Source organism: Amborella trichopoda, chromosome 2 (genome assembly GCF_054954075.1).
Source record: "Amborella trichopoda isolate Santa Cruz 75 chromosome 2, AtrichopodaSantaCruz75HAP2 v2.0, whole genome shotgun sequence".
Taxonomy (NCBI): Eukaryota; Viridiplantae; Streptophyta; class Magnoliopsida; order Amborellales; family Amborellaceae; genus Amborella; species Amborella trichopoda.
In genome coordinates, this window is record NC_142337.1 from 41,272,978 (window position 1) to 41,417,156 (window position 144,179).

Here is a 144,179-nt window from a genome sequence, read left to right on the forward strand (position 1 = left end):
TACTAGTACGTACTACTAGCACTAGTACTAGTGCGTACTATTAGCACTAGTAATAGTACTAGTACTAGTAGTACTATTAGTCGTAGTAGTAGTAGTACTAGTATGTACTTGTAGTATGTACTACTAGTCTGTACTACTAATACTACCAGTATGTACTAGTAATAAATACTAGTACTAGTACTACGAGTAGTACATTCTAGTCGTACATACTAATAATACTAGTACTAGTAGTATTAGTACTAGTACTAGTACTATTAGTATTACTAATACTAGTACTAGTAGTACATACTACTAGTAAATACTAATACTATTACTAGTAGTACTTGTACTACTTGTATGTTCTAGTACATATGTACTAGTAGTACTAGCAGTACTAGTACTAGTGCATTTGTACTACTAGTGCTACTAGTATTACTCGTAGTACATACCAGTAGTATTATTAGTACATACTAGTAGTATTTATTACAAGTACTACTAGTATGTACTAGTATATACTACTAATACTACTAGTAGTACTAGTAGTACATAGTACTAGTAATACTAGTAGTACTTGTAGTAAATCGAGCAATCTATGTTTGTGATTTCGTATATTTCACTTCTCCGAACTCTTACCGATAATCCCCCTCTTCGTTTTGCAAAAAACCTCTCCACGGTGGTAATGTCTCATCTTGTGTGTTGGCCGAAGTGACAATAGTCACATTGAACCATCAATTATGCTCGAAGATCTCGAAATGATCTTCCATGGAGAATTGAATGGGGTTTTCCCTTATTTTGACTGGAGAATCTAACAGAGACATTATAGTCGAGATTCTAACCGAAAACTAGGACATTCCATCCCCTCAGAGAGTGCTTTGTCGAGCTTGGTCACGGACATATCCAGTATCTTTTTTGGACCCTAATAATTGATTGGATCGAAACGACTTTCCTGTCGAACCCCTTGGTCTCTATACGAATCTCTGACTGTGCGGAATCTCCATATCCAATCTTCCATTTTTTATTCTAAAATCCGAGGTGTGCCTTTGGAAATACTACAACTAATATTAGCACTTACTATTACTACTACTAATACAAGTAGTAATATTAGTAAAACTAGAAGTTCTACTATTAATGCTACTACTGTAGTACTAGTAAATAGTACTAGCACTAGTAGTAGTAGCAGTACTAGTAGTATTAGTAGTATTAGTATACTAGTACATGTGTACATGTGTCTATAACTACTATTAGTACTACTAGTACCAGTAGTACTACTAAGTAGTAATATTAATAGCATTAGTACTAAAAATAGTACTACTCCAACTAGTAGTATGACTACTAGTATTACTACTACTAGTAGTAGTAATACTAGTAATACTACTTGTAGTACTACAAGTAGTATTACTAGTACTACTACTACTAGTAATAGTCGTACTACTATTAGTACTACTCTAAGTAGTATACTACTTAGTAATAATACTATTACTAGTAGTACTAATACTAATAATACTATTATTAGTACTTAATAGTAATAATAAGTACCAGTAGTACTTAATGTTGGTACTAAGTAGTACTTGTAGTACATGTGTACATATATATTAATATGTACATATGAACATGTGTACGTATGTACATAGTACATATGTACTAGTACATATGTAGTACATATGTACACATGTGAATGTACTACATAGTACATGTATGTACTACTAATACATATGTACATGTACATAGAACAAATGTACTATGTACTACGAATAGTACATATACATATGTGTGTATATGTACTAGTACATATGTACTACATAGTACATACTAGTACTAGTAGTACTTCTTGTAGCTGTACATATGTTGTAGTATGTACTAGAAATAAATAGTAGTAGTAGTATGCATGTGCTACTATGTATGGACTAGTAATACACATGTATGCACTACTAGTACATATGCATGCACTTCTAGTACGTATGTACTAGAAGTACTAGTACTAGTACATATGTACTACTAGTACTAGTACATATGTACTAGTATTACTACTAGTACTAATACATATGTATTACTAATACTAGTAGTATTACTACTAGTACTACTAGTAGTATGCACTACTAGTATTAGTAGTATTACAACTAATACTGCTACTATGTATTTCTAATCCTATGTACTACTAGTACTATTAGTAGTATGTACAAGTAGTATGTATTAGTAGTATGTACTACTAGTACATACTACTAGTAGGTATTAGTACAACTAGTATGTACTTCTAGTAGTTCTACTAGTATGTACTAGTATGTATAACTAGTAATACTACTAGTAGTACTAGTATTGCTAGTATGTACTAGTATGTACTACTAATCTGTACTACTGCTACTAGTAGTACTAGTACAAGTAAAAGTACTACTAGTAGTACATACTTGTTGTACATACAAGTTGTACAAGTACTACTAGTATGTACTACTAGTACTAGTAGTATGTACTAGTAGTACAACTAGAAGTACTAGTTCTAGTATATACCATAGTATAGTATAGTATATACTATAGTATAGTAATATTATAGTGCAATAGATATATGTACTATAAATACTATAGTATAGTAATAGTATAGTGTAATACATAATATATATACTATAGTATATACTATACTATATATATCTACTATAGTACTAGTAGTACATAGTAGTAGTAATATGTACTACTATGAGTAGTATTAATAGTAGTACAAGTACATAGTAGTACTATGTGCTAGAAGTACTACTAGTATGTACTAGTAGTACTACTGGTACTACTAATAATACTAGAAGAACATATGTACTAGTACTAGTACTGCTAAAACTACTAGTACATATGTACTAGTACTAGTACTGCTAAAACTACTAGTACATATGTACTAGTTGTACATACATATGTACTAGTTGTACATACATATGTACTAGTTGTACATACATATGTACTACTAGTACATACATAGTAGTATATATATACTACTACTAGTATGTACTTTTAGTACATACAACTACATATGTACATCTACAAGTAGTACATACCGCTACTAGTAGTTACTTTGTACATAGTACTATGTAGTACTAGTAAGTAGTACTATGTAGTAGTGCATTTGTAGTACTACAACATACGTACATGTACTACATATGTAGTAGTACTACTACATAGTACTACTAGTAGTACTATGTAGTACATATGTACTACAAGTACTACTAGGTAGTACGTATGTACTACAAGTAGTATTACTTGTACTAGTATGTACTACTTGTACTAGTACGTACTACTTGTACTAGTATGTACTATGTAGTATATATGTACTAGTAGTACATATTAAAAAGAACTACTAGTACTAGTACAAAAATTTACTAGTACATAAGTGTACTAGTAGTACTAGTACATACTACAACATATGTACATCCACTAGCAGAACATACTACTAGTAGTAGTCAATGTACATAGTACTATGTAGTACTAGTTAGTAGTACTATGTAGTAGTACATTTGTGGTACTACTACATATATACAAGTATTAAATAGTATTGCTAACACTAGTACTAGTACTGTTAGTAAGTACTACTAGTACTAGTTCTAATACTAGTAGTATCAACTAGTATTAGTAGTATATACTAGTACGTACAAATAGTATGTACTATTAGTATTAGTACTACTAGTACTAGTACTACTACAATGTACTACTAGTATGTACTAGTAGTATGTAATACTAGTACGTACTATTAGTACTAGTATTACATACTACTAATACATATTAGTGCTAGCTCAAGTACTAGTAGTATATACTAGTATTAGTTGTACATACTAGTATGTACTAGTAGTATGTACTATGAGTACTAGTACTACTAATATGTACTACTACAATGTACTACTAGGAATAATACTAGTAGTATGTACTACAAGTACATACTATTAGTACTAGTAGTACGTACTAGGAGTACTAGTACTAGTAGTACATACTACTAGTACAGACTAGTAGTACTAGTACTAGTACTAGTGATATTTGTACTAGTAGTAGTAGTACTACTAGAAATAGTACAAATACTAGTTATAGTTGTACTACTCTTAGTACTAGTACTAATACTAGTAGTACATACTAATACTAGTAGTACATACTAGTAGTACGTACTACTACTAGTGGTACATACTAGTAGTATTAGTACTAGTAAACCTAGTACGAGTATTAGTAGTACTAGTACTAGTAGTAATATAAGTACTAGTAGTAGTACGTACTTGTAGTACGAGTAGTACCTACTACTAGTACATACTAGTTGTACATACTACTAGTACATACTAAAAGTAGTACTACTTGTACTAGTAGTAGTACTACTACTAGTACTAGTACTAGTAGTACATACTAGTACTAAGAGTATTAGTACTACTAGTAGTACATACTAGTAGTACGAGTGCTAATATTACTAGTATGACTACTAATATGTAGTACTAGTACTAGTAGTTCTAGTACTTGTAGTACATACTAGTAGTACATACTATTCATACGTACTAGTTCAACTACTTCGAGAACAGTAGTACTAGTACTAGTAGTGCATACTAGTACATGTAGTACATACAAGGAGTACATACTAGTAGTACAAACTAGTAGTACTGTATGTACTACTAGTATGTACTTCTAGTGTTCTGGTACTATTATGTACTACTAGTAGTACTAGTAAAACATACTAGAATTCCATACTAGTAGTACATACTAGTAGTATAGACTTGTACTACTAATACTAATACTAGTAGAACATATTAATATGTACTAATTGTCTGTACTACTAGTATATACTACTACCACTAGTACTAGTAGTACATACTAGTATATACTACTAGTATGTACTATTAGTACTACTAGTATGTCCTACTAATAATAGTACTAATATTTACTACTAGAACTACTAGTATGTGCCACTAATAATAGTATTACTATGTACTATTAGTATGTACTACTAGTATGTACTACAAGTTCTACTAGTATGAACTACTAGTATGTACTACTAGTATGTACTACGAGTATGTACTACCAGTATGTACTACCAGTTTGTTCTACTAGTACTGCTAGTATGTACTACCAGTATGTACTACCAGTATGTTCTACTAGTACTACTAGTATGTACTACTTGTACTAGTACAAGTAGTATGTATAAGTACTAGTAGTAGTAGTACTAGTACTGGTAGTACATACTAGTTTGTATCAATAGTTGGTACTATTAGTAGTAGTACTAGTATGTACTAGTATTATGTACTTCTAGTATGTTCTACTAGTATGTACTACTAGTATGTACTACTATTATGTACAACTACTACGACTAGTACTAATATTGTAGTCCGTACTTGTATTAGTAGTTTGTACTACTAGTACTAGTACTAGTATATACTTGTAGTATGTGCTGCTAATATAAAATATTATTATGTACTTCTAGTACTTTTAGTACGAGTAGTACATACTAGTATGTACTAGTAGTACTAGTACTAGTAGTAGTATGTACTAGTTTTACATACTACAAGTACATAATAGTAGTATTAGTACTAGTAGTAGTACATACTAGTATGTACTAGTAGTTCTAGTACTATTAGTATGTATTAGTAATACGTACTAGTAGTACTAGTACTAATAGTAGTATGTACTAGTTTTACGTACTACTAGTACATAATAATAGTACTAGTAGTCGTAGTAGTGCAAGTAGTACTTGTAGCAGCATTAGTACTAGTTCTAGAAGTACGTACTAATAAAAGTAGTACTTACTACTACTAGTAGTACATACTAATAGTACATACTGGTAGTACATACTAGTAGTACTACTGCTAAAACTACTAGCATGTATTACTGGTATTAGTAGTACTAGTACTACTAGTATGTACTACTAGTACAAGTAGTACTAGTAGTACATATTACTAATACATACTAGTACTACTACTACCACTACGAGTAGTAGTACTAGTATAGTAGTACGTACTAGTACTAGTCTGTACTACTAGTACAAGTTTCAGTATTAGTGCTAATAGTGTATACTAGTATGTACTAATAGTACATATTAGTAGTATTAGTAGTGCATACTAGTAGTACTAGTAGTATTAGTATTAATACTAGTACTACTCCTAGTAGTACATACTAGTAGTATGTGCTATTAGAACTACTAGTATGCACTATAAGTAGTTGTATTAATATTAGTACTAGTACTACTAGTATGTACTACTAATGCTACTAGTATGTACTACTAGTATGTACTACTATTACTACTAGTCTGTACTACTAGTACAACTAGTATGTACTACTAATACTATTAGTATGTACTACTAGTACTACTATTATGTACTACTAGTACTTGTACTAGTACTAATATTAGTAGTACATACTAGTGTGTACTACTAGTATTAGTACTAGTGTGTACTACTAGTACTTGAACTAGTACTAGTACTAGTAGTACATACTGGTGTGTACTACTAGTACTTGTACTTATACTAGTACAAGTAGTACGTACTTGTACTACTAGTACTGGTAGTACTAGTATTAATAGTACTAGTAGTAATACTACTAGTACATACTAGTACTACTACTACTAGTATTACTAGTATGTACTACTAGTAGTACTAGTACTAGTATGTATTACAAGTACATACTCGTACATACCAGTACTAGTATGTACTACTAGTATATGCTAGAAGCACATACCACTAGTACTAGTACTAGTGGTACTAGTTGTACTAGTACTAGTAGTATGTACTACTACTATTAGTGCATACTAGTTGTACTAGTACATGTAGTTCATATATGTATTATAGTATATATATATGCTATAATATATATATGTCCTATAATATATATATGTACTATAGTTTATATATATGTACTATATATACTATAATATTTACTATATATACTATAGTAATTACTATTACTACTAGTATGTACATGCTTATACAAGTAGTACAACAACTAGTACATACTAGGAGTACTACTACAAGTACATGCTTCCTATTAGGAGTACTACTATTAGTAGTAGTACTACTACTACTAGTACATACTAGTAGTACTAGTAGTATATACGAATAGTACGAGTACTACTACTCGTAGTAGTAGTAGTACTTATGGTACATACTACTGCTTGTACTAGTACTAGTAGTAGTTGTACTAGTGTGTATTAGTAGTATGTAGGCCTAGTATGAACTACTAGTAGTACTAATACTAGTAGTACAGACTAGAGTACTAGTATTAAGTAATACTAGTACTACTAGTATTATTAGTATTAGCACTAGTACTACTAGTATTTACTACTAGTCGTAGCACGTAATACTAGTACTACTACTAGTAGTACTATTATAGTAGTACTAATAGTGGTATTAGTACTATTTGTACTAGTACTATTTATAATACTATTACAACTACTATTAGTAGTACTATTATAGTAGTACTAATAGTGGTATTAGCTCTATTTGTATTAGTACTATTACAACTACTGTTAGTAGTGCTATAACTACTAGTAGTAATAAGTACTAGTATACTAATAATATTACTAATACAACTAGTACACCTAATACTAGTAGAACTAGTACTACAGTAGTAGTATTAATTGTAGCACTATCAGTAGTAGCAATAAAAAATAAAATGAGGTAAAAACAAATAATTTGCGGCATTTTTTTATAATAAATAAATTGAGATACTTTTTGGTAACAAAAAATAAACTGAGGTCTTTTTCGTTTGAATAATAGATTGAGGTACTTTTTTCCAATAAAACATAAAACGAGGGAAAGAAAAATAATTGGTGCTGTTAATTGGTTAAAATATAAGTTGAGGTTATTTATAGAAATAAAGAATTAAAATGAGGTAAAGAAAAATAATTTGAGGTGCATTTTGCTAAAATAAATAAATCGAGGTACGTTTGGCAATTCATAATAAACTGGAGTTTTTTTCGTTTACAAATAAATTGATGAATTATTTGGTAATAAAGAATAAAACGAGTTAAACAAAAACACTTTGAGGTATTTTTTGGTAAAAAATAAAGAAAATCGAGGAGACTTTGGGAAATAAAAAATAACATAAGGTAAAGAAAAATAAAATGGGGCATTTTTTCTTGTAAAAAAATAAATTCAGAAGCTTTTTGGTAATTAAAATAAACTGAGGTTTTTTGTTTTGTAAACAAATCGGTTGAGGTATTTTCGGTAGTAAGAAATAAAATACAGTAAAAGGAAATTTGTTTTGATGTATTTTTTCGTTCAAAAACAAAGTGAGGAACCTTTTGGCAATAAAAAAATAAAATGGGGCAAGGAAAAATAATTTGGGGTATTTTCTTGGTCAAACGATAAATTGAGGTAAATTTCGAAAATTAAAATAAACTGAGTTACTTTCCTTTTCAAAAATAAAATGAGCTGCATTTGGGTAAAAAAAACAATTAAATATGCTAAAGAAAAGTAATTTGAGGTATTTCTTTAGTTAAGAAATGAATTTGAGGTACTCTTTGGAAATTAAAATAAACTGAGGTGTTTTTTAATAAGAAAAAATAAATTTAGGTACTCTTCGGTAACAAAAATAAACTGAGGTACTTTTTGGTGACCGAAAAAAAAAACGAGGTAATGAAAAATAGTTTGAGATATTTTTTTGTGACCGAAAAAATAAAATGAGGCAAAGAAAAATAATTTGACGCATTTTTTGTAAAAGAAAAGAAATCGGGGTGCATTTTGGTAATAAAAAATAAAATTACGTAAGGAAAAATAATGTGAGGTATTTTTTGGAAAAAAAATAAATTGAGCTGCTTTTTGGTAATTAACAATAAACTGAGGTATTGTTCGTTTGAAAAATAAATTGCGGTACTTTTTTTTAATAAAAGTAAAAAGAGGTATAGAAAAATAATTTGTGGTATTTCTCCGTAAAAAAAATAAGTCGAGGTTATTTTTAAAAATAAAAAATAAAATGAGGTATAGAAAAATAATTTGTGGTATTTCTCAGTAAAAAAAATAAGTTGAGGCATTTTTTTAAAATAAAAAAAAATTTTAGGTAAAGAAAAAAAATTCGAGGTATTGTTCGCTAAAGAAATAATTTGTGGTACTCTTTGTAAATTAGAATACACTGAGGTATTTTTTGCTAAAGGAATAATTTGAAGTACTCTTTGCAAATTAAAATAAACTGAGGTATTTTTCGTTTGAAAAATAAATTGAGGAATTATTTGGAAAAAAATAATAAAATGAGGCAAAAGAAATAATTTGTGGTACTTTTGGGCAAAAAAAATAAAAACATGTAAAGAAAAATACAATGAGTTATTTTTTATGAAAAAACAAATCGAGGAACTTTTGCCAGTAAAAAATAAAACTACTCAATTGACTTTAAGTAAAAATATTTGTTAAAAGACTAAATAAAGGTACTTTTTGGTAATAAAGAACAAAATAACGTAAATAAAAATAATTTGAGGAGTTTTTGTAAAAATAAATAAATTGGGGTACCCTTTGGTAATTAAAAAAGATCAAAAAAAAACTCAAATATATTTTATATAAAAATAAAAAGGGCTACTTTTAGGTAATAACAAAATAAGATGATGCAAAGGAAAAGAATTTGAGGCATGTTTTGGTTAGAACGAAAATCGGGGCATTTTTTTGCAAACAAAAATAAAATGAGGTAAATTAAAATAAAAATAATTTGATGTATTTATTGTGGAAAAAAAAAATTGGTGTGCTCTTTTTTGCAATAAAAAATAAAATGAGGTAAAAACAAATAATTTGCAGCATTTTTTATAATAAATAAATTGAGATACTTTTTGGCAACAAAAAATAAACTGAGATATTTTTCATTCGAATAATAGATTGAGGTACTTTTTTCCAATAAAACATAAAACGAGGGAAAGATAAATAATTGGTGCTGTTAATTGGTTAAAATATAAGTTGAGTTTATTTATAGAAATAAAGAATGAAAATGAGGTAAAGAAAAATAATTTGATGTGCATTTTGCTAAAATAAATAAATCGAGGTACGTTTGGCAATTCAGAATAAACTGAGGTTTTTTTCGTTTACAAATAAATTGATGAATTATTTGGTAATAAAGAATAAAACGAGTTAAACAAAAACAAATTGAGGTATTTTTTAGTAAAAAAAAATCGAGGAGACTTTGGGAAATAAAAAGTAACATAAGGTAAAGAAAAATAAAATGGGGCATTTTTTCTTGTAAAAAAATAAATTCAGTAACTTTTTGGTAGATAAAATAGACTGAGGTATTTTGTTTTGTAAACAAATCGGTTGAGGTATTTTCGGTAGTAAGAAATAAAATACGGTAAAAGGAAGTTTGTTTTGGTGTATTTTTTCGTTAAAAAACAAAGTGAGGAACCTTTTGGTAATAAAAAAATAAAATCGGGCAAGGAAAAAGAATTTGGAGTATTTTCTTGGTCAAACGATAAATTGAGGTAAATTTCGGAAATTAAAATAAACTGAGTTACTTTCCCGTTCAAAAATAAAATGAGCTGCTTTTGGGTAAAAAAAACAATTAAATATGCTTAAGAAAATTAATTTGAGGTATTTCTGTGGTTAAGAAATGAATTTGGAGTACTCTTTGGTAATTAAAATAAACTGAGGTATTTTTTAGTAAGAAAAAATAAATTTAGGTACTCTTTGGTAACAAAAATAAACTAAGGTACTTTTTGGTGACCGAAAAAAAAAAACGAGGTAATGAAAAATAGTTTGAGATATTTTTTTGTGGCCGAAAAAATAAAATGAGGCAAAAAAAAATAATTTGACGCATTTTTTGTAAAAGAAAAGAAATCGGGGTGCATTTTGGTAATAAACAATAAAATTACGTAAGGAAAAATAATGTGAGGTATTTTTTGGAAAAAAAATAAATTGAGCTGCTTTTTGGTAATTAACAATAAACTTACGTATTGTTCGTTTGAAAAATAAATTGAGGTACGTTTTTTTGATAAAAAATAAAAAGAGGTAAAGAAAAATAATTTGCGGTATTTCTCCATAAAAAAAATAAGTCGAGGTTATTTTTTAAAATAAAAAAATAAAAATGAGGTATAGAAAAATAATTTGTGGTATTTCTCAGTAAAAAAAATAAGTTGAGGTAATTTTTTAAAATAAAAAAAAAATTTAGGCAAAGAAAAAAAATTCGAGGTACTGTTCGCTAAAGAAATAATTTGTGGTACTCTTTGCAAATTAGAATAAACTGAGGTATTTTTCGCTAAAGGAATAATTTGAAGTACTCTTTGCAAATTAAAATAAACTGAGGTATTTTTCGTTTGAAAACTAAATTTAGGAATTATTTGGAAAAAAATAATAAAATGAGGCAAAAGAAATAATTTGTGGTACTTTTGGGCAAAAAAAAATAACAACATGTAAAGAAAAATACAATGAGTTATTTTTTATGAAAAAATAAATCGAGGAACTTTTGCCAGTAAAAAATAAAACTACTCAATTGACTTTAAGTAAAAAAATTTGTTAAAAGACTAAATAAAAGTACTTTTTGGTAATAAAGAACAAAATAACGTAAATAAAAATAATTTGAGGATTTTTTGTAAAAATAAATAAATCGGGGTACCCTTTGGTAATTAAAAAAGATAAAAAAAAAACTCAGGTATATTTTATATAAAAATAAAAAGGGCTACTTTTAGGTAATAACAAAATAAGATGATGCAAAGGAAAAGAATTTGAGGCATTTTTTGGTTAGAACGAAAATCGGGGCATTTTTTTACAAACAAAAATAAAATGAGATAAATTAAAATAAAAATAATTTGACGTATTTATTGTGGAAAAAAAAATTGGTGTGCTCTTTTTTGCAATAAAAAATAAAATGAGGTAAAAACAAATAATTTGCAGCTTTTTTTTATAATAAATAAATTGAGATACTTTTTGGCAACAAAAAATAAACTGAGGTATTTTTAGTTTGAATAATAGGTTGAGGTACTTTTTTCCAATAAAACATAAAACGAGGGAAAGAAAAATAATTGGTGCTGTTAATTGGTTAAAATATAAGTTGAAGTTATTTATAGAAATAAAGAATTAAAATGAGGTAAAGAAAAATAATTTGAGTTGCATTTTGCTAAAATAAATAAATCGAGGTACGTTTGGCAAATCAGAATAAACTGAGGTTTTTTTCGTTTACAAATAAATTGATGAATTGTTTGGTAATAAAGAATAAAACGAGTTAAGCAAAAACAAATTGAGGTATTTTTTGTTAAAAAAAAATCGAAGAGACTTTGGGAAATAAAAAAAAACATAAGGTAAAGAAAAATAAAATGGGGCCTTTTTTCTTGTAAAAAAAAAAATTCAGTAGCTTTTTGGTAATTAAAATAAACTGAGGTTTTTTTTTTATTAAGCAAATCGGTTGAGGTATTTTCGGTAGTAAGAAATAAAATACGATAAAATGAAGTTTGTTTTGATGTATTTTTTCGTTAAAAAACAAAGTGAGGAACCTTTTGGTATTAAAAAAATAAAATGGGGCAAAAAAAAAGAATTCGGGGTATTTTCTTGGTCAAACGATAAATTGAGGTAAATTTCGGAAATTAAAATAAACTGAGTTACTTTCCCTTTCAAAAATAAAATGAGCTGCTTTTGGGTAAAAAATTAAATAAATATGCTAAAGAAAATTAATTTGAGGTTTTTCCGTGGTTAAGAAATGAATTTGGGGTACTCTTTGGTAATTAAAATAAACTGAGGTATTTTTTAGTAAGAAAAAACAAATTTAGTTACTCTTCGGTAACAAAAATAAACTGAGGTACTTTTTGGTGACCGAAAAAAAAAAACGAGGTAGTGAAAAATAGTTTGAGATATTTTTTTGTGACCGAAAAAATAAAATGCGGGAAAGAAAAATAATTTGACGCATTTTTTGTAAATGAAAAGAAATCGGGGTGCATTTTGGTAATAAAAAATAAAATTACGTAAGGAAAAATAATGTGAGGTACTTTTTGGAAAAAAAACAAATTGACTTGCTTTTTGGTAATTAACAATAAACTTACGTATTGTTCGTTTGAAAAATAAATTGAGGTACTTTTTTTTGATAAAAAATAAAAAGAGGTAAAGAAAAATAATTTGCGGTATTTCTCCATAAAAAAAAAAAGTCGAGGTTATTTTTTAAAATAAAAAAATAAAAATGAGGTATAGAAAAATAATTTGTGGTATTTCTCAGTAAAAAAAATAAGTTGAGGTAATTTTTTAAAATAAAAAAAAAATTTAGGTAAAGAAAAAAAATTCGAGGTACTATTCGCTAAAGAAATAATTTGTGGTACTCTTTGCAAATTAGAATAAACTGAGGTATTTTTCGCTAAAGGAATAATTTGAAGTACTCTTTGCAAATTAAAATAAACTGAGGTATTTTTCGTTTGAAAAATAAATTTAGGAATTATTTGGAAAAAAATAATTTAATGAGGCAAAAGAAATAATTTGTGGTACTTTGGGGCAAAAAAAAATAACAAAATGTAAAGAAAAATACAATGAGTTATTTTTTATGAAAAAATAAATCGAGGAACTTTTGCCAGTAAAAAATAAAACTACTCAATTGACTTTAAGTAAAAAAATTTGTTAAAAGACTAAATAAAAGTACTTTTTGGTAATAAAGAACAAAATAACGTAAATAAAAATAATTTGAGGATTTTTTGTAAAAATAAATAAATCAGGGTACCCTTTGGTAATTAAAAAAGATCAAAAAAAAACTCAGGTATATTTTATATAAAAATAAAAAGGGCTACTTTTAGGTAATAACAAAATAAGATGATGCAAAGGAAAAGAATTTGAAACATTTTTTGGTTAGAATGAAAATCGGGGCATTTTTTTGCAAACAAAAATAAAATGAGGTAAATTAAAATAAAAATAATTTGATGTATTTATTGTGGAAAAAAAAGTTGGTGTGCTCTTTTTTGCAATAAAAAATAAAATGAGGTAAAAACAAATAATTTGCAGCTTTTTTTTATAATAAATAAATTGAGATACTTTTTGGCAACAAAAAATAAACTGAGGTATTTTTCGTTGGAATAATAGATTGAGGTACTTTTTCCAATAAAACATAAAACGAGGGAAAGAAAAATAATTGGTGCGGTTAATTGGTTAAAATATAAGTTGAGGTTATTTATAGAAATAAAGAATTAAAATGAGGTAAAGAGAAATAATTTGAGGTGCATTTTGCTAAAATAAATAAATGGAGGTACGTTTGGAAAATTATAATAAACTGTGGTTTTTTTCGTTTACAAATAAATTGATGAATTGTTTGGTAATAAAGAATAAAACGAGTTAAACAAAAACAAATTGAGGTATTTTTTCGTAAAAAGAAATCGAGGCGACTTTGGGAAATAAAAAATAACATAAGGTAAAGAAAAATATAATGGGGCATTTTTTCTTGTAAAAAAAAAAATTCAGTAACTTTTTGGTAATTAAAATAAACTGAGGTTTTTTTTTTTGTAAACAAATCGGTTGAGGTATTTTCGGTAGTAAGAAATAAAATACGATAAAAGGAAATTTGTTTTGATGTATTTTTTCATTAAAAAACAAAGTGAGGAACCATTTGGTAATAAAAAAATAAAATGGGGCAAGGAAAAATAATTCGGGGTATTTTCTTGGTCAAACGATAAATTGAGGTAAATTTCGGAAATTAAATTAAACAGAGTTACTTTCCTTTTCAAAACTAAAATGAGCTGCTTTTGGGTAAAAAAAACAATTAAATATGCTAAAGAAAAATAATTTGAGGTATTTCCTTGGTTAAGAAATGAATTTGGGGTACTCTTTGGTAATTAAAATAAACTGAGCTGCTTTTTAGTAAGAAAAAATAAATTTAGGTACTCTTCGGTAACAAAAATAAACTGAGGTACTTTTTGGTGACCGAAAAAAAAAAACGAGGTAATGAAAAATAGTTTGAGATATTTTTTTGTGACCGAAAAAATAAAATGAGGCAAAGAAAAATAATTTGACGCATTTTTTTAAAAGAAAAGAAATCTGGGTGCATTTTGGTAATAAAAAATAAAATTACGTAAGAAAAAAAATGTGAGGCATTTTTTTGAAATAAAACTATTGAGCTGCGTTTTGGTAATTAACAATAAATTGAGGTATTTTTCGTTTGAAAAATAAATTGAGGTACTTTTTTTTGATAAAAAATAAAAAGAGGTAAAGTAAAATAATTTGCGGTATTTCTCTGTAAAAAAATGAAGTTGAGGTTATTTTTGAAAAAAAAAAAAAAATGAGGTATAGAAAAATAATTTGTGGTATTTCTTAGTGAAAAAAATATGTTGAGGTAATTCTTGAAAATAAAAAAAAAAAATTAAGTAAAGAAAAAAAATTCGAGGCATTGTTCGCTAAAGAAATAATTTGTGGTACTCTTTGCAAATTAGAATAAACTGAAGTATTTTTCGCTAAAGGAATAATTTGAAGTACTCTTTGCAAATTAGAATAAACTGAGGTATTTTTTTTTAGAAAAATAAAGTAAGGAATTATTTGGAAACAAAGTGTAAAATGAGGCAAAAGAAATAATTTGTGGTACTTTTGGGCAACAAAAAATAACAACAAGTAACGAAAAATACAATGAGTTATTTTTTATGAAAAAATAAATCGAGGAACTTTTGCCAATACAAAATAAAACTACTCAATTGACTTTAGGTAAAAAATTTTGTTAAAAGACTAAATAAAGGTACTTTTTGGTAATAAAGAACAAAATAACGTAAAGAAAAATAATTGGAGGATTTTTTGTAAAAATAAATAAATTGGGGTACCCTTTGGTAATTAAAAAAGATAAAAAAAAAAACTTAGGTGTTTTTTATATAAAAATAGAAAGGGCAACATTTAGGTAATAAAAAAATAAGATGATGCAAAGGAAAAGATTTTGAGGCATTTTTCTTTTAGAACGTAAATCGGGGCATTTTTTTGCAAACAAAAATAAAATGAGGTAAATTAAAATAAAAATTATTTGATGTATTCATTGTGGAGAAAATAAACTTGGGGTGCTTTTTTTTGCAATAAAAAATAAAATGAGGTAAGAACAAATAATTTGCGTCATTTTTTTATACAAAATAAATTGAGATATTTTTTGGTAACAAAAAATAAACCGAGGTATTTTTCGTTTGAATAATAGATTGAGGTACTTTTTCCAATAAAACATAAAACGAGGAAAAGAAAAATAATTGGCGCTGTTAATTGGTTAAAATATAAGTTGAGGTTATTTATAGAAGAAAAGAATTAAAATGAGGTAAAGAAAAATAATTTGTGGTGCATTTTGCTAAAATAAATAAATCGAGGTACGTTTGGCAAATCAGAATAAACTGTGGTTTTTTTCGTTTACAAATAAATTGATGAATTATTTGGTAATAAAGAATAAAACGAGTTAAACAAGAACAAATTGAGGTATTTTTTGGTAAAAAATTAAGAAAATCGAGGAGACTTTGGGAAATAAAAAATAACAAAGGTAAAGAAAAATAAAATGGGGCATTTTTTCTTGTAAAAAAATAAATTCAGTAACTTTTTGGTAATTAAAATAAACTGTGGTATTTTGTTTTGTAAACAAATCGGTTGTGGTATTTTCGGTAGTAAGAAATAAAATACGGTAAAAGGAAATTTGTTTTGGTGTATTTTTTCGTTAAAAAACAGAGTGAGGAACCTTTTGGTAATAAAAAAATAAAATGGGGCAAGGAAAAAGAATTTGGGGTATTTTCTTGGTCAAACGATAAATTGAGGTAAATTTCGAAAATTAAAATAAACTGAGTTACTTTCCTTTTCAAAAATAAAATGAGCTGCATTTGGGTAAAAAAAACAATTAAATATGCTAAAGAAAAGTAATTTGAGGTATTTCTTTAGTTAAGAAATGAATTTGAGGTACTCTTTGGAAATTAAAATAAACTGAGGTGTTTTTTAATAAGAAAAAATAAATTTAGGTACTCTTCGGTAACAAAAATAAACTGAGGTACTTTTTGGTGACCGAAAAAAAAAACGAGGTAATGAAAAATAGTTTGAGATATTTTTTTGTGACCGAAAAAAAAAAGTGAGGCAAAGAAAAATAATTTGAAGCATTTTTTGTAAAAGAAAAGAAATCGGGATGCATTTTGGTAATAAAAAATAAAATTACGTCGGGAAATATAATGTGAGGTATTTTTTGGAAAAAAACAAATTGAGCTGCTTTTTGGTAATTAACAATAAACTGAGGTATTGTTCGTTTGAAAAATAAATTGAGGTACTTTTTTTTAATAAAAAATAAAAAGAGGTATAGAAAAATAATTTCCGGTATTTCTCCATATAAAAAATAAGTCGAGGTTATTTTTGAAAAAAAAAAATAAAATGAGGGATAAAAAAATAATTTGTGGTATTTCTCAGTAAAAAAAATAAGTTGAGGTAATTTTTTAAAATAAAAAAAAAATTTAGGTATAGAAAAAAAATTCGCGGTAATGTTCGCTAAAGAAATAATCTGTGGTACTCTTTGCAAATTAGAATAAACTGAGGTATTTTTTGCTAAAGGAGTAATTTGAAGTACTCTTTGCAAATTAGAATAAACTAAGGTATTTTTCGTTTGAAAAATAAATTGACGAATTATTTGGAAAAAAAGTGTAAAATGAGGCAAAAGAAATAACTTGTGGTACTTTTGGGCAACAAAAAATAACAACAAGTAACAAAAAATACAATGAGTTATTTTTTATGAAAAAATAAATCGAGGAATTTTGCATTTAAAAAATAAAACTACTCAATTGACTTTAAGTAAAAAATATTGTTACAAGACTAAATATAGGTACTTTTTGGTAGTAAACAACAAAATAACGTAAAGAAAAATAATTTGAGGATTTTTTGTAAAAATAAATAAATCGGGGTACCCTTTGGTAATTAAAAAAGATCAAAAAAAAACTCAGGTATTTTTTATATAAAAATAGAAAGGGCTACTTTTAGGTAATAAAAAAATAAGTTGATGCAAAGGAAAAGAATTTGAGGCATTTTTCTGTTAGAACGTAAATCGAGGCTTTTTTTTGCAAACAAAAATAAAATGAGGTAAATTAAAATAAAAATAATTTGATGTATTTATTGTGGAAAGAAAAAAATTGGTGTCCTCTTTTTTGCAATAAAAAATAAAATGAGGTAAGAACAAATAATTTGTGGCATTTTTTTATATAAAATAAATTGAGATACTTTTTGGTAACAAAAAATAAACTGAGATTTTTTTCGTTTGAATAATAGATTGAGGTACTTTTTCCAATAAAACATAAAAGGAGGGAAAGAAAAATAATTGGTGCTGTTAATTGGTAAAAATATAAGTTGAGGTTATTTATAGAAATAAAGATTTAAAATGAGGTAAAGAAAAATAATTTGAGGTGCATTTTGCTAAAATAAATAAATCGAGGTACGTTTGGCAAATCGAAATAAACTGAGGTTTTTTTCGTTTACAAATAAATTGATGAATTATTTGGTAATAAAGAATAAAACGAGTTAAACAAAAACACTTTGAGGTATTTTTTGGTAAAAAATAAAGAAAATCGAGGAGACTTTGGTAAATAAAAAATAACATAAGGTAAAGAAAAATAAAATGGGGCATTTTTTCTTGTAAAAAAATAAATTCAGTAACTTTTTGGTAATTAAAATAAACTGAGGTATTTTGTTTTGTAAACAAATCGGTTGAGGTATTTTCGGTCGTAAGAAATAAAATACGGTAAAAGGAAATTTGTTTTGATGTATTTTTTCGCTAAAAAACAAAGTGAGGTACCTTTTGGTAATAAAAAAATAAAATGGGGAAAGGAAAAACAATTTGGAGTATTTTCTTGGTCAAACGATAAATTGAGGTAAATTTCGGAAATTAAAATAAACTGAGTTACTTTCGTTTTCAAAAATAAAATGAGCTGCTTTTGGGTAAAAAAAAACAATTAAATATGCTAAAGAAAAGTAATTTGAGGTATTTCTGTGGTTAAGAAATGAATTTGAGGTACTCTTTGGTAATTAAAACAAACTGAGGTGTTTTTTAGTAAGAAAAAATAAATTTAGGTACTCTTCGGTAACTAAAATAAACTGAGGTACTTTTTGTTGACCGAAAAAAAAATACGAGGTACTGAAAAATAGTTTGAGATATTTTTTTTAAAGAGAAAAATTAAAATGAGGAAAAGAAAAATAATTTGACGCATTATTTGTAAAAGAAAATAAATCAGGGTGCGATTTGGTAATAAAAAATAAAATTACGTAAAGAAAAATAATGTGAGGTTTTTTTTGGAAAAAAAATAAATCAAGCTGCTTTTTGGTAGTTAACAGTAAACTGAGGTATTGTTCGATTGAAAAATAAATTGAGGTACTTTTTTTTGATAAAAAATAAAATGAGGTATAGAAAAACAATTTGCGGTATTTCTCCGTAAAAAAAATAAGTCGAGGTTATTTTTTTAAATAAAAAATAAAATGAGGTATAGAAAAATAATTTGTGGTATTTCTCAGTAAAAAAAATAAGTTGAGGTAATTCTTGAAAACAAAAAAAAAATTTAGGTAAAGAAAAAAAGTTCGAGGTATTGTTCGCTAAACGAATAATTTGTTGTACTCTTTGCAAATTAGAATAAAGTGAGGTTTTTTTTGCTAAAAGAATAATTTGAAGTACTTTTTGCAAATTAGAATAACTGAGGTATTTTTTTTTTGAAAAAAAAATTGAGGAATTATTTGGAAAAAAAAAAAACAAATTGAGGCAAAAGAAATAATTTGTGGTACTTTTGGGCAACAAAAAATAACAACAGGTAAAGAAAAATACAATGAGTTATTTTTTATGAAAAAATAAATCGAGGAACTTTTGCCAATAAAAAATCAAACTACTCAATTGACTTTAAGTAAAAAAATTTGTTAAAAGACTAAATAAAGGTACTTTTTGGTAATAAAGAACAAAATAACGTAAAGAAAAATAATTTGAGGATTTTCTGTAAAAATAAATAAATTGGGGTACGCTTTGGTAATTAAAAAAGATAGAAAAAAAACTCAAGTATATTTTATATAAAAATAAAAAGGGCTACTTTTAAGTAATAAAAAAATAAGATGATGCAAAGGAAAAGAATTTGAGGCATTTTTCCGTTAGAACGTAAATCAGGGCCTTTTTTTGCGAACAAAAATAAAATGAGGCAAATTAAAATAAAAATAATTTGATGTATTTATTGTGGAAAAAAAAAATTGGTGTGCTCTTTTTTGCAATAAAAAAAAAATATAGGTAAGAACAAATTATTTGCGATTTTTTTTATACAAAATAAATTGAGATACTTTTTGGTAACAAAAACTAAACAGAGGTATTTTTCTTTTGAATAATAGATTGAGGTACTTTTTTCCAATAAAACATAAAACGAGGGAAAGAAAAATAATTGGTGCTGTTAATTGGTAAAAATATAAGTTGAGGTTATTTATAGAAATAAAGATTTAATATGAGGTAAAGAAAAATAATTTGAGGTGCATTTTGCTAAAATAAATAAATCGAGGTACGTTTGGCAAATCAGAATAAACTGAGGTTTTTTTCGTTTACAAATAAATTGATGAATTATTTGGTAATAAAGAAAAAAACGAGTTAAACAAAAACACTTTGAGGTATTTTTTGGTAAAAAATAAAGAAAATCGAGGAGACTTTGGGAAATAAAAAATAACATAAGGTAAAGAAAAATAAAATGGGGCATTATTTCTTGTAAAAAAATAAATTCAGTAACTTTTTGGTAATTAAAATAAACTAAGGTATTTTGTTTTGTAAACAAATCGGTTGAGGTATTTTCGGTAGTAAGAAATATAATACAGTAAAATAAAATTTGTTTTGATGTATTTTTTCGTTAAAAAACAAAGTGAGGAACCTTTTGGTAATAAAAAAATAAAATGGGGCAAGGAAAAACAATTTGGGGTATTTTCTTGGTCAAACGATAAATTGAGGTAAATTTCGGAAATTAAAATAAACTGAGTTACTTTCCTTTTCAAAAATAAAATGAGCTCCTTTTGGGTAAAAAAAAACAATTAAATATGCCAAAGAAAAGTAATTTGAGGTATTTCCGTGGTTAAGAAATGATATTGAGGTACTCTTTGGTAACTAAAATAAACCGAGGTGTTTTTTAGTAAGAAAAAAAAAATTTAGGTACTCTTCGGTAACTAAAATAAACTAAGGTACTTTTTGGTGACCGGAAAAAAAAAACGAGGTAATGAAAAATAGTTTGAGATATTTGTTTGAGACGGAAAACTTAAAATGAGGCAAAGAAAAATAATTTGACGCATTTTTTGTAAAAGAAAATAAATCGGGGTGCATTTTGGGAATAAAAATTAAAATTACGTAAGGAAAAATAATGTGAGGTGTTTTTTGGAAAAAAAATAAATTGAGCAGCTTTTTGGTAATTAACAATAAACTGAGGTATTGTTCGTTTGAAAAATAAATTGAGGTACTTTTTTGTGATAAAAAATAAAATGAGGTATAGAAAAACAATTTGCGGTATTTCTCCGTAAAAAATATAAGTCGAGGTTATTTTTTAAAATAAAAATTAAAATGAGGTATAGAAAAATAATTTGTGGTATTTTTCAGTAAAAAAAATAAGTTGAGGTAATTCCTGAAAATAAAAAAAAAATTTAGGTAAAGAAAAAAAGTTCGAGGTATTGTTCGCTAAACAAATAATTTATGGTACTCTTTACAAATTACAATAAACTGAGGTATTTTTCGCTAAAGGAATAATTTGAAGTACTATTTGCAAATTAGAATAAACTGAGGTATTTTTCGTTTTAAAAATAAATTGAAGAATTATTTGGATAAAAAGAATAAAATGAAGGAAAAGAAATAATTTGTGGTACTTTTGGGCAAGAAAAAATAACGACACGTAAAGAAAAATACAATGCGTTATTTTTTATGAAAAAATAAATCGAGGAACTTTTGCTAATAAAAAATAAAACTACTCAATTGACTTTAAGTAAAAAATTTTGTTAAAAGACTAAATAAAGGTACTTTTTGGTAATAAAGAACAAAATAACGTAATGAAAAATAATTTGAGGATTTTTTGTAAAAATAAATAAATTGGGGTACCCTTTGGTAATTAAAAAAGATAGAAAAAAAACTCAGGTATATTTTATATAAAAATAAAAAGGGCTACTTTTAGGTAATAAAAAAATAAGATGATGCAAAGGAAAAGAATTTGAGGCATTTTTCTGTTAGAACGTAAATCGGGGCCTTTTTTTTTGAACAAAAATAAAATGAGGTAAATCAAAATAAACATAATTTGATGTATTTATTGTGGAAAAAAAAAATTTGGTGTGCTCTTTTTTGCAATAAAAAATAAAATGAGGTAAGAACAAATAATTTGCAGCATTTCTTTATAAAAAATAAATTGAGATACTTTTTGGTAAAAAAAATTAAACTGAGGTATTTTTCGTTTGAATAATAGAGTGAGGTACTTTTTTCCAATAAAACATAAAACGAGGGAAAGAAAAATAACTGGTGTTGTTAATTTGTAAAAATATAAGTTGAGGTTATTTATAGAAATAAAGATTTAAAATGAGGTAAAGAAAAATAATTTGAGGTGCATTTTGCTAAAATAAATAAATCGAGGTACGTTTGGCAAATCGGAATAAACTGAGGTTTTTTTCGCTTACAAATAAGTTGATGACTTATTTGGTGATATAGAAAAAAACGAGTTAAACAAAAAAAATTTGAGGTATTTTTTGGTAAAAAATAATGAAAATCGAGGAGACTTTGATAAATAAAAAATAACATAAGGTAAAAAAAATTAAAATGGGGCATTTTTTCTTGTAAAAAAATAAATTCAGTAACTTTTTGGTAATTAAAATAAACTGAGGTATTTAGTTTTGTAAACAAATCGGTTGAGGTATTTTCGGTAGTAAGAAATAAAATACGGTAAAAGGGAATTTGTTTTGATCTATTTTTTCGTTAAAAAACAAAGTGAGGAAGCTTTTGGTAACAAAAAAATAAAATGGGGCAAGGAAAAACAATTTGGGGTATTTTCTTGGTCAAACGATAAATTGTGGTAAATTTCGGAAATTAAAATAAACTGAGTTACTTTGCTTTTCAAAAATAAAATGAGCTGCTTTTGGGTAAAAAAAAACAAATAAATATGCCAAAGAAAAGTAATTTGAGGTATTTCTGTGGTTAAGAAATGAATTTGAGGTACTCTTTGGTAATTAAAATAAACTGAGGTGTTTTTTAGTAAGAAAAAATAAATTTAGGTACTCTTCGGTAACAAAAATAAACTGAGGTACTTTTTGGTGACCGAAAAAAAAAAACGAGGTAATGAAAAATAGTTTGAGATATTTTTTTGTGACCGAAAAAATAAAATGAGGCAAAGAAAAATAGTTTGACGCATTGTTTGTAAAAGAAAATAAATCGGGGTGCATTTTGGTAATAAAAAATAAAATTACGTAAGGAAAGATAATGTGAGGTATTTTTTGGAAAAGAAATAAATTGAGCTGCTTTTTGGTAATTAACAATAAACTGAGGTATTGTTCGTTTGAAAAATAAATTAAGGTACTTTTTTTTGTTAAAAAATAAAATGAGGTATAGAAAAACAATTTGCGGTATTTCTCTGTAAAAAAAAATAAGTCGAGGTAATTTTTTAAAATAAAAAATAAAATCAGGTAAAAAAAAATACTTTGTGGTAATTCTCAGTCGAAAAAATAAGTTGAGGTAATTCTTGAAAATAAAAAAAAAAAATAGGTAAAGAAAAAAAGTTCGAGGTATTGTTCGCTAAAGAAATAATTTCTGGTACTCTTTGCAAATTAGAATAAACTGAAGTATTTTTCGCTAAAGGAATAATTTGAAGTAGTCTTTGCAAATTAGAATAAACTGAGGTATTTTTCGTTTGAAAAATAAATTGAGGAATTATTTGGAAAAAAAGAATAAAATGAGGCAAAAGAAATAATTTGTGGTACTTTTGGGCAACAAAAAATAACAACAGGTAAAGAAAAATACAATGCGTTATTTTGTATGAAAAAATAAATCGAGGAACTTTTGCAGATAAAAAATAAAACTACTCAATTGACTTTAAGTAAAAAATTTTGTTAAAAGACTAAATAAAGGTACTTTTTGGTAATAAAGAACAAAATAACGTAAATAAAGATAATTTGAGGATTTTTTGTAAAAATAACTAAATTGGGGTGCCCTTTGGTAATTATAAAAGATAAAAAAAAAACTCAGGTATATTTTATATAAAAATAAAAAGGGCTACTTTTAGGTAATAAAAAAATAAGATGATGCAAAGGAAAAGAATTTGAGGCATTTTTCTGTTAGAACGTAAATCAAGGCATTTTTTTACAAAAAAAATTAAAATGAGGTAAATTAAAATAAAAATAATTTGATGAATTTATTGTGGAAAAAAAAAATTGGTGTGCTCTTTTTTGCAATAAAAAATAAAATGAGGTTAGAACAAATAATTTGCAGCATTTTTTTTTCCAAAATAAATTGAGATACTTTTTGGTAAGAAAAAATAAACTGAGGTATTTTTCGTTTGAATAATAGATTGAGGTACTTTTTTCCAATAAAACATAAAACGAAGGAAAGAAAAATAATTGGTGTTGTTAATTGGTAAAAATATAAGTTGAGGTTATTCATAGAAATAAAGATTTAAAATAAGGCAAAGAAAAATAATTTGAGGTGCATTTTGCTAAAATAAATAAATCGAGGTACGTTTGGCAAATCGGAATAAAGTGAGGTTTTTTTCGTGTACAAATAAATTGATGAATTATTTGGTGATATAGAATAAAACGAGTTAAACAAAAAAAATTTGAGGTCTTTTTTGGTAAAAAATAAAGAAAATCGAGGAGACTTTGATAAATAAAAAATAATATATGGTAAAGAAAAATAAAATGGCGCATTTTTTCTTGTAAAAAAATAAATTCAGTAACTTTTTGGTAATTAAAATAAACTGAGGTATTTAGTTTTGTAAACAAATCGGTTGAGGTATTTTCGGTAGTAAGAAATAAAATCCGGTAAAAAGAAATTTGTTTTGATGTATTTTTTCGTTAAAAAACAAAGTGAGGAACCTTTTGGTAATGAAAAAATAAAATGGGGCAAGGAAAAACAATTTGGGGTATTTTCTTGGTCAAACGATAAATTAAAGTAAATTTCAGAAATTAAAATAAACTGAGTTACTTTCCTTTTCAAAAATAAAATGGGCCGCTTTTGGGTAAAAAAAAACAATTAAATATGCCAAAGAAAAGTAATTTGAGGTATTTCTGTGGTTAAGAAATGAATTTAAATCTTTGGTAATTAAAATAAACTGAGGTGTTTTTTAGTAAGAAAAAATAAATTTAGGTACTCTTCGGTAACAAAAATAAACTGAGGTACTTTTTGGTGACCGAAAAAAAAAAACGAGGTAATGAAAAATAGTTGAGATATTTTTTTGTGACCGAAAAAATAAAATGAGGCAAAGAAAAATAGTTTGACACATTTTTTGTAAAAGAAAATAAATCGGAATGCATTTTGGTAATAAAAAATAAAATTACGTAAGGAAAGATAATGTGAGGTATTTTTTGGAAAAAAAATAAATTCAGCTGCTTTTTGGTAATTAACAATATACTGAGGTATTGTTCGTTTGAAAAATAAATTGAGGTACTTTTTTTTTATAAAAAATAAAATGAGGTACAGAAAAAAAATTTGCGGTATTTCTCCGTAAAAAAAATAAGTCGAGGTTATTTTTTTTTTTTAAAAAAAAAATGAGGTATAGAAAATTAATTTGTGGTATTTCTCAGTAAAAAAAATAAGTTGAGGTAATTCTTGAAAATAAAAAAAAAATTTAGGTAAAGAAAAAAAAAAGTTCGAGGTATTGTTCGCTAAAGAAATAATTTGTGGTACTTTTTGCAAATTAGAATAAACTGAAGTATTTTTCGCTAAAGGAATAATTTGAAGTAGTCTTTGCAAATTAGAATGAACTGAGGTATTTTTCGTTTGAAAAATAAATTGAGGAATTATTTGGAAAAAAAGAATAAAATGAGGCAAAAGAAATAATTTGTGGTACTTTTGGGCAACAAAAAATTACAACAGATAAAGAAAAAAACAATGCGTTACTTTGTATGAAAAAATAAATCGAGGAACTTTTGCAGATAAAAAATAAAACTACTCAATAGACTTTAAGTAAAAAATTTTGTTAAAAGACTAAATAAAGGTACTTTTTGGTAATAAAGAACAAAATAACGTAAATAAAGATAATTTGAGGATCTTTTGTAAAAATAAATAAATTGGGGTACCCTTTGGTAATTAAAAAAGATACAAAAAAAACTCAGGTGTATTTTATATAAAAATAAAAAGGGCTACTTTTGGGTAATAAAAAAATAAGATGATGCAAAGAAAAAGAATTTGAGGCATTTTTCTATTAGAACGTAAATCGGGGCATTTTTTTGCAAAAAAATTTAAAATGAGGTAAATTAAAATAAAAATAATTTGTTATATTTATTGTGAAAAAAAAAAAGATGGTGTGCTCTTTTTTGCAATAAAAAATAAAATGAGGTAAGAACAAATAATATGCAGCGTTTTTTTTTACAAAATAAATTGAGATACTTTTTGGTAAGAAAAAATAAGTTGAGGTATTTTTCGCTTGAATAATAGATTGAGGTACTTTTTTCCAATAAAACATAAAACGAGGGAAAGAAAACTAATTGGTGCAGTTAATTGGTAAAAATATAAGTTGAGGTTACTTATAGAAATAAAGATTTAAAATGAGGTAAAGAAAACTAATTTGAGGTGCATTTTGCTAAAATAAATAAATCGAGGTACGTTTGGCAAATCGGAATAAACTGAGGTTTTTTTCGTTTACAAATAAATTGATGAATTATTTGGTGATATAGAATAAAACGAGTTAAACAAAAAAAATTTGAGGTATTTTTTGGTAAAAAATAAAGAAAATCGAGGAGACTTTTATAAATAAAAAATAACATAAGGTAAAGAAAAATAAAATGGCGCATTTTTTCTTGTAAAAAAATAAATTAAGTAACTTTCTGGTAATTAAAATAAACTAAGGTAATTTGTTTTGTAAACAACTCGGTTGAGGTATTTTCGGTAGTAAGAAATAAAATACGGTAAAAGGAAATTTGTTTTGAGTTATTTTTTTGTTAAAAAACAAAGTGAGGAACCTTTTGGTAATAAAAAAATAAAATGGGGCAAGGAAAAACAATTTGGGGTATTTTCTTAGTCAAACGGTAAATTGAGGTAAATTTCGAAAATTAAAATAAACTGAGTTACTTTCCTTTTCAAAAATAAAATGAGCTCCTTTTGGGTAAAAAAAACTATTAAATATGCCAAAAAAAGTAATTTGAGGTATTTCTGTGGTTATGAAATGAATTTGAGGTACTCTTTGGTAATTAAAATAAACTGAGGTGTTTTTTAGTAAGAAAAAATAAATTTAGGTACTCTTCGGTAACAAAAATAAACTGAGGTACTTTTTGGTGACCGAAAATAAAAAACGAGGTAATGAAAAATAGTTTGAGATATTTTCTTTTGACCGAAAAAATAAAATGAGGCAAAGAAAAATAATTTGACGCATTTTTTGTAAAAGAAAATAAATCGAAGTGCATTTTGGTCATAAAAAATAAAATTACGTAAGGAAAGATAATGTGAGGTATTTTTTGGAAAAAAAATAAATTGAGCTGCTTTTTGGTAATTAACAATAAACTAACGTATTGTTCGTTTGAAAAATAAATTGAGGTACTTCTTTTTGATAAAAAATAAAATGAGGTAGAGAAAAACAATTTGCGGTATTTCTCCGTAAAAAAAATAAGTCGAGGTTATTTTTTAAAATAAAAAATAAAATCAGGTATAGAAAAATACTTTGTGTTATTTCTCAGTAAAAAAAAAAAGTTGAGGTAATTCTTGAAAATAAAAAAAAATTTAGGTAATAAAAAAAAGTTCGAGGTATTGTTCGCTAAAAAAATAATTATGGTACTCTTTGCAAATTAGAATAAACTGAAGTATTTTTCGCTAAAGGAATAATTTGAAGTAGTCTTTGCAAATTAGAATAAACTGAGGTATTTTTCGTTTGAAAAATAAATTGAGGAATTATTTGGAAAAAAAGAATAAAATGAGGCAAAAGAAATAATTTGTGGTACTTTTGGGCAACAAAAAATAACAACAGGTAAAGAAAAATACAATGCGTTATTTTGTATGAAAAAATAAATCGAGGAACTTTTGCAGATAAAAAATAAAACTACTCAATTGACTTTAAGTAAAAAATTTTGTTAAAAGACTAAATAAAGGTACTTTTTGGTAATAAAGAACAAAATAACGTAAATAAAGATAATTTGAGGATTTTTTGTAAAAATAACTAAATTGGGGTGCCCTTTGGTAATTATAAAAGATAAAAAAAAAACTCAGGTATATTTTATATAAAAATAAAAAGGGCTACTTTTAGGTAATAAAAAAATAAGATGATGCAAAGGAAAAGAATTTGAGGCATTTTTCTGTTAGAACGTAAATCAAGGCATTTTTTTACAAAAAAAATTAAAATGAGGTAAATTAAAATAAAAATAATTTGATGAATTTATTGTGGAAAAAAAAAATTGGTGTGCTCTTTTTTGCAATAAAAAATAAAATGAGGTTAGAACAAATAATTTGCAGCATTTTTTTTTCCAAAATAAATTGAGATACTTTTTGGTAAGAAAAAATAAACTGAGGTATTTTTCGTTTGAATAATAGATTGAGGTACTTTTTTCCAATAAAACATAAAACGAAGGAAAGAAAAATAATTGGTGTTGTTAATTGGTAAAAATATAAGTTGAGGTTATTCATAGAAATAAAGATTTAAAATAAGGCAAAGAAAAATAATTTGAGGTGCATTTTGCTAAAATAAATAAATCGAGGTACGTTTGGCAAATCGGAATAAAGTGAGGTTTTTTTCGTGTACAAATAAATTGATGAATTATTTGGTGATATAGAATAAAACGAGTTAAACAAAAAAAATTTGAGGTCTTTTTTGGTAAAAAATAAAGAAAATCGAGGAGACTTTGATAAATAAAAAATAATATATGGTAAAGAAAAATAAAATGGCGCATTTTTTCTTGTAAAAAAATAAATTCAGTAACTTTTTGGTAATTAAAATAAACTGAGGTATTTAGTTTTGTAAACAAATCGGTTGAGGTATTTTCGGTAGTAAGAAATAAAATCCGGTAAAAAGAAATTTGTTTTGATGTATTTTTTCGTTAAAAAACAAAGTGAGGAACCTTTTGGTAATGAAAAAATAAAATGGGGCAAGGAAAAACAATTTGGGGTATTTTCTTGGTCAAACGATAAATTAAAGTAAATTTCAGAAATTAAAATAAACTGAGTTACTTTCCTTTTCAAAAATAAAATGGGCCGCTTTTGGGTAAAAAAAAACAATTAAATATGCCAAAGAAAAGTAATTTGAGGTATTTCTGTGGTTAAGAAATGAATTTAAATCTTTGGTAATTAAAATAAACTGAGGTGTTTTTTAGTAAGAAAAAATAAATTTAGGTACTCTTCGGTAACAAAAATAAACTGAGGTACTTTTTGGTGACCGAAAAAAAAAAACGAGGTAATGAAAAATAGTTGAGATATTTTTTTGTGACCGAAAAAATAAAATGAGGCAAAGAAAAATAGTTTGACACATTTTTTGTAAAAGAAAATAAATCGGAATGCATTTTGGTAATAAAAAATAAAATTACGTAAGGAAAGATAATGTGAGGTATTTTTTGGAAAAAAAATAAATTCAGCTGCTTTTTGGTAATTAACAATATACTGAGGTATTGTTCGTTTGAAAAATAAATTGAGGTACTTTTTTTTTATAAAAAATAAAATGAGGTACAGAAAAAAAATTTGCGGTATTTCTCCGTAAAAAAAATAAGTCGAGGTTATTTTTTTTTTTTAAAAAAAAAATGAGGTATAGAAAATTAATTTGTGGTATTTCTCAGTAAAAAAAATAAGTTGAGGTAATTCTTGAAAATAAAAAAAAAATTTAGGTAAAGAAAAAAAAAAGTTCGAGGTATTGTTCGCTAAAGAAATAATTTGTGGTACTTTTTGCAAATTAGAATAAACTGAAGTATTTTTCGCTAAAGGAATAATTTGAAGTAGTCTTTGCAAATTAGAATGAACTGAGGTATTTTTCGTTTGAAAAATAAATTGAGGAATTATTTGGAAAAAAAGAATAAAATGAGGCAAAAGAAATAATTTGTGGTACTTTTGGGCAACAAAAAATTACAACAGATAAAGAAAAAAACAATGCGTTACTTTGTATGAAAAAATAAATCGAGGAACTTTTGCAGATAAAAAATAAAACTACTCAATAGACTTTAAGTAAAAAATTTTGTTAAAAGACTAAATAAAGGTACTTTTTGGTAATAAAGAACAAAATAACGTAAATAAAGATAATTTGAGGATCTTTTGTAAAAATAAATAAATTGGGGTACCCTTTGGTAATTAAAAAAGATACAAAAAAAACTCAGGTGTATTTTATATAAAAATAAAAAGGGCTACTTTTGGGTAATAAAAAAATAAGATGATGCAAAGAAAAAGAATTTGAGGCATTTTTCTATTAGAACGTAAATCGGGGCATTTTTTTGCAAAAAAATTTAAAATGAGGTAAATTAAAATAAAAATAATTTGTTATATTTATTGTGAAAAAAAAAAAGATGGTGTGCTCTTTTTTGCAATAAAAAATAAAATGAGGTAAGAACAAATAATATGCAGCGTTTTTTTTTACAAAATAAATTGAGATACTTTTTGGTAAGAAAAAATAAGTTGAGGTATTTTTCGCTTGAATAATAGATTGAGGTACTTTTTTCCAATAAAACATAAAACGAGGGAAAGAAAACTAATTGGTGCAGTTAATTGGTAAAAATATAAGTTGAGGTTACTTATAGAAATAAAGATTTAAAATGAGGTAAAGAAAACTAATTTGAGGTGCATTTTGCTAAAATAAATAAATCGAGGTACGTTTGGCAAATCGGAATAAACTGAGGTTTTTTTCGTTTACAAATAAATTGATGAATTATTTGGTGATATAGAATAAAACGAGTTAAACAAAAAAAATTTGAGGTATTTTTTGGTAAAAAATAAAGAAAATCGAGGAGACTTTTATAAATAAAAAATAACATAAGGTAAAGAAAAATAAAATGGCGCATTTTTTCTTGTAAAAAAATAAATTAAGTAACTTTCTGGTAATTAAAATAAACTAAGGTAATTTGTTTTGTAAACAACTCGGTTGAGGTATTTTCGGTAGTAAGAAATAAAATACGGTAAAAGGAAATTTGTTTTGAGTTATTTTTTTGTTAAAAAACAAAGTGAGGAACCTTTTGGTAATAAAAAAATAAAATGGGGCAAGGAAAAACAATTTGGGGTATTTTCTTAGTCAAACGGTAAATTGAGGTAAATTTCGAAAATTAAAATAAACTGAGTTACTTTCCTTTTCAAAAATAAAATGAGCTCCTTTTGGGTAAAAAAAACTATTAAATATGCCAAAAAAAGTAATTTGAGGTATTTCTGTGGTTATGAAATGAATTTGAGGTACTCTTTGGTAATTAAAATAAACTGAGGTGTTTTTTAGTAAGAAAAAATAAATTTAGGTACTCTTCGGTAACAAAAATAAACTGAGGTACTTTTTGGTGACCGAAAATAAAAAACGAGGTAATGAAAAATAGTTTGAGATATTTTCTTTTGACCGAAAAAATAAAATGAGGCAAAGAAAAATAATTTGACGCATTTTTTGTAAAAGAAAATAAATCGAAGTGCATTTTGGTCATAAAAAATAAAATTACGTAAGGAAAGATAATGTGAGGTATTTTTTGGAAAAAAAATAAATTGAGCTGCTTTTTGGTAATTAACAATAAACTAACGTATTGTTCGTTTGAAAAATAAATTGAGGTACTTCTTTTTGATAAAAAATAAAATGAGGTAGAGAAAAACAATTTGCGGTATTTCTCCGTAAAAAAAATAAGTCGAGGTTATTTTTTAAAATAAAAAATAAAATCAGGTATAGAAAAATACTTTGTGTTATTTCTCAGTAAAAAAAAAAAGTTGAGGTAATTCTTGAAAATAAAAAAAAATTTAGGTAAAGAAAAAAAGTTCGAGGTATTGTTCGCTAAAAAAATAATTATGGTACTCTTTGCAAATTAGAATAAACTGAAGTATTTTTCGCTAAAGGAATAATTTGAAGTAGTCTTTGCAAATTAGAATAAACTGAGGTATTTTTCGTTTGAAAAATAAATTGAGGAATTATTTGGAAAAATAGAATACAATGAGGCAAAAGAAATAATTTGTGGTACTTTTGGGCAACAAAAAATAACAACAGGTAAAGAAAAATACAATGCGTTATTTGTATGAAAAAATAAATCGAGGAACTTTTGCAGATTTAAAATAAAACTACTCAATTGACTTTATGTAAAAAATTTTGTTAAAAGACTAAATAAAAGTACTTTTTGGTAATAAAGAACAAAATAAAGTAAATAAAGATAATTTGAGGACTTTATGTAAAATTAAATAAATTTGGGTACCCTTTGGTAATTAAAAAAGATAAAAAAAAAAACGCAGGTATATTTTATATAAAAATAAAAAGGGCTACTTTTCGGTAATAAAAAAATAAGATGATGCAAAGGAAAAGAATTTGAGGCATTTTTCTGTTAGAACGTAAATCAGGGCATTTTTTTGCAAAAAAAATTAAAATGAGATAAATTAAAATAAAAATAATTTGATGTATTTATTGTGGAAAAAAAAAAAATTGGTGTGCACTTTTTTGCAATAAAAAATAAAATGAGGTAAGAACAAATAATTTGCAGCATTTTTTTTTACAAAATAAATTGAGATACTTTTTGGTAAGAAAAAATAAACTGAGGTATTTTTCGTTTGAATAATAGATTGAGGTACTTTTTTCTAATAAAACATAAAACGAGGGAAAGAAAAATAATTGGTGCTTTTAATTGGTAAAAATATAAGTTGAGGTTATTTATAGAAATAAAGATTTAAAATGAGGTAAAGAAAAATAATTTGAGGTGCATTTTGCTAAAATAAATAAATCGAGGTACGTTTGGCAAATCTGAATAAACTGTGGTTTTTTTCGTTTACAAATAAATTGGTGATATATTTGGTGATATAGAATAAAACGAGTTAAACAAAAAAAATTTGAGGTATTTTTTGGTAAAAAATAAAGAAAATCGAGGAGACTTTGATAAATAAAAAATAACATAAGGTAAAAAAAAAAAAAAATGGGGCATTTTTTCATGTAAAAAAATAAATTCAGTAACTTTTTGGTAATTAAAATAAACTGAGGTATTTAGTTTTGTAAACAAATCGGTTGAGGTATTTTCGGTAGTAAGAAATAAAATACGGTAAAAGGAAATTTGTTTTGATCTATTTTTTCGTTAAAAAACAAAGTGAGGAACCTTTTGGTAATAAAAAATTGAAATGGGGCAAGGAAAAACAATTTGGGGTATTTTCTTGGTCAAACGATAAATTGAGGTAAATTTCGGAAATTAAAATAAACTGAGTTACTTTCCTTTTCAAAAATAAAATGAGCTACTTTTGGGTAAAAAAAAAACAATTAAATATTCCAAAAAAAATTAATTTGAGGTATTTCTGTGGTTAAGAAATGAATTTGAGGTACTCTTTGGTAATTAAAATAAACTGAGGTGTTTTTGTAGTAAGAAAAAAAAAATTTAGGTACTCTTCGGTAACAAAAATAAACTGAGGTACTTTTTGGTGACCAAAAAAAAAAAACGAGGTAATGAAAAATAGTTTGAGATATTTTTTTGTGACCGAAAAAATAAAATGAGGCAGAGAAAAATAGTTTGACGCATTTTTTGTAAAAGAAAATAAATCCGGGGGCATTTTGGTAATAAAAAATAAAATTACGTAAGGAAAGATAATAATGTGAGGTATTTTTTGGAAAAAAAATAAATTGAGCTGCTTTTTGGTAATTAACAATATACTGAGGTATTGTTCGTTTGAAAAATAAATTGAGGTACTTTTTTTTGATAAAAAATAAAATGAGGTATAGAAAAACAATTTGCTGTATTTCTCCGTAAAAAAAATAAGTCGAGGTTATTTTTTAAAATAAAAAATAAAATGAGGTATAGAAAAATAATTTGTGGTATTTCTCAGTAAAAAAAATAAGTTGAGGTAATTCTTGAAAATAAAAAAAAAGTTTAGGTAAAGAAAAAAAGTTCGAGGTATTGTTCGCTAAAGAAATAATTTGTGGTACTTTTTGCAAATTAGAATAAACTGAAGTATTTTTCGCTAAAGGAATAATTTGAAGTAGTCTTTGCAAATTAGAATGAAGTGAGGTATTTTTCGTTTGAAAAATAAATTGAGGAATTATTTGGAAAAAAAGAATAAAATGAGGCAAAAGAAATAATTTGTGGTACTTTTGGAAACCAAAAAATAACAACAGGTAAAGAAAAATACAATGAGTTATTTTGTATGAAAAAATAAATCGAGGAACTTTTGCAGATAAAAAATAAAACTACTCAATTGACTTTAAGTAAAAAATTTTGTTAAAAGACTAAATAAAGGTACTTTTTGGTAGTAAAGAACAAAATAACGTAAATAAAGATAATTTGACGATTTTCTGTAAAAATAAATAAATTGGGGTACCCTTTGGTAATTAAAAAAGATAAAAAAAAAACTCAGGTATACTTTATATAAAAATAAAAAGGGCTACTTTTAGGTAATAAAAAAATAAGATGATGCAAAGGAAAAGAATTTGAGGCATTTTTCTGTTAGAACGTAAATCCGGGAATTTTTTTGCAAAAAAAACTAAAATGAGGTAAATTAAAATAAAAATAATTTGATGCATTTATTGTGGAAAAAAAAAATTGGTGTGCTCTTTTTTGCAATAAAAAATAAAATGAGGTAAAAACAAATAATATGATGCTTTTTTTTAATCGGAGTGCATTTTGGTAATAAAAAATAAAATTACGTAAGGAAAGATAATGTGAAGTATTTTTTGGAAAAAAAATAAATTGAGCTGCTTTTCGGTAATTAATAATAAACTGAGGTATTGTTCGTTTGAAAAATAAATTGAGGTACTTTTTTTTGATAAAAAATAAAATGAGGTATAGAAAAACAATTTGCGGAATTTCTCAGTAAAAAAAATAAGTCGAGGTTATTTTTCAAAATAAAAAATAAAATGAGGTATAGAAAATGATTTTGTGGTATTTCTTAGTAAAAAAAATAAGTTGAGGTAATTCTTTAAAATAAACAAAAAATTTAGGTAAAGAAAAAAGTTCGAGGTATTCGTCGCTAAGGAAATAATTTGTGGTACTTTTTGCAAATTAAAATAAACTGAAGCATTTTTCGCTAAAGGAATAATTTGATATAGTCTTTGCAAATTAGAATGAACTGAGGTATTTTTCGATTGAAAAATAAATTGAAGAATTATTTGGAAAAAAAGAATAAAATGAGGCAAAAGAAATAATTTGTGCTACTTTTGGGCAACAAAAAATGACAACAAGTAAAGAAAAATACAATGAGTTATTTTGTATGAAAAAATAAATCGAGGAACTTTTGCAGATAAAAAATAAAACTACTCAATTGACTTTAAGTAAAAAATTTTGTTAAAAGACTTAATAAAGGTACTTTTTGGTAATAAAGAAAAAAATAACGTAAATAAAGATAATTTGAGGATTTTTTGTAAAAATAAATAAATTGGGGTACCCTTTGGTAATTAAAAAAGATAAAAAAAAAACTCAAGTACACTTTATAAAAAAATAAAAAGGGCTACTTTTAGGTAATAAAAAAATAAGATGATGCAAAGGAAAAGAATTTGAGGCATTTTTCTGTTAGAACGAAAATCGGGGCACTTTTTTGCAAAAAAAATTAAAATGAGGTAAATTAAAATAAAAATAATTTGATGCATTTATTGTGGACAAAAAAAAATTGGTGTGCTCTTTTTTGCAATAAAAAATAAAATGAGGTAAAAACCAATAATTTGATGCTTTTTTTTAATAGGAGTGCATTTTGGTAATAAAAAATAAAATTACGTAAGGAAAGATAATGTGAGGTATTTTTTGGAAAAAAAATAAATTGAGCTGCTTTTTGGTAATTAACAATAAACTGAGGTATTGTTCGTTTGAAAAATAAATTGAGGTACTTTTTTTTGATAAAAAATAAAATGACGTATAGAAAAACAATTTGCGGTATTTCTCCGTAAAACAAATAAGTCGAGGTTATTTTTTAAAATAAAAAATAAAATGTGGTATAGAAAAATAATTTGTGGTATTTTTCAGAAAAAAAAATACGTGAGGTAAATCTTGAAAATAAAAAAAACATTTAGGTAAAGAAAAAAAGTTCGAGGTAATGTTCGCTAAAGAAATATATTGTGGTACTCTTTGCAAATTAGAATAAAGTGAGGTATTTTTCGCTAAAGGAATAATTTGAAGTACTATTTGCAAATTAGAATAAACTGAGGTATTTTTCGTTTGAAAAATAAATTGAGGAATTATTTGGCAAAAAAGATTAAAATGAGGCAAAAGAAATAATTTGTGGTACTTTTGGGAAACAACAAATAAACAACAGGTAAAGAAAAATACAATGAGTTATTTTGTATGAAAAAATAAATCGAGGAACTTTTGCAAATAGAAAATAAAACTACTCAATTGACTTTAAGTAAAAAATTTTGTCAAAAGACTAAATAAAGGTACTTTTTGGTAATAAAGAACAAAATAACGTAAAGAAAATAATTTGAGGGTTTTTTGTAAAAATAAATAAATTGGGGTACCCTGTGGTAATTAAAAAAGATAGAAAAAAAACTACGGTGTTTTTTATATAAAAATAGAAAGGGCTACTTTTAGGTAATAAAAAAATAAGATGATGCAAAGGAAAAGAATTCGAGGCATTTTTCTGTTAGAATGTAAATCGGGGAATTTTTTTGCAAACAAAAATAAAATGATGTAAATTAAAATAAAAATAATTTGATGTATTTATTGTGGAAAGAAAAAAATTGGTGTGCTCTTTTTTGCAATAAAAAATAAAATGAGGTAAGAAAAAATAGTTTGCAGCATTTTTTTATACAAAATAAATTGAGATACTTTTTGGTAAGAAAAAATAAACTGAGGTATTTTTCGTTTGAATAATAGATTCAGGTACTTTTTTCCAATAAAACATAAAACGAGGGAAAGAAAAATAATTGGTGCTGTTAATTGGTAAAAATATAAGTTGAGGTTATTTATAGAAATAAAGAATTAAAATGAGGTAAAGAAAAATAATTTGAGGTGCATTTTGCTAAAAAAAATAAATCGAGGTACGTTTGGCAAATCGGAATAAACTGAGGTTTTTTTCGCCTACAAATAAATTGATGAATTATTTGGTAATAAAGAATAAAACAAGTTAAAAAAAAACAATTTGAAGGTATTTTTTGGTAAAAAATAAAGAAAATCGAGGAGACTTGGAGAAATAAAAAATAACATAAGGTAAAGAAAAATAAAATGGGGCATTTTTTCCTGTAAAAAAATAAATTCAGTAACTTTTTGGTAATTAAAATAAACTGAGGTTTTTTGTTTTGTAAACAAATTGGTTGAGGTATTTTCGGTAGTAAGAAATGAAATACGGTAGAAGGAAATTTGTTTTGATGTATTTTTTCGTTAAAAAACAAAGTGAGGAACCTTTTGGTAATAAGAAAATAAAATGGGGCAAGGAAAAACAATTTGGGGTATTTTCTTGGTCAAACAATAAATTGAGGTAAATTTCGGAAATTAAAATAATTTGAGTTACTTTCCTTTTCAAAAAAAAAAAGAGCTGCTTTTGGGTAAAAAAAAACAATTAAATATGCTAAAGAAATGTAATTTGAGGTATTTATGTGGTTAAGAAATGAATTTGCGGTACTCTTTGGTAATTAAAATAAACTGAGGTGTTTTTTAGTAAGAAAAAATAAATTTAGGTACTCTTCGGTAACAAAAATAAACTGAGGTAATTTTTGGCAATCGAAAAAAAGAAACGAGGTAATGATAAATAGTTTGAGATATTTTTTTGTGACCGAAAAAACAAAATGAGGCAAAGAAAAATAATTTGACCCATTTTTTTTAAAAGAAAATAAATCGGGGTGCATTTTGGTAATAAAAAATAAAATTACGTAAGGAAAGATAATGTGAGGTATTTTTTGGAAAAAAAATAAATTGAGCTGCTTTTTGGTAATTAACAATAAAGTGAGGTATTGTTCGTTTGAAAAATAAATTGAGGTACTTTTTTTTGATAAAAAATAAAATGACGTATAGAAAAACAATTTGCGATATTTCTCCGTAAAACAAATAAGTCGAGGTTATTTTTTAAAATAAAAAATAAAATGTGGTATAGAAAAATAATTTGTGGTATTTTTCAGTAAAAAAAATACGTGAGGTAAATCTTGAAAATAAAAAAAAAATTTAGGTAAAGAAAAAAAGTTCGAGGTACCGTTCGCTAAAGAAATATATTGTGGTACTCTTTGCAAATTAGAATAAAGTAAGGTATTTTTCGCTAAAGGAATAATTTGAAGTACTATTTGCAAATTAGAATAAACTGAGGTATTTTTCGTTTGAAAAATAAATTGAGGAATTATTTGGAAAAAAAGATTAAAATGAGGCAAAAGAAATAATTTGTGGTACTTTTGGGAAACAACAAATAAACAACAGGTAAAGAAAAATACAATGAGTTATTTTGTATGAAAAAATAAATCGAGGAACTTTTGCAAATAGAAAATAAAACTACTCAATTGACTTTAAGTAAAAAATTTTGTCAAAAGACTAAATAAAGGTACTTTTTGGTAATAAAGAACAAAATAACGTAAAGAAAATAATTTGAGGATTTTTTGTAAAAATAAATAAATTGGGGTACCCTGTGGTAATTAAAAAAGATAGAAAAAAAACTCAGGTGTTTTTTATATAAAAATAGAAAGGGCTAATTTTAGGTAATAAAAAAATAAGATGATGCAAATGAAAAGAATTCGAGGCATTTTTCTGTTAGAACGTAAATCGGGGAATTTTTTTGCAAACAAAAATAAAATGATGTAAATTAAAATAAAAATAATTTGATGTAGTTATTGTGGAAAGAAAAAAATTGGTGTGCTCTTTTTTGCAATAAAAAATAAAATGAGGTAAGAAAAAATAGTTTGCAGCATTTTTTTATACAAAATAAATTGAGATACTTTTTGGTAAGAAAAAATAAACTGAGCTATTTTTCGTTTGAATAATAGATTCAGGTACTTTTTTCCAATAAAACATAAAACGAGGGAAAGAAAAATAATTGGTGCTGTTAATTGGTAAAAATATAAGTTGAGGTTATTTATAGAAATAAAGAATTAAAATGAGGTAAAGAAAAATAATTTGAGGTGCATTTTGCTAAAATAAATAAATCGAGGTACGTTTGGCAAATCGGAATAAACTGAGGTTTTTTTCGCCTACAAATAAATTGATGAATTATTTGGTAATAAAGAATAAAACGAGTTAAAAAAAAACAATTTGAAGGTATTTTTTGGTAAAAAATAAAGAAAATCGAGGAGACTTGGAGAAATAAAAAATAACATAAGGTAAAGAAAAATAAAATGGGGCATTTTTTCCTATAAAAAAATAAATTAAGTAACTTTTTGGTAATTAAAATAAACTGAGGTTTTTTGTTTTGTAAACAAATTGGTTGAGGTATTTTCGGTAGTAAGAAATGAAATACGGTAGAAGGAAATTTGTTTTGATGTATTTTTTCGTTAAAAAACAAAGTGAGGAACCTTTTGGTAATAAGAAAATAAAATGGGGCAAGGAAAAACAATTTGGGGTATTTTCTTGGTCAAACGATAAATTGAGGTAAATTTCGGAAATTAAAATAATTTGAGTTACTTTCCTTTTCAAAAAAAAAATGAGCTGCTTTTGGGTAAAAAAAAACAACTAAATATGCTAAAGAAATGTAATTTGAGGTATTTCTGTGGTTAAGAAATGAATTTGAGGTACTCTTTGGTAATTAAAATAAACTGAGGTGTTTTTTAGTAAGAAACAATAAATTTAAGTACTCTTCGGTAACAAAAATAAACTGAGGTAATTTTTGGCAATCGAAAAAAAGAAACGAGGTAATGATAAATAGTTTGAGATATTTTTTTGTGACCGAAAAAACAAAATGAGGCAAAGAAAAATAATTTGACCCATTTTTTTTAAAAGAAAATAAATCGGGGTGCATTTTGGTAATAAAAAATAAAATTACGTAAGGAAAGATAATGTGAGGTATTTTTTGGAAAAAAAATAAATTGAGCTGCTTTTTGGTAATTAACAATAAAGTGAGGTATTGTTCGTTTGAAAAATAAATTGAGGTACTTTTTTTTGATAAAAAATAAAATGACGTATAGAAAAACAATTTGCGATATTTCTCCGTAAAACAAATAAGTCGAGGTTATTTTTTAAAATAAAAAATAAAATGTGGTATAGAAAAATAATTTGTGGTATTTTTCAGTAAAAAAAATACGTAAGGTAAATCTTGAAAATAAAAAAAAAATTTAGGTAAAGAAAAAAAGTTCGAGGTACCGTTCGCTAAATAAATATATTGTGGTACTCTTTGCAAATTAGAATAAAGTGAGGTATTTTTCGCTAAAGGAATAATTTGAAGTACTATTTGCAAATTAGAATAAACTGAGGTATTTTTCGTTTGAAAAATAAATTGAGGAATTATTTGGAAAAAAAGATTAAAATGAGGCAAAAGAAATAATTTGTGGTACTTTTGGGAAACAACAAATAAACAACAGGTAAAGAAAAATACAATGAGTTATTTTGTATGAAAAAATAAATCGAGGAACTTTTGCAAATAGAATATAAAACTACTCAATTGACTTTAAGTAAAAAATTGTCAAAAGACTAAATAAAGGTACTTTTTGGTAATAAAGAACAAAATAACGTAAAGAAAATAATTTGAGGATTTTTTGTAAAAATAAATAAATTGGGGTACCCTGTGGTAATTAAAAAAGATAGAAAAAAAACTCAGGTGTTTTTTATATAAAAATAGAAAGGGCTAATTTTAGGAAATAAAAAAATAAGATGATGCAAATGAAAAGAATTCGAGGCATTTTTCTGTTAAAACGTAAATCGGGGAATTTTTTTGCAAACAAAAATAAAATGATGTAAATTAAAATAAAAATAATTTGATGTATTTATTGTGGAAAGAAAAAAATTGGTGTGCTCTTTTTTGCAATAAAAAATAAAATGAGGTAAGAAAAAATAGTTTGCAGCATTTTTTTATACAAAATAAATTGAGATACTTTTTGGTAAGAAAAAATAAACTGAGCTATTTTTCGTTTGAATAATAGATTCAGGTACTTTTTTCCAATAAAACATAAAACGAGGGAAAGAAAAATACTTGGTGCTGTTAATTGGTAAAAATATAAGTTGAGGTTATTTATAGAAATAAAGAATTAAAATGAGGTAAAGAAAAATAATTTGAGGTGCATTTTGCTAAAATAAATAAATCGAGGTATGTTTGGCAAATCAGAATAAACTGAGGTTTTTTTCGCCTACAAATAAATTGATGAATTATTTGGTAATAAAGAATAAAACGAGTTAAAAAAAAACAATTTGAAGGTATTTTTTGGTAAAAAATAAAGAAAATCGAGGAGACTTGGAGAAATAAAAAATAACATAAGGTAAAGAAAAATAAAATGGGGCATTTTTTCCTGTAAAAAAATAAATTCAGTAACTTTTTGGTAATTAAAATAAACTGAGGTTTTTTGTTTTGTAAACAAATTGGTTGAGGTATTTTCGGTAGTAAGAAATGAAATACGGTAGAAGGAAATTTGTTTTGATGTATTTTTTCGTTAAAAAACAAAGTGAGGAACCTTTTGGTAATAAGAAAATAAAATGGGGCAAGGAAAAACAATTTGGGGTATTTTCTTGGTCAAACAATAAATTGAGGTAAATTTCGGAAATTAAAATAATTTGAGTTACTTTCCTTTTCAAAAAAAAAATGAGCTGCTTTTGGGTAAAAAAAAACAATTAAATATGCTAAAGAAATGTAATTTGAGGTATTTCTGTGGTTAAGAAATGAATTTGAGGTACTCTTTGGTAATTAAAATAAACAGAGGTGTTTTTTAGTAAGAAACAATAAATTTAGGTACTCTTCGGTAACAAAAATAAACTGAGGTAATTTTTGGCGATCGAAAAAAAGAAACGAGGTAATGATAAATAGTTTGAGATATTTTTTTGTGACCGAAAAAACAAAATGAGGCAAAGAAAAATAATTTGACCCATTTTTTTTAAAAGAAAATAAATCGGGGTGCATTTTGGTAATAAAAAATAAAATTACGTAAGGAAAGATAATGTGAGGTATTTTTTGGAAAAAAAATAAATTGAGCTGCTTTTTGGTAATTAACAATAAACTGAGGTATTGTTCGTTTGAAAAATAAATTGAGGTACCTTTTTTTGATAAAAAATAAAATGACGTATAGAAAAACAATTTGCGGTATTTCTCCGTAAAACAAATAAGTCGAGGTTATTTTTTAAAATAAAAATAAAATGTGGTATAGAAAAATAATTTGTGGTATTTTTCAGTAAAAAAAATACGTGAGGTAAATCTTGAAAATAAAAAAAAAATTTAGGTAAAGAAAAAAAGTTCGAGGTATTGTTCGCTAAAGAAATATATTGTGGGACTCTTTGCAAATTAGAATAAAGTGAGGTATTTTTCGCTAAAGGAATAATTTGAAGTACTATTTGCAAATTAGAATAAACTGAGGCATTTTTCGTTTGAAAAATAAATTGAGGAATTATTTGGAAAAAAAGATTAAATTGAGGCAAAAGAAATAATTTGTGGTACTTTTGGGAAACAACAAATAAACAACAGGTAAAGAAAAATACAATGAGTTATTTTGTATGAAAAAATAAATCGAGGAACTTTTGCAAATAGAAAATAAAACTACTCAATTGACTTTAAGTGAAAAATTTTGTCAAAAGACTAAATAAAGGTACTTTTTGGTAATAAAGAACAAAATAACGTAAAGAAAATAATTTGAGGATTTTTTGTAAAAATAAATAAATTGGGGTACCCTGTGGTAATTAAAAAAGATAGAAAAAAAACTCAGGTGTTTTTTATATAAAAATAGAAAGGGCTACTTTTAGGTAATAAAAAAATAAGATGATGCAAAGGAAAAGAATTCGAGGCATTTTTCTGTTAAAACGTAAATCGGGGAATTTTTTTGCAAACAAAAATAAAATGATGTAAATTAAAATAAAAATAATTTGATGTATTTATTGTGGAAAGAAAAAAATTGGTGTGCTCTTTTTTGTAATAAAAAATAAAATGAGGTAAGAAAAAATAGTTTGCAGCATTTTTTTATACAAAATAAATTGAGATACTTTTTGGTAAGAAAAAATAAACTGAGCTATTTTTCGTTTGAATAATAGATTCAGGTACTTTTTTCCAATCAAACATAGAACGAGGGAAAGAAAAATAATTGGTGCTGTTAAGTGGTAAAAATATAAGTTGAGGTTATTTATAGAAATAAAGAATTAAAATGAGGTAAAGAAAAATAATTTGAGGTGCATTTTGCTAAAATAAATAAATCGAGGTACGTTTGGCAAATCGGAATAAACTGAGGTTTTTTTCGCCTACAAATAAATTGATGAATTATTTGGTAATAAAGAATAAAACGAGTTAAAAAAAAACAATTTGAAGGTATTTTTTGGTAAAAAATAAAGAAAATCGAGGAGACTTGGAGAAATAAAAAATAACATAAGGTAAAGAAAAATAAAATGGGGCATTTTTTCCTGTAAAAAAATAAATTCAGTAACTTTTTGGTAATTAAAATAAACTGAGGTTTTTTGTTTTGTAAACAAATTGGTTGAGGTATTTTCGGCACTAAGAAATGGAATACGGTAGAAGGAAATTTGTTTTGATGTATTTTTTCGTTAAAAAACAAAGTGAGGAACCTTTTGGTAATAAGAAAATAAAATGGGGCAAGGAAAAACAATTTGGGGTATTTTCTTGGTCAAACGATAAATTGAGGTAAATTTCGGAAATTAAAATAATTTGAGTTACTTTCCTTTTCAAAAAAAAAATGAGCTGCTTTTGGGTAAGAAAAAACAATTAAATATGCTAAAGAAATGTAATTTGAGGTATTTCTGTGGTTAAGAAATGAATTTGAGGTACTCTTTGGTAATTAAAATAAACTGAGGTGTTTTTTAGTAAGAAACAATAAATTTAGGTACTCTTCGGTAACAAAAATAAACTGAGGTAATTTTTGGCGATCAAAAAAAAGAAACGAGGTAATGATAAATAGTTTGAGATATCTTTTTGTGACCGAAAAAACAAAATGAGGCAAAGAAAAATAATTTGGCCCATTTTTTTTAAAAGAAAATAAATCGGGGTGCATTTTGGTAATAAAAAATAAAATTACGTAAGGAAAGATAATGTGAGGTATTTTTTGGAGAAAAAATAAATTGAGCTGCTTTTTGGTAATTAACAATAAACTGAGGTATTGTTCGTTTGAAAAATAAATTGAGGTACTTTTTTTTGATAAAAAATAAAATGACGTATAGAAAAACAATTTGCGGTATTTCTCCGTAAAACAAATAAGTCGAGGTTATTTTTTAAAATAAAAAATAAAATGTGGTATAGAAAAATAATTTGTGGTATTTTTCAGTAAAAAAAATACGTGAGGTAAATCTTGAAAATAAAAAAAAAATTTAGGTAAAGAAAAAAAGTTCGAGGTATTGTTCGCTAAAGAAATATATTGTGGCACTCTTTGCAAATTAGAATAAAGTGAGGTATTTTTCGCTAAAGGAATAATTTGAAGTACTATTTGCAAATTAGAATAAACTGAGGTATTTTTCGTTTGAAAAATAAATTGAGGAATTATTTGGAAAAAAAGATTAAATTGAGGCAAAAGAAATAATTTGTGGTACTTTTGGGAAACAACAAATAAACAACAGGTAAAGAAAAATACAATGAGTTATTTTGTATGAAAAAATAAATCGAGGAACTTTTGCGAATAGAAAATAAAACTACTCAATTGACTTTAAGTAAAAATTTTTGTCAAAAGACTAAATAAAGGTACTTTTTGGTAATAAAGAACAAAAAACGTAAAGAAAATAATTCGAGGATTTTTTGTAAAAATAAATAAATTGGGGTACCCTGTGGTAATTAAAAAAGATAGAAAAAAAACTCAGGTGTTTTTTATATAAAAATAGAAAGGGCTACTTTTAGGTAATAAAAAAATAAGATGATGCAAAGGAAAAGAATTCGAGGCATTTTTCTGTTAGAACGTAAATCGGGGAATTTTTTTGCAAACAAAAATAAAATGATGTAAATTAAAATAAAAATAATTTGATGTATTTATTGTGGAAAGAAAAAAATTGGTGTGCTCTTTTTTGTAATAAAAAATAAAATGAGGTAAGAAAAAATAGTTTGCAGCATTTTTTTATACAAAATAAATTGAGATACTTTTTGGTAAGACAAAATAAACTGAGCTATTTTTCGTTTGAATAATAGATTTAGGTACTTTTTTCCATTAAAACATAAACCGAGGGAAAGAAAAATAATTGGTGCTGTTAATTGGTAAAAATATAAGTTGAGGTTATTTATAGAAATAAAGAATTAAAATGAGGTAAAGAAAAATAATTTGAGGTGCATTTTGCTAAAATAAATAAATCGAGGTACGTTTGGCAAATCGGAATAAACTGAGGTGTTTTTCGCCTACAAATAAATTGATGAATTATTTGGTAATAAAGAATAAAACGAGTTAAAAAAAAACAATTTGAAGGTATTTTTTGGTAAAAAATAAAGAAAATCGAGGAGACTTGGAGAAATAAAAAATAACATAAGGTAAAGAAAAATAAAATGGGGCATTTTTTCCTGTAAAAAAATAAATTCAGTAACTTTTTGGTAATTAAAATAAACTGAGGTTTTTTGTTTTGTAAACAAATTGGTTGAGGTATTTTCGGTAGTAAGAAATGAAATACGGTAGAAGGAAATTTGTTTTGATGTATTTTTTCGTTAAAAAACAAAGTGAGGAACCTTTTGGTAATAAGAAAATAAAATGGGGCAAGGAAAAACAATTTGGGGTATTTTCTTGGTCAAACGATAAATTGAGGTAAATTTCGGAAATTAAAATAATTTGAGTTACTTTCCTTTTCAAAAAAAAAATGAGCTGCTTTTGGGTAAAAAAAAACAATTAAATATGCTAAAGAAATGTAATTTGAGGTATTTCTGTGGTTAAGAAATGAATTTGAGGTACACTTTGGTAATTAAAATAAACTGAGGTGTTTTTTAGTAAGAAACAATAAATTTAGGTACTCTTCGGTAACAAAAATAAACTGAGGTAATATTTGGCGATCGAAAAAAAAAAACGAGGTATTGATAAATAGTTTGAGATATTTTTTTTGTGACCGTAAAAACAAAATGAGGCAAAGAAAAATAATTTTTTGCATTTTTTTTAAAAGAAAATAAATCGGGGTGCATTTTGGTAATAAAAAATAAAATTACGCTAGGAAAAATAATGTGAGGTATTTTTTGGGAAAAAAATAAATTGAGTTACGTTTTGTTAATTAACAATAAACTGAGGTATTGTTCGTTTTAAAAATAAATTGAGGTACTTTTTTTTTATAAAAATAAAATGAGGTGTTGAAAAACAATTTGCGGTATTTCTCCGTAAAAAAAATAAGTCGAGCTTATTTTTGAAAATAAAAAATAAAAGGAGGTATAGAAAAATTATTTATGGTATTTCTCAGTAAAAAAAATAGGTTGAGGTAATTCTTGAAAATAAAAAAAAATTTAGGTAAACAAAAAAAATTCGAGGTATTCTTCGCTAACGAAATAATTTGTGGTACTCTTTTCAAATTAGAATAAAGTGAGGTATTTTTCGCTAAAGGAATAATTTGAAGTACTCTTTGCAAATTAGAATAAACTGAGGTATTTTTTGTTTGAAAAATAAATTGAGGAATTATTTGGAAAAAAAGAATAAAGTGAGGCAAAAGAAATAATTTGTGGTACTTTTGGGCAACAACAAATAAACAACAGGCAAAGAAAAATACAATGAGTTATTTTGTATGAAAAAATAAATCGAGGAACTTTTGCAAATAAAAAATAAAACTACTCGATTGACTTTAAGTAAAAAATTTTGTCAAAAGACTAAATAAAGGTACTTTTTGGTAATAAAGAACAAAATAACGTAAAGAAAATAATTTGACGATTTTTTGTAAAAATAAATAAATTGGGGTACCCTGTGGTAATTAAAAAAGATAAAAAAAAAACTCAGGTGTTTTTTATATAAAAATAGAAAGGGCTACTTTTAGGTAATAAAAAAATAAGATGATGCAAAGGAAAAGAATTCGAGGCATTTTTCTGTTAGAACGTAAATCGGGGCATTTTTTTGCCAACAAAAATAAAATGAGTTAAATTAAAATAAAAATAATTCGATGTATTTATTGTGGAAAAACAAAAATCGGTCTGCTCTTTTTTGCAATAAAAAATAAAATGAGGTAAGAACAAATTATTTGCGGCATTTTTTTATACAAAATAAATTGAGATTCTTTTTGGTAACAAAAAATAAACTGAGGTATTTTTCGTTTGAATAATAGATTGAGGTACTTTTTTCCAATAAAACATAAAACGAGGGAAAGAAAAATAATTGGTGCTGTTAATTGGTAAAAATATAAGTTGAGGTTATTTATAGCAATAAAGAATTAAAATGAGGTAAAGAAAAATAATTTCAGGTGCATTTTGCTAAAATAAATAAATCGAGGTACGTTTGGCAAATCGGAATAAACTGAGGTTTTTTTCGTCTACAAATAAATTGATGAATTATTTGGTAATAAAGATAAAAACGAGTTAAATAAAAACAATTTGAAGTATTTTTTGGTAAAAAATAAAGAAAATCGAGGAGACTTGGGGAAATAAAAAATAACATAAGGTAAAGAAAAATAAAATGGGGCATTTTTTCCTGTAAAAAAAAAAACTCAGTAACTTTTTGGTAATTAAAATAAACTGAGGTTTTTCGTTTTGTAAACAAATCGGTTGAGGTATTTTCGATAGTAAAAAATGAAATACGGTAGAAGGAAATTTGTTTTGATGTATTTTTTCGTTAAAAAACAAAGTGAGGAACCTTTTGGTAATAAGAAAATAAAATGGGGCAAGGAAAAACAATTTGGGGTATTTTCTTGGTCAAACGATAAATTGAGGTAAATTTCGCAAATTAAAATAAACCGAGTTACTTTCCTTTTCAAAAACAAAATGAGCTGCTTTTGGGTAAAAAAAAACTATTAAATATGCTAAAGAGAAGTAATTTGAGGTATTTCTGTGGTTAAGAAATGAATTTGAGGTACTCATTGGTAATTAAAATAAACTGAGGTGTTTTTTAGTAAGAAAAAATAAATTTAAGTACTCTTCGATAACAAAAATAAACTGAGGTACTTTTTGGGCACCGAAAAAAAAAAACGAGGTAGTGAAAAATAGTTTGAGATATTTTTTTGTGACTGAAAAAATAAAATGAGGCAAAGAAAAATAATTTGACGCATTTTTTGTAAAAGAAAATAAATCGGGGTGCATTTTGGTAATAAAAAATAAAATTACGTAAGAAAAATAATGTGAGGTATTTTTTGAAAAAAAAATAAATTGAGCTGCTTTTTGGTAATTAACAATAAACTGAGGTATCGTTCGTTTGAAGAATAAATTGAGGTACCTTTTTTTGATAAAAAATAAAATGAGGTATAGGAAAACAATTTGTGGTATTTTTCCGTAAAAAAAATAAGTCAAGGTTATTTTTGAAAATAAAAAATTAAATGAGGTATAGAAAAATAATTTGTGGTATTTCTCTGTAAAAAAATAAGTTGAGGTAATTCTTGAAAATAAAAAAAAAATTTAGGTAAAGAAAATACATTCGAGGTATTGTTCGTTAAAGAAATAATTTCCGGTACTCTTTGCAAATTAGATTAAAGTAAGGTATTTTTTGCTAAAGGAATAATTTGAAGTACTCTTTGCGAATTAAAATAAACTGAGGTATTTTTTCGTTTGAAAAATAAATTGAGGAATTATTTGGAAAAAAAGAATAAAATGAGGCAAAAGAAATAATTTGTGGTACTTTTGGGCAACAAAAAATAACAACAGGTAAAGAAAAATACAATGAGTTATTTTTTATGAAAAAATAAATCGAGGAACTTTTGCGAATAGAAACTAAAACTACTCAATTGATATTAAGTAAAATTTTTTGTTAAAAGACTAAATAAAGGTACTTTTTGGTAATAACGAACAAAATAACGTAAGGAAAAATAATTTGGGGATTTTTTGTAAAAAAAAATAAATTGGGGTACCCTTTGGTAATTAAAAAGATAAAAAAAAAACTCAGGTATTTTTTTTATAAAAATAGAAAGGGCTACTTTTAGGTAATAAAAAAATAAGATGATGCGAAGGAAAAGAATTTGAGGCATTTTTTGGTTAAAACATAAATCGGGGCATTTTTTTGCAAACAAAAATAAAATTAGGTAAATTAAAATAAAAATAAATTGATGTATTTATTGTGGGAAAAAAAAAATTGGTGTGCTCTTTTTTGCAATAAAAAATAAAATGAGGTAAGAACAAATAATTTACGGCATTTTTTGAGACAAAACAAATTGAGATAATTTTTTGTAACAAAAAATAAACTGAGGTATTTTTTGTTTGAATAATAGATTGAGGTACTTTTTTCGATTATAACATAAAACGAGGGGAAGACAAATAATTGGTGCTGTTAATTGGTAAAAATATAAGTTGAGGTTATTTATAGAAATAAAGAATTAAAATGAGGTAAAGAAAAATAATTTGAGGTGCATTTTGCTAAAATAAATAAATCGAAGTACGTTTGGCAAATCGAAATAAACTGAGGTTTTTTACGTTTACAAATAAATCGATGAATTATTTGGTAATAAAGAATAAATCGTGTTAAACAAAAACTATTTGAAAAATTTTTTGGTAAAAAATAAAGAAAATCGAGGAGACTTTGGGAAATAAAAAATAACATGAGGTAAAAAAAAATAAAATGGGGCTTTTTTTCTTGTAAAAAAATAAATTCAGTAACTTTTTGGTAATTAAAATAAATTGAGGATTTTTGTTTTGTAAACAAATCGGTTGAGGTATTTTCGGTAGTAAGAAATAAAATACGATCAAAGGAAATTTGTTTTGATGTATTTTTTCGTTAAAAAACAAAGTGAGGAACCTTTTGGTAATAAAAAAGTAAAATGGGGCAAGGAAAAATTATTTGGAGTATTTTCTTGGTCAGACGATAAATTGAGGTAAATTTCGAAAATTAAAATAAACTGAGTTACTTTCCTTTTCAAAAATAAAATGAGCTGCTTTTGGGTAAAAAAAACAATAAAATATGCTAAAGAAATGTAGTTTGAAATATTTCTGTGGTTAAGAAATGAAATTGAGGTACTCTGTGGTAATTAAAATAAACTGAGGTGTTTTTTAGTAAGAAAAAATAAATTTAAGTACTCTTCGGTAACAAAAATAAACTGAGGTACTTTTTGGGGACCGAAAAAAAAAAAAGAGGTAATGAAAAATAGTTTGAGATATTTTTTTGTGACCGCAAAAATAAAATGAGGCAAAGAAAAATAATTTGATGCATTTTTTGTAAAAGAAAATAAATCGGGGTGCATTTTGGTAATAAAAAATAAAATTACGTAAGGAAAAATAATGTGAGGTATTTTTTGGAAAAAAAATAAATTGAGCTGCTTTTTGGTAATTAACAATAAACTGAGGTATCGTTCGTTTGAAGAATAAAATGAGGTACTTTTTTTTGATAAAAAATAAAATGAGGTGTAGAAAAACTATTTGTGGTATTTTTCCGTAAAAAAAATAAGTCGAGGTTATTTTTGAAAATAAAAAATAAATTGAGGTATAGAAAAATAATTTGTGGTATTTCTCAGTAAAAAAAATAAGTTGAGGTAATTCTTGAAAATAAAAAAAAAATTTAGGTGAAGAAAAAACATTCGAGGTATTGTTCGCTAAAGAAATAATTAGAGGTACTCTTTGCAAATTAGATTAAAGTGAGGTATTTTTCGCTAAAAGAATAATTTGAAGTACTCTTTGCAAATTAGAATAAACTGAGGTATTTTTCGTTTGAAAAATAAATTGAGGAATTATTTTGAAAAAAAGAATAAAATGAGGCAAAAGAAATAATTTGTTGTTCTTTTGGGCAACAAAAAATAACAACAGGAAAAGAAAAATACAATGAGTTATTTTTTATGAAAAAATAAATCGAGGAACTTTTGCCAATAAAAAATAAAACTACTCAATTGACTTAAAGTAAAAACATTTGTTAAAAGACTAAATAAAGGTACTTTTTGGTAATAAAGAACAAAATAACGTAAAGAAAAATAATTTGAGGATTTTTTGTAAAAATAAATGAATTGGGGTACCCTCTGGTAATTAAAAAAGATAAAAAAAACACTGAGGTATTTTTTATATAAAAATACAAAGGGCTACTTTTAGCTAATAAAAAAATAAGATGATGCGAAGGAAAAGACTTTGAGGCATTTTTTGGTTAGAACGTAAATCGGGACATTTTTTTGCAAACAAAAATAAAATGAGGTAAATTAAAATAAAAATAATTTGATGTAGTTATTGTGGAAAAAAAAAAATCGTTGTGCTCTTTTTTGCAATAACAAATAAAATGAGGTAAGAACAAATAATTTGCGGCATTTTTTGATACAAAATAAATTGAGATACTTTTTGGTAACAAAAAATAAACTGCGGTATTTTCCGTTTGAATAATAGATTGAGGTCCTTTTTTCCAATAAAACATAAAACAAGGGGAAGAAAAATAATTGGTGTTGTTAATATGTAAAAATATAAGTTGAGGTTATTTATAGAAATAAAGAAATAAAATGAAGTAAAGAAAAATAATTTGGATGCATTTTGCTAAAATAAATAAATCGATGTACGTTTGGCAAAGCAAAATAAACTGAGGTTTTTTTTTTGTAATAAAGAATAAAACGAGTTAAACAAAAACTATTTGAGGAATTTTTTGGTAAAAAAAAAAGGAAAATCCTGGAGGCTTTGGGAACTAAAAAATAACATAAGGTAAAGAAAAATAAAACGGGGCATTTTTTCTTGTAAAAAAATAAATTCAGTAACCTTTTGGTAATTAAAATAAACTGAGGTTTTTTGTTTTGTAAACAAATCGATTGAGGTATTTTCGTTAGTAAGAAATAAAATACGGTAAAAGGAAATTTGTTTTGACGTATTTTTTCGTTAAAAGTCAAAGTGAGGAACCTTTTGGTAATAAAAAAATAAAATGGGGCAGGGAAAAATAATTTGGGGTATTTTCTTGGTCAAACGGTAAATTGTGGTAAATTTCGAAAATTAAAATAAACCGAGTTACTTTCCTTTTCAAAAATAAAATGAATTGCTTTTGGGTAAAAAAATTAATTAAATATGCTAAAGGAAAGTAATTTGAGGTATTTCAGTGGTTAAGAAATGAATTTGAGGTACTCTGTGGTAATTAAAATAAACTGAGGTGTTTATTAGTACAAAAAAATAAATTTAGGTACTCTTCGGTAACAAAAATAAACTGAGGTACTTTTTGGGGACCGAAAAAAAAAAAAGAGGTAATGAAAAATAGTTTGAGATATTTTTTTGTGACCGAAAAAATAAAATGAGGCAAAGAAAAATAATTTGTCGCATTGTTTGTAAAAGAAAATAAATCGGGGTGCATTTTGGTAATAAAAAATAAAATTACGTAAGGAAAAATAATGTGAGGTATTTTTTGAAAAAAAAATAAATTGAGCTGCTTTTTGGTAATTAACAATAAACTGAGGTATCGCTCGTTTGAAGAATAAATTGACGTACTTTTTTTTGATAAAAAATAAAATGAGGTGTAGAAAAACAATTTGTGGTATTTCTCTGTAAAAAAAATAAGTTGAGGTTATTTTTGAAAATAAAAAATAAAATGAGGTATAGAAAAATAATTTGTGGTATTTCTCAGTAAAAAAAATAAGTTGAGGTAATTCTTGAAAATAAAAAAAAAATTTAGGTAATGAAAAAACATTCGAGGTATTGTTCCCTAAAGAAATAATTTGAGGTACTCTTTGCAAATTAGATTAAAGTGAGGTATTTTTCGCTAAAGGAATAATTTGAAGTACTCTTTGCAAATTAAAATAAACTGATGTATTTTTCGTAGGAAAAATAAATTGAGGAATTATTTGGAAAAAAAGAATAAAATGAGGCAAAAGAAATAATTTGCGGTACTTTTGGGCAACAAAAAATAACAACAGGTAAAGAAAAATACAATGAGTTATTTTTTATGAAAAAATAAATCGTGGAACTTTTGCCAATAAAAAATAAAACTACTCAATTGACTTTAAGTAAAAATTTTTGTTGAAAGACTAAATAAAGGTACTTTTTGGTAATAAAGAACAAAATAACGTAAAGAAAAATAATTTGGGGATTTTTCGTAAAAATAAATAAATTGGGGTACCCTTTGGTAATTAAAAAAGATAAGAAAAAAACTCAGGTATTTTTTATATAAAAATAGAAAAGGCGACTTTTAGCTAATAAAAAAATAAGATGATGCAAAGGAAATGAATTTGAGGCAGTTTTTGGTTAGAATGTAACTCGGGGCATTTTTTTGCAAACAAAAATAAAATGAGGTAAATTAAAAAGAAAATAATTTGATGTATTTATTGTGGAAAAAATAAAATTGGTGTGCTCTTTTTTGCAATAAAAAATAAAATGAGGTAAGAACAAAAAATTTGCGGCATTTTTTGATACAAAATAAATTGAGATACTTTTTGGTAACAAAAAACAAACTGCGGTATTTTTCGTTTGAATATTAGATTGAGGTACTTTTTTCCAATAAAACATAAAACAAGGGGAAGAAAAATAATTGGTGTTGTTAATTGGTAAAAATATAAGTTGAGGTTATTTATAGAAATAAAGAATTAAAATGAGGTAAAGAAAAATAATTTGAGGTGCATTTTGCAAAAATAAATAAATCGGTGTACGTTTGGCAAATCAAAATAAACTGAGGTTTTTTTTTGGTAATAAAGAATAAAACGAGTTAAACAAAAACAATTTGAAGAATTTTTTGGTAAAAAAAAAAGAAAATCGAGGAAGCTTTTGGAAATAAAAAATAACATAAGGTAAAGAAATATAAAATGGGGCATTTTTTCTTGTAAAAAAATAAATTCAGTAACTTTTTGGTAATTAAAATAAACTGAGGTTTTTTGTTTTGTAAACAAATCGATTGAGGTATTTTCGTTAGTAAGAAATAAAATACGGTAAAAGGAAATTTGTTTTGATGTATTTTTTCGTTAAAAAACAAAGTGAGGAACCTTTTGGTAATAAAAAAGTAAAATGGGGCAAGGAAAAATTATTTGGAGTATTTTCTTGGTCAGACGATAAATTGAGGTAAATTTCGAAAATTAAAATAAACTGAGTTACTTTCCTTTTCAAAAATAAAATGAGCTGCTTTTGGGCAAAAAAAACAATAAAATATGCTAAAGAAATGTAGTTTGAAATATTTCTGTGGTTAAGAAATGAAATTGAGGTACTCTGTGGTAATTAAAATAAACTGAGGTGTTTTTTAGTAAGAAAAAATAAATTTAAGTACTCTTCGGTAACAAAAATAAACTGAGGTACTTTTTGGGGACCGAAAAAAAAAAAGAGGTAATGAAAAATAGTTTGAGATATTTTTTTGTGACCGCAAAAATAAAATGAGGCAAAGAAAAATAATTTGACGCATTTTTTGTCAAAGAAAAAAAATCGGGGTGCATTTTGATAATAAAAAATAAAATTACGTACGAAAAAATAATGTGAGCTATTTTTTGAAAAAAAAAATAAATTGAGCTGCTTTTTGGTAATTAACAATAAAGTGAGGTATCGTTCGTTTGAAGAATAAATTGACGTACTTTTTTTTGATAAAAAATAAAATGAGGTGTAGAAAAACAATTTGTGGTATTTCTCTGTAAAAAAAATAAGTCGAGGTTATTTTTGAAAATAAAAAATAAAATGAAGTATAGAAAAATAATTTGTGGTATTTCTCAGTAAAAAAAATAAGTTGAGGTAATTCTTGAAAATAAAAAAAAAAATTAGGTAAAGAAAAAACATTCGAGGTATTGTTCGCTAAAGAAATAATTTGCGGTACTCTTTGCAAATTAGATTAAAGTGAGGTATTTTTCGCTAAAAGAATAATTTGAAGTACTCTTTGCAAATTAGAATAAACTGAGGTATTTTTCGTTTGAAAAATAAATTGAGGAATTATTTGGAAAAAAAGAATAAAATGAGGCAAAAGAAATAATTTGCGGTACTTTTGGGCAACAAAAAATAACAACAGGTAAAGAAAAATACAATGAGTTATTTTTTATGAAAAAATAAATCGAGGAACTTTTGCCAATAAAAAATAAAACTACTCAATTGACTTTAACTACAAATTTTTGTTAAAAGACTAAATAAAGGTACTTTTTGGTAATAAAGAACAAAATAACGTAAAGAAAAATAATTTGGGGATTTTTCGTAAAAATAAATAAATTCGGGTACCCTTTGGTAATTAAAAAAGATAAAAAAAAAACTCAAGTGTTTTTTATATTAAAATAGAAAGGGCTACTTTTAGGTAATAAAAAAGTAAGATGATGCAAGGAAATGAATTTGAGGTATTTTTTGGTTAGAACGTAAATCGGGGCATTTTTTTGCAAACAAAAATAAAATGAGGTAAATTAAAATAAAAATAATTTGATGTTTTTATTGTTGAAAAAAATAATTGGTGTGCCCTTTTTTGCAATAAAAAATAAAATGAGGTAAGAACCAATAATTTGCGGCATTTTTTGATACAAAATAAATTGAGATACTTTTTGGTAACAAAAAATAAACTGAGGTATTTTTCGTTTGAATAATAGATTGAGGTACTTTTTTCCAATAAAACATAAAACGAGGGAAAGAAAAATAATTGGTGCTGTTAATTGGTAAAAATATAAGTTGAGGTTATTTATAGAAATAAAGACTTAAAATGAGGTAAAGAAAAATAATTTGAGGTGTATTTTGCTAAAATAAATAAATCGAAGTACGTTTGGCAAATCGGAATAAATAGAGGTTTTTTTTGTTACAAATTAATTGATGAATTATTTGCTAATAAAGAATAAAACGAGTTAAACAAAAACAATTGGAGGTATTTTTTGGTAAAAAATAAAGAAAATCGAGGAGACTTTGGGAAATAAAAAATAACATAAGGTAAAGAAAAATGAAATGGGGCATTTTTTCTTGTAAAAAAATAAATTCAGTAACTTTTTGGTAATTAAAATAAACGGAGGTTTTTTGCTTTGTAAACAAATCGGTTGAGGTATTTTCGGTAGTAAGAAATAAAATATGGTAAAAGGAAATTTGTTTTGATGTATTTTTTCTTTAAAAACTAAAGTGAGGAACCTTTTCGTAATAAAAAAATAAAATGGGGCAAGGAAAAATAATTTGGGGTATTTTCTTGGTCCAATGATAAATTGAGGTAAATTTCGAAAATTAAAATAAATTGAGTTACTTTCCTTTTCAAAAATAAAATGAGGTGCTTTTGGGTAAAAAAAACAATTAAATATGCTAAAGAAAAGTAATTTGAGGTATATCTGTGGTTAAGAAATGAATTTGAGGTACTCTTGGGTAATTAAAATAAACTGAGATGTTTTTTAGTAAGAAAAAATAAAGTTAGGTACTCTTCGGTAACAAAAATAAACTGAGGTACTTTTTGGTGACCGAAAAAAAAAACGAGGTAGTGAAAAATAGTTTGAGATATTTTTTTGTGACCGAAAAAATAAAATGAGGCAAAGAAAAATAATTTGACGCATTTTTTGTAAAAGAAAATAAATCGGGGTGCATTTTGGTAATAACAAATAAAATTACGTAAGTAAAAATAATGTGAGGTATTTTTTGGAAAAAAAATAAATTGAGCTGCTTTTTGATAATTAACAATAAACTGAGGTATCGTTCGTTTGAATAATAAAACTAGGTACTTTTTTTTGATAAAAAATAAAATGAGGTGTAGAAAAATAATTTGTGGTATTTCTCCGTAAAAAAAATAAGTCAAGGTTATTTTTGAAAATAAAAAATAAAATGAGGTATAGAAAACTAATTTGTGGTATTTCTCAGTAAAAAAAATAAGTTGAGGTAATTCTTGAAAATTAAAAAAAAAATTAGGTAAAGAAAAAAAATTCGAGGTATTGTTCGCTGAAGAAATAATTTGCGGGACTCTTTGCAAATTAGATTAAAGTGAGGTATTTTTTGTTAAAGGAATAATTTGAAGTACTCTTGCAAATTAGAATAAACTGAGGTATTTTTCGTTGGAAAAATAAATTGAGGAATTATTTGGAAAAAAAGAATAAATTGAGGCAAAAAAAATAATTTGTGGTAGTTTTGGGCAACAAAAAATAACAACTGGTAAAGAAAAATACGACTTATTTTTTATGAAAAAATAAATCGAGAAACTTTTGCCAATAAAAAATAAAACTACTCAATTGACTTTAAGTAAAAATTTTTGTTAAAAGACTAAATAAAAGTACTTTTTGGTAATAAAGAACAAAATAACGTAAAGAAAAATAATTTGAGGATTTTTTGTAAAAATAAATAAATTGGGGTACCATTTGGTAATTAAAAAAGATAAAAAAAAAACTCAGGTATTTTTTATATAAAAATAAAAAGGGCTATATTTAGCTAATAAAAAATTAAGACGATGCAAAGGAAAAGAATTTGAGGCATTTTTTGGTTAGAACGTAAATCAGGGCATTTTTTTGCAAACAAAAATAAAATGAGGTAAATTAAAATAAAAATAATTTGAGGTATTTATTGTGGAAAAAAAAAAATTGGTGTGCTCTTTTTTACAATAAAAAATAAAATGAGGTAAGAACATATAATTTACGGCATTTTTTAATACAAAATAAATTGAGATACTTTTTGGGAACAAAAAATAAACTGAGGTATTTTTCGTTTGAATAGAAGATTGAGGTACTTTTTTCCAATAAAACATAAAACGAGGGGAAGAAAAATAATTGGTGTTGTTAATTGGAAAAAATATTGGTTGAGGTTTTTTCTAGAAATAAAGAATTAAAATGAGGTAAAGAAAAATAATTTGAGGTGCATTTTGCTAAAATAAATAAATCGAGGTACGTTTGGCAAATCGGAATAAACTGAGGTTTTTTTCGTTTACAAATAAATTGATGAATTATTTGGTAATAAAGAATAAAACGAGTTAAACAAAATCAATTTGAGGTATTCTTTGGTCAAAAATAAAGAAAATCGAGGAGACCTTGGGAAATAAGAAATAACATAACGTAAAGAAAAATAAAATGGGGCATTTTTTCTTGTAAAAAAATATATTCAGTAACTTTTTGGTAATTAAAATAAACTGAGGTTTTTTGTTTTGTAAACAAATCGGTTGAGGTATTTTCGGTAGTAAGAAATAAAATACGGTAAAAGGAAATTTTGTTTGATGTATTTTTTCGTTAAAAAAAAAAGTGAGGAACCTTTTGGTAATAAAAAAATAATATGGGGCAAGGAAAAATAATTTGGGGTATTTTCTTGGTCAAACGATAAATTGAGGTAAATTTCGAAAATTAAAATAAACTGAGTTACTTTCCTTTTCAAAAATAAAATGAGCTGCTTTTGGGTAAAAAAAACAATTAAATATGCTAAAGAAAAGTAATTTGAGGTATTTCTGTGGTTAAGAAATGAATTTGAGGTATTCTTTGGTAATTAAAATAAACTGAGGTGTTTTTTAGTAAGAAAAAATAAATTTAGGTACTCTTCGGTAACAAAACTAAATATAGGTACTTTTTGGTGAGCGAAAAAAAAAAACGAGGTACTGAAAAATAGTTTGAGATATTTTTTTGTGACCGAAAAAATAAAATGAGGCAAAGAAAAATAATTTGACGCATTTTTTGTAAAAGAAAATAAATCGGGGTGCATTTTGGTAATAAAAAATAAAATTACGCAAGGAAAAATAATGTGAGGTATTTTTTGGAAAAAAATAAATTAAGATGCTTTTTGGTAATTAACAATAAACTGAGGTATTGTTCGTTTGAAGAATAAATTGAGGTACTTTTTTTTGATAAAAATTAAAATGAGGTATAGAAAAACAATTTGTGGTATTTCTCCGTAAAAAAAAAAAGTCGAGGTTATTTTTGAAAATAAAAAATAAAATGAGGAATAGAAAAATAAATTGTGGTATTTCTCAGTAAAAAAAATAAGTTGAGGTAGTTCTTGAAAATAAAAAAAAAATTTAGGTAAAGAAAAAAAATTCGAGGTATTGTTCGCTAAAGAAATAATTTGTGGTACTCTTTGCAAATTAGAATAAAGTGAGGTATTTTTCGCTAAAGGAATAATTTGAAGTACTCTTTGCAAATTAGAATAAACTGAGGTATTTCTTGTTTGAAAAATAAATTGAAGAATTATTTGGAAAAAAAGAATAAAATGAGGCAAAAGATATAATTTGTGGTACTTTTTGGCAACAAAAAATAACAACAGGTAAAGAAAAATACAATGAGTTATTTTTTATGAAAAAATAAATCGAGGAACTTTTGCCAACAAAAAATAAAACTACTCAATTGACTTTAAGTAAAAATTTTTGTTAAAAGACAAAATAAAGGTACTTTTGGTAATAAAGAACAAAATAACGTAAAGCAAAATAATTTGGGGATTTTTTGTAAAAATAAATAAATTGGGGTACCCTTTGGTAATTAAAAAAGATAAAAAAAAAACTCAGGTATTATTTATATAAAAATAGAAAGAGCTACTTTTAGGTAATAAAAAAATAAGATGATGCAAAGGAAAAGAATTTGAGGTAGTTTTTGGTTAGAACGTAAATCGAGGCATTTTTTTGCTAACAAAAATAAAAAAGGTAAATTAAAATAAAAATAATTTGATGTATATATTTTGGAAAAAAAAACAATTGGTATGCTCTTTTTTGCAATAAAAAATAAAATGAGGTATGAACAAATAATTTGCGGCATTTGTTCATACAAAATAAATTGAGATACTTTTTGGTAACAAAAAATAAACTGAGGTATTTTTCGTTTGAATAATAGATTGAGGTACTTTTTTCCAATAAAACATAAAACGAGGGAAAGGAAAATAATTGGTCTTTTAATTGGTAAAAATATAAGTTGAGGTTATTTATAGAAATAAAGAATTAAAATGAGGTAAAGAAAAATAATTTGAGGTGCATTTTGCTAAAATAAATAAATCGAGGTACGTTTGGCAAATCGGAATAAACTGAGGTATTTTTCGTTTACAAATAAATTGATGAATTATTTGGTAATAAAGAATAAAACGAGTTAAACAAAAACAATGTGAGGTATTTTTTGGTAAAAAAATAAAGAAAATCGAGGAGATTTGGGAAATAAAAAATAACATAAGGTAAAGAAAAATAAAATGGGGCATTTTTTCTTGTAAAAAAATAAATTCAGTAACTTTTTGGTAATTAAAATAAACTGAGGTTTTTTGTTTTGTAAACAAATCGGTTGAGGTATTTTCGGTAGTAAGAAATAAATTATGGTAAAAGGAAATTTGTTTTGATGTATTTTTTCGTTAAAAAACAAAGTGAGGAACCTTTTGATAATAAAACAATAAATGGGGCAAGGAAAAATAATTTGGGGTATTTTCTTGGTCAAACGATAAGTTGAGGTAAATTTCAGAAATTAAAATAAACTGAGTTACTTTCCTTTTCAAAAAGAAAATGAGCTGCTTTTGGGTAAAAAAAACAATTAAATATGCTAAAGAAAAGTAATTTGAGGTATTTATGTGGTTAAGAAATGAATTCGAGGTACTCTTTGGTAACAAAAATAAACTGAGGTACTTTTTGGTGACCGAAAAAAAAAAAAGAGGTAATGAAAAATAGTTTGAGATTTTTTTTTGTGACAGAAAAAATAAAATGAGGCAAAGAAAAATAATTTGACGAATTTTTTGTAAAAGAAAATAAATCGGGGTGCATTTTGGTAATAAAAAATAAAATTACGTAAGGAAAAATAATGTGAGGTATTTTTTGGAAAAAAAATAAATTGAGCTGCTTTTGGTAATTAACAATAAACTGAGGTATCGTTCGTTTGAAGAATAAATTGAGGTACTTTTTTTTGATAAAAAATAAAATGAGGTATAGGAAAACAATTTGTGGTATTTTTCCGTAAAAAAAATAAGTCGAGGTTATTTTTGAAAATAAAAAATAAAATGAGGTATAGAAAAATAATTTGTGGTATTTCTCTGTAAAAAAAATAAGTTGAAGTAATTCTTGAAAATAAAAAAAAAATTTAGGTAAAAAAAAAAATTCGAGGTATGGTTCGCTAAAGAAATAATTTGCGGTACTCTTTGCAAATTAGAATAAAGTGAGGTATTTTTCGCTAAAGGAATAATTTGAAGTACTCTTTGCAAATTAGAATAAACTGAGGTATTTTTCGTTTAAAAAATAAATAGAGGAATTATTTGGAAAAAAAGAATAAAGTGAGGCAAAACAAATAATTTGTGGTAGTTTAGCGGAACAAAAAATAACAACAGGTAAAGAAAAATACAATGAGTTATTTTTTATGAAAAAATAAATCGAGGAACTTTTGCCAATAAAAAATAAAACTACTCAATTGACTTTAAGTAAAATTTTTTGTTAAAAGACTAAATAAAGGTACTTTTTGGTAATAAAGAACAAAATAACGTCAAGAAAAATAATTTGAAGATTTTTTGTAAAAATAAATAAATTGGGGTACCGTTTGGTAATTTAAAAAGATAAAAAAAAAACTCATATTTTTCTTTACCTTATGTTATTTTTTATTTCCCAAAGTCTCCTCAATTTTCTTTATTTTTTACCAAAAAATACCGCAAATTATTTTTCTTTATCTCATTTTATTCTTTATTACGTAATAATTCATTAATTTATTTGCAAATGAAAAATTCCTCAGTTTATTCTGATTTGCCAAACGTACCACAATTTATTTATTTTAGCAAAAAGCACCTCAAATTATTTTTCTTTACCTCATTTTTATTCTTCGCTTCTATAAATAACCTCAACTTAATTTACAGCACCAATTATTTTTCTATCCCTCATTTTATGTTTTATTGCAAAAACGTACCTCAATCTATTATTTAAACGAAAAATACCTTAGTTTATTTTTTTTGCCAAAAAGTATCTCAGTTTATTTTGTGTAAAAAAATGCCGCAATTTATTTTCTCTTACCTTATTTTATTTTTTATTACAAAAAATAGCACACCAATTTATTTTTTCCACAATAAATACATCAAATTATTTTTATTTTTCTTTACCTCATTTTATTTTCTTTTGCAAAAAAAATGCCTCGATTTATGTTATAACAAAAAAATGCCTCAAATTCTTTTACTTTGCATCGTCTTATTTTTTTATTACCTAAAAGTAGCCCCTTTTTATTTTTATATAAAAAAATACCTGAGTTTTTTTTTTTTTTTAATTACCAAAGGAGACCTCAATTTTATTTTATTTTAACAAAAAATTTTCAAATTATTTTTCTTTACGTTATTTTGTTTTTTATTACCAAAAAGTACCTCTATTTAGTCTTTTAACAAAAAACTTTACCTAAAGTTAGTTTCCTTTAAGTAGTTTTATTTTTTATTGGCAATAGTTCCTCGATTTATTTTTTTCATCAAAAATAGCTCATTGTCTTTTTCTTTACCTGTTGTTATTTTTTGTTTCCCAAAAAGTACCTCAAATTAATTCTTTTGCCTCATTTTATTCTTTATTTCCAATTAATTCCTCAATTTATTTTTCAAACAAAAAATACCTCAGTTTAATTTAGTACCTCAAATTATTTCTTTAGCGAAAAATACCTCGAATTATTTTTCTTTAACTAATTTTTTTTTTTCTTTTAAAAAATACTTACAACTTATTTTTTTTTTACGGAAAAAAACCACAAATTATTTTGCTATACCTCATATTTTTTTTTTATCACAAAAAAGTACTTCAGTTTATTGTTAATTACCAAAAAGTAGCTCGATTTATTTTTTACCAAACAAAACCTCACTTTATTTTTCCTTACGTAATTTATTTTCTATTACCAAATTGCACTTCGATTTATTTTTTTTTACAAAAAATGCATCAAATTATTTTTGTTTGCCTCATTTTATTTTTTCGGTCACCAAAAAATAACTCAAACTGTTTTTCAATTCCTCGTTTTTTTTTTTTTTCGGTCACCAAAAAGTACCTTAGTTTATTTAGTTACCAAAGAGTACTTAAATTTATTTTTTCTTACTAAAAAACACCTCAGTTTATTTTAAATCCCGAAGTGTACCTCAAATTATTTTTTTAACCACAGAAATACCTCAAATTACTTTTCTTTAGCATATTAATTGTTAGTTTTACTGAAAAGTAGCTCATATTATTTTAAAAACGGAAAATATCTCAGTTTATTTTAATTTTCGAAATTTACCTCAATTTATTGTTTGACCAAGAAAATACCTTAAACTATTTTTCCTTGCCCCATTTTATTTTTTTATTACCAAAAGGTTCCTCACATTGTTTTTTAACCAAAAAATACGTCAATATTTTTTTATTTTAACATATTTTATTTCTTATTACCGAAAATACCTCAACCGATTTGTTTACAAAACAAAGAACCTCAATTTATTTTAATTACCAAAAATTTACTGAATTTATATTTTTACAAGAAAAAATGCCTCACTATATTTTTCTTTACCTTATGTTATATTTTATTTCCCAAAGTCTCCTCAATTTTCTTTATTTTTTTACCAAAAAATACCTCAAATTATTTTTCTATACCTCATTTTAATTTTTATCACAAAAAAGTATTGCAATTTATTTTTCAAAAGAAAAATATCTCAGTTTATTGTTAATAACCAAAGAGCAACTCAATTTATTTTTTACCAAAAAATACCTCACAGAGGTATTTCTGTGGTTAAAAAAATAATTTGAGGTACTCTTCGGGATTTAAAATAAACTGAGGTGTTTTTTAGTAAGAAAAAATAAATTTAAGTACTCTTTGGTAACTAAATAAACTAAGGTACTTTTTGGTGACCGAAAAAAAAAAAAACGAGGAATTGAAAAACAGTTTGAGTTATTTTTTGGTGACCGAAAAAATAAAATGAGGCAAGGAAAAATAATTTGATGCATTTTTTGTAAAAAAAATAAATCGAGGTGCAATTTGGTAATAGAAAATAAATTACGTAAGGTAAAATAAAGTGAGGTTTTGTTTGGTAAAAAATAAATCGAGCTTCTTTTTGGTAATTAACAATAAACTGAAGTACTTTTTTGTGATAAAAAAAAAATATGAGGTATAGCAAAATAATTTGTGGTTTTTTTCCGTAAAAAAAAATAAGTTGTGAGTATTTTTTAAAGAAAAAAAAAAATTAGTTAAGGAAAAATAATTCGAGGTATTTTTTGCTAAAGAAATAATTTGAGGTACTAAATTAAACTGAGGTATTTTTTGTTTGAAAAGTAAATTGAGGAATTAATTGGAAATAAAGAATAAAATGAGGCAAAAGAATTAATTTGAGGTACTTTTTGGGAAACAAAAAATAACAACAGGTAAAGAAAAAGACAATGAGCTATTTTTGATGAAAAAAATAAATCGAGGAACTATTGCCAATAAAAAATAAAACTACTTAAAGGAAACTAACTTTAGGTAAAGTTTTTTGTTAAAGACTAAATAGAGGTACTTTTTGGTAATAAAAAACAAAATAACGTAAAGAAAAATAATTTGAAAATTTTTTGTTAAAATAAAATAAAATTGAGGTACCCTTTGGTAATTAAAAAAAAAAAAAAACTCAGGTATTTTTTTATATAAAAATAAAAAGGGGCTACTTTTAGGTAATAAAAAAATAAGACGATGCAAAGTAAAAGAATCTGAGGCATTTTTTTGTTATAACAAAAATCGAGGCATTTTTTTAGCAAAAGAAAATAAAATGAGGTAAAGAAAAATAAAAATAATTTGATGTATTTATTGTGGAAAAAATAAATTGGTGTGCTATTTTTTGTAATAAAAAATAAAATAAGGTAAGAGAAAACAAATTGCGGCATTTTTTTACACAAAATAAACTGAGATACTTTTTGGTAAAAAAAAATAAACAAAGGTATTTTTCGTTTAAATAATAGATTGAGGTACGTTTTTGCAATAAAACATAAAATGAGGGAAAGAAAAATAATTGGTGCTGTAAATTAAGTTGAGGTTATTTATAGAAATGAAGAATAAAAATGAGGTAAAGAAAATAATTTGAGGTGCTTTTTGCTAAAATAAATAAATTGTGGTACGTTTGGCAAATCAAAATAAACTGAGGAATTTTTCATTTGCAAATAAATTGATGAATTATTAGGTAATAAAGAATAAAATGAGATAACGAAAAATAATTTGCGGTATTTTTTGGTAAAAAATAGAGAAAATTGAGGAGACTTTGGGAAATAAAAAATAACATAAGGTAAAGAAAAATATAATGAGGAATTGTTTTTGTAAAAAAATAAATTCAGTAACTTTTTGGCAATTAAAATAAACTGAGGCTACTTATTTTGTAAACAAATCTGTTGAGGTATTTTCGGTAATAAGAAACAAAATATTGTAAAAGAAAATTTTTTTTGATGAATTTTTTTTGTTAAAAAACAAAGTGAGGAGCCATTTGGTAATAAAAAAAATAAAATAGGGCAAGGAAAAATGATTTGAGGTATTTTCTTGGTCAAACAATAAATTGACGTAAATTTCAGAAATTAAAATAAACTGAGATATTTTCCATTTTTAAAAAAAAGTGAGCTACTTTTCGGAAAAAAATAACAATTAAATATGCTAAAGAAAAGCAATTTGAGGTATTTCTGTGGTTAAAAAAATAATTTGAGGTCCTCTTCGGTAATTAAAATAAACCGAGGTGTTTTTTAATAAGGAAAAATAAATTTAGGTACTCTTTGGTAACTAAAATAAGCCGAGGTACTTTTTGGTGACCGAAAAAAAAAGACGAGGTAATGAAAAATAGTTTGAGATATTTTTTGGTAAGGAAAAAAAAAATGAGGCAAAGAAAAATAATTTGAGGCATTTCTTTTAAAAAAAAATGAATCGAGGTGCATTTTGGTAATAAAACATAAAATTACGTAAGCTTTTCTTTAGCATATTTAATTGTTATTTTTACCGAAAAGTAGCTCATATTATTTTAAAAGCGGAAAATATCTCAGTTTATTTTAATTTTCGAAATTTACCTCAATTTATTGTTTGACCAAGAAAATACCTTAAATTCTTTTTCCTTGCCCCATTTTATTTTTTTATTGCCAAAAGGTTCCTCACATTGTTTTTTAACCAAAAAATACGTCAAATTTTTTTTTCTTTTAACATATTTTATTTCTTATTACCGAAAATACCTCAACCGATTTGTTTACAAAACAAAGAACCTCAATTTATTTTAATTACCAAAAATTTACTGAAGTTATATTTTTACAAGAAAAAATGCCTCACTATATTTTTCTTTACCTTATGTTATTTTTTATTTCCCAAAGTCTCCTCAATTTTCTTTATTTTTTACCAAAAAATACCTCAAATTATTTTTCTATACCTCATTTTAATTCTTATCGCAAAAAAGTATTGCAATTTATTTTTCAAAAGAAAAATACCTCAGTTTATTGTTAATTACCAAAAAGCAGCTCATTTTATTTTTAACCAAAAAATATTTCACATTATGTTTCCTTACGTAATTTTATTTTTTATTACCAAAATGCACCTCGATTCATTTTTTTTTAAAAGAAATGCCTCAAATTATTTTTCTTTGCCTCATTTTTTTTTTCCTTACCAAAAAATATCTCAAACTATTTTTCATTACCTCGTTTTTTTTTTTTCGGTCACCAAAAAGTACCTCGGTTTATTTTAGTTACCAAAGAGTACCAAAATTTATTTTTCCTTATTAAAAAACACCTCGGTTTATTTTAATTACCGAAGAGGACCTCAAATTATTTTTTTAACCACAGAAATACCTCAAATTGCTTTTCTTTAGCATATTTAATTGTTATTTTTTTCCGAAAAGTAGCTCACTTTTTTTTAAAAACGGAAAATATCTCAGTTTATTTTAATTTCTGAAATTTATGTCAATTTATTGTTTGACCAAGAAAATACCTCAAATCATTTTTCCTTGCCCCATTTTATTTTTCTATTACCAAAAGGCTCCTCACTTTGTTTTTTAACAAAAAAAATACATCAAAACAAATTTTCTTTTACAATATTTTGTTTCTTATTACCGAAAATACCTCAACGGATTTGTTTACAAAATAAGCAGCCTCAGTTTATTTTAATTGCCAAAAAGTTACTGAATTTATTTTTTTACAAAAACAATTCCTCATGATATTTTTCTTTACCTCATGTTATTTTTTATTTCCCAAAGTCTCCTCAATTTTCTCTATTTTTTACCAAAAAATACCGCAAATTATTATTTTTTATCTCATTTTATTCTTTATTACCTAATAATTCATCAATTTATTTGCCAATGAAAAATTCCTCAGTTTATTATGATTTGCGAAACGTACCACAATTTATTTATTTTAGCAAAAAGCACCACAAATTATTTTTCTTTACCTCATTTTTATTCTTCATTTCTATAAATAACCTCAACTTAATTTACAGCACCAATTATTTTTCTTTCCTTCATTTTATGTTTTATTGCAAAAACGTACCTCAATTTATTATTTAAACGAAAAATACCTTAGTTTATTTTTTTTTGACCAAAAAGTATCTCAGTTTATTTTGTGTAAAAAAATGCCGCAATTTATTTTCTCTTACCTTATTTTATTTTTTATTACAAAAAATAGCACACCAATTTATTTTTTCCACAATAAATAAATCAAATTATTTTTATTTTTCTTTACCTCATTTTATTTTCTTTTGCAAAAAAAATGCCTCGATTTTTGTTATAACAAAAAAATGCCTCAAATTCTTTTACTTTGCATTGTCTTATTTTCTTATTACCTAAAAGTAGCCCCTTTTTATTTTTATATAAAAAAATACCTGAGTTTTTTTTTTTTTTTTTAATTACCAAAGGGTACCTCAATTTTATTTTATTTTAACAAAAAATTTTCAAATTATTTTTCTTTACGTTATTTTGTTTTTTATTACCAAAAAGTACCTCTATTTAGTTTTTTGACAAAAAACTTTACCTAAAGTTAGTTTCCTTTAAGTAGTTTTAATTTTTATTGGCAATAGTTCCTCGATTTATTTTTTTCATCAAAAATAGCTCATTGTCTTTTTCTTTACCTGTTGTTATTTTTTGTTTCCCAAAAAGTACCTCAAATTAATTCTTTTGCCTCATTTTATTCTTTATTTCCAATTAATTCTTCAATTTATTTTTCAAACAAAAAATACCTCAGTTTAATTTAGTACCTCAAATTATTTCTTTAGCGAAAAATACCTCGAATTATTTTTCTTTAACTAATTTTTTTTTTTCTTTTAAAAAACACTCACAACTTATTTTTTTTTACGGAAAAAAACAAGAAATTATTTTGTTATACCTCTTTTTTTTTTTTATCACAAAAAAGTACTTCAGTTTATTGTTAATTACCAAAAAGCAGCTCGATTTATTTTTTACCAAACAAAACCTCACTTTGTTTTTCCTTATGTAATTTATTTTCTATTACCAAATTGCACCTCGATTTATTTTTTTTTACAAAAAATGCATCAAATTATTTTTCTTTTCCTCATTTTATTTTTTCGGTCATCAAAAAATAACTCAAACTGTTTTTCAATTCCTCGTTTTTTTTTTTTTTCGGTCACCAAAAAGTACCTTAGTTTATTTGGTTACCAAAGAGTACTTAAATTTATTTTTTCTTACTAAAAAAGACCTCAGTTTATTTTAAATCCCGAGGAGTACCTCAAATTATTTTTCTTTAGCATATTTAATTGGTATTTTTACCGAAAAGTAGCTCATATTATTTTAAAAACGGAAAATATCTCAGTTTATTTTAATTTTCGAAATTTACCTCAATTTATTGTTTGACAAAGAAAATACCTTAAATTCTTTTCCTTGCCCCGTTTTTTTTTTTTATTACCAAAAGGTTCCTCTCATTGTTTTTTAACCAAAAAATACGTCAATTTTTTTTTTCTTTTAACTTATTTTATTTCTTATTACCGAAAATACCTCAACCGATTTGTTTACAAAACAAAGAACCTCAATTTATTTTAAATACCAAAAATTTACTGAATTTATATTTTTACAAGAAAAAATGCCTCACTATATTTTTCTTTACCTTATGTTATTTTTTATTTCCCAAAGTCTCCTCAATTTTCTTTTTTTATTTTAGCAAAAAGCACCTCAAATTATTTTTCTTTACCTCATTTTTATTCTTCATTTGTATAAATAACCTCAACTTAATTTACAGCACCAATTATTTTTCTTTCCCTCATTTTATGTTTTATTGCAAAAACGTACCTCAATCTATTATTTAAACAAAAAATACCTTAGTTTATTTTTTTTTACCAAAAAGTATCACAGTTTATTTTGTGTAAAAAAATGCCGCAATTTATTTTCTCTTGCCTTTATTTATTTTTTATTACAAAAAATAGCACACCAATTTATTTTTTCCACAATAAATACATCAAATTATTTTTATTTTCCTTTGCCTCATTTTATTTTCTTTTCCAAAAAAAATGCCTCGATTTTTGTTATAACAAAAAAATGCCTCAAATTCTTTTACTTTGCATCGTCTTATTTTTTTATTACCTAAAAGTAGCCCCTTTTCATTTTTATATAAAAAAGTACCTGCGTGTTTTTTTTTTTTTTTAATTACCAAGGGGTACCTCAATTTTATTTTATTTTAACAAAATATTTTCAAATTATTTTTCTTTACGTTATTTTATTTTTTATTACCCAAAAGTACCTCTATTTAGTCTTTTAACAAAAAACTTTACCCAAAGTTAGTTTCCTTTAAGTAGTTTTATTTTTTATTGGAAATAGTTCCTCGATTTATTTTTTTCATCAAAAATAGCTCATTGTCTTTTTCTTTACCAGTTGTTATTTTTTGTTTCCCAAAAAGTACCTCAAATTAATTCTTTTGCCTCATTTTATTCTTTATTTCCAATTAATTCCTCAATTTATTTTTCATACAAAAAATACCTCAGTTTAATTTAGTACCTCAAATTATTTCTTTAGCGAAAAATACCTCGAATTATTTTTCTTTAACTAATTTTTTTTTTCTTTTAAAAAACACTCACAACTTAATTTTTTTTACGGGAAAAAACCACAAATTATTTTCCTATACCTCATTTTTTTTTTTATCGCAAAAAAGTACTTCAGTTTATTGTTAATTACCAAAAAGCAGCTCGATTTATTTTTTACCAAACAAAACCTCACTTTATTTTTCCTTACGTAATTTATTTTCTATTACCAAATTGCACCTCGATTTATTTTTTTTTACAAAAAATGCATCAAATTATTTTTCTTTGCCTCATTTTATTTTTTCGGTCACCACAAAATAACTCAAACTGTTTCTCAATTCCTCGTTTATTTTTTTTTCGGTCACCAAAAAGTACCTTAGTTTATTTAGTTACCAAAAAGAACTTAAATTTATTTTTTCTTACTAAAAAACACCTCAGTTTATTTTAAATCCCGAAGAGTACCTCAAATTATTTTTTTAACCTCAGAAATACCACAAATTACTTTTCTTTAGCATATTTAATTGTTATTTTTACCGAAAAGTAGCTCAGATTATTTTAAAAAAGAAAAATATCTCAATTTATTTTAATTTTCGAAATTTACCTCAATTTATTGTTTGACAAAGAAAATACCTTAAATTCTTTTTCCTTGCCCCATTTTATTTTTTTATTACCAAAAGGTTCCTCACATTGTTTTTTAACCAAAAAATACGTCAAAATTTTTTTTCTTTTAACATATTTTTTTCTTATTACCGAAAATACTTTAACCGATTTGTTTACAAAACAAAGAACCTCAATTTATTTTAATTACCAAAAATTTACTGAATTTATATTTTTACTAAGATATTTTTCATTTGAATAATCGATTGAGGTACTTTTTTGCTATAGAACATAAAATGAGGTAAAGAAAAACAATTTGTGCTATTATTTGGTAAAAAATAAGTCGAGGATATTTATCGAAATAAAAAATAAAAACGAAGTAAAGAGAAAAAAATTGAGGTGCTTTTTCCTACAGTAAACAAATTGCGGTACGTTTGGCAAATCAGAATAAACTGAGGGATTTTTAGTTAGCAAATAAATTGAGAAATGTTTTGGTAGTAAAGAATAAAATGAGATAAAGAAAAATAAATTATGGTATTTTTCTTTAAAAAACTAAATAGGGGTATTTTTGAGGTAAAGGAAAATAATTTGAGGCATGTTTTGTTTAAAAAATAAATCGGGGTATTTTTTTTGTAACGAAAAATAAAATGAGGTAAAGAAAAATAAAAATAATTTGATGTATTTCTATTGAAAAAAATAAATTTGTTTGCTCTTTTTTTTAATAAAAAAAAAAATGCGGTGAGAAAAAATGATTTGCGGTACTTTTAAAAAAAAAATAAATTGAGATGCTTTTTGATAACAAAAAATAAACTAAGGTATTTTTCGATTGAATAATAGATTGAGGTATTTTTTTGCAATAGAACATAAAATGAGGTAAAGAAAAATAATTTGCGCTATTATTTGGTAAAAAATAAGTTGAGGATATTTATCGAAATAAAAAAGAAAAATGAAGTAAAAAAAATAATTTTGAGGTGCTTTTTGCTACAGTGAACAAATTGAGGTACGTTTGGCAAATCATAATAAACTGAGGTATTTTTCGTTAGCAAATAAATTGAGAAATTATTTGGTAGTAAAGAATACAATGAGATAAAGAAATATAATTTGAGGTATTTTCTTGTCAAATAATAAATTGAGGTAAATTTTGAAAATTAAAATAAACTGAGATATTTTTCTTTTTAAAAATAAATTGAGCTACTATTCGATAAAAAATAATATCTAAATATGGCAAAGATAAGTAATTTGAGGTATTTCTTTGGTTAAAAAAATAATTTGAGGTGCTCGTCGATGATTAAAATAAACTTAGGTGTTTTTTGGTAAAAAACATAAATTGAGGTATTCTTCGGTAATTAAAATAAACTGAGGTACTTTTTGGTGACCGAAAAAATAAAATGAGGTAAATAAAAATAGTTTGAGATATTTTCTGGAAAAAAAAAATAAAATGAGGCAAAGAAAGGTAATTTGATGTATTTTTTGTAAAAACAAATAAATAGAGGTGCGTTTTGGTAATAAAAAATAAAATGACGTGAGGAAATATAATGTGAGGTATTTTTTGGTAAAAAATAAATTGAGCTACTTTTTGGTAATTAACAATAAACTGAGGTATTCTTCGTTTGAAAAATAAACTGAGGTACTTTCTTGTAATAAAAAATAAAATGAGGTCCAGAAAAACAATTAGTGGTTCTATTTAGGAAAAAAGCATTTTAAGGTTATTTTTTTAAATAAAAAACAATTAGGTAAGGATAAATAATTTGAGGTGTTGTTCGCTAAAGAAATAAATTGTGGTACTCTTTGCAAATTAGAATAAACTGAGGTGTTTTTTGTTTGCAAAATAAATTGAGGAATTATTTGGAAAAACATAATAAAATGGGGAAAAAAAATTAATTTGAGGTACATTTTGGAAATAAAAAATAATATCTGGTAAAGATAAATATAATGAGCTATTTTTTATAAAAAAAAATAATCGATGAACTTTTCGCTAATAAAAAATATCACTAGTTAAAGAAAACTAGTTTGAGGTATTTATTTGTTCAAAGAATAAATAGAGGCACTTTTTTTGGATAAAAAAGAAATCGGGGTATTTTTTTTGTAACAAAAAATAGAACGAGGTAAAGAAAAATAAATATAATTTGATATGTTTGTTGTTAAAAAATGAATTGGCGTGCTCTTTTTTATAATAAAAAATAAAACGAGGTAAGAAAAAATAATTTCTGGTATTTTTTGATAAAAAATAAATTCACATACTTTTTGGTAACAAAAAATAAACTTTCGTTTGAATAATAGAATGAGGTACTTTTTTGCAATAAAACACAAAATGAGGTAAAGAAAAATAGTTTGTGTTATTATATGGTACAAAAATAAGATGAGAATATTTATTGAAATAAAAATTAAAAATGAAGTAAAGAAAAAAAATTTGAGCTGTTTTTTGCTAAAATAAATAAATTGAGGTAAGTTTGGGAAATAATAATAAACTGAGGTATTTTTTGTTTACAAACAAATTGAGGAATTATTTGGTAGTAAAGAATAAAATGAGATAAAAAAAATTTATTTGTGGTATTTTCTTGGTCAAATAATAAATTGAGGTAAATTTTGGAAATTAAAATAAACTGAGATATTTTTCATTTTAAAAAAAAAAATTGAGCTACTTTTTGGTAAAAATAATAATTAAATAAGGCAAAGAAAAGCAATTTGAGGTATTTCTTTGGTTAAAAAAATAATTTGATGTGCTCATCGGTAATTAAAATAAATTGAGGTGTTTTTAGGTAAAAAAGATAAATTGAGGTACTTCTTGGTGATTGAAAAATAAGATGAGGTCCAGAAAAATAGTATGAGATATTTTTTGGTAAGGAAAAATAAAACGAGGCAAAGAAATATAATTTAATGTATTTTTTAAAAACAAATAAATCGAGGTGAGTTTCAATAATAAAAAAATAAAATGACGTAAGGAAAAACAATGTGAGGTATTTTTGATAAAAAATTAATTGAGCTACTTTTTGGTAATTAACAATAAACTGGGGTATTTTTCATTTGAAAAATAAATCGAGGTACGTTTTTGAGGTAAAGGAAAAATAATTTGAGGAATTTTTTGGTTAAAAAATAAATTGGGGTATTTTTTTTGTAACAGAAAATAAAATGGGGTATAGATAAATAAAAATAATTTGATGTATTTGTTGTGAGAAAAATAAATTGCAGCCCACTTTTTGTTAATAAAAAATAAACTGAGGTGAGAAAAAATAATTTGCGGTATTTTTTTATAAAAAATAAATTGAGATACTATTTGGTAACAAAAAATAAACTAAGGTATTTTTCATTTGAATAATCGATTGAGGTACTTTTTTGCTATAGAACATATAATGAGGTAAAGAAAAACAATTTGCGCTATTATTTGGTAAAAAATAAGTCGAGGATATTTATCGAAATAAAAAATAAAAACGAAGTAAAGAAAAAAAAATTGAGGTGCTTTTTCCTACAGTAAACAAATTGCGGTACGTTTGGCAAATCAGAATAAACTGAGGGATTTTTAGTTAGCAAATAAATTGAGAAATGTTTTGGTAGTAAAGAATAAAATGAGAAAAAGAAAAATAATTTATGGTATTTTTCTTTTAAAAACTAAATAGGGGTATTTTTGAGATAAAGGAAAATAATTTGAGGCATGTTTTGTTTAAAAAATAAATCGTGGTATTTTTTTTGTAACGGAAAATAAAATGAGGTAAAGAAAAATAAAAAAAATTTGATGTATTTCTATTGAAAAAAATAAATTTGTTTGCTCTTTTTTTTAATAAAAAAAAAATGAGGTGGGAAAAAATGATTTGCGGTATTTTAAAAAAAAAAATAAATTGAGATGCTTTTTGGTAACAAAAAATAAACTAAGGTATTTTTCGATTGAATAATAGATTGAGGTATTTTTTTGCAATAGAACATAAAATGAGGTAAAGAAAAATAATTTGCGCTATTATTTGGTAAAAAATAAGTTGAGGATATTTATCGAAATAAAAAAGAAAAATGAAGTAAAAAAAAAAAAATTGAGGTGCTGTTTGCTACAGTGAACAAATTGAGGTACGTTTGGAAAATCATAATAAACTGAGGTATTTTTCGTTAGCAAATAAATTGAGAAATTATTTGGTAGTAAAGAATACAATGAGATAAAGAAAAATAATTTTAAGTATTTTCTTGTCAAATAATAAATTGAGGTAAATTTTGAAAATTAAAATAAACTGAGATATTTTTCTTTTTAAAAATAAATTGAGCTACTATTCGGTAAAAAATAATATCTAAATATGGTAAAGATAAGTAATTTGAGGTATTTCTTTGGTTAAAAAAATAATTTGAGGTGCTCGTCGATGATTAAAATAAACTTAGGTGTTTTTTGGTAAAAACATAAATTGAGGTATTCTTCGGTAATTAAAATAAACTGAGGTACTTTTTGGTGACCGAAAAAATAAAATGAGGTAAAGAAAAATAGTTTGAGATATTTTCCGAAAAAAAAAAAAAAAATGAGGCAAAGAAAAATAATTTGATGTATTTTTTGTAAAAACAAATAAATAGAGGTGCGTTTTGGTAATAAAAAATAAAATGACGTGAGGAAATATAATGTGAGGTATTTTTTGGTAAAAAATAAGTTGAGCTACTTTTTGGTAATTAACAATAAACTGAGGTATTCTTCGTTTGAAAAATAAACTGAGGTACTTTCTTGTAATAAAAAATAAAATGAGGTCCAGAAAAACAATTAGTGGTTCTATTTAGGAAAAAAGCATTTTAAGGTTATTTTTTTAAATAAAAAACAATTAGGTAAGGATAAATAATTTGAGGTGTTGTTCGCTAAAGAAATAAATTGTGGTACTCTTTGCAAATTAGAATAAACTGAGGTGTTTTTTGTTTGAAAAATAAATTGAGGAATTATTTGGAAAAACATAATAAAATGGGGAAAAAAAATTAATTTGAGGTATATTTTGGAAATAAAAAATAATATCTGGTAAAGATAAATATAATGAGCTGTTTTTTATGAAAAAAACTAATCGATGAACTTTTCGCTAATAAAAAATATTACTAGTTAAAGAAAACTAGTTTGAGGTATTTATTTGTTCAAAGAAAAAATAGAGGCACTTTATTTGGATAAAAAATAAATCGGGGTATTTTTTTTGTAACTAAAGTTAGAACGAGGTAAAGAAAAATAAATATAATTTGATATAGTTGTTGTTAAGAAATGAATTGGGGTGCTCTGTTTTGTAATAAAAAATAAAACGAGGTAAGAAAAAATAATTTCTGGTATTTTTTGATAAAAAATAAATTGACATACTTTTTGGCAACAAAAAATAAACTTTCGTTTGAATAATAGAATGAGGTACTTTTTTGCAATAAAACACAAAATGAGGTAAAGAAAAATAGTTTGTGCTATTATATGGTACAAAAATAAGTTGAGAATATTTATAGAAATAAAAATTAAAAATGAAGTAAAGAAAAAAATTTTGAGCTGTTTTTTGCTAAAATAAATAAATTGAGGTAAGTTTGGGAAATAATAATAAACTGAGGTATTTTTTGTTTACAATTAAATTGAGGAATTATTTGGTAGTAAAGAATAAAATGAGATAAAGAAAAATTATTTGAGGTATTTTCTTGGTCAAATAATAAATTGAGGTAAATTTTAGAAATTAAAATAAACTGAGATATTTTTCATTTTTAAAAAAAAATTGAGCTACTTTTCGATAAAAATAATAATTAAATAAGGAAAAGAAAAGCAATTTGAAATATTTCTTTGGTTAAAAAAATAATTTGATGTGCTCATCGGTAATTAAAATAAATTGAGGTGTTTTTAGGTAAAAAAGATAAATTGAGGTACTCTATGGTAATTAAAATAAATTGAGGTACTTCTTGGTGAATGAAAAATAAGATGAGGTCCAGAAAAATAGTATGAGATATTTTTTGGTAAGGAAAAATAAAATGAGGCAAAGAAAAATAATTTAATGTATTTTTTAAAACAAATAAATCGAGGTGAGTTTCAATAATAAAAAAATAAAATGACGTAAGGAAAAACAATGTGAGGTATTTTTTGATAAAAAATTAATTGGGCTACTTTTTGGTAATTAACAATAAACTGGGGTATTTTTCATTTGAAAAATAAATCGAGGTACGTTTTTGAGGTAAAGGAAAAATAATTTGAGGAATTTTTTGGTTAAAAAATAAATTGGGGTACTTTTTTTGTAACAGAAAATAAAATGGGGTATAGATAAATAAAAATAATTTGATGTATTTGTTGTGAAAAAAATAAATTGCAGCCCCCTTTTTGTTAATAAAAAATAAACTGAGGTGAGAAAAAATAATTTGCGATATTTTTTTATAAAAAATAAATTGAGATACTATTTGGTAACAAAAAATAATTCAAGGTATTTTTCATTTGAATAATCGATTGAGGTACTTTTTTGCAATAGAACATAAAATGAGGTAAAGAAAAATAATTTGCGCTATTATTTGGTAAAAAATAAGTTGAGGATATTTATTGAAATAAAAAATAAAAATGAAGTAAAAAAATTTTTTTGAGGTGCTTTTTGTTACAGTGAACAAATTGAGGTACGTTTGGCAAATCAGAATAAACTGAGGTATTTTTCGTTAGCAAATAAATTGAGAAATTATTTGGTAGTAAAGAATACAATGAGATAAAGAAAAATAATTTGAGGTATTTTCTTGTCAAATAATAAATTGAGGTAAATTTTGAAAATGAAAATAAACTGGAACATTTTTCTTTTTAAAAATAAATTGAGCTACTATTCGATAAAAAATAATATTTAAATATGGTAAAGATAAGTAATTTGAGGTATTTCTTTGGTTAAAAAAATAATTTGAGGTGCCCGTCGATGATTAAAATAAACTTAGGTGTTTTTTGGTAAAAAACATAAATTTAGGTATTCTTCGGTAATTAAAATAAACTGAGGTACTTTTTGGTGACCGAAAAAATAAAATGAGGTAAAGAAAAATAGTTTGAGATATTTTCTGGAAAAAAAAAAAAAATGAGGCAAAGAAAAATAATTTTATGTATTTTTTGTAAAAACAAATAAATAGAAGTGCGTTTCGGTAATAAAAAATAAAATGACATAAGAAAAAATAATGTGAGGTTTTTTTTGGTAAATAATAAATTGAGCTACTTTTTTGTAATTAACAAATTGAGCTACTTTTTGGTAATTAACAATAAACTGAGGTATTCTTCATTTGAAAAATAAATTGAGGTACTTTCTTGTAATAAAAAATAAAATGAGGTCTAGAGAAATAATTTGTGGTATTATTCAGGAAAAAAATAATTTCAGGTTATTTTTTGAAATAAAAAAACAATTATGTAAGGATAAAAAATTTTAGGTATTTTGCGCTAAAGAAATAAATTGAGGTACTCTTTGCAAATTAGAATAAACTGAGGTGTTTTTTGTTTGAAAAATAAGTTGAGGAATTATTTGGAAATACATAATAAAATGAGGCAAAAAATAATATATTGATATACTTTTGGGAAATAAAAAATAATATCAGTAAAGAAAAATATGATGAGCTATTTTTTATGAAAAAAATTAATCGATGAACTTTTCGCTAATAAAAAATAAAACTAGTTAAAGAAAACTAGTTTGAGGTATTTTTTTGTTCAAAGAATAAATAGAGACACTTTTTTTGGATAAAAATAAATAGGGGTATTTTTTTGTAACAAAAAATAGAACAAGGTAAAGAAAAATAAATATAATTTGATGTATTTGTTGTTAAAAAATGAATTGGTGTGCACTTTTTTGTAATAAAAAATAAAACGAGGTAAAAAATAAATTGAGCTACTTTTTGGTAAAAAAAAAAAAAATCAAATATGGTAAGGAAAAGTAATTTGATGTATTGCTCATGTTGAAAATATAACTTAACGTGCTCTTCGGTAATTAAAATAAACTGAGGTGTTTTTTGGTGAAAATTTTTTTATTGAGGTACTCTTTCGTAATTAAATAAACTGAGGTACGTTTTGGTGATCGAAAAAAAAAATGAGGTAAAGAAAAATAGTTTGAGGTATTTTTTGTTAAGAAAAAATAAAATGAGGCAAAGAAAAATAATTTGATGCATTTTTTGTAAAAAAAATAAATAGAGGTACGTTTTGGTAATAAAAAATAAAATGACGTAAGGAAAAACAATGTGAGTTATTTTTTGATAAAAACAATAAATTGAGCTACTTTTTTGTAATTAACAATAAACTGAGGTATTTTTCGTTTGAAAAATAAATCAAGGTACGTTTTTGTAATAAAAAATAAAAGGAGGTATAGAAAAGTAATTTATGGTATTGTTTCTTAAAAAACTAAATAGGGGTATTTTTTAGGTAAAGAAAAATAATTTGAGGCATTTTTGGTTAAAAAATAAATCGGGGTATCTTTTTTGTAACAGAAAATAAAATGAGGTATAGATAAATAAAAATAATTTGATGTATTTGTTGTGAAAAAAAAATTGGGGAGCCAATTTTGTTAATAAAAAATAAACTGAGGTGAGAAAAAATAATTAACGGTATTTTTTTATAAAAAATAAATTGAGATACTTTTGGTAACAAAAAATAAACTAAGGTATTTTTCGTTTGAATAATCTATTGAGGCACTTTTTTGCAATAGAACATAAAATGAGGTAGAGAAAAAAATTTGTGCTATTATTTGGTAAAAAATAAGTCGAGGATATTTATCGAAATAAAAAATAAAAACGAAGTAAAGAAAAAAAAATTGAGGTGCTTTTTCCTACAGTAAACAAATTGAGGTACGTTTGGCAAATCAGAAGAAACTGAGGCATTTTTCGTTTGCAAATAAATTGAGAAATTATTTGGTAGTAAGGAATAAAATGAGATAAAGAAAACTAATTTGCGGTATTTTCTAGGTCAAAAAATAAATTGAGGTGAATTTTGAAAATTAAAATAAACTGAGACGTTTATTGTTTTAAAAATAAATTAAGCTACTTTTCGGTCAAAATAATATCTAAATATGGTAAAGATAACTAATTTGAGGTACTTCTTCAATAAAAAAAATAAATTGAGGTATTCTTCGGTAATTAAAATAAATTGTGGTACTTTTTGGTGACCGAAAAAATAAAATGTGGCAAAGAAAAATAGTTTGAGATATTTTCTGGGAATAAAAAATGAAATGAGGCAAAGAAAAATAATTTGATGTATTTTTTTAAAAAACAAATAATTAGTGGTGTGTTTTTGTAATAAAAAATAAAATGACGTAAGGAAAAATAATGTGAGTTATTTTTTGGTAAAAAATAAATTGAGCTACTTTTTAGTAATTAACAATAACCTGAGGTATTTTTTGTTTGAAAAATAAATTGAGGTACTTTCTTGTAATAAAAATTAAAATAAGGTCTAGAAAAATAATTTGTGATACGGTATTTTTTGATAAAAAATAAATTGACATACTTTTTGGTAACAAAAATTAAACTGAGGTATTTTTCGCTTGAATAACAGATTGAGGTACTTTTTTGTAATAAACATAAAATGAGGTAAAGAAAAATAATGTGTGCTAATATATGGTACAAAAATAAGTTGAGGATATTTATTGAAATAAAAATTAAAAATGAAGTAAAGAAAAACAAATAAATAAAATAAATTTAGGTACGTTTGGCAAATAAGAATAAACTGAGGTATTTTTCGTTTGCAAATAAATTGAGGAATTAGTTGGTAGTAAAGAATAAAATTAGATAAAGAAAAATAATTAGAGGTATTTTCTTGGTCAAATAATAAAGCGAGGTAAATTTTGGATATTAAAGTAAACTGAGATATTTTTTGTTTTAAAAATACATTGAGCTACTTTTCGGTAAAAAAAGAAATCAACTATGGTAAGGAAAAGTAATTTTATGTATTACTTATGTTAAAAATATAATTTGACGTGCTCTTCGGTAATTAAAATAAACTGAGGTGTTTTTTGCTGAAAACAATTAAATTGAGGTACTCTTTGGTAATTAAAATAAACTGACGTACTATTTGGTGATCGAAAAAAAAAAATGAGGTAAAGAAAAATAGTTTGAGGTATTTTTTGTTAAGAAAAAATAAAATGAGGGATGTATTTTTTGTAAAAACATAATAAATCGAGCTGTGTTTTGGTAATAAAAAATAAAATGACGTAAGGAAAAACTATGTGAGGAATTTTTTGATAAAAAATAAATTGAGCTACTTTTTGGTAATTAACAATAAACTGGGGTATTTTTCGTTTTAAAAGAAATTGAGGTACGTGTTTGTAATAAAAATAAAATGAGCTATAGAAAAATAATTTATGGTATTTTTTTAAAAAAAACTAAATAGGGGTATTTTTGAGGTAAAGAAAAATAATTTGAGGTATTTTTTGGTTAAAAAATAAATCGGGTATTTTTTTTGTAACAGAAAATAAGTTGAGGTAAAAACAAATAAAAATAATTTGATGTATTTGTTTTGAAAATAATATATTGGTGTTCTCTTTTTGTTAATAAAAAATAAAATATGGTGAGAAAAAATAATTGGCTTTATTTTTTTATAAAAAATAAATTGAGGTACTTTTAAATAACAAAAAATAAACTAAGGTATTTTTCGTTTGAATAATAGATTGAGGTACTTTTTTGCAATAGAACATAAAATGACATAAAGAAAAATAATTTGTGCTATTGTTTGGTAAAAAATAAATTGAGGATATTTATCGACATAAAAAATAAAAATGAAGTAAAGAAAAAAGATTTGAGGTGCTTTTTTCTACAGTAAACAAATTGAGGTACGTTTGGCTAATCAGAATAAACTGAGGTATTTTTCGTTAGCAAATAAATTGAGAAATTATTGGGTTGTAAAGAATAAAATGAGATAAAGAAAAATAATTTGAGATATTTTCTTGGTCAAATAATAAATTGAGGTAAATTTTTAAAATTAAAATAAACAGAGATATTTTTCGTTTTTAAAATAAATATAGCTACTATTCAGTAAAAATAATATTTAAATACGGTAAAGATAAGTAATATTAGGTATTTCTTTGGTTAAAAAAATAAAAAGAGGTGCTCGTCGGTAATTAAAATAAACTGAGGTATTTTTTGGTAAAAAAAAATAAATTGAGGTATTCTTCGGTACTTAAAATAAACTGAGGTACTTTTTGGTGACCGAAAAAATAAAATGAGGTAAAGAAAAATAGTTTGAGATATTTTATGGGAATAAAAAATAAAATGAGGTAAAAAATAATATTATGATGTATTTTTTGTAAAAACAAATAAATAGAGGAGCGTTTTGGTAATAAAAAATAAAATGACGTAAGGAAATATAATGTGAGGTATTTTTTGGTAAAAAATAAATTGAGTTACTTTTTGGTAATTAACAATAAACTGAGGTATTCTTCGTTTGAAAAATAAACTGAGGAACTTTCTTGTAATAAAAAATAAAATGAGGTCCAGAAAAACAATTTGTGGTATTATTCAGGAAAAAAAATTTTAAGGTTATTTTTTAAAATAAAAAACAATTAGGTAAGGATAAATAATTTGAGGTATTGTTCGCTAAAGAAATAAATTGTGGTACTCTTTGCAAATTAGAATAAACTGAGGTGTTTTTTGTTTAAAAAATAAATTGAGGAATTATTTTGATAAAAAATTAATTGAGCTACTTTTTGGTAATTAACAATAAACTGGGATATTTTTCATTTGAAAAATAAATCGAGGTACGTTTTTGAGGTAAAGGAAAAATAATTTGAGGAATTTTTTGGTTAAAAAATAAATTGGGGTATTTTTTTTGTAACAGAAAATAAAATGGGGTATAGATAAATAAAAATAATTTGATGTATTTGTTGTGAAAAAAATAAACTGAGGTGAGAAAAAATAATTTGCGGTATTTTTTTATAAAAAATAAATTGAGATACTATTCGGTAACAAAAAAAAAACTAAGTTATTTTTCTTTTGAATAATCGATTGAGGTACTTTTTTGCAATAGAACATAAAATGAGGTAAAGAAAAACAATTTGTGCTATTATTTGGTAAAAAATAAGTCGAGGATAATTATCAAAATTAAAAATAAAAACTAAGTAAAGAAAAAAAAATTGAGGTGCTTTTTTCTACAGTAAACAAATTGCGGTACGTTTGGCAAATCAGAATAAACTGAGGGATTTTTAGTTAGCAAATAAATTGAGAAATGTTTTGGTAGTAAAGAATAAAATGAGATAAAGAAAAATAATTTATGGTATTTTTCTTTAAAAAACTAAATAGGGGTATTTTTGAGGTAAAGGAAAATAATTTGAGGCATTTTTTGTTTAAAAAATAAATCGGGGTATTTTTTTTGTAACGGAAAATAAAATGAGGTAAAGAAAAATAAAAATAATTTGATGTATTTCAATTGAATAAAATAAATTTGTTTGCTATTTTTTTTAATAAAAAAAAAAATGAGGTGAGAAAAAATAATTTGCTGTATTTTTTTAAAAAAAATAAATTGAGATGCTTTTTGGTAACAAAAAATAAACTAAGGTATTTTTCGATTGAATAATAGATTGAGGTATTTTTTTGCAATAGAACATAAAATGAGGTAAAGAAAAATAATTTGCGCGATTATTTGGTAAAAAATAAGTTGAGGATATTTATCGAAATAAAAAATAAAAATGAAGTAAAAAAAAAATTTTGAGGTGCTTTTTGCTTTAGTGAACAAATTGAGGTACGTTTGGCAAATCAGAATAAACTGAGGTATTTTTCGTTAGCAAATAAATTGAGAAATTATTTGGTAGTAAAGAATACAATGAGATTAAGAAAAATAATTTGAGGTATTTTCTTGTCAAATAATAAATTGAGGTAAATTTTGAAAATTAAAATAAACTGAGATATTTTTCTTTTTAAAAATAAATTGAGCTACTATTCGGTAAAAAATAATATCTAAATATCGTAAAGATAAGTAATTTGAGGTATTTCTTTGGTTAAAAAAATAATTTGAGGTGCTCGTCGATGATTAAAATAAACTTAGGTGTTTTTTGGTAAAAAACATAAATTGAGGTATTCTTCGGTAATTAAAATAAACTGAGGTACTTTTAGGTTACCGAAAAAATAAAATGAGGTAAATAAAAATAGTTTGAGATATTTTCTGGAAAAATAAAATAAAATGAGGCAAAGAAAAATAATTTGATGTATTTTTTCGTAAAAACAAATAAATAGAAGTGCGTTTCGGTAATAAAAAATAAAATGACGTAAGAAAAAATAATGTGAGGTTTTTTTTGGTAAATAATAAATTGAGCTACTTTTTTGTAATTAACAAATTGAGCTACTTTTTGGTAATTAACAATAAACTGAGGTATTCTTCATTTGAAAAATAAATTGAGGTACTTTCTTGTAATAAAAAATAAAATGAGGTCTAGAGAAATAATTTGTGGTATTATTTAGGAAAAAAATAATTTCAGGTTATTTTTTGAAATAAAAAAACAATCATGTAAGGATAAAAATTTGAGGTATTTTGCGCTAAAGAAATAAATTGAGGTACTCTTTGCAAATTAGAATAAACTGAGGTGTTTTTTGTTTGAAAAATAAGTTGAGGAATTATTTGGAAATACATAATAAAATGAGGCAAAAAATAAATTATTGATATACTTTTGGGAAATAAAAAATAATATCTGGTAAAGAAAAATATGATGAACTATTTTTTATGAAAAAAATTAATCGATGAACTTTTCGCTAATAAAAAATAAAACTAGTTAAAGAAAACTAGTTTGAGGTATTTTTTTGTTCAAAGAATAAATAGAGACACTTTTTTTGGATAAAAAATAAATCGGGGTATTTTTTTGTAACAAAAAATTGAACAAGGTAAAGAAAAATAAATATAATTTGATGTATTTGTTGTTAAAAAATGAATTGGTGTGCTCTTTTTGTAATAAAAAATAAAACGAGGTAACAAATAAATTGAGCTACTTTTCGGTAAAAAAAAAAAAAAAAATCAAATATGGTAAGGAAATGTAATTTGATGTATTGCTCATGTTGAAAATATAATTTAACGTGCTCTTCGGTAATTAAAATAAACTGAGGTGTTTTTTGGTGAAAAAATTTTTATTGAGGTACTCTTTGGTACTTAAATAAATTGAAATACGTTTTGGTGATCGAAAAAAAAAATGAGGTAAAGAAAAATAGTTTGAGGTATTTTTTGTTAAGAAAAAATAAAATGAGGCAAAGAAAAATAATTTGATGCATTTTTTGTAAAAATAATAAATCGAGGTGCGTTTTGGTAATAAAAAATAAAATACGTAAGGAAAAACAATGTGAGTTATTTTTTGATAAAAACAATAAACTGAGCTACTTTTTTGTAATTAACAATAAACTGAAGTATTTTTCATTTGAAAAATAGATCGAGGTATGTTTTTATAATAAAAAATAAAACGAGGTATAGAAAAATAATTTATGGTATTTTTTCTTAAAAAACTAAATAGGGGTATTTTTTAGGTAAAGGAAAATAATTTGAGGCATTTTTGGTTAAAAAATAAATCGGGGTATTTTTTTTGTAACAGAAAATAAAATGAGGTATAGATAAATAAAAAAAATTTGATGTATTTGTTGTGAAAAAAAAATTGGGGAGCCCTTTTTGTTAATAAAAAATAAACTGAGGTGAGAAAAAATAATTTACGGTATTGTTTTATAAAAAATAAATTGAGATACTTTTGGTAACAAAAAATAAACTAAGGTATTTTTCGTTTGAATAATCTATTGAGGTACTTTTTTGCAATAGAACATAAAATGAGGTAGAGAAAAACAATTTGTGCTATTATTTGGTAAAAAATAAGTCGAGGATATTTATCGAAATAAAAAATAAAAACGAAGTAAAGAAAAAAAAATTGAGGTGCTTTTTCCTACAGTAAACAAATTGAGGTACGTTTGGCAAATTGGAAGAAACTGAGGCATTTTTTGTTTGCAAATAAATTGAGAAATTATTTGGTAGTAAAGAATAAAATGAGATAAAGAAAAATAATTTGTGGTATTTTCTTGGTCAAAAAATAAATTGAGGGGAATTTTGAAAATTAAAATAAACTGAGACGTTTTTTGTTTTAAAAATAAATTAAGCTACTTTTCGGTCAAAATAATATCTAAATACGGTAAAGACAACTAATTTGAGGTATTTCTTTGGCAAAAAAAATAAATTGAGGTATTATTCGGTAATTAAAATAAATTGTGGTACTTTTTGGTGACCGAAAAAATAAAATGAGGCAAAGAAAAATAGTTTGAGATATTTTCTGGGAATAAAAAATGAAATGAGGCAAAGAAAAATAGTTTGAGATATTTTTTGGGAATAAAAAATGAAATGAGGCAAAGAAAAATAATTTGATGTATTTTTTTTAAAAACAAATAATTAGAGGTGTGTTTTTGTAATCAAAAATAAAATGACGTAAGGAAAAATAATGTGAGTTATTTTTTGGTAAAAAATAAATTGAGCTACTTTTTAGTAATTAACAATAACCTGAGGTATTTTTTGTTTGAAAAATAAATTGAGGTACTTTCTTGTAATAAAAATTAAAATGAGGTCTAGAAAAATAATTTGTGATACGGTATTTTTTGATAAAAAACAAATTGACATACTTTTTGGTAACAAAAATTAAACTGAGGTATTTTTTGCTTGAATAACAGAATGAGGTACTTTTTTGTAATAAAACATAAAATGAGGTAAAGAAAAATAATGTGTGCCAATATATGGTACAAAAATAAGTTGAGGATATTTACTGAAATAAAAATAAAAAATGAAGTAAAGAAAAAAAATTTGACGTGTTTTTTGCTAAAATAAATAAATTTAGGTACGTTTGGCAAATAAGAATAAACTGAGGTATTTTTCGTTTACAAATAAATTGAGGAATTATTTGGTAGTAAAGAATAAAATGAGATAAAGAAAAATAATTAGAGGTATTTTCTTGGTCAAATAATATAGCGAGGTAAATTTTAGAAATTAAAGTAAACTGAGATATTTTTTGTTTTAAAAATACATTGAGCTACTTTTCGGTAAAAAAAGAAATCAACTATGGTAAGGAAAAGTAATTTGATGTATTACTTATGTTAAAAATATAATTTGACGTGCTCTTCAGTAATTAAAATAAACTGAGGTGTTTTTTGCTGAAAACAATTAAATTGAGGTACTCTTTGGTAATTAAAAGAAACTGATGTACTATTTCGTGATCGAAAAAGAAAAATGAGGTAAAGAAAAATAGTTTGAGGTATTTTTTGTTAAAAAAAAATAAAATGAGGCAAAAAAAAAAAAATTTGATGTATTTTTTGTAAAAACATAATAAATCGAGCTGTGTTTTGGCAATAAAAAATAAAATGACGTAAGGAAAAACTATGTGAGGTATTTTTTGATAAAAAATAAATTGAGCTACTTTTTGGTAATTAACAATAAACTGGGGTATTTTTCGTTTGAAAAGAAATCGAGGTACGTATTTGTAATAAAAAATAAAATGAGCTATAGAAAAATAATTTGTGGTATTTTTTCTTAAAAAACTAAATAGGGGTATTTTTGAGGTAAAGAAAAATAATTTGAGGTATTTTTTGGTTAAAAAATAAATCGGGTATTTTTTTTGTAACAGAAAATAAATTGAGGTAAAAACAAATAAAAATAATTTGATGTATTTGTTTTGAAAATAATATATTGGTGTTCTCTTTTTGTTAATAAAAAATAAAATGTGGTGAGAAAAAATAATTGGCTTTATTTTTTTATAAAAAATAAATTGAGGTACTTTTAAATAATAAAAAATAAACTAAGGTATTTTTCGTTTGAATAATAGATTGAGGTACTTTTTTGCAGTAGAACATAAAATGACATAAAGAAAAATAATTTGTGCTATTATTTGGTAAAAAATAAATTGAGGATATTTATCGACATAAAAAGTAAAAATGAAGTAAAAAAAAAAGATTTGAGGTGCTTTTTGCTACAGTAAACAATTTGTGGTACGTTTGGCTAATCAGAATAAACTAAGGTATTTTTCGTTAGCAAATAAATTGAGAAGTTATTGGGTTGTAAAGAATAAAATGAGATAAAGAAAAATAATTTGAGGTATTTTCTTGGTCAAATAATAAATTGAGGTAAATTTTTAAAATTAAAATAAACAGAGATATTTTTCGTTTTTAAAATAAATATAGCAACTATTTGGTAAAAATAATATTTAAATACGGTAAAGATAAGTAATTTGAGGTATTTCTTTGGTTAAAAAAATAAATAGAGGTGCTCGTCGGTAATTAAAATAAACTGAGGTGTTTTTTGGTAAAAAAAAATAAATTGAGGTATTCTTCGGTACTTAAAATAAACTGAGGTACTTTTTGGTGACCGAAAAAATAAAATGAGGTAAAGAAAAATAGTTTGAGATATTTTATGGGAATAAAAAATAAAATGAAGCAAAAAATAATAATATGATGTATTTTTTGTAAAAACAAATAAATAGAGGTGTGTTTTGGTAATAAAAAAAAAAATGACGTAAGGAAATATAATGTGAGGTATTTTTTGGTAAAAAATAAATTGAGCTACTTTTTGGTAATTAACAATAAACTGAGGTATTCTTCGTTTGAAAAATAAACTGAGCTACTTTCTTGTAATAACAAATAAAATGAGGTCCACAAATTGTCAGAAAAACAATTTGTGGTATTATTCAGGAAAAAAATATTTTAATATTTTTTTAAATAAAAAACAATTAGGTAAGGATAAATAATTTGAGGTATTGTTCGCTAAAGAAATAAATTGTGGTACTCTTTGCAAATTAGAATAAATTGAGGTGTTTTTTGTTTGAAAAATAAATTGAGGAATTATTTGGAAAAACATAATAAAATGGGGAAAAAAAATTAATTTGAGGTACATTTTGGAAATAAAAAATAATATATGGTAAAGATAAATATAATGAGCTATTTTTTATGAAAAAAACTAATCGATGAACTTTTCGCTAATAAAAAATATCACTAGTTAAAGAAAACTAGTTTGAGGTATTTATTTGTTCAAAGAATAAATAGAGGCACTTTTTTTGGATAAAAAATAAATCGGGGTATTTTTTTTGTAACAAAAAATAGAACGAGGTAAAGAAAAATAAATATAATTTGATATATTTGTTGTTAAAAAATGAATTGGGGTGCTCTTTTTTGTAATAAAAAATAAAACGAGGTAAGAAAAAATAATTTCTGGTATTTTTTGATAAAAAATAAATTGACATACTTTTTGGTAACAAAAAGTAAACTTTCGTTTGAATAATAGAATGAGGTATTTTTTTGCAATAAAACACAAAATGAGGTAAAGACAAATAATTTGTGCTATTATATGGTACAAAAATAAGTTGAGAATATTTATTGAAATAAAAATTAAAAAGGAAGTAAAGAAAAAAAATTTGAGCTGTTTTTTGCTAAAATAAATAAATTGAGGTAAGTTTGGGAAATAATAATAAACTAAGGTATTTTTTGTTTACAAATAAATTGAGGAATTATTTGGTAGTAAAGAATAAAATGAGATAAAGAAAAATTATTTGAGGTATTTTCTTGGTCAAATAATAAATTGAGGTAAATTTTGGAAATTAAAATAAACTGAGATATTTTTCATTTTAAAAAAAAAATTGAGTTACTTTTCGGTAAAAATAATAATTAAATAAGGCAAAGAAAAGCAATTTGAGGTATTTCTTTGGTTAAAAAATAATTTGATGTGCTCATCGGTAATTAAAATAAATTGAGGTGTTTTTAGGTAAAAAATATAAATTGAGGTACTCTATGGTAATTAAAATAAATTGAGGTACTTCTTGGTGATTGAAAAATAAGATGAGGTCAGAAAAATAGTATAAGATATTTTTTGGAAAGGAAAAATAAAATGAGGTAAAGAAAAATAATCTAATGTATTTTTTAAAAACAAATAAATCGAGGTGAGTTTCAATAATAAAAAAATAAAATGACGTAAGGAAAAACAATGTGAGGTATTTTTTGATAAAAAATAAATTGAGCTACTTTTTGGTAATATTTTTCATTTGAAAAATAAATCGAGGTACGTTTTTGAGGTAAAGGAAAAATAATTTGAGGAATTTTTTGGTTAAAAAATAAATTGGGGTATTTTTTTTGTAACAGAAAATAAAATGGGGTATAGATAAATAAAAATAATTTGATGTATTTGTTGTGAAAAAAATAAATTGCAGCCCCCTTTTTGTTAATAAAAAATAAACTGAGGTGAGAAAAAATAATTTGCGGTATTTTTTTATAAAAAATAAATTGAGATACTTTTTGGTAACAAAAAATAAACTAAGGTATTTTTCATTTGAATAATCAATTGAGGTACTTTTTTGCAATAGAACATAAAATGAGGTAAAGAAAAACAATTTGTGCTATTATTTGGTAAAAAATAAGTCGAGGATATTTATCGAAATAAAAAATAAAAATGAAGTAAAGAAAAAAAAATTGAGGTGCTTTTTCCTATAGTAAACAAATTGCGGTACGTTTGGCAAATCAGAATAAACTGAGGGATTTTTAGTTAGCAAATAAATTGAGAAATGTTTTGGTAGTAAAGAATAAAATGAGATAAAGAAAAATAATTTATGGTATTTTTCTTTAAAAAACTAAATAGGGGTATTTTTGAGGTAAAGGAAAATAAATTGAGGCATTTTTTGTTTTAAAAATAAATCTGGGTATGTTTTATGTAACGGAAAATAAAATGAGGTAAAGAAAAATAAAAATAATTTGATGTATTTCTATTGAAAAAAATAAATTTGTTTGCTCTTTTTTTTAATAAAAAAAAAAATGAGGTGAGAAAAATAATTTGCGGTATTTTTTTTAAAAAAATAAATTGAGATGCTTTTTGGTAACAAAAAATAAACTAAGGTATTTTTCGATTGAATAATAGATTGAGGTATTTTTTTGCAATAGAACATAAAATGAGGTAAAGAAAAATAATTCGCGCTATTATTTGGTAAAAAATAGGTTGAGGATATTTATCGAAATAAAAAATAAAAATGAAGTAAAAAAAAAAATTTTGAGGTGCTTTTTGCTACAGTGAACAAATTGAGGTACGTTTGCCAAGTCAGAATAAACTGAGGTATTTTTCGTTAGCAAATAAATTGAGAAATTATTTGGTAGTAAAGAATACAATGAGATAAAGAAAAATAATTTGAGGTATTTTCTTGTCAAATAATAAACTGAGGTATTTTTCGTTTGAAAAATAAATCGAGGTACGTTTTTGTAATAAAAAATAAAACGAGGTATAGAAAAATAATTTATGGTATTTTTTCTTAAAAAACTAAATAGGGGTATTTTTTAGGTAAAGGAAAATAATTTGAGGCATTTTTGGTTAAAAAATAAATCGGGGTATTTTTTTGTAACAGAAAATTAAATGAGGTATAGATAAATAAAAAAAATTTGATGTAAGAAAATACCTTAAATTCTTTTTCCTTGCCCCATTTTATTTTTTTATTACCAAAAGGTTCCTCACGTTGTTTTTTAACCAAAAAATACGTCAAACACGTCACATTGTTTACAAAACAAAGAACCTCAATTTATTTTAATTACCAAAAATTTACTGAATTTATATTTTTACAAGAAAAAATGCCTCACTATATTTTTCTTTACCTTATGTTATTTTTTATTTCCCAAAGTCTCCTCAATTTTCTTTATTTTTTTACCAAAAATATACCTCAAATTATTTTTCTATACCTCGTTTTAATTTTTATCACAAAAAAAGTATTGCAATTTATTTTTCAAAAGAAAAATACCTCAGTTTATTGTTAATTACCAAAAAGCAGCTCAATTTATTTTTTACCAAAAAATACCTCACATTATGTTTCCTTACGTAATTTTATTTTTTATTACCAAAATGCATCTCGATTCATTTTTTTTTTAAAAGAAATGCCTCAAATTATTTTTCTTTGCCTCATTTTTTTTTTCCTTACCAAAAAATATCTCAAACTATTTTTCATCACCTCGTTTTTTTTTTTTCGGTCACCAAAAAGTACCTCAGTTTATTTTAGTTACCAAAGAGTACCTAAATTTATTTTTCCTTATTAAAAAACACCTCGGTTTATTTTAATTACCGAAGAGGACCTCAAATTATTTTTTTAACCACAGAAATACCTCAAATTGCTTTTCTTTAGCATATTTAACTGTTATTTTTTTCTGAAAAGTAGCTCATTTTATTTTAAAAACGGAAAATATCTCAGTTTATTTTAATTTCTGAAATTTACGTCAATTTATTGTTTGACCAAGAAAATACCTCAAATCATTTTTCCTTGCCCCATTTTATTTTTTTTATTACCAAAAGGCTCCTCTCTTGGTTTTTTAACAAAAAAAATACATCAAAACAAATTTTCTTTTACAATATTTTCTTTCTTATTACCGAAAATACCTCAATGGATTTGTTTACAAAATAAACAGCCTCAGTTTATTTTAATTACCAAAAAGTTACTGAATTTATTTTTTTACAAAAACAATTCCTCATTAGATTTTTCTTTACGTTATGTTATTTTTTATTTCCCAAAGTCTCCTCAATTTTCTTTATTTTTTACCAAAAAATACCGTAAATTATTTTTCTTTATCTCATTTTATTCTTTATTACCTAATAATTCATCAATTTATTTGCAAATGAAAAATTCCTCAGTTTATTCTGATTTGCCAAACGTACCACAATTTATTTATTTTAGCAAAAAGCACCTCAAATTATTTTTCTTTACCTCATTTTTATTCTTCATTTCTATAAATAACATCTACTTAATTTACAGCACCAATTATTTTTCTTTCCCTCATTATATGTTTTATTGCAAAAACGTACCTCAATCTATTATTTAAACGAAAAATACCTTAGTTTATTTTTTTTACCAAAAAGTATCTCAGTTTATTTTGTGTAAAAAAATGCTGCAATTTATTTTCTCTTACCTTATTTTATTTTTTATTACAAAAAATAGCACACGATTTTTTTTTTCCACAATAAGTACATCAAATTATTTTTATTTTTCTTTACCTCATTTTATTTTCTTTTGCAAAAAAAATGCCTCGATTTATGTTATAACAAAAAAATGCCTCAAATTCTTTTACTTTGCATCGTCTTATTTTTTTATTACCTAAAAGTAGCCCCTTTTTATTTTTATATAAAAAATACTTTAGTTTTTTTTTTTTTAATTGCCGAAGGATGCCTCAATTTTATTTTATTTTAACAAAAAATTTTCAAATTATTTTTCTTTACGTTATTTTGTTTTTTATTACCAAAAAGTACCTCTATTTAGTCTTTTAACAAAAAACTTTACCTAAAGTTAGTTTCCTTTATGTAGTTCTATTTTTTATTAGAATTAGTTCCTTGATTTATTTTTTTCATCAAAAATAGCTCATTGTCTTTTTCTTTACCTGTTGTTATTTTTTGTTTCCCAAAAAGTACCTCAAATTAATTCTTTTGCCTCATTTTATTTTTTATTTCCAATTAATTCCTCAATTTATTTTTCAAACAAAAAATACCTCAGTTTAATTTAGTACCTCAAATTATTTCTTTAGAGAAAAATACCCCGAATTATTTTTCTTTAACTAATTTTTTTTTTCTTTTAAAAAATAATCACAACTTATTTTTTTGTACGGAAAAAAACCACGAATTATTTTCCTATAACTCATATTTTTCTTTGCCTCATTTTATTTTTTCGGTCACCAAAAAATAACTCATACTGTTTTTCAATTCCTCGTTTTTTTTTTTCGGTCACCAAAAAGTACCTTAATTTATTTAGTTACCAAAGAGTACTTAAATTTATTTTTTCTTACTAAAAAACACCTCAGTTTATTTTAAATCCCGAATAGTACCTCAAATTATTTTTTTAACCACAGAAATACCTCAAATTACTTTTCTTTAGCATATTTAATTGTTATTTTTACCGAAAAGTAGCTCATATTATTTTAAAAACGGAAAATATCTCAGTTTATTTTAATTTTCGAAATTTACCTCAATTTAATGTTTGACCAAGATAATACCTTAAATTCTTTTTCCTTGCCCCATTTTATTTTTTATTACCAAAAGGTTCCTCACATTGTTTTTTAACCAAAAAACACGTCAAATTTTTTTTTCTTTTAACATATTTTATCTCTTATTACCCGAAAATACCTCAACCGATTTGTTTACAAAACAAAGAACCTCAATTTATTTTAATTATAAAAAATTTACTGAATTTATATTTTTACAAGAAAAAATGCCTCACTATATTTTTCTTTACCTTATGTTATTTTTTATTTCCCAAAGTCTCCTCAATTTTCTTTATTTTTTTACCAAAAAATACCTCAAATTATTTTTCTATACCTCGTTTTAATTTTTATCACAAAAAAGTATTGCAATTTATTTTTCAAAAGAAAACTACCTCAGTTTATTGTTAATTACCAAAAAGCACCTCAATTTATTTTTTACCAAAAAGTACCTCACATTATGTTTCCTTACGTAATTTTATTTTTTATTACCAAAATGCAGCTCGATTCATTTTTTTTTTAAAAGAAATGCCTCAAATTATTTTTCTTTGCCTCATTTTTTTTTTCCTTACCAAAAAATATCTCAAACTATTTTTCATTACCTCGTTTTTTTTTTTTCGGTCACCAAAAAGTACCTCAGTTTTTTTTAGTTACCAAAGAGTACCTAAATTTATTTTTCCTTATTAAAAAACATCTCGGTTTATTTTAATTACCGAAGAGGACCTCAAATTATTTTTTTAACCACAGAAATACCTCAAATTGCTTTTCTTTAGCATATTTAATTTCTTATTTTTTTCCGAAAATTAGCTCATTTTATTTTAAAAACGGAAAATATCTCAGTTTATTTTAATTTCTGAAATTTACGTCAATTTATTGTTTGACCAAGAAAATACCTCAAATCATTTTTCCTTGCCCCATTTTTTTTTTTTATTACCAAAAGGCTCCTCACTTTGTTTTTTAACGAAAAAAATACATCAAAACAAATTTTCTTTTACAATATTTTGTTTCTTATTACCGAAAATACCTCAACGGATTTGTTTACAAAATAAACAGCCTCAGTTTATTTTAATTACCAAAAAGTTACTGAATTTATTTTTTTACAAAAACAATTCCTCATTATATTTTTCTTTACCTTATGTTATTTTTTATTTCCCAAAGTCTCCTCAATTTTTTTTATTTTTTATCAAAAAATACAGCAAATTATTATTTTTTATCTCATTTTATTCTTTATTACCTAATAATTCGACAATTTATTTGCAAATGAAAAATCTCTCAGTTTATTCTGATTTGCCAAACGTACCATAATTACTTTATTTTACCAAAAAGCACCTCAAATTGTTTTTCTTTACCTCATTTTTATTCTTCATTTCTATAAATAACCTCAACTTAATTTACAGCACCAATTATTTTTCTTTCCCTCATTTTATTTTTTATTGCAAAAACGTACCTCAATCTAATATTTAAACGAAAAATACCTTAGTTTATTTTTTTTTACCAAAATGTATCTCAGTTTATTGTGTGTAAAAAAATGCTGCAATTTATTTTCTCTTACCTTATTTTATTTTTTATTACAAAAAATAGCACACCAATTTTTTTTTTCCACAATAAATACATCAAATTATTTTTATTTTTCTTTACCTCATTTTACTTTCTTTTGCAAAAAAAATGCCTCGATTTATGTTATAACAAAAAAATGCCTCAAATTCTTTTACTTTGCATCGTCTTATTTTTTTATTACCTAAAAGTAGCCCCTTTTTATTTTTATATAAAAAAATACCTGAGTTTTTTTTTTTTTACCAAAAGATATTTCAATTTTATTTTATTTTAACAAAAAATTTTCAAATTATTTTTCTCTACGTTATTTTGTTTTTTATTACCAAAAAGTACCTCTATTTAGTCTTTTAACAAAAAACTTTACCTAAAGTTAGTTTCCTTTAAGTTGTTTTATTTTTTATTGGCAATAGTTCCTCGATTTATTTTTTTCATAAAAAATAGCTCATTGTCTTTTTCTTTACCTGTTGTTATTTTTTGTTTCCCAAAAAGTACCTCAATTTAATTCTTTTGCCTCATTTTATTCTCTATTTCCAATTAATTCCTCAATTTATTTTTCAAACAAAAAATACCTCAGTTTAGTTTAGTACCTCAAATTATTTCTTTAGCGAAAAATACCTCGAATTATTTTTCTTTAACTAATTTTTTTTTTCTTTTAAAAAATACTTACAACTTATTTTTTTTTACGGAAAAAAACCACGAATTATTTTCCTATACCTCATATTTTTTTTTTATCACAAAAAAGTACTTCAGTTTATTGTTAATTACCAAAAAGCAGCTCGATTTATTTTTTACCAAACAAAACCTCACTTTATTTTTCCTTACGTAATTTATTTTCTATTACCAAATTGCACCTCGATTTATTTTTTTTTACAAAAAATGCATGAAATTATTTTTCTTTGCCTCATTTTATTTTTTCGGCAACCAAAAAATTGCTCAAACTGTTTTTCAATTCCTCGTTTTTTTTTTTCGGTCACCAAAAAGTACCTTAGTTTATTTAGTTACAAAAGAGTACTTAAATTTATTTTTTCTTACTAAAAAACACCTCAGTTTATTTTAAATCCCGAATAGTACCTCAAATTATTTTTTTAACCACAGAAATACCTCAAATTACTTTTCTTTAGCATATTTAATTGTTATTTTTACCGAAAAGTAGCTCATATTATTTTAAAAACGGAAAATATCTCAGTTTATTTTAATTTTCGAAATTTACCCCAATTTATTGTTTGACCAATAAAATACCTTAAATTCTTTTTCCTTGCCCCATTTTATTTTTTTATTACCCAAAGGTTCCTCACATTGTTTTTTAACCAAAAAACACGTCAAATTTTTTTTTCTTTTAACATATTTTATTTCTTATTACCCGAAAATACCTCAACCGATTTGTTTACAAAACAAAGAACCTCAATTTATTTTAATTACCAAAAATTTACTGAATTTATATTTTTACAAGAAAAAATGCCTCACTATATTTTTCTTTACCTTATTTTTTTTTTTATTTCCCAAAGTCTCCTCAATTTTCTTTATTTTTTTACCAAAAAATACCTCAAATTATTTTTCTATACCTCGTTTTAATTTTTATCACAAAAAAGTATTGCAATTTATTTTTCAAAAGAAAACTACCTCAGTTTATTGTTAATTACCAAAAAGCAGCTCAATTTATTTTTTACCAAAAAGTACCTCACATTATGTTTCCATACGTAATTTTATTTTTTTTTACCAAAATGCACTTCGATTCATTTTTTTTTTAAAAGAAATGCCTCAAATTATTTTTCTTTGCCTCATTTTTTTTTTCCTTACCAAAAAATATCTCAAACTATTTTTCATTACCTCGTTTTTTTTTTTTCGGTCACCAAAAAGTACCTCAGTTTATTTTAGTTACCAAAGAGTACCTAAATTTATTTTTCCTTATTAAAAAACACCTCGGTTTATTTTAATTACTGAAGAGGATCTCAAATTATTTTTTTAACCATAGAAATACCTCAAATTGCTTTTCTTTAGCATATTTAATTGTTATTTTTCTCCAAAAAGTAGCTCATTTTATTTTAAAAACGAAAAATATCTCAGTTTATTTTAATTTATGAAATTTGCGTCAATTTATTGTTTGACCAAGAAAATACCTCAAATCATTTTTCCTTGCCCCATTTTTTTTTTTTATTACCAAAAGGCTCCTCACTTTGTTTTTTAACAAAAAAAATACATCAAAACAAATTTTCTTTTACAATATTTTGTTTCTTATTACCGAAAATACCTCAACGGATTTTTTTACAAAATAAACAGCCTCAGTTTATTTTAATTACCAAAAAGTTACTGAATTTATTTTTGTACAAAAACAATTCCTCATTATATTTTTCTTTACCTTATGTTATTTTTTATTTCCCAAAGTCTCCTCAATTTTTTTTATTTTTTATCAAAAAATACCGCAAATTATTTTTCTTTATCTCATTTTATTCTTTATTACCTAATAATTCAACAATTTATTTGCAAATGAAAAATCCCTCAGTTTATTCTGATTTGCCAAACGCACCACAATTTATTTATTTTAGCAAAAAGCACCTTAAATTGTTTTTCTTTACCTCATTTTTATTCTTCATTTCTATAAATAACCTCAACTTAATTTACAGCACCAATTATTTTTCTTTCCCTCATTTTATGTTTTATTGCAAAAACGTACCTCAATCTATATTTAAACGAAAATAACGTTAGTTTATTTTTTTTTACCAAAAAGTATCTCAGTTTATTTTGTGTAAAAAAATGCCGCAATTTATTTTCTCTTATCTTATTTTATTTATTATTACAAAAAATAGCACACCAATTTATTTTTTCCACAATAAATACATCAAATTATTTTTATTTTTCTTTACCTCATTTTACTTTCTTTTGCAAACAAAATGCCTCGATTTATGTTATAACAAAAAAATGCCTCAAATTCTTTTACTTTGCATCGTCTTATTTTTTTATTACCTAAAAGTAGCCCCTTTTTATTTTTATATAAAAAAATACCTGAGTTTTTTTTTTTTTTAATTACCAAAAGATATTTCAATGTTATTTTATTTTAACAAAAAATTTTCAAATTATTTTTCTTTACGTTATTTTGTTTTTTATTACCAAAAAGTACCTCTATTTAGTCTTTTAACAAAAAACTTTACCTAATGTTAGTTTCCTTTAAGCAGTTTTATTTTTTATTGGCAATAGTTCCTCGATTTAATTTTTTCATAAAAAATAGCTCATTGTCTTTTTCTTTACCTGTTGTTATTTTTTGTTCCCCAAAAAGTACCTCAAATTAATTCTTTTGCCTCATTTTATTCTTTATTTCCAATTAATTCTTCAATTTATTTTTCAAACAAAAAATACCTCGAATTATTTTTCTTTAACTAATTTTTTTTTCTTTTAAAAAATACTCACAACTTATTTTTTTTTACGGAAAAAAACCACGAATTATTTTCCTATACCTCATATTTTTTTTTTATCACAAAAAAGTACTTCAGTTTATTGTTAATTACCAAAAAGCAGCTCGATTTATTTTTTACCAAAAAAAACCTTACTTTATTTTTCCTTACGTAATTTATTTTCTATTACCAAATTGCACCTCGATTTATTTTTTTTACAAAAAATGCATGAAATTATTTTTCTTTGCCTCATTTTATTTTTTCGGCCACCAAAAAATTGCTCAAACTGTTTTTCAATTCCTCGTTTTTTTTTTTCGGTCACCAAAAAGTACCTTAGTTTATTTAGTTACCAAAGAGTACTTAAATTTATTTTTTCTTACTAAAAAACACCTCAGTTTATTTTAAATCCTGAAGAGTACCTCAAATTATTTTTTTAACCACAGTAATACCTCAAATTACTTTTCTTTAGCATATTTAATTGTTATTTTTACCGAAAAGTAGCTCATATTATTTTAAAAACGGAAAATATCTCAGTTTATTTTAATTTTCAAAATTTACCTCAATTTATTGTTTGACCAAGAAAATACCTTAAATTCTTTTTCCTTGCCCCATTTTATTTTTTTATTACCAAAAGGTTCCTCACATTGTTTTTTAACCAAAAAACACGTCAAATTTTTTTTTCTTTTAACATATTTTATTTCTTATTACCCGAAAATACCTCAACCGATTTGTTTACAAAACAAAGAACCTCAATTTATTTTAATTACCAAAAATTTACTGAATTTATATTTTTACAAGAAAAAATGCCTCACTATATTTTTCTTTACCTTATGTTATTTTTTATTTCGCAAAGTCTCTTCAATTTTCTTTATTTTTTTACCAAAAAATACCTCAAATTATTTTTCTATACCTCGTTTTAATTTTTATCACCAAAATGTATTGCAATTTATTTTTCAAAAGAAAACTACCTCAGTTTATTGTTAATTACCAAAAAGCACCTCAATTTATTTTTTACCAAAAAATACCTCACATTATGTTTCCTTACGGAATTTTATTTTTTATTACCAAAATGCGCCTCGATTCATTTTTTTTTTAAAAGAAATGCCTCAAATTATTTTTCTTTGCCTCAATTTATTTTTCCTTACCAAAAAATATCTCAAACTATTTTTCATTACCTCGTTTTTTTTTTTTCGGTCACCAAAAAGTACCTCAGTTTATTTTAGTTACCAAAGAGTACCTAAATTTATTTTTCCTTATTAAAAAACACCTCGGTTTATTTTAATTACCGAAGAGGACCTCAAATTATTTTTTTAACCACAGAAATACCTCAAATTGCTTTTCTTTAGCATATTTAATAATTATTTTTTTTCGAAAAGTAGCTCATTTTATTTAAAAAACGGAAAATATCTCAGTTTATTTTATTTTCTGAAATTTACGTCAATTTATTGTTTGGCCAAGAAAATACCTCAAATCATTTTTCGTTGCCCCATTTTTTTTTTTTATTACCAAAAGGCTTTTGACTTTGTTTTTTAACAAAAAAGATACATCAAAACAAATTTTCTTTTACAATATTTTGTTTCTTATTACCGAAAATACCTCAACGGATTTGTTTACAAAATAAACAGCCTCAGTTTATTTTAATTACCAAAAAGTTACTGAATTTATTTTTTTACAAAAACAATTCCTCATTATATTTTTCTTTGCCTTATGTTATTTTTTATTTCCCATAGTCTCCTCAATTTTCTTTATTTTTTTTAAAAAAATACCACAAATTATTTTTCTTTATCTCATTTTATTCGTTATTACCTAATAATTCATCAATTTATTTACAAATGAAAAATCCCTCAGTTTATTCTTATTTGCCAAACGTACCACAATTTATTTATTTTAGCAAAAAGCACCTCAAATTATTTTTCTTTACCTCATTTTTATTCTTCATTTCTATAAATAACCTCAACTTAATTTTCAGCACCAATTATTTTTCTTTCCCTCATTTTATGTTTTATTGCAAAAACGTACCTCAATCTATTATTTAAACGAAAAATACCTTAGTTCATTTTTTTTTACCAAAAAGTATCTCAGTTTATTTTGTGTAAAAAAATGCTGCAATTTATTTTCTCTTACCTTATTTTATTTTTTATTACAAAAAATAGCACACCAATTTATTTTTTCTCCAATAAATACATCAAATTATTTTTATTTTTCTTTACCTCATTTTATTTTCTTTTGCAAAAAAAATGCCTCGATTTATGTTATAACAAAAAAATGCCTCAAATTCTTTTAATTTGCATCGTCTTATTTTTTTATTACCTAAAAGTAGACCCTTTTTATTTTTATATAAAAAAATACCTGAGTTTTTTTTTTTTTTTAAATTACCAAAAAATACCTCAATTTTATTTCATTTTAACAAAAAATATTCAAATTATTTTTCTTTACGTTTCTTCTTTTTTTATTACCAAAATGTACCTCTATTTAGTCTTTTAACAAAAAACTTTACCTGAACTTAGTTTCCTTTAAGTAGTTTTATTTTTTATTAGCAATAGTTCCTCGATTTATTTTTTTCATCAAAAATAGCTCATTGTCTTTTTCTTTACCTGTTGTTATTTTTTGTTTCCCAAAAAGTACCTCAAATTAATGCTTTTGCTTCATTTTATTCTTTATTTCCAATTAATTCCTCAATTTAATTTTCAAACAAAAAATACCTCAGTTTAGTTTAGTACCTCAAATTATTTCTTTAGCGAAAAATACCTCGAATTATTTTTCTTTAACTAATTTTCTTTTTTTCTTTAAAAAAATATTCACAACTTTTTTTTTTTTACGGAAAAAAACCACGAATTATTTACCTATACCTCATTTTTTTATTATCACAAAAAAGTACTTCAGTTTATTGTTAATTACCAAAAAGCAGCTCGATTTATTTTTTACCAAAAAAAACCTCACTTTATTTTTCCTTACGTAATTTATTTTCTATTACCAAATTGCACGTCGATTTATTTTTTTTTACAAAAAATGCATCAAATTATTTTTCTTTGCCTCATTTTATTTTTTCGGTCACCAAAAAATAACTCAAACAGTTTTTCAATTCCTCGCTTTTTTTTTTCGGTCACCAAAAAGTACCTTAGTTTATTTAGTTACCAAAGAATACTTAAATTTATTTTTTCTTACTAAAAAACACCTCAGTTTATTTTAAATCCCGAAGAGTACCTCAAATTATTTTTTAAACCACAGAAATACCTCAAATTACTTTTCTTTAGCATATCTAATTGTTATTTTTACCGAAAAGTAGCTCATATTATTTTAAAAACGGAAAATATCTCAGTTTATTTTAATTTTCGAAATTTACCTCAATTTATTGTTTGACCGAGAAAATACCTTAAATTCTTTTTCCTTGCCCCATTTTATTTTTTTATTACCAAAAGGTTCCTCACATTGTTTTTTAACCAAAAAATACGTCAAATTATTTTATCTTTTAACATATTTTATTTCTTATTACCGAAAATACCTCTATCGATTTGTTTACAAAACCAAGAACCTCAATTTATTTTAATTACCAAAAATTTATTGAATTTATATTTTTACAAGAAAAAATGCCTCACTATATTTTTCTTTACCATATGTTATTTTTTATTTCCCAAAGTCTCCTCAATTTTCTTTATTTTTTACCAAAAAATACCTCAAATTATTTTTCTATACCTCATTTTAATTTTTATCACAAAAAAGTATTGCAATTTATTTTTCAAAAGAAAAATACCTCAGTTTATTGTTAATTACCAAAAAAGCAGCTCAATTTATTTTTTACCAAAAAATACCTCACATTATGTTTCCTTACGTAATTTTATTTTTTATTACCAAAATGCACCTCGATTCATTTTTTTTTTTAAAGAAATGCCTCAAATTATTTTTCTTTGCCTCAATTTATTTTTCCTTACTAAAAAATATCTCAAACTATTTTTCATTACCTCTTTTTTTTTTTTTCGGTCACCAAAAAGTACCTCAGTTAATTTTAGTTACCAAAGAGCACTTAAATTTATTTTTCCTTATTAAAAAAAACCTCGTTTTATTTTAATTACCGAAGAGGACCTCAAATTATTTTTTAACCACAGAAATACCTCAAATTGCTTTTCTTTAGCATATTTAATTGTTATTTTTTTCCGAAATGTAGCTCATTTTATTTTAAAAACGGAAAATATCTCAGTTTATTTTAATTTCTGAAATTTACGTCAATTTATTGTTTGAACAAGAAAATACCTCAAATCATTTTTCCTTGCCCCATTTTATTTTTTTATTACCAAAAGGCTCCTCACTTTGTTTTTTAACAAAAAAAATACATCAAAACAAATTTTCTTTTACAATATTTTGTTTCTTATTACCGAAAATACCTCAACGGATTTGTTTACAAAATAAACAGCCTCAGTTTATTTTAATTACCAAAAAGTTACTGAATTTATTTTTTTACAAAAACAATTCCTCATTATATTTTTCTTTACCTTATGTTATTTTTTATTTCCCATAGTCTCCTCAATTTTCTTTATTTTTTACCAAAAAATACAGCAAATTATTTTTCTTTATCTCATTTTATTCTTTATTACCTAATAATTCATCAGTTTATTTGCAAACGAAAAATCCCTCAGTTTATTCTGATTTGCAAAACGTACCACAATTTATTTATTTTAGCAAAAAGCACCTCAAATTATTTTTCCTTACCTCATTTTTATTCTTCATTTCTATAAATAACCTCAACTTAATTTACAGCACCAATTATTTTTCTTTCCCTCATTTTATGTTTATTGCAAAAACGTACCTCAATCTATTATTTAAACGAAAAATACCTTAGTTTATTTTTTTTTACCAAAAAGTATCTCAGTTTATTTTGTGTAAAAAAATGCCGCAATTTATTTTCTCTTACCTTATTTTATTTTTTATTACAAAACATAGCACATCAATTTATTTTTTCCACAATAAATGCATCAAATTATTTTTATTTTTCTTTACCTCATTTAATTTTCTTTTGCAAAAAAAATGCCTTGATTTATGTTATAACAAAAAAATGCCTCAAATTCTTTTACTTTGCATCATCTTATTTTTTTATTACTTAAAAGTAGCCCCTTTCTATTTTTATATAAAAAAATACCCGATTTTTTTTTTTTTAATTACCAAAGGATACCTCAATTTTATTTTATTTTAACAAAAAACTTTCAAATTATTTTTCTTTACGTTATTTTGTTTTTTATTACCAAAACGTACCTCTATTTATTCTTTTAACAAAAAACTTTACCTAAAGTTAGTTTCCTTTGAGTAGTTTTATTTTTTATTGGCAATAGTTCCTCGATTTATTTTTTTCATCAAAAATAGCTCATTGTGTTTTTCTTTACTTGTTGTTATTTTTTGTTTCCCAAAATGTACCTCAAATTAATTCTTTTGCCTCATTTTATTCTTTATTTTCAATTAATTCCTTAATTTATTTTTCAAACAAAAAATACCTCAGTTTAGTTTAGTACCTCAAATTATTTCTTTAGCGAAAAATACCTCGAATTATTTTTCTTTAACTATTTTTTTTTTCCTTTTAAACAATACTCACAATTTATTTTTTTTTACGGAAAAAAACCACAAATTATTTTCCTATACCTCATATTTTTTTTTTATCACAAAAAAGTACTTCAGTTTATTGTTAATTACCAAAAAGCAGCTCGATTTATTTTTTACCAAAAAAAACCTCACTTTATTTTTCCTTACGTAATTTATTTTCTATTACCAAATTGCACCTCGATTTATTTTTTTTACAAAAAATGCATCAAATTATTTTTCTTTGCATCATTTTAATTTTTCGGTCACCAAAAAATAACTCAAATAGTATTTCAATTCCTCATTTTTTTTCTAGTACATACTAGTAGTACTAGTAGTATAGACAAGTAGTACATACTAATACATACTAATATGTACTACTTGTCTATACTACTAGTACTACTAGTATGTACTAATAATAGGTACTAGTAGTAGTTGTACTAGTACATGTACTACTACTACCAATAGTTGTAGTACTCGTACTACTCGTAGTAGTACAAGTACTACTAATACTACTCGTAGTAGTACAAGTACTACTAGTACTACTCGTAGTAGTAAGCACTACTAGTAATACAAACACTACTAGTTCATACTACTACTAATACTACTAGTACATACTAATATGTACTACTAATACTCCAAGTATGTAATCTAGTACATACTTGTAGTACATACTAGTAAGTGCTATTAGTACTAGTATGTAGTACTAGTAGAATTAGTACTTCTTTTACTAGTACTAATACTACTAGTATTAGTAGTAATACTACTGGTATGTACTGCTAGTACATACTAGTAGTACATGTAGAACTAGTTCTATTAGTAGTAGTATGTACTACTAGTAATACTCGTACTACTCGTAGTAGTACAAGTACTATTAGTTACTACTAGTACTACTCGTACTAGTACAAGTACTACTAGTACTACTCGTAGTAGTAAGTACTACTAGTACTACTCGTAGTAGTAAGTACTACTAGTAATATTTGCACCACTAGTACATATTAGTACTAGTAACAATACTAATACTAGTATGTACTAGTCGTGCTAGTACTAGTAGTACATACTACTTGTACATAAGATTACTACTAATACGAATACTAGTAGTAGATACTAGTACGTACTACTGGTAATACTACTACCAACAGTAGTACTAGTAGTAGTAATATTATGTATTAGTACGGGTAGTACATATTAGTATATACTACTTGTTTATACTACTAGTATATACTAATAATATGTACTAGTAGTAGTTGTACTAGTACGTACTCCAGAAACTACTACTACCAGTAGTTGTAATACTCATACTACTCGTAGTAGTACAAGTACTACTAGTAGTACTCGTAATAGTAAGTACTACAAGTGCTACTAGCACTACTAGTACATACTACTACTATTACTACTAGTACATACTAGTATACTCCAAGTATGTATTCTAGTACATACTAGTAGTATAAGTACTACTACTATTACTCATAGTAGTAAGTACTACTAGTAATACTAACACTACTAGTACATACTAGTACTAGTAACACTACTAGAACTAGTATGTACTAGTAGGTCTAGTACTAGTAGTACATACTACTAGTACATAATAGTACTACTAATACTACTATTAGAAGAACTAGTTCTACTAGTACTACTAGTAGTAGTATGTACTATTTGCAATACTCGTACTACTCGTAGTAGTACAAGTACTACTTATGCTACTCGTAGTAGTACAAGTACTACTAGTACCACTCGTAGTAGTAATTACTACAAGTACTAGCACTACTAGTACATAATAGTACTAGTAGTAGTAATATTATGTACTAGTAGTATGTACTACTAGTACTAGAACTACTAGTATGTACTACTAGTAATACTAGTAGTAGTCCTATTATGTACTAGTACGAGTAGTATATATTAGTATGTACTACTTGTCTATACTACTAGTACTGCTAGTACGTACTACTAATATTTACTAGTAGTAGTTGTACTAGTACATACTATTAATACTACTACTAGTACATGTACTACTACTACCAATAGATGTAGTACTCGTACTACTCGTAGTAGTACAAGTACTACTAGTACTACTCGTAGTAGTAAGTACTAATAGTAATACTAACACTATTAGTACATACTACTACTACTACTACAAATACATACTAGTATGTACTACAAATACTCCAAGTATATATTCTAGTACATACTTGTAGTACATATTTGTAAGTACTTTTAGTACTAGTATGTACTACTATTAGAATGAGTACTTCTAGTACTAGTACTATTACTTCTAGTATGTACTGCTAGTACATACTAGTAGTACATGTAGAACTAATTCTACTAGTACTACAAGTAGTAGTATGTACTACTAGTTATACTCGTTCTACTCGTAGTAGTATAGGTACTACTAGTACTACTCGTAGTAGTACAAGTACTACTCGTAGTCGTAAGTACTACTAGTAATGCTAGCACTACTAGTACATACTAGTACTAGTAACACTACTAGTACTAGTATGTACTAGTAGTATTAGTACAAAAAGTACATACTACTAGTACATAATATTACTACTAATACTAGTACTAGTAGTACATACTAGTATGTACTATTAGTAATACTAGTACTAGAAGTAGTACAAGTAGTAGTAATATTATGTACTAGTACATATAGTTTATATTAGTATGTACTACTTATCCATACTACTAGTATGTACCAATAAAAAGTACTAGTAGTAGTTGTACTAGTACATACTACTAGTATTACTACTAGTACATGTACTACTACTACCAGTAGTTGTAGTACTCGTACTACTCGTAGTAGTACAAGTACTACTCGTAGTAGTATAAGTACTACTAGTACTACGCGTAGTAGTAAGTACTACAAGTAATACTAGCACTACTAGTACATACTACTACTACTACTAGTACATACTTTTCGTACTAGTATGTACTACTAGTAGAATTAGTACTTCTAGTACTTGTACATACTAGTAGTATTAGAACTAATACTACTAGTATGTACTCTTAGTACATACTAGTAGTAGATGTAGAAGTAGTTCTACTAGCAGTAGTATGTACTACTAGTAATACTCGTACTACTCGTAGTAGTACAAGTACTACTCGTAGTAGTACAAGTACTACTAGTACTACTCGTAGTTGTAAGTATTAATAGTACTACTAGCACTACTAGTACATACTACTGCTATTATTAGTACATACTAGTATGTACTACTAATACTCCAAGTTTGTATTATAGTACAAACTTGTAGTACATACTTGTAACTACTTTTAGTACTAGTATGTACTACTAGTAGAATTAGTACTTCTAGTACTCATACTAATAATACTAGTATCAGTACTAATACTACTAGTATGTACTGCTAGTACATGTAGAACTAATTCAACTAGTACTTCTAGTAGTAGTACGTACTACTAATAATACTCGTACTACTCGTAGTCGTACAAATACTACTAGTACTACTCGTAGTAGTACAAGTACTACTAGTACTACTCGTAGTAGTACAAGTACTACTAGTACTACTCGTAGTTGTAAGTACTACAAGTAATACTAACACTACTAGTACATACTAGTACTAGTAACATTACTAGTACTAGTATGTACTAGTCGTGCTAGTACTAGTAGTACATACTACTTGTACATAATAGTACTACTAATACTAGTACAAGTAGTACATGTATGTACTACTAGTAATACTAGTACTAGCAGTAGCACTAGTAATAGTAATAATATGTACTAGTATGGGTAGTACATATTAGTATGTTCTACTTGTCTATACTACTAGTACTACTAGTATGTACTAATAATATGTACTAGTAGTAGTTGTACTAGTACATACTACTAGTACTACTACTAGTACATGTACTACTACTACCAGTAGTTGTACTACAAGTACTACTCATAGTAGTACACGTATTACTAGTACTACTAGTAGTAGTAAGTACTACTAGTAATATTAGAACTACTACTACATACTACTACTAGTACATACTAGTATGTACTACTAATACTCCAAGTATGTATTCTAGTACATACTTGTAGTACATATTAGAAAGTACTATTAGTACTAGTATGTACTACTAATAGAATTAGTATTTCTAGTACTAGCACTAATACAACTTGTATTAGTACTAATACTACTAGTATGTACTGCTAGTACAAACTAGTAGTACATGTAGAACTAGTTCTACTTGTACTACTAGTAGTAGTATGTACTACTAGTAGTACTCGTACTACTCTTAGTAGTACAAGTACTACTAGTACTACTCATAGTAGTACAAGTACTACTCGTAGTAGTACAAGTACTACTTGTAGTAGTACGTACAACTAGTAATACTAGCACTACTAGCGCATACAAGTACTAGAAACACTACTAGTACTAGTATGTACGAGTAGTGCTAGTACTAATAGTACATACTACTAGTACATAATAGTACTACTAATACTAGTACTCGTAGTACATACTAGTATGTAAAACTAGTAATACTAGTACTAATAATACTAGTACTAGCAGTAGTACTAATAGTAGTAATATTATGTACTAGCAGGGGTAGTATATATTAGTATGTACTACTTGTCTATATTACTAGTACTACTAGTATGTACTAATAATATGTACTAGTAGTAGTTGTACAAGTACATACTACTTGTACTACAACTACCAGTAGTTGTAGTACGCGTAGTACTCGTAGTAATACAAGTACTACCAGTACTACTCGTAGTAGTACAAGTACTATGAGTACTACTCGTAGTAGTAAGTACTACAAGTAATACTAGCACTACTAGTACATACTACGACTACTACTATTAGTACATACTAATATGTACTAGTAATACTCCAAGTATGTATTCTAGTACGTACTTGTAGTACATACTAGTAGGTACTATTAGTACTAGTATGTACTGCTAGAATTAGTACTTCTAGTACTAGTACTAATACTACTAGTATTAGTGCTAATACTACTGGTATGTACTGCTAATACATACTAGTAGTACATGTAGAACTAGTTCTATTAGTACTACTAGTAGTAGTATGTACTACTAGTAAAACTCGTACAACTCGTAGTAGAAACCAGTACTACTAGTAGTAGTAAGTACTACTAGTATTACTAGCAATACTAGTACATACTAGTACTAGTACAAGTATGTACTAGTAGTGCTAGTACTAATAGTACATAACAGTACTACTAATACTAGTATTAGTAGTACAGACTAGTATGTACTACTAGTAATACTAGTACTAGCAGTAGTACTAGTAGTAGTAATATTATGTACTAGTGCGGGTAGTATATATTAGTATGTACTACTTGTCCCGACTATTAGTACTACTAGTAAATACGAATAATCTGTGCTAGTAGTAGTTGTATTAGTACATACTAATAACACTACTACTAGTACATGTACTACTACTACCAGTAGTTGTAGTAATCGTACTACTCGTAGTAGTGCAAGTACAATTAGTACTACTCGTAGTAGTAAGTAATACTAGTAATACTAGCACTGCTAGTACATACTACTATTACTACTACTAGTAAATACTAGTATGTACTACTAATACTCCAAGTATGTATTCTAGTATAAACTTGTAGTATCTACTAGTAAGTACTATTAGTACTAGTATGTACTCCTAGTAGAATTAGTACTTCTAGTACTAGTACTAATACTATTAGTATGTACTGTTAGTACATACTAGTAGTACATGTAGAACTAGTTCTACTAGTACTACTAGTAGTAGTATGTACTACTAGTAATATTCGAACTACTCGTAGTAGTACAAGTACTACTCGTAGTAGTACAAGTACTACTAGTACTACTCGTAGTAGTACAAGTACTACTAGTAATACTAGCACTACTAGTACTTACTAGTACTAGTAACACTACTAGTACTAGTATGACTAGTAGTGCTAGTATTAGTAGTACATACTACTCGTACGTATTAATACTACTAATACTAGTATTAGTAGTACATACTAGTATGTAGTACTAGTAATACTTGTACTAGCAGTAGTCTTAATAGTAGTAATATTATGAAATAGTATGGGTAGTATTTATTAATATGTACTATTTGTCTATACTACTAGTATGTACTAATAATATGTACTAGTAGTAGTTGTATTAGTACATACTACTAGTACTACTACTAGTACATGTACTACTACTACCAGTAGTTGTAGTACTCATACTACTCGTAGTAGTACAAGTACTACTCGTAGTAGTACAAATACTACTAGTACTACTAGCACTACTAGTAATACTACTACTAGTATGTACAGCTAGTACATACTAGTAGTACATGTAGAACTAGTTCTACTAGTAGTAGTATGTACTACTAGTAATACTCGTACTACTCGTAGTAGTATAAGTACTATTAGTACTACTCGTAATAGTACAAGTACTACTAGTACTACTGTAGTAGTAATTACTACTAGTAATACTAGCACTACTAGTACATACTAGTACTAGTAACACTACTTGTACTAGTATGTACTTGTAGTACTAACACTAGTATGTACTAGTAGTGCTAGTACTAGTAGTACATACTACTAGTACATAATAGTACTACTAATACTTGTACTAGTAGTACATACTAGTATAGCAGTAGTACTAGTAGTAGTAATATTATGTACTAATACGGGTAGTATATATTAGTATGTACTACTTGTCTATATTACTAGTACTACTAGTATGTACTAAGAATATATATTAGTAGTAGTTATACTCGTACATGCTACCAGTATTACTACTACCAGTAGTTGTAGTACTCGTACAACTCGTAGTAGTAAGTACTACTAGTAATACTAGCACTACTATGACATACTACTACTACTAGTAGTACATACTAGTATGTAATATTAATACTCCAAAAATGTATTCTAGTACATACTTGTAGTACATACTAGTAAGTACTATTAGTGCTAGTACGTACTACTTGTAGAATTAGTACTTCTAGTACTATACTAATTCTACTAGTATTAGTACTAATACTACTAGTATGTACTGCTAGTTTATACTAGTAGTACATGTAGAACTCGTTCTACTAGTACTACTAGTAGTAGTATGTACTACCCATAATACTCGTACTACTCGTAGTAATATTCGTACTACTCTTAGTAGTACAAGTACTACTAGTACTACTCGTAATAGTGCATGTACTATTAGTATTATTCGTAGTAGTAAGTACTACTAGTAATACTAGCACTACTAGTACATACTTCTACTACTACTACTAGTACATACTAGTATGTACTACTAATACTCTAAGTATGTATTCTAGTACATACTTGTAGTACATGCTAGTAAGTACCACTAGTACTAGTATGTACAAATAATAGAATTAGTACTTCTAATAAAAGTACTAATACTACTAGAATTAGTACTAATACTACTAGTATGTACTGTTAGTACATACTAGTAGTACATGTAGAACTAGTTCTACAAGTACTAGTAGTAGTAGTATGTACTACTAGTAATATTCGTACAACACGTAGTAGTATGAGTACTACTAGTATTACTCATAATAGAACAAGTACTACTAGTACTACTCGTAGTAGTAAGTACTACTAGTAGTACTAGCACTACTAGTACATACTAGTACTAGTAACACTACTAGTACTAGTATGTACTAGTAGTGCTAAGACTAGTAGTACAAACTATTAGTACATAATTGTATTACTAATACTAGAATAAGAAGTACATACAAGTATGTACTGTAAGTAATACTAGTACTAGCAGTGGTACTAGTAGTAGTAATAATATGTACTACTACGGGTAGTATATATAGTATGTACTACTTGTCTATTCTACTAGTACTATTAGTATGTACTAATAATATGTACTACTAGTAGTTGTACTAGTACATACTACTAGTACTACTACTAGTACATGTATTACTAATATCAGTAGTTGTAGTACTCGTACTACTCGTAGTAGTATAAGTACTACTAGTACTACTCGTAGTAGAACAAGTACTTTTAGAACTACTCGTAGTAGTAAGTACTACTAGTAATACTAGCACTACTAGTACATACTACTACTACTACTACTACTAGTACATACTAATACATACTTGTAGTACCTATTAATAAGTACTATTAGTACTAGTATGTACTACTAGTAGAATTAGTACTTCTATTACTAATACTAATACTACTAGTAATAGTACTATTACTACTGGTATGTACAGCTAGTACATACTAGTAGTACATGTAGAACTAGTTCTACTAGTAGTAGTATGTACTACTAGTAATACTCGTACTACTCGTAGTAGTATAAGTACTATTAGTACTACTTGTAGTACTACAAGTACTACCAGTACTACTCGTAGTAGTTATTACTACTAGTAATACTAGCACTACTAGTACGTACTACTGCTACAACAACCAATACATACTAATATGTACTACTAATACTCCAAGTATGTATTCTAGTACATACTTGTAGTATATACTAGTAAGTACCAATCGTACTAGTATGTACTACTAATAGAATTAGTACTTCTTGTAATAGTATTAATACTACAAGTATTAGCACTAATACTACTAGTATGTACTGTTAGTACATACTAGTAGTACATGTAGAACTAGTTCAACAAGTATTACTTGTAGTAGTATGTACTACTAGTAATACTTGTACTACTCGTAGTAGTACAAGTACTACTTGTACTACTCGAAGTAGTAAGTACTACTAGTAATACTAGCACTACTAGTACATACTACTACTACTACTACTACTAGCACATACTAGTATGTACTACTAATACTCCAAGTATGTATTCCAGTACATACTTGTAGTACATACTAGTAAGTACTATTAATACTAGTATGTACTACTAGTACAATTTGTACATCTAGTACTAGTACTAATACTACTAGTATTAGTACTAATACTACTAGTATGTACTGCTAGTACATACTAATAGTTTAAGTAGAGCTAGTTTTACTAGTACAACTAGTAGTAGTATGTACTACTAGTAATACTCGTACTACTCGTAGTAGTAGAAGTACTGCAAATACTACTAGTACTAGTCGTAATAGTAAGTACTACTAGTAATACTAGCACTACTAGTACATACTAGTACTAGTAACACTACTAATACATACTAATACTAGTATGTACTAGTAGTGCTAGTGCTAGTAGTACATACAACTAATACATAATAGTACTACTAATACTAGTACATACTAGTATGTACTACTTGCAATACTAGTACTAGGTGTAGTACTAGTAGTGGTAACATTATGTACTAGTACGGGCAGTATATATTAGTATGTACTACTTATCTATACTACTAGTATACTAGTATGTACTAATAATATGTACTAGTAGTAGTTGTACTAGTACATACTACTAGTACTACTACTAATACATGTACTACTACTACCAGTAGTTGTAGTACTCATACTACTCGTAGTAGTACAAGTACTATTAGTACTACTCGAAATAGTACAAGTTCTACTAGGACTACTCGTAGTAGTAAGTACTACAAGTAATACTAGCACTACTAGTGCAAACTACTACTACTACTAGTACATACTAGTATGTACTACTAATACTCCAAGTATGTATTCTAGTACAAACTTGTAGTACATATTAGTAAGTACTATTAGTACTAGTAAGTACTAGTATGTACTACTAGTAGAATTAGTACTTCCAGTACTAGTACTAATACTACTAGTATGTACTGCTAGTACTACTAGTAGTAGTATGTACTACTAATAATACTCGTACTACTCATAGTAGTACAAGTACTACTAGTACTACTCGTACTAGTACAAGTACTACTAGTACTACTCGTAGTAGTAAGTGCTACTAGTAATACTAGCACTACTAGTACATACCGGTATTATAAACACTACTAGTACTAGTATGTACTTGTCGTGCTAGTATTAGTAGTACATACTACTTGTACATAATAGTACTACTAATACTAGTACTAGTAGTACATACGAGTATGTACTACTAGTAATACTAGTACTAGAAGTAATACTTGTAGTAGTAATATTATCTACTAGTACGGGTAGTATATATTAGCATGTACTACTTGTCTATACTACTAGTACTACTAGTATGTACTTATAATATGTACTAGTAATAATTGTATTAGTAGGTACTACTAGTAGTACTACTACCCGTAGTTGTAGTACTCGTACTACTCGTAGTAGTACAAGTACTACTAGTACTACTCGTAATAGTAGAAATAGTACTACTCGTAGTAAAAAGTACTACCAATACATACTACTACTACTATTACTAGTACATACGTACTACTAATACTCCAAGTATGTATTCTAGTAGATACTTGTAGTACATACTAGTAAGTACTATTAGTATTAGTATGTACTACTAGTAGAATTAGTACTTTTAGTACTAGTACTAATACTACAAGTATTAGTACAAATACTACTAGCAGTTACTGGTAGTACATACTAGTAGTACATGTAGAACTTGTTCTAATAGTAGTAATATGTACTACTAGTAATACTCGTACTACTCGTAGTAGTACAAGTACTACTAGTACTACTCGTAGTCGTACAAGTACTACTAGTACTACTCGTAGAAGTAAGTACTACTTGTAATACTAACACTACTAGTACATACTAGTACTAGTAACACTACTAGTACTGGTATGTACTAATACTAGTAGTACATACTACTAGTACATAATAGTACTACTTAGACTAGTACATACTAGTATGTACTACTAGTAATATTAGTACTAGCTGTAGTACTAGTAGTGGTAATATTATGTACTAGTACGGGTATTATATATTAGTATGTACTACTAGTATGTACTAATAATATGTTTTAGTAGTAGTTGTAATACTGGTACTACTCGTAGTAGTACCAGTACTACTAGTACTACTCGTAGTAATAAGTACTACTTGTAATACTAGCACAACTAGTACATACTACTACCACTACTACTAGTACATACTAGTATGTACTACTAATACTCCAAGTATGTATACTAGTACTTACTTGTAGTACATACTGGTAAGTATTATTAGTACTAATATGTACTACTAGTAGAATTAGTACTTCTAGTACTAGTACTAATACTACTAGTATTAGCACTAGTAGTACATGTAGAAGTATTTCTACTAGTAGTAGTATGTACTACTAGTAATACTCGTACCACTCGTAGTAGTACAAGTACTTTTAGTACTACTCGTAGTGGTACAAGTACTACTAGTACTACTCGTAGTAGTAAGTATAACTAGTAATACTAGCACTACTAGTACAAGTTTGTACTAGTAGTGCTAGTACTAGTAGTACATACTACTAGTACATTATAGTATTACTAATACTAGTACGTAGTACATACTAGTATGTACTACTAGTAATACTTGTACTTGCAGTAGTACTTGCAGTAGTAATATTATGTACTAGTCCGGGTAGTATATATTAGTATGTACTACTTGTCTATACTACTAGTACTACTAGTACGTACTAATCTTTGCCTCATTTTATTTTTTCGGTCACAAAAAAATATCTCAAACTATTTTTCATCACCTCGTTTTTTTTTTTCGGTCACCAAAAAGTACCTCAGTTTATTTTGTTACCAAAGAGTACCTAAATTTATTTTTTCTTACTAAAAAACACCTCAGTTTATTTTAATTACCAAAGAGTACATTAAATTCATTTCTTAACCACATAAATACCTCAAATTACTTTTCTTTAGCATATCTAATTGTTTTTTTTATCCAAAAGCAGCTCATTTTATTTTTGAAAAGGAAAGTAACTCAGTTTATTTTAATTTCCGAAATTTACCTCAATTTATCGTTTGACCAAGAAAATACCCCAAATTATTTTTCCTTGCCCATTTTATTTTTTTATTACCAAAAGGTTCCTCACTTTGTTTTTTAACGAAAAAATACATCAAAACAAATTTCTTTTTACCATATTTCGTTTCTTACTACCGAAAATACCTCAACCGATATTTGTTTACAAAACAAAAAACCTCAGTTTATTTTAATTACCAAAAAGTTACTGAATTCATTTTTTTACAAGAAAAAATGCCCCATTTTATTTTTCTTTACCTTATGTTATTTTTTATTTCCCAAAGTCTCCCCAATTTTCTTTATTTTTTACCAAAAAATACTTCAAATTATTTTTGTTTAACTCATTTTATTCTTGATTACCAAATAATTCATCAATTTATTTGTAAACGAAAAAAACCTCAGTTTGTTCTGATATGCCAAACATACCACGATTTATTTATTTTAGCAAAATGCACCTCAAACTATTTTTCTTTACCTCATTTTAATTCTTTATTTCTATAAATAACCACAACTTAGATTTTTACCAATTTACAGCACCAATTATATTTCTTTCCCTCGTTTTATGTTTTATTGGAATAAAGTACCTCAATCTATTATTCAAACGAAAAATAGCTCAGTTTATTTTTTGTTACCAAAAAGTATCTCAATTTATTTTGTATAAAAAAATGCCGCAAATTATTTGTTCTCACCTCATTTTATTTTTTATTGCAAAAAAGAGCACACCAATTTTTTTTTTCCACAATAAATACATCAAATTATTTTTATTTTAATTTACCTCATTTTATATTTGATTGCAAAAAAATGGCCCGATTTACGTTCTAACCAAAAAATGCCTCAAATTCTTTTCCTTTGCATCTTCTTATTTTTTTATTACCCAAAAGTAGCCCTTTTTATTTTTATATAAAAAATACATGAGTTTTTTTTTTATCTTTTTTAATTACCAAAGGGTACCCCAATTTATTTATTTTTACAAAAAATCCTCAAATTGTTTTTCTTTACGTTATTTTGTTCTTTATTATCAAAAAGTACCTTTATTTAGTCTTTAAAAAAAAAATTTTACTTAAAGTCAATTGAGTTGTTTTATTTTTTATTGGCAAAAGTTCCTTGATTTATATTTTCATAAAAAATAACTCATTGTATTTTCCTTTACCTGTTGTTATTTTTTGTTGCCCAAAAGTACCACAAATTATTTCTTTTGCCTCATTTTATTCTTTTTTTCCAAATAATTCCTCAATTTATTTTTCAAACGAAAAATACCTCAGTTTATTTTAATATTCAAAGAGTACTTCAAATTATTCCTTTCGCGAAAAATACCTCAGTTTATTCTAACTTGCAAAGAGTACCACAAATTATTTCTTTAGCGAACAATACCTCGAATTTTTTTTCGTTACCTAAATTTCTTTTTTACTTTCAAAAATTGCCTCAACTTATTTTTTTTACTGAGAAATGCCACAAATTATTTTTCTATACCTCGTTTTATTTTTTATTTTCAAAAATAACCTCGACTTATTTTTTTTATGGAGAAATACCACAAATTGTTTTTTTATACCTCATTTTATTTTTTATCAAAAAAAAGTATCTCAATTTATTTTTCAAACGAACAATACCTCAGTTTATTGTTAATTACCAAAAAGCAGCTCAATTTATTTTTTTTCCAAAAAATACCTCACATTATTTTTCCCTACGTAATTTTATTTTTTATTACTAAAATGCACCCCGATTTATTTTCTTTTACAAAAAATGCGTCAAATTATATTTCTTTGCCTCTTTTTATTTTTTCGGTCACAAAAAAATATCTCTAACAATTTTTCATTACCTCGTTTTTTTTTTCGGTCACCAAAAAGTACCTCAGTTTGTTTTTGTTACCGAAGAGTACCTAAATTTATTTTTTCTTACTAAAAAACACCTCAGTTTATTTTAATTACCAAAGCGTACCTCAAATGCATTTCTTAACCACAGAAATGCCTCAAATTACTTTTCTTTAGCATATCTAATTGTTTTTTTTATCCAAAAGCAGCTCATTTTATTTTTGAAAAGGAAAGTAACTCAGTTTATTTTAATTTCCGAAATTTACCTCAATTTATCGTTTGACCAAGAAAAAACCCCAAATTATTTTTCCTTGCCCCATTTTATTTTTTTATTACCAAAAGGTTCCTCACTTTGTTTTTTAACGAAAAAATACATCAAAACAAATTTCCTTTTACCATATTTTATTTCTTACTACCGAAAATACCTCAACCGATTTTTGTTTACAAAACAAAAAACCTCAGTTTATTTTAATTACCAAAAAGTTACTGAATTCATTTTTTTACAAGAAAAAATGCCCCATTTTATTTTTCTTTACCTTATGTTATTTTTTATTTCCCAAAGTCTCCTCGATTTTCTTTATTTTTTACCAAAAAATACCTCAAATTATTTTTGTTTAACTCATTTTATTCTTGATTACCAAATAATTCATCAATTTATTTGTAAACGAAAAAAACCTCAGTTTGTTCTGATATGCCAAACATACCACGATTTATTTATTTTAGCAAAATGCACCTCAAATTATTTTTCTTTACCTCATTTTAATTCTTTATTTCTATAAATAACCACAACTTAGATTTTTACCAATTTACAGCACCAATTATATTTCTTTCCCTCGTTTTATATTTTATTGGAATAAAGTACCTCAATCTATTATTCAAACGAAAAATAGCTCAGTTTATTTTTTGTTACCAAAAAGTATCTCAATTTATTTTGTATAAAAAAATGTCGCAAATTATTTGTTCTCACCTCATTTTATTTTTTATTGCAAAAACGAGCACACCAATTTTTTTTTTCCACAATAAATACATCAAATTATTTTTATTTTAATTTACCTCATTTTATTTTTGTTTGCAAAAAAATGGCTCGATTTACGTTCTAACCAAAAAATGCCTCAAATTCTTTTCCTTTGCATCTTCTTATGTTTTTATTACCCAAAAGTAGCCCTTTTTATTTTTATATAAAAAATACATGAGTTTTTTTTTTATCTTTTTTAATTACCAAAGGGTACCCCAATTTATTTATTTTTACAAAAAATCCTCAAATTGTTTTTCTTTACGTTATTTTGTTCTTTATTACCAAAAAGTACGTTTATTTAGTCTTTAAAAAAAAAATTTTACTTAAAGTCAATTGAGTTGTTTTATTTTTTATTGGCAAAAGTTCCTCGATTTATTTTTTCATAAAAAATAACTCATTGGATTTTCCTTTACCTGTTGTTATTTTTTGGTGCCCAAAAGTACCACAAATTATTTCTTTTGCCTCATTTTATTCTTTTTTTCCAAATAATTCCTTAATTTATTTTTCAAATGAAAAATACCTCAGTTTATTCTAATTTTCAAAGAGTACTTCAAATTTTTCCTTTCGCGAAAAATACCTCAGTTTATTCTAATTTGCAATAAGTACCACAAATTATTTCTTTAGCGAACAATACCTCGAATTTTTTTTCTTTACCTAAATTTTCTTTTTTAAAAAAAAAATTACCTCAAATTATTTTTTTTACTAAGAAATACCACAAATTATTTTTCTATGCCTCATTTTATTTTTTATTTTCAAAAATAACCTCGACTTATTTTTTTTACCGAGAAATACCACAAATTGTTTTTCTATACCTCATTTTATTTTTTATCAAAAAAAAGTACCTCAATTTATTTTTAAACGAACATAACCTCAGTTTATTGTTAATTACCAAAAAGCAGCTCAATTTATTTTTTTCCAAAAAATACCTCACATTATTTTTCCCTATGAAATTTTATTTTTTATTACCAAAATGCACCCTGATTTATTTTCTTTTACAAAAAATGCGTCAAATAATTTTTCTTTGCCTCATTTTATTTTTTCGGTCACAATAAAATATCTCAAACTATTTTTCATTACCTCGTTTTTTTTTTTCGGTCACCAAAAAGTACCTCAGTTTATTTTTGTTACCGAAGAGTACCTAAATTTATTTTTTCTTACTAAAAAACACCTCAGTTTATTTTAATTACCAAAGAGTACCTCAAATTCATTTCTTAACCACATAAATACCTCAAAGTAACTCAGTTTATTTTAATTTCCAAAATTTACCTCAATTTATCGTTGTACCTGTTTTTTTACCTTATGTTATTTTTTATTTCCCAAAGTCTCCTCAATTTTCTTTAACTTTTTACCAAAAAATACCTCAAATTATTTTTCTATACCTCATTTTAATTTTTATCACAAAAAAGTATTGCAATTTATTTTTCAAAAGAAAAATACCTCAAATTATTTTGTGCAAAAAGTATCTCAGTTTATTTTGTGTAAAAAAATGCCGCAATTTGTTTTCTCTTATATTAATTTATTTTTTATGACAAAAAATAGCACACCAATTTATTTTTTCCACAATAAATACATCAAATTATTTTTATTTTTCCTTACCTCATTTTATTTTCTTTTGCAAAAAAAATGCCTCGATTTATGTTATAACAAAAAAATGCCTCAAATTCTTTTACTTTGCATCATCTTATTGTTTTTATTACCTAAAAGTAGCCTCTTTTTATTTTTATATAAAAAAGTACCTGAGTTTTTTTTTTTTAATTACCAAAGGATACCTCCATTTTATTTTATTTTAACAAAAAACTTTCAAATTATTTTTCTTTACGTTATTTTGTTTCTTATTACCAAAAAGTACCTCAATTTAGTCTTTTAACAAAAAACTTTACCTAAAGTTAGTTTCCTTTAAGTAGTTTTATTTTTTATTGGCAAAGCTCCTCGATTTAATTTTTTCATCAAAAATAGCTCATTGTCTTTTTCTTTACCTGTTGTTATTTTTTGTTTCCCAAAAAGTACCTCAAATTAATTCTTTTGCCTCATTTTATTCTTTATTTCCAATTAATTCCTCAATTTATTTTTCAAACGAAAAATACCTCAGTTTAATTCATTACCTCAAATTATTTCTTTAGCAAAAAATACCTCGAATTATTTTTCTTTAACTATTTTTTTTTTTTTTTTAAAAATACTCACAACTTTTTTTTTTTACGGAAAAAAACCACAAATTATTTTCCTATACCTCATTTTTTTTTTATCACAAAAAAGTACTTCAGTTTATTGTTGATTACCAAAAAGCAGCTCGATTTATTTTTTACCAAAAAAAACCTCACTTTATTTTTCCTTACGTAATTTATTTTCTATTACCAAATTGCACGTCGATTTATTTTTTTTACAAAAAATGCATCAAATTATTTTTCTTTGCCTCATTTTATTTTTTCGGTCACCAAAGAATAACTCAAACTGTTTTTCAATTCCTCGTTTTTTTTTTTTCGGTCACCAAAAAGTACCTTAGTTTATTTAGTTACCAAAGAGTACTTAAATTTATTTTTTCTTACCAAAAAACACCTCAGTTTATTTTAAATCCCGAAGAGTACCTCAAATTAATTTTTTTACTACATAAATACCTCAAATTACTTTTCTTTAGCATATTTAATTGTTATTTTTACTGAAAAGTAGCTCATATTATTTTAAAAAAGGAAAATATCTCAGTTTATTTTAATTTTCGAAATTTTCCTCAATTTATTGTTTGACCAAGAAAATACGTTAAATTCTATTTCCTTGCTCCGTTTTATTTTTTTATTACCAAAAGGTTCCTCACATTGTTTTTTAACCAAAAAATATGTCAAATTTTCTTTTCTTTTAACATATTTTATTTCTTATTACCGAAAATACCTCAACCGATTTGTTTACAAAACAAAGAACCTCAATTTATTTTAATTTCCAAAAATTTATTTATATTTTTACAAGAAAAAATGCCTCACTATGTTTTTCTTTACCTTATGTTATTTTTTATTTCCCAAAGTCTCCTCAATTTTCTTTATTTTTTTACCAAAAAATACCCCAAATTATTTTTCTATACTTCATTTTAATTTTTATCGCAAAAAAGTATTGCAATTTATTTTTCAAAAGAAAAATACCTCAGTTTATTGTTAATTACCAAAAAGCAGCTCAATTTATTTTTTACCAAAAAATACCTCGCATTATGTTTCCTTACATAAATTTTTTTTTTATTACCAAAATGCACTTTGATTCATTTTTTTTTAAAAGAAATGCCTCAAATTATTTTTCTTTGCCTCTTTTTTTTTTTCCTGACCAAAAAATATCTCAAACTATTTTTCAATACCTCGTTTTTTTTTTTTTTTCGGTCACCAAAAAGTACCTCAGTTTATTTTAGTTGCCAAAGAGTACCTAAATTTATTTTTCCTTATTAAGAAACACCTCGGTTTATTTTAATTACCGAAGAGGACCTCAAATTATTTTTTTAACCACAGAAATACCTCAAATTGCTATTCTTTAGCATATTGAATTGTTATTTTTTTCAGAAAAGTAGCTCATGTTATTTTATAAACCGAAAATATCTCAGTTTATTTTAATTTCTGAAATTTAAGTCAATTTATTGTTTGATCAAGAAAATACCTCAAATCATTTTTCCTTGCTCCATTTTATTTTTTTATTACCAAAAGGCTCCTCACTATAATTTTTAACAAAAAAAATACATCAAAACAAATTTTCTTTTACTATATTTTGTTTCTTATTACCGAAAATACCTCAACGGATTTGTTTACAAAATAAACAGCCTCAGTTTATTTTAATTACCAAAAAGTTACTAAATTTTTTTTTTTACAAAAAAAATTCCTCATTATATTGTTCTTTACCTTATGTTATTTTTTATTTCCCAAAGTCTCCTCAATTTTCTTTATTTTTTACCAAAAAATACCGCAAATTATTTTTCTTTATCTCATTTTATTCTTTATTACCTAATAATTCATCAATTTATTTGCAAATGAAAAATTCCTCAGTTTATTCTGATTTGCCAAACGTACCACAATTTATTTATTTTAGCAAAAAGCACCTCAAATTATTTTTCTTTACCTCATTTTTATTCTTCATTTCTATAAATAACCTCAATTTAATTTACAGCACCAATTATTTTTCTTTCCCTCATTTTATGTTTTATTGCAAAAATGTACCTCAATCTATTATTTAAACGAAAAATACCTTAGTTTATTTATTTTTACCAAAAAGTATCTCAGTTTATTTTGTGTAAAAAAATGCCGCAATTTATTTTCTCTTACCTTATTTTATTTTTTATTACAAAAAATAGCACACCAATTTATTTTTTCCACAATAAATACATCAAATTATTTTTATTTTTCTTTACCTCATTTTATTTTCTTTTGCAAAAAAAATGCCTCGATTTATGTTATAACAAAAAAATGCCTCAAATTCTTTTACTTTGCATCATCTTATTGTTTTTATTACCTAAAAGTAGCCCCTTTTTATTTTTATATAAAAAATACCTGAGTTTTTTTTTTTTAATTACCAAAGGATACCTCAATTTTATTTTATTTTAACAAAAAATTTTCAAATTATTTTTCTTTACGTTATTTTGTTTCTTATTACCAAAAAGTACCTCAATTTAGTCTTTTAACAAAAAACTTTACCTAAAGTTAGTTTCCTTTAAGCAGTTTTATTTTTTATTGGCAAAAGCTCCTCGATTTAATTTTTTCATCAAAAATAGCTCATTGTCTTTTTCTTTACCTGTTGTTATTTTTTGTTTCCCAAAAAGTACCTCAAAATAATTCTTTTGCCTCATTTTATTCTTTATTTCCAATTAATTCCTCAATTTATTTTTCAAACGAAAAATACCTCAGTTTAATTCAGTACCTCAAATTATTTTTCTTTTACTAATTTTTTTTTTCTTTTAAAAAATACTCACAACTTATTTTTTTTTTACGGAAAAAAATCACAAATTATTTTCCTATACCTCATATTTTTTTTTATCACAAAAAAGTACTTCAGTTTATTGTTAATTACCAAAAAGCAGCTGGATTTATTTTTTACCAAAAAAACCCTCACTTTATTTTTCCTTACGTAATTTATTTTCTATTACCAAATTGCACCTCGATTTATTTTTTTTACAAAAAATGCATCAAATTATTTTTCTTTGCCTCATTTTATTTTTTCGGTCACCAAGGAATAGCTCAAACAGTTTTTCAATTCCTCGTTTTTTTTTTTCGGTCACCAAAAAGTACCTTAGTTTATTTAGTTACCAAAGAGTACTTAAATTTATTTTTTCTTACCAAAAAAAGCGTCAATTTATTTTAAATCCCGAAGAGTACCTCAAATTATTTTTTTAACCACATAAATACCTCAAATTGCTTTTCTTTAGCATATTTAATTGTTATTTTTACCGAAAAGTAGCTCATATAATTTTAAAAACGGAAAATATCTCAGTTTATTTTAATTTTCGAAATTTTCCTCAATTTATTGTTTGACCAAGAAAATACGTTAAATTCTTTTTCCTTGCCCCGTTTTATTTTTTTATTACCAAAAGGTTCCTCACATTGTTTTTTAACCAAAAAATACGTCAATTTTTTTTTTCTTTTAACGTATTTTATTTCTTATTACCGAAAATACCTCAATGTTTACAAAACAAAGAATCTCAATTTATTTTAATTACCAAATATTTACTGAATTTATATTTTTACAAGAAAAAATGCCTCACTATGTTTTTCTTTACCTTATGTTATTTTTTATTTCCCAAAGTCTCCTCAATTTTCTTTATTTTTTTACCAAAAAATACCCCAAATTATTTTTCTATACCTCATTTTAATTTTTATCGCAAAAAAGTATTGCCATTTATTTTTCAAAAGAAAAATACCTCAGTTTATTGTTAATTACCAAAAAGCAGCTCAATTTATTTTTTACCAAAAAATGCCTCACATTATGTTTCCTTACGTAATTTTTTTTTTATTACCAAAATGCACCTCGATTCATTTTTTTTTAAAAGAAATGCCTCAAATTATTTTTCTTTGCCTTTTTTTTTTTTCCTTACAAAAAAATATCTCAAACTATTTTTCATTACCTCGTTTTTTTTTTTTTCGGTCACCAAAAAGTACCTCAGTTTCTTTTAGTTACCAAAGAGTACCTAAATTTATTTTTCCTTATTAAAAAACACCCCGGTTTATTTTAATTACGGAAGAGGACCTAAAATTATTTTTTTAACCACAGAAATACCTCAAATTGCTATTATTTAGCATATTGAATTGTTATTTTTTTCCGAAAAGTAGCTCATTTTATGTTAAAAACGGAAAATATTTCTGAAATTTACGTCAATTTATTGTTTGACCAAGAAAATACCTCAAATAATTTTTCCTTGCCCCATTTTATTTTTTTATTACCAAAAGGCTCCTCACTTTGTTTTTTAACAAAAAAAATACATCAAAACAAATTTTCTTTTACAATATTTTATATCTTATTACCGAAAATACCTCAACGGATTTGTTTACAAAATAAACAGCCTCAGTTTATTTTAATTACCAAAAAGTTACTGAATTTATTTTTTTACAAAAACAGTTCCTCATTACAGTGTTCTTTACCTTATGTTATTTTTTATTTCCCAAAGTCTCCTCAATTTTCTTTATTTTTTACCAAAAAATACCGCAAATTATTTTTCTTTATCTCATTTTATTCTTTATTACCTAATAATTCATCAACTTATTTGCAAATGAAAAATTCCTCAGTTTATTCTGATTTGCCAAACGTACCACAATTTATTTATTTTAGCAAAAAGCACCTCAAATTATTTTTCCTTACCTCATTTTTATTCTTCATTTCTATAAATAAACTCAATTTAATTTACAACACCAATTATTTTTCTTTCCCTCATTTTATGTTTTATTGCAAAAACGTACCTCAATCTATTATTTAAACGAAAAATACCTTAGTTTATTATTTTTACCAAAAAGTATCTCAGTTTATTTTGTGTAAAAAAATGCCGCAATTTATTTTCTCTTACCTTATTTTATTTTTTATTACAAAAAATAGCACACCAATTTATTTTTTCCACAATAAATACATCAAATTATTTTTATTTTTCTTTACCTCATTTTATTTTCTTTTGCAAAAAAAATGCCTCGATTTATGTTATAACAAAAAAATGCCTCAAATTCTTTTACTTTGCATCATCTTATTGTTTTTATTACCTAAAAGTAGCCCCTTTTTATTTTTATATAAAAAATACCTGAGTTTTTTTTTTTTAATTACCAAAGGATACCTCAATTTTATTTTATTTTAACAAAAAATTTTCAAATTATTTTTCTTTACGTTATTTTGTTTCTTATTACCAAAAAGTACCGCTATTTAGTCTTTTAACAAAAAACTTTACCTAAAGTTAGTTTCCTTTAAGCAGTTTTATTTTTTATTGCCAATAGTTCCTCGATTTATTTTTTTCATCAAAAATAGCTCATTGTCTTTTTCTTTACCTGTTGTTATCTTTTGTTTCCCAAAAAGTACCTCAAATTAATTCTTTTGCCTCATTTTATTCTTTATTTCCAATTAATTCCTCAATTTATTTTTCAAACGAAAAATACCTCAGCTTAATTCAGTACCTCAAATTATTTCTTTAGCGAAAAATACCTCGAATTATTTTTCTTTAACTAATTTTTTTTTTCTTTTAAAAAATACTCACAACTTTTTTTTTTTTACGGAAAAAAATCACAAATTATTTTCCTATACCTCATATTTTTTTTTATCATAAAAAAGTACTTCAGTTTATTGTTAATTACCAAAAAGCAGCTCGATTTATTTTTTACCAAAAAAACCCTCACTTTATTTTTCCTTACGTAATTTATTTTCTATTACCAAATTGCACCTCGATTTATTTTTTTTACAAAAAATGCATCAAATTATTTTTCTTTGCCTCATTTTATTTTTTCAGTCACCAAAGAATAGCTCAAACTGTTTTTCAATTCCTCGTTTTTTTTTTTCGGTCACCAAAAAGTACCTTAGTTTATTTAGTTACCAAAGAGTACTTAAATTTATTTTTCTTACCAAAAAACACCTCAGTTTATTTTAAATCCCGAAGAGTTCCTCAAATTATTTTTTTAACCACATAAATACCTCAAATTGCTTTTCTTTAGCATATTTAATTGTTATTTTTACCGAAAAGTAGCTCATATAATTTTAAAAAAGGAAAATATCTCAGTTTATTTTAATTTTCGAAATTTTCCTCAATTTATTGTTTGACCAAGAAAAAACGTTAAATTCTTTTTTCTTGCCCTGTTTTATTTTTTTCTTACCAAAAGGTTCCTCACATTGTTTTTTAACCAAAAAATACGTCAAATATTTTTTTCTTTTAACGTATTTTATTTCTTATTACCGAAAATACCTCAACCGATTTGTTTACAAAACAAAGAACCTCAATTTATTTTAATTACCAAAATATTACTGAATTTATATTTTTACAAGAAAAAATGCCTCACTATGTTTTTCTTTACCTTATGTTTTTTTTTATTTCCCAAAGTCTCCTCAATTTTCTTTATTTTTTTACCAAAAAATACCCCAAATTATTTTTCTATACCTCGTTTTAATTTTTATCGTAAAAAAGTATTGCAATTTATTTTTCAAAAGAAAAATACCTCACATTATGTTTCCTTACGTAATTTTATTTTTTATTACCAAAATGCACCTCGATTCATTTTTTTTTAAAAGAAATGCCTCAAAATATTTTGCTTTGCCTCTTTTTTTTTTTCCTTACCAAAAAATATCTCAAACTATTTTTCATTACCTCGTTTTTTTTTTTTTCGGTCACCAAAAAGTACCTCAGTTTATTTTAGTTACCAAAGAGTACCTAAATTTATTTTTCCTTAATAAAAAACACCTCGGTTTATTTTAATTACCGAAGAGGACCTCAAATTATTTTTTTAACCACAGAAATACCTCAAATTGCTATTATTTAGCATATTGATTTGTTATTTTTTTCCGAAAAGTAGCTCATTTTCTTTTAAAAACGGAAAATATTTCTGAAATTTACGTCAATTTATTGTTTGACCAAGAAAATACCTCAAATCATTTTTCCTTGCCCCATTTTATTTTTTTATTACCAAAAGGCTCCTCACTTTGTTTTTTAACAAAAAAATACATCAAAACAAATTTTCTTTTACAATATTTTGTTTCTTATTACCGAAAATACCTCAACGGATTTGTTTACAAAATAAACAGCCTCAGTTTATTTTAATTACCAAAAAGTTACTGAATTTATTTTTTTACAAAAACAATTCCTCATTATATTGTTCTTTACCTTATGTTATTTTTTATTTCCCAAAGTCTCCTCAATTTTCTTTATTTTTTACCAAAAAATACCGTAAATTATTTTTCTTTATCTCATTTTATTCTTTATTACCTAATAATTCATCAATTTATTTGCAAATGAAAAATTCCTCAATTTATTCTGATTTGCCAAACGTACCACAATTTATTTATTTTAGCAAAAAGCACCTCAAATTATTTTTCTTTACCTCATTTTTATTCTTCATTTCTATAAATAACCTCAATTTAATTTACAGCACCAATTATTTTTCTTTCCCTCATTTTATGTTTTATTGCAAAAACGTACCTCAATCTATTATTTAAACGAAAAATACCTTAGTTTACTTATTTTTACCAAAAAGTATCTCAGTTTATTTTGTGTAAAAAAATGCCGCAATTTATTTTCTCTTACCTTATTTTATTTTTTATTACAAAAAATAGCACACCAATTTATTTTTTCCACAATAAATACATCAAATTATTTTTATTTTTCTTTACCTCATTTTATTTTCTTTTGCAAAAAAAATGCCTCGATTTATGTTATAACAAAAAAATGCCTCAAATTCTTTTACTTTGCATCATCTTATTGTTTTTACTACCTAAAAGTAGCCCCTTTTTATTTTTATATAAAAAATACCTGAGTTTTTTTTTTTTAATTACCAAAGAATACCTCAATTTTATTTTATTTTAACAAAAAATTTTCAAATTATTTTTCTTTACGTTATTTTGTTTCTTATTACCAAAAAGTACCTCACATTTTTTTTATAACCAAAAAATACGTCAATTATTTTTTTCTTTTAACATATTTTATTTCTTATTACCGAAAATACCTCAACCGATTTGTTTACAAAACAAAGAACCTCAATTTATTATAATTACCAAAAATTTACTGAATTTATATTTTTACAAGAAAAAATGTCTCGCTATATTTTTCTTTACCTTATGTTTTTTTTTATTTCCCAAAGTCTCCTCATTTTTCTTTATTTTTTTACCAAAAAATACCCCAAATTATTTTTCTATACCTCATTTTAATTTTTATATTGCAATTTATTTTTCAAAAGAAAAATACCTCAGTTTATTGTTAATTACCAAAAAGCAGCTCAATTTATTTTTTACCAAAAAATACCTCACATTATGTTTCCTTACGTAATTTTATTTTTTATTACCAAAATGCACCTCGATTCATTTTTTCTAACAAGAAATGCCTCAAATTATTTTTCTTTGCCTCATTTTTTTTTTCCTTACCAAAAAATATCTCAAACTATTTTTCATTACCTCGTTTTTTTTTTTTCGGTTACCAAAAAGTACCTCAGTTTATTTTAGTTACCAAAGAGTACCTAAATTTATTTTTCCTTAATAAAAAACACCTCGGTTTATTTTAATTACCGAAGAGGACCTCAAATTATTTTTTTAACCACAAAAATACCTCAAATTGCTATTCTTTAGCATATTGAATTGTTATTTTTTTTCAGAAAAGTAGCTCATTTTATTTTAAAAACGGAAAATATTTTTGAAATTTACGTCAGTTTATTGTTTGACCAAGAAAATACCTCAAATCATTTTTTCTTGCCCCATTTTATTTTTTTATTACCAAAAGGCTCCTCACTTTGTTTTTTAACAAAAAAAATACATCAAAACAAATTTTCTTTTACAATATTTTGTTTCTTATTACCGAAAATACCTCAACAGATTTGTTTACAAAATAAACAGCCTCAGTTTATTTTAATTACCAAAAAGTTACTGAATTTATTTTTTTACAAAAACAATTCCTCATTATATTGTTCTTTACCTTATGTTATTTTTTATTTCCCAAAGTCTCCTCAATTTTCTTTATTTTTTACCAAAAAATACCGCAAATTATTTTTCTTTATCTCATTTTATTCTTTATTACTTAATAATTCATCAATTTATTTGCAAATGAAAAATTCCTCAATTTATTCTGATTTGCCAAACGTACCACAATTTATTTATTTTAACAAAAAGCACCTCAAATTATTTTTCTTTACCTCATTTTTATTCTTCATTTCTATAAATAACCTCAATTTAATTTACAACACCAATTATTTTTCTTTCCCTCATTTTATGTTTTATTGCCAAAACGTACCTCAATCTATTATTTAAACGAAAAATACCTTAGTTTATTTATTTTTACCAAAAAGTATCTCAGTTTATTTTGTGTAAAAAAATGCCGCACTTTATTTTCTCTTACCTTATTTTATTTTTTATTACAAAAAATAGCACACCAATTTATTTTTTCCACAATAAATACATCAAATTATTTTTATTTTTCTTTACCTCATTTTATTTTCTTTTGCAAAAAAAATGCCTCGATTTATGTTATAACAAAAAAATGCGTCAAATTCTTTTACTTTGCATCATCTTATTGTTTTTACTACCTAAAAGTAGCCCCTTTTTATTTTTATATAAAAAATACCTGAGTTTTTTTTTTTTAATTACCAAAGGATACCTCAATTTTATTTTATTTTAACAAAAAATTTTCAAATTATTTTTCTTTACGTTATTTTATTTCTTATTACCAAAAGGTACCTCACATTTTTTTTATAACCAAAAAATACGTCAATTTTTTTTTTCTTTTAACGTATTTTATTTCTTATTACCGAAAATACCTCAACCGATTTGTTTACAAAACAAAGAACTTCAATTTATTATAATTACCAAAAATTTACTGAATTTATATTTTTACAAGAAAAAATGTCTCACTATATTTTTCTTTACCTTATGTTTTTTTTTATTTCCCAAAGTCTCCTCATTTTTCTTTATTTTTTTACCAAAAAATACCCCAAATTATTTTTCTATACCTCATTTTAATTTTTATATTGCAATTTATTTTTCAAAAGAAAGATACCTCAGTTTATTGTTAATTACCAAAAAGCAGCTCAATTTATTTTTTACCAAAAAATACCTCACATTATGTTTCCTTACGTAATTTTATTTTTTATTACCAAAATGCACCTCGATTCATTTTTTCTAACAAGAAATGCCTCAAATTATTTTTTTTTGCCTCTTTTTTTTTTTCCTTACCAAAAAATATCTCAAACTATTTTTAATTACCTAGTTTTTTTTTTTTCGGTCACCAAAAAGTACCTCAGTTTATTTTAGTTACCAAAGAGTACCTAAATTTTATTTTCCTTAATAAAAAACACCTCGGTTTATTTTAATTACCGAAGAGGACCTCAAATTATTTTTTTAACCACCGAAATACCTCAAATTTCTATTCTTTAGCATATTGAATTGTTATTTTTTTCCGAAAAGTAGCTCATTTTATTTTAAAAACGAAAAATATTTCTGAAATTTACGTCAATTTATTGTTTGACCAAGAAAATACCTCAAATCATTTTTTCTTGCCCCATTTTATTTTTTTATTACCAAAAGGCTCCTCACTTTGTTTTTTAACAAAAAAAATACATCAAAACAAATTTTCTTTTACAATATTTTGTTTCTTATTACCGAAAATACCTCAACAGATTTGTTTACAAAATAAACAGCCTCAGTTTATTTTAATTACCAAAAAGTTACTGAATTTATTTTTTTACAAAAACAATTCCTCATTATATTGTTCTTTACCTTATGTTATTTTTTATTTCCCAAAGTCTCCTCAATTTTCTTTATTTTTTACCAAAAAATACCGCAAATTATTTTTCTTTATCTCATTTTATTCTTTATTACCTAATAATTCATCAATTTATTTGCAAATGAAAAATTCCTCAGTTTATTCTGATTTGCCAAACGTACCACAATTTATTTATTTTAGCAAAAAGCACCTCAAATTATTTTTCTTTACCTCATTTTTATTCTTCATTTCTATAAATAACCTCAATTTAATTTATAGCACCAATTATTTTTCTTTCCCTCATTTTATGTTTTATTGCAAAAACGTACCTCAATCTATTATTTAAACAAAAAATACCTTAGTTTATTTATTTTTACCAAAAAGTATCTCAGTTTATTGTTATGTAAAAAAATGCCGCAATTTATTTTCTCTTACCTTATTTTATTTTTTATTACAAAAAATAGCACACCAATTTATTTTTTCCACAATAAATACATCAAATTATTTTTATTTTTCTTTACCTCATTTTATTTTCTTTTGCAAAAAAAATGCCTCGATTTATGTTATAACAAAAACATGCCTCAAATTCTTTTACTTTGCATCATCTTATTGTTTTTACTACCTAAAAGTAGCCCCTTTTTATTTTTATATAAAAAATACCTGAGTTTTTTTTTTTTAATTACCAAAGGATACCTCAATTTTATTTTATTTTAACAAAAAATTCTCAAATTATTTTTCTTTACGTTATTTTGTTTCTTATTACCAAAAAGTACCTCACATTTTTTTTATAACCAAAAAATACGTCAATTTTTTTTTTCTTTTAACATATTTTATTTCTTATTACCGAAAATACCTCAACCGATTTGTTTACAAAACAAAGAACCTCAATTTATTATAATTACCAAAAATTTACTGAATTTATATTTTTACAAGAAAAAATGTCTCACTATATTTTTCTTTACCTTATGTTTTTTTTTATTTCCCAAAGTCTCCTCATTTTTCTTTATTTTTTTACCAAAAAATACCCCAAATTATTTTTCTATACCTCATTTTAATTTTTATATTGCAATTTATTTTTCAAAAGAAAAATACCTCAGTTTATTGTTAATTACCAAAAAGCAGCTCAATTTATTTTTTACCAAAAAATACCTCACGTTAGGTTTCCTTACGTAATTTTATTTTTTATTACCAAAATGCACCTCGATTCATTTTTTCTAACAAGAAATGCCTCAAATTATTTTTCTTTGCCTCATTTTTTTTTTCCTTACCAAAAAATATCTCAAACTATTTTTCATTACCTCGTTTTTTTTTTTTCGGTCACCAAAAAGTACCTCAATATATTTTCATTACCAAAAAGTACCTAAATTTATTTTTCCTTATTAAAAAACACCTCGGTTTAAAAAACACCTCGGTTTAATTACCAAAAAGTACTTGTATTTAGTCTTTTAACAAAAAACTTTACCTAAAGTTAGTTTCCTTTAAGTAGTTTTATTTTTTATTGGCAATAGTTCCTCGATTTATTTTTTTCACCAAAAATAGCTCATTGTATTTTTCTTTACCTGTTGTTATTTTTTGTTTCCCAAAAAGTACCTCAAATTAATTCTTTTGCCTCATTTTATTCTTTATTTCCAATTAATTCCTCAATTTATTTTTCAAACAAAAAATACCTCAGTTTAATTTAGTACCTCAAATTATTTCTTTAACGAAAAATACCTCAATTATTTTTTTTTAACTAATTTTTTTTTTCTTTTAAAAAATACTAAGTATGTATTCTAGTACATACTTGTAGTACATACTAGTAAGTACTATTAGTACTAGTATGTACTACTAGTAGAATTAGTACTTATAGTACTAGTACTAATACTACTAGTATGTACTGCTACTACATACTAGTAGTACATGTAGAACTAGTTCTACTAGTACTACTACTACTATACTCGTACTACTCGTAGTAGTACAAGTACTACTAGTACTACTCGTAGTAGTAAGCACTACTAGTAATACTAGCACTACTAGTACATACTAGTACTAATAACACTACTTGTACTAGTATGTATTAGTCGTGTTAATACTAGTAGTACATACTACTAGTACATAATAGTACTATTAATACTAGTACTAGTAGTACATACTAGTATGTACTACTAATAATACTATGACTAGCAGTACTACTAGTAGTAGTAATATTATGTACTAGTACGGTTAGTATATATTAGTAAGTACTACTTATTTATACTACTAGTACTATTGGTATGTACTAATAATATGTACTTGTAGTAGTTGTACTAATAGAATTAATACTTCTAGTACTAGTACTAATACTATTAGTATGTACTGCTAGTACATACTAGTAGTACATGTAGAACTAATTCTACTAGTAATACTAGTAGTAGTATGTACTATTAGTAATACTCGTACTACTCGTAGTAGTACAAGTACTACTTGTACTACTCGTAGTAGTACAAGTACTACTAGTACTACTCGTAGTAGTAAGTACTACTAGTAATACTAGCACTACTATTACATACTAGTACTAGTAACACTACTAGTACTATTATGTACTAGGCGTGCTAGTACTAGTTGTACATACTACTAGTACATAAAAGTACTACTAATATTACCACTAGAAGTACATACTAGTAATACTAGTACTAACAGTAGTATTAGTAGTAGTAATATTATGTACTAGTACGGGTAGTATATATTAGTATGTATTAATTGTCTATACTACTAGTACTACTAGGTACTAATAATATGTACTAGTAGTAGTTGTACTAGTACATTTTACTAGTACTACTACTAGTACATGTATTACTATTACTAGTAGTTGTAATACTCGTACTACTTGTAGTAGTACAAGTACTACTAGTACTACTCGTAGTAGTAAGTACTACTCGTAGTAGTAAGTACTACTAGTAATACTAGAACTACTAGTACATACCATTACTAGTAGAAACTAGCATGTACTACTAATACTCCAAGTACGTATTCTAGTACATACTTGTAGTACATACTAATAAGTACTATTAGTACGAGTATGTACTACTAGTAGAATTAGTACTTCTAAAACTAGTACTAATACTGCTAGTGTTTGTACTAATACTACTAATATGAACTGCTAGTACGTACCAGTAGTACATGTAGAACTAGTTCTACTAAGACTACTAGTAGTAGTATGTACTACTAGTAATAGTCGTACTACTCATAGTAGTACAAGTACTACTAATACTACTCGTAGTAATACAAGTACTACTAGTACTACTCGTAGTAGTAAGTACTACTAGTAATACTAGCACTACTAGTACATACTAGTACTAGTAAAAAAACTAGTACTAGCATACACTAGTAGTGCTAGTACTAATAGTACATACTACTAGTACATAATAGTGCTATTAATACTAGTACTAGTAGTATATACTAGTATGTACTATAAGTAATACTAGTACTAGCAGTTGTACTAGTAGTAGTAATATTATGTATTAGTACGGGTAGTATATATTAGTATGTACGACTTGTCCATACTACTAGTACTACTAGTACGTACTAATAATATGTACTAGTAGTAGTTGTACTAGTCCATACTACTAGTACTACTACTAGTACATGTACTACTACCACCAGTAGTTGTAGTACTCGTACTACTTATAGTAGTACAAGTACTACTAGTACTACTCGTAGTCGTAAGTACTACTAGTTGAATTAGTACTTCTAGTACTAGTACTAATACTACTAGTATTAGTACTAATACTATTAGTATGTACTCCCAGTACATACTAGTAGTACATGTAGAACTAGTTCTACTAGTACTACTAGTAGTAGTATGTACTACTAGAAATACTCGTACTACTTGTAGTCGTACAAGTACGACTAGTACTACTCGTAGTAGTAAGTACTACTTCTAATACTAGCACTACTAGTACATACTAGTACCAATAACACTACTAGTACTAATATGTACTGGTACTAGTATGTACTAGTCGTGCTAGTACTAGTAGTACATACTACTAGTACATAATAGTACTAACAATACTGGTACTAGTAGTACATACTAGTATGTAATACTAGTACTAACCGTAGTACTAGTAGTAGTAATATTATGTACTAGTACGGGTAGTCTATATTAGTATGTACTACTTGTCTATACTATTAGTATGACTAGTATGTACTAATAATATGCACTAGTAGTAGTTGTACTAGTACATACTACAAGTAATACTACTAGTACATGTACTACTACTACCAGTAGTCGTAGTACTCGTAGTAGTACAAGTACTACTAGTACTACTTGTAGTAGTTCGAGTAGTGATAGTATTACTCGTAGTAGTAAGTACTACTAGTAATACTAGCACTACTAGTACATACTACTTCTACTACTACTAGTACATACTAGTATGTACTTCTAATACTCCAAGTATGTATTCTAGTACATACTTGTAGTATATACTAGTAAGTACTATTAGTACTAGTATGTACTACTAATAGAATTAGTACTTCTAGTAATAGTACTAATACTACTTGTATTAGTACTAATACTACTAGTATGTACTGTTAGTACATACTTGTAGTACATGTAGAACTAGTTCAACAAGTACTACTAGTAATAGTATGTACTACTAGTAATACTCGTACTACTCTTAATAGTACAAGTACTATTAGTACTACTCGTAGTAGTACAAGTACTACTAGTACTACTCATAGTAGTAAGTACTACTAGTAATACTAGCACTACTAATACATACTACTACTATTAGTACATACTAGTATGTATTACTAATACTCCAAGTATGTATTCTAGTACATACTTGTAGTACATACTAGTAAGTATTATTAGTACTGGTATGTACTACTAGTACAATTAGTACTTCTTGTACTAGTATTAGTACTACTAGTATTAGTACTAATACTATTAGTATGTACTACTAGTACATACTAATAGTTTAACTAGAACTAGTTGTATTAGTACAACTAGTAGTTGTATGTACTACTAGTAATACTCGTACTACTCGTAGTAGTACAAGTACTACTAGTACTAGTCGTAGTAGTAAGTACAACTAGTAATACTAGCACTACTAGTGCGTACTAGTATTAGTAACACTACTAGTACATACTAGTACTAGTATGTACTAGTAGTGCTAGTGCTAGAAGTACATACTATTAGTACATAACAGTACTACTAACACTAGTACAAGTAGTACATACTAGTATGTACTCCTTGTAATACTAATACTAGCTGTAGTACTAGTAGTGGTAATATTATGTACTAGTACGGGTAGTTTATATTAATATGTAATACTTGTCTATACTACTAGTACTACTAGGATGTGCTAATAATATGTACTAGTAGTAGTTGTATTAGTACATACTACTAGTACTACTACTAGTACATGCACTACTACTAGTAGTAGTTGTAGTACTCGTACTACTCGTAGTAGTACAAGTACTACTAGTACTACTCGTAGTACTAAGTACTACTAGTACATAGTACTACTACTACTATTAGTACATACTCATATGTACTACTAATACTCCAAGTATGTACTACTAGTAGAATTAGTACTGCTAGTACTAGTACGAATACTACTAATATTAGTACTAATATTACTAGTATATACTGCTAGTACATACTAGTAGTACATGTAGAACTAGTTCTACTAGTTGTAGTATGTACTACTCGTAATACTCGTACTATTCGCAATAGTTCATGTACTATTAGTACTACTCGTAGTAGTACAAGTACTACTAGTATCTACTCGTAGTAGTAAGTATTACTAGTAATACTAACACTATTAGTACTTACTAGTACTAGTAACACTATTAGTACTAGTATATACTAGTAGTGCTAGTACTAGTAGTACATACTACTAGTACATAATAGTACTACTAATACTAATACTAGTAGTACATACTAGTAAGTACTACTAGCAATACTAGTACTAGCAGTTGTACTAGTATTAGTAACATTATGTATTAGTACGGGTAGTATATATTAGTATGTACTACTTGTCTATACTAGTAGTACTACTAGTATGTACTATTAATATGTACTTGTAGTAGTTGTACTAGTACATACTACTAGTACTATTATTAGTACATGTACTACAACTACCAGTAGTTGTAGTACTCATACTACTCGTAGTAGTACAGGTACTACTAGTACTACTCGAAGTAGTGCAAGTGCTACTAGTACTACTCGTAGTAGTAACTACTACAAGTAATACTAGCACTACTAGTACATACTACTACTACTACTACTACTAGTACATACTAGTATGTACTACTAATACTCCAAGTATGTATTCTAGTACATACTTGTAGTACATACTAGTAAGTACTTTTAGTACTAGTAAGCACTAGTACGTACTACTAGTAGAATTAATACTTCTAGTACTATAGAATTAGAACTAATACTACTAGTATGTACTGCTAGTAAATACTAGTAGTTAATGTAGAACTAGTTCTACTAGTAGTAGTATGTACTACTAGTAATACTCGTACTACTCATAGTAGTACAAGTACTACTAGTACTACTTGTATTAGTACAAGTACTACTAGTACTAATCGTAGTAGTACGTACTACTAGTAATACTAGCACTACTAATACATACTGGTATTAGTAACACTACTAGTACTACTCGTAGTAGTAAGTACTACTTGTAATATTAGCACTATTAGTACATACTGGTACTAGTAACACTACTAGTACTAGTATGTACTAGTCGTGCTAGTATTAGTAGTACATACTACTTGTACATAATAGTACTACTAATACTAGTACTAGTAGTACATACTAGTATGTACTATTAGTAATATGAGTACTAGCAGTAGTACTAGTAGTAGTAATATTATGTAGTAGTACGAGTAGTATATATTAGTATGTACTACTAGTCTATACTACTAGTACTACTAGTATGTACTAATAATATGTACTAGTAAAAATTATACTAGTACATACTATTAGTACTACTACTACCATGAGTTGTAGTACTCGTACTACACGTAGTAGAACAAGTACTACTAGTACTACTCGTAGTAGTGCAAATACTACTAGTACTACTCGTAGTAAATAGTACTACTAGTAATATTAGCACTACTAGTACATACTACTACTACTAGTACATAGTAGTATGTGTTACTAATACTCCAAGTATGTATTCTAGTAGATACTTGTAGCACATACTGGTAAGTACTATTAGTATTAGTATGTACTACTAGTAGAATTAGTACTTTTAGTACTAGTACTAATATTACAAGTATTAGTACAAATACAACTAGTATTTACTGCTAGTACATACTAGTAGTACATGTAGAACTAGTTCTACAAGTAGTAGTATGTACTACTAGTAATACTCGTACTACACATAGTAGTATAAGTACTACTTGTACTAGTACAAGTACTACTAGTACTATTCGTAGTAGTAAGTACTACTAGTAATACTAGCACTACTAGTACATACTGGTACTAGTAACACTTCTAGTACTAGTAAGTACTAGTCGTGCTAATATTAATGGTACATACTACTTCTACATAATAGTACTACTAATACTAGTACTAGTAGTACATACTAGTATGTACTACTAGTAATACTAGTACTAGCAGTAGTACAAGTAGTAGTAGTACTATGTACTAGAACGGGTAGTATATCTTAGTATGTACTACTTGTCTAAACTACTAGTACTACTTGTATGTACTAATAATATGTACTAGTAATAATTGTACTAGTACATACTACTAGTACTACTACTACCCGTAGTTGTAGTACTCGTACTACTCGTAGTAGTACAAGTACTACTAATACTGCTCGTAGTTGTGCAAATACTACTAGTACTACTCATAGTAAAAAGTACTACTAGTAATGTTAGCACTACTAGTACATACTACTACTACTACTAGTACATACTAGTATGTACTACTAATACTCCAAGTATGCATTCTAGTAGATACTAGTAAAATTAGTACTTTTAGTACTAGTACTAATACTACAAGTATTAGTACAAATACTACTAGTATGTGCTACTAGTACATACCAGTAGTACATGTAGAACTAGTTCTACTAGTAGTAGTATGTACTACTAGTAATACTTGTACTACTCGTAGTAGAACAAGTACTACTAGTACTACTCGTAGTCGTACAAATACTATTAGTACTACTCGTAGAAGTAAGTACTACTTGTAATACTAACACTACTAGTATATACTAGTACTAGTAACAATACTAGTACTGGTCTGTACTAGTAGTGCTAGTACTAGTAGTGCATACTACTCGTACATAATAGTACTACTTAGACTAGTACAAACTAGTATGTACTACTAGTAATACTAGTACTAGTACAAACTAGTATGTACTACTAGTAGTACAAACTAGTAAGTACTACTAGTAATACTAGTACAAACTAGTATGTACTACTAGTAATACAGTATGTACTAGTACTAGCAGTAGTACTAGTAGTGGTAATATTATGTACTAGTACGGGTAGTATATATTAGTATGTACTACTAGTCTATACTACTAGTACTACAAGTATGTACTAATAATATGTTCTAATAGTAGTTGTACTACTACATACTACTAGTACATGTACTACCACTACTAGTAGTTGTAGTACTCGTACTACTCGTAGTAGTACAAGTACTACTAGTACGACTCGTAGTAATAAGTACTACTAGTAATACTAGCACTATTAGTACATACTACTACCAATACTACTAGTACATACTCGTATGTACTACTAACACTCCAAGTATGTACACTAGTACCTACTTATAGTACATACTAGTAAGTACTATTAGTACTAATATGTACTACTAGTAGAACTAGTACTTCTAGTACTAGTACTAATACTACTTGTATTAGCACTAATATTATTAGTACGTACTGACAGTACATACTAGTAGTACATGTAGAAGTAGTTCTACTAGTAGTAGTATGTACTACTAGTAATACTCGTACTACTCGTAGTAGTAAAATGGGTAGTAGTGCTAGTAGTAGTAGTACAAGTAGTGGTAGTGCTAGTAGTAGTAATATTATGTACTAGTACAGGTAGTATATATTAGTATGTACTACTTGTCTATACTACTAGTACTACAAATATGTACTAATAATATGTATTAGTAGTAGTTGTACGAGTACATACTACTACTACTAGTAAATGTACTACTACTACTAGTAGTTGTAGTACTCGTACTGCTCCTAGTAGTACAACTATTACTAGTAATACTAATACATACTAGTAATTGTAACAGTATTAGTACTAGTATGTACTAGTAGTGCTAGTACTAGTAGTACATACTACTAGTACATAATAGTACTACTAATACTAGTACAAGTAGTACACACTAGTATGTAATATTAGTAATACTAGTACTAGCAGTAGTACTAGTACTAGCAGTACTAATATTATGTACCAGTACAGGTGGTATATATTAGTATGTAAGACGTGTCTATACTACAAGTACTACTAGTATGTAATAATAATGTGTACTAGTAGTAGTTGTACTAGTACATACTACTAGTACTACTACTAGTACATGTACTACTTCCACCTGAAGTTGTAGTACTCGTACTACTTATAGTAGTACAAGTACTACTAGTACTACTCGTAGTCGTAAGTACTACTAGTAATACTAGCACTACTAGTACATACTACTACTACTAGTAGTACATACTTATATGTCCTACTAATACTCCAAGTATGTATTCTAGTATATACTTGTTGTACATATTAGTAAGAACTATTAGTACTAGTATGTACTACAAATAGAATTAGTACTTCTAGTCATAGTATTAATACTACTAGTCTTAGTACTAATACTACTAGTATGTACTGTTAGTACATGCTAGTAGTACATGTTGAACGAGTTCTATAAGTACTACTAGAAGTAGTATGTACTACTAGTAATACTCGTACTACTCGTAGTAGTACCAGTACTACTAGTACTACTCGTAGTAGTACAAGTACTACTAGTACTACTCGTAGTAGTAAGTACTACTAGTAATACTAGAACTCCTAGTACATACTACTACTACTACTACTAGTATATACTAGTACGTACTACTAATACTCTAAGTATGTATTCTAGTACATACTTGTAGTATATACTAGTAAGTACTATTAGTACTAACATGTACTACTGGTAGAATTAGTACTTCTTGTACTAGTACTAATACTACTAGTATTAGAACCTAATACTTCTAGTAGTAGTACATGTACTACTAGTAGTACTAGTAGCATGTAGTAGTACAACTACTACTAATACATATTATTAGTACATACTAGTAGTACTAGTAGTATAGACAAGTAGTACATAATAATATATACTACCCGTACTAGTACATAATATTACTACTACTAGTACTACTGCTAGTACTAGTATTATTAGTAGTACATACTAGTATGTACTACGAGTACTAGTATTAGTAGTACTTTTATGTACTAGTAGTATGTACTACTAGTACTAGCACTACTAGTACGTACTAGTACTAGTAGTGTTACTAGTACTAGTATGCAATAGTAGTGCTAGTATTACTAGTAGTTCTTCTTACTACGAGTAGTAGTAGTACTTGTACTACTACGAGTAGTACTAGTACTTACTAGTATATACTACAAGTATGTATTAGAATACATACTTGGAGTATTAGTAGTACATACTAGTACGTACTACAAGTATGTATTAGAATACATACTTGGAGTATTAGTAGTACATACTAAAATGTACTAGTAGTAGTAGTAGTATATACTAGTAGTGCTAGTATTACTAGTAGTACTTACTACAACAAGTAGTATATGTAGTACTTGTACTACTACGAGTAATACTAGTAGTACTGGTACTACTACGAGTAACACGAGTACTACAACTTTTGGTAGTAGTAGTTCATGTACTAGTAGTATGTACTACTCCAAGTACTACTAGTACATATAATTAGTACATACTAGCAGTATAGACAAGTAGTACATACTAATATATAATACCCGTACTAGTACATAATATTACTATTACTAGTACTACTGTTAGTACTAGTATTACTAGTACTCCATACTAGTATGTACTACTAGTACTAGTATTAGTAGTATTATTATGTACTAATAGTATGTACTACTAATACTAGCACGACTAGTACATACTCGTACTAGTAGTGTTACTAGTACCAGTATGTACTAATAGTGCTAGTATTACAAGTAGTACTAGTAGTACTTGAACTTCTACGAGTAGTATTAGTAGTACTTGTACTACTACGAGTTGTACGAGTATTACTAGTAGTACATACTACTACTAGTAGTACAAGTAGAACTACTTCTACATGTACTGCTAGTTCTAGTAGTATTAGTACTAACACGACTAGTAGAACTAGTTCTACAAGTACTACTAGTATGTACTAACGGTACATACTAGTAGTATTAGTACTAATACTAGTAGTATTAGTACTAGTATTAGAAGTACTAATTCTACTAGTAGTACATACTAGTACTAATAGTACTTACTAGTATGTACTACAAGTATGTACTAGACTACATACTTGGAGTATTAGTAGTACATACTAGTACATACTTGTACTACAAAGAGTAGTACGAGTATTACTAGTAGTACATACTACTACTAGTAGTACTAGTAGAACTAGTTCTACATGTACTAATAGTAAGTACTAGCTGTAGTAATAGTAAGTACTAGCTGTAGTAAGTACTAATAGTATGTACTAATAGTAAGTACTAGTTCTACATGTATTAATAGTAAGTACTAGTAGTGCTAGTATTACAAGTAGTACTTACTACTACGAGTGGTACTAGTAGTACTTGTATTACTACGAGTAGTACTAGTAGTACTTGCATTACTATGAGTAGTACTAGTAGTACTTGTACTACTACAAGTAGTACGAGTACTACAACTACTGGTAGTAGTAGTACATGTACTAGTAGTAGTATTAGAAGTATGTATTAATACAACTACTACTAGTACATATTATTAGTACATACTAGAAGTTCTAGTAGTATAGACGAGTATTACATACTAATATATACTACCCGTACTAGTACATAATATTACTACTACTAGTACTACTGCTTGTATTAGTATTACTAGTAGTACATACTAGTATGTACAACTGGTACTAGTATGAGTAGTACTATTATGTATTAGTAGTATGTACTATAAGTACTTGACCTACTAGTACATACTTATACTAATAGTGTTACTAGTATTGGTATGTACTAGTAGTGCTAATATTACTAGTAGTACTTACTACTACGAGTGGTACTAGTAGTACTTGTACTACTACAAGTAGTACAAGTAGTACTTGTACTACTACGAGTAGTACGAGTATTACTAGTAGTACATACTGCTACAAGTAGTGCTAGTAGAACTAGTTCTACATGTACCATCAGTATGTACTAGCAGTACATACTAGTAGTATTAGTTCTAATACTAGTAGTATTAGTACTTGTGCTAGAAGTACTAATTCTGCTAGTAGTACATACTAGTACTAATAGTACCTACTAGTATGTACTATAAGTTTGTACTAGAATACATACTTGGAGTATTCGTAGTACATACTAGTATGTACTAGTAGTAGTAGTAGTATGTACTAGTAGTGCAAGTATTACTAGTTGTACTTACTACTAAGAGTCGTACTTGTACTACTACGAGTAGTACTTGTAATACTACTACTATGAGTAATACGAGTACTACAATAGTTGGTAGTAGTAGTACTTGTACTAGTAGTAGTACTAATAGTATGTACTAGTACAACTACTACTAGTACATATTATTAGTACAAACTAGTAGTACTAGTTGTATAGACAAGTAGTACAAACGAATATAAACTATCTGTACTAGTACATAATATTACTACTACTAATACTAGTATTACTAGTAGTACATACTAGGATGTACTACTAGTACTAGTATTAGTAGTTCTATTATGTACC